Genomic DNA, 144,179 nt, shown 5'->3' on the forward strand with positions numbered 1-144,179 from the left:
AATCTCATCTGCCCACATAACTTTCTGTCTCCCCCTAACCCGCTTGTCTTCTCTGGGAATCCAGTTAGCCACCCTTAATGACCAGTGGTTATCCTTTCTACGCTACATGCTCGGCCCATGTCCATTTCCTCTTGATTTCAACTATGATATTCTGTGATAGCGGGCCAAATACGAAGGGGTAGACACGGCATGCAGTGCGTGTGGAAAGGAGCAGGAAACGTCCGAAGACTTGATAATGTTCTTCACAGGGCTGGTTGCGCAGAGTTTTCAAAGCACTGGGGTTTAGGGATAGGGAGGGCAAAATACTAAAAAGAGGTTATCTGATTGATCACTAAAATTAAGGCACGAGTGAAAATTAAATCCTTCAATGCAAAGTACCAGTCCTCAATTTCACTATTTAAAGGAAAAAAAAAAAAGATAAATCTAGTTGTTGCCTCATAAGTATTACGGCTAGGTGGCGTTAGCCGCCGCCCAATCTAAAGGGTACAGACATATCAATCCATCTGTGCGTGAAATGTCGACTGCTTAAAGTTTGCATGATGGGAATAGAAAGAGTAGTCGTTGGTAAGATAATAGTGTAATAAATTTTAAAACGTGCGCGGTTACCATTTTCTCTAAATGTGTTGCTCTAATAATTTCTCTAATCTGCCCTCCCTTGCGACATAATGCAAGTAGGCTCACTGTGTGAACAAAAGTGAAACGCATGAGACGTCCTTTCCAATGTCGAATCGCCAACGGGCGCAGTGTGTCGATTCTTGGCGGTAGCTGTCATCTGTACCTCCTGATGCCTCCTTCGTAATGTTAGTGAGCACTTGGTCGCCAGTAAAATAGCGCTGATTGATGCGCAGGCTATTGTGAGATGTGCATTACATAGACCAGCACTTTACCGATCGTCATCAAATGTCTAATTTTAGACGCGCATCACTTACTATTGCAGGTGGCGGAACAGGCTTTATTGGGACAGCACTAAGAAATGCCTTAAGCAAACTTGGTTACGACGTCATGATCGTGTCAAGAAAGCCCGGCGCTAATGTGCTGACGTGGGTACGTATAGCAAATTTATGATCCTCATTCAGTCAGAAAAAAAAAAAAGGAAAATCACAAAATGATTGCCTTGTACATGCATTTCTCGTATCTCGCGTTGAAATTTTTTTCAACTTGTATAACGTGCTAACTTGGCTTTCATCTATTCTGGCGCTCGGTTAGCTTCAATTCACTTTGTATAATAAGTTCATCTTGCTTGTTTGGATGTAGTGAACATACAGTGCATGTACTCTGCATTCCACTACAATATCCACGAGCTTTGTGAAATCACTTGAGTCTAGTGTGGCAATTGATTTTCGAGTTACGTAGGGCACAATGTGTAGGCATCGGCGTATGAAATTGCTTGTTATAGTGCACTTTTTTTGTAATTTTTCTTCTTGATGATTGATTTGTCGGTTTTAACGTCCCAAAACCACGATATCATTATGAGAGCCGCTGTAGTGGAGAGCTCCGGAAGTTTGGACCACCTGGGGTTCTTTAACGTGCACCCAAATCTGAGCACACGGGGCTACAACATTCCGCCTTCATCGGAAATGCAACCGCCGCAGCCGGGATTCGATCCCACGACCTGCGGGTCAGCAGCCGAGTACCTTAGCCACTAGACCACCGCGGCGGGGCAATTTTTCTCCTTGTCTGCGCAAAATTTTGTAGAACTGCAATATTGCTTACTATTAAAATGTTTGCGTTCTGCCACGACTCTGCATCTTTGAGGTGATTGGTTAATACAGCCGTGAATGCTCACTCTAGCATGCATGGAAATATGTCACCGGAAGTGCAGCAATAATTTTACACCAGTGACCGAACATTAATAAGCATACAGGCTTTACAGCATATATAAATTGCCGGGCACTGCTCCAACGAAAAGCTGATGTGTTCTTGTGGGTGTGGAGGTAGTTGGCACATCGTGTCATCTTTCGTGTATAAACTGTTTGTTGAAAATGGTTGTTTTTGTTCCCATCTCACAGACTGACGTGGCAGAAAAAGGGCTTCCTGAGTGTGCAGCTGTTTTCAGCCTAGCGGGGCAGAATGTCCTGGATCCGATGCGAAGGCACGTGATATTGAGTCTATCCACGCCATGTATGTTTTCTTGTTCTCCATTTTGTATAAGCAGTTTCTCTAGTAGAAATGTGAAGGTTTCAATTTATCAGCTCCAATATACCTTGTCCAATATACACAGTCATAAAACCCACACATATCGTCAGCTGATCATGGACAGAAGTGTGCTATGTGTCTTCAGAAAGGAAAGAAAGAAACAAAACAAAAAAGCCTTGCCTGTTGTCGCATGAACCTTTTATTCAAACGATATTACGCACAGGTGCAACTTAGTTACTCACTTCAAATAGTGTCAACATTAAGTGCGGAGCACTTCAGGGGCTGTCTTCTGCCGTGAAGCAGTGGTTATAGTATTCAGCTGCCGACGCGAGGGTTGTGAGTTCGATCCCGGCCACAGGGGTCACATTTTAATGGAGGCAGAACGGTAGAGCCCGTGTACTGTGTGGTGTCAGTTCGTGTTAAAGAACACCAGATGTTGAAATTTCCAGAGCCCTTCACTACGGCGTCTCTCATAATCTTATCAGGGCTCTGGGACGTAAAACCCACAAAATTATTATTAATAATTTAGGGGCCCGGGTTGTCATGTACTGTTGTCATTGCTTGGCATAACGCTCCATTTTTAGCATATTGAGTGCATGCTCGTGCCAAGGAGTCTTGTTCTTGGAGTTCCTTGATGATGATAACCTATCGTCATTAGCAAAACAAACGAACTAGTGCACTTGACGTAACTCAAGCAAAAAAAAATGCATAAAAATAGAAAAATAAAAAGGAGGAAGCAAGTGTGAAATGGAAAGAGAGAAAAAAGAAAAGAAAAATTAGGAAGAAGAATAGAATAAAGAATAGAAATAGATAGAGGGAGAGAGAGGAACAATAAATATATATAGAGAAAGAAGACAGAAAAAAGAATGAAAAAAAAAGACAAAAAAGGGGGGGGGAGCATTGAAAAGAAACAAGTAAGGCTGCTGAGCTCTGTGCTTCCTTCAGGCTTGGCACCTCTTATGTGTAGAAGCTGCCTTTATTTAATTTTTTTTGTTCGCAAAGGCATCTATATTAGTGGACGCACAGTACTGGTAAGGATGTGTCTGTATGACGAAAAAATAATTTTTAAGGCACATTGGTAGCGATCAGAGGGATGCTAACAGATTCTGGTGATTTCTATCTTGGTCATGCGGTCTTGAAATATCAACCACATTTTCAGGTTGTCGCATTTGTCTAAGACCACTTGCCTAATTGGTCTATTCATGTGGGAGGTGAGAGGGAGACAAAATTGTGTGGGCAGATGAGATTAGCAAGTTTTTAGGTATATAATGTGGCAGCAAAAAGCACAGGACAAGGTTGATTGGCGAAACATGGGAGAGGCCTTTGCTCTTCAGTGGGTGTAGTTAAACTGATGATGATGACTTGCCTAACTTCTACACTGCTGCTCCCTGAGGGTTCTCTTTTTGTGTTTCCAACGAACTCCCTGCCATTTTGGAACAAAGCCATGCGAAAGAGGATTTTGTGTACATATAGCAGCATCTAAATGCATGGAGCTTTAAAGATAAATTTCTGACAGCAGCTGCAGCAATTATCTTGGTCCTCCAAGTCTGTCTCAACAGGGCAGCCATGGTGAACCAGTATGGCAGGTCTGACTGCATTTTGACGGGCCAAAGGATTCAGGGACATTTAATAAGTTCTCAATCAGAAAAACACAACTACAAAAAACCAGTTTCCCTGTAGCGCAAAAAGTCTGCTGAGCCAACTTGTGGGGAGAGGAATGATAGAAGTGTAGAATTGACAAAACAGCTTTGGACAACCAGTGGGGCAAGTTCATTCGTCTCACGTGGGACAGAAAAAAGAATCGATATAACTGACAAAGAACTAGCTTTTATGATCCATGAAATATGCTCTCAACCACCACATGCAAAATTTTTTCAGGGGCTTAGAAGTGCAAAGAAAAAATAAATCCAGTCAAAAAGTTAAAATTGAGACACAAGAAACACTAAGCCAGTTTTAACTCTTATAGTATTTTTCTCAAAACAGCATTTTTATTAATTTCTTGCTAAAATGTTTTTAGTTCAAATAGAAAAGGAAGGCCCAATATTAAATTGTGGAACCTCAGTACCATTACCAGTGTGATGTCACTAATTTGAAGACATCTTTTTCTTGTATTTAGGCTGTAGTGCCACAATAACCACTGTTCCAATTCTTTAAGATTCAATGTGTTGCCCCCACATTTTTCCAATGCAAATATATTACGTAAACCCAGGCAGACAAGCACTATCGATATCCAAAACATCTGGGAGAGAGAAACTGCAAGATGAGATCACCGCCCATCTTTCCTACCTGCAGCTTATCTGGCTCATCAAACATCCTTTAGTGGCATGATGGGCTTTTTAAGACTTTGTAACAAAAGAGGGACATTTATTGCAGCTCAATTTTTCTCTGTAATAGTTTATTGCTGCAGATGGTTAACAAAAAGCAAGTCTCTAGGGCGAGCATCTGTAACTCTACACTTTAGAGCTTGCTCTGTGTGCAAATGGCAGTAATATTATGTTATAAGGAAATAGAATAGTGTTGTAACACAGTGTTAACATAAATACTATCCTGTCATATCTAATTTATAACCTTCAAAGTGTTTTTGTTAGGGTATTATCGCGGCTCATTCATTCTCTGTGGTAACCAGCATCTACCCAGTATGTCAGGCTTCTTTAAGCTTATAAAAGGCCTGCAATGTAAGGAAAATTTATGTTGTTAAAACCACGTAATAGTTATTTCACACCTGAAAGTAGAATATTTAACAGAGATAGGTGTCAGCGAAGTCACTGGAAATAGCACTCAAGGACCTTTAAGGCTGCACTTGTATGTTTTAGTTAATGATTGTCAGTGGGCTAGTTGGTTTGGTAGCATTGTAACAAAACAACAGCGCCAGAAGACAGGGACGTAAGGGGCACACACATGAACACAGCGCTCGTGTGTGCCTGTTTTGTCTCTGCCTTCTTGCACTGTTTTTTATTACAGAGTATGTTTTACAATGCCGTGCCCAGAATACGTAATGTCATGATAGACAACTAGGTATTGCATTAGGGCACCATATTCATTAACGGTTGTACTCGGTAATGTTCATGGCCTGGGCTAGTTGGTGTCCCACAATGATGAATGCTACAGTCCGAAATAAAACAAGAGAGTTTGTTCTTTCTTGTTGCCTAACTTTGAGCATCACCCGCCTTAGTGTGAATTTTTGCTCATGGAATGGTCTTTGTAACGATTTCAAAATGGTGTCAGTGTAAACCAAAACAACATAGACTACAAGCTTACTATGTGCTTAGCAATTAAAGGTTTATGCAAGAAAATTAACTGCAAGTTTAATGCAATTCACATTTGTTGGAAGTCGCATAAGCTTGCACTATTGGGCATTAATCAATAAAATAATTTATTACTCATATTTGGCCTTGCATATAATTTCAACAACGTTTTACTGTGAACATTTCTTAGCGTAAAATAATACAGTGGGGAATGACAGCGATCATCTCAGAAAGTCATTAAAAAAATCACTTGCGAGACCCCACCTTTTTTGAAAGGTGCAACATGAGAATATGTGTCCATTAATAACAAAACCCATTTCATCATAAATGTTTTCAGCAATAAAAAAAGATGTTTTCAAGGCACCTTGTATAAACAGTCACTAACAATAAAATGCGCTGTTAAACCCTTGCCGCCCCCCCCCCCTTTTTTTTTTTTATTGTTCAAGCTGTGCATTGTAGTTCCAATATGTAGATAGGAATGACAACTCTGCTCCACCCATCACTGCACTGTGCAGTGGTATCATCTTACTATATGTAATGCAGTATATAAATGTAGTGTTGTGACATAAATTATCCATCATTCCTTATAACTTTTCAGGCTATAGAAATAATGCAGTAGTATTGTTGCCTGCTTCTAGATGGTGCCATAAGCTCACTACTTAAGTCAATTCAAGAGTGAATTCAAGAGTCAGTTAATTTGTGAAGAAAGATTCAGGTACATGGATAAAAAAACAAATTAAAGGCTAAAGTTTACAAGTACATAGGTATGTGTACAATTGACTGACTTTTAACAGCACCGTGTGAGCACCGACTGGCTGGTCTGTCAGTGCCTAGTAGTGGCACAAAGTGACGAGATCTGCAAGAGTAGTGCCTGTTTTATCTGCTAGGCTCTTCCTATTAGCATAACACAGCCCCTGGCACGATTTGATCGATGCAAGCTTGCAGGTTTATTGGAAATAACAAGGGCTGTTTGATCAGCAAGCAGGGAAGTTCTCTTTAGTTTAATCACAACAGGGTCAGCCGTGACAGGAACGATCTATGAAAGTCCACAGGCATCTTACAGATCTCCAGCTATTTGCATCAGTTGAACCAACCCTATGCTTTGCTTGCTTCTGAATTTCAGTGCTCCACTTATTCTATCTGCATATGTGTAGCAGCTTAATATCCTTGGGTGACAGATGATGTGCCATGCCAGTGCTGTGTAGATAACATCACATACAAGTACACATAAAACTATCAACATACAAATACACATAAATTTTATTATCGCTATGTGTGGCTCTTTTGGCACCCATGAATTTGTAGTTCATTACCTTCTTATAAAAATTAACTGGGGTTAAGGCAACAATCAATTCTCTAATCAAAAAGTTTACCAGTCACCTAACGGAAAATCAGGTCCTTAGGTGGTACTAGTGCATCAGCACTAATACCACCATGCAGTGACGCATCGGGCCTCACTGCATGTCAAGCGTAAAGTAGAAAAATCATTGGTTAAATTTTGATAATAAAATTCTTCCAATAAACTAACCTCATGCCGGTTCAACCTTAGGTGGACACCAGGTTTCCGACAGAATGTCTATGCCAGCAGAGTCGAGACAACTAAAGCTCTGGCTGATGCTATCCAGAAAATGGAGAGGCCACCGAAAGCATTTGTCTCCATCTCAGGAGTTGGTAAGTCTGATATCACTGCTTTTTTTTAGGAATTTGTAATAAAGGCACAATTTTTATTTTTCAGGTGTTTTCAGTGCCTATTACTAAGCATGAGGGCATACTGTTGACATTTCAGTTGAGGCTTCCTGCTTAGACACACTTACTTAATTTTGCTAAACATAGCCATGAGGTTCCTTCATGCTAATGGCTTTTTTATTTTTGTAGTAGTCAGGTTAACAGTTGTTTCTAGCACAGAGATAGAATTTAAATAATCATAATGGCTATCTTTTTTTAGTCTCTATGTCTTAAATGAAAATGCTCTCTATGCATCTTCATGAGGGCACAGACATGAAGGCAGACACAGAGTTGAACAAGCAGTATCAGGTTTATTTTCATATAAAACACTAGTTTTTATAGAAAACATTTTTATATGAATTATGTAGTATGAGTTACTTTTGCTTGTAATAGCATACTGTGAAATATAAAAAGCAGCAGGACATTTAAGTGTAAGTAAAAACAACTTGAACTCTTTATAGGACTTGTCATGATTCATCAAATGACTCAGTCTTTTTATATATTATGATGAATAAACTTAACCTTCACTTTGTCGAACCGGAAATTCCTTACCACTCTTGTCGGAAATTCCTTACCACTCTTGTTCTAGGATGCAAAATAAAATATTGCTACACGTTCTGAACATGCTTCACTATTGTAAAATAGCATTATCTCAGAAATGAAAGAAAGCCACAAAATTATTGGCATGCCTGTTTTCAGGGTCTTGTAACATCACCAAATGTCACCTTCTCTTGTTCACGGTGCAGCTGCTTAATGTGGCAGTTTCTAAAAAATGCATTAAATTAGTCATTTTTCTCTAATTTATGCTTAAAATGATTGTTGTGTCTATCGATTTCAGCACCTAATCTTTTACTTTGGCTGAAAATCTTGGCAGAATAAATTTAGTTCGGTATACTTTTGAGATTCCCTTGCATAAATAAAATTAAAGAAAACAGCTTGATGGGTGTTACTGGTTTAATCTTGCAAAATAGCAGTGAAATAATAATTTGAGCTATTTTATATAACAAATATTTACATTAATGTTCATAATGACCTCAACTGCAACTCCAGAATTATTGTGGTACAATGCTGTAGTGTCACCCAAAATTTTCCTTCGATAGCAGTGTTTACGGGGTGGTCTGGGACTGTCACCAAGCGCAGGCTACTACAAGCCAGACCCTGTGAAGGAATACACCGAGGATAGTCCTGGTGGCGACCACGACTTTCTTGCCAAACTTTGCACCAAGTGGGAAGCAGCTGTTAAGCTTCCACCTGAAGTGAAGTGCCGAACAGTCACTGTTCGCTCAGGTATCACAATTTTTATAAAAATAACCTAATTGTACTTTTAGTTCAGTTGTATAATTAATTTGGAAGAGGAAAATAAAAGTGAACAAAAAGACAGCTTGCTACAACCTCTCCTGCATTACGTGTGCAGGTCTTTTAGAGTGAATTGTCTTGGCAACTGGGTTCTCATCTGCTCTCTTGTCTACAAAATAAGCCCGGGATGTAACCGGTAGCCATGGGACGAGATGTAAGGCATCCTTTCCGTTGTATGCATCACATGCGAACTTGGGAGTTTGCAACTGGACCTCCGCCTGTGACTGAAACAATGTTTCACATCCATCATGTGGGTGTTGCTCACACTTCCCAGGGCTAGTCTTGTATATCTACACAAATATCAAAGAAAGTTGATGCGAGGACAGCTGCTGTTGTAGCTTAATGACTAAGCACTGCATAGATATTGCAAAAAAGGTTAGCTTAGCTCCCACCTGCAGGAATATGTTTCGAACATTTACGTTTCCGACTATTTCTGCATTTTAGTTTTTATTACCTTCATTGTCTGTCTGCTTTATACAATTGTATAACTTTCAAACAGAAGATTTGGTGTAAAAGAGCTGCACTTGTTTACAAATGAAACTTTCGCCAAGTACAAAATTAGAAATGTCTACAAATAAAAAAAATTACTGTCAACATGTAAAGTACTCAACATATGAAGTGGTTGGCATTTATCCTAATATTCATTATTTTGCCTTCACCTTTACTGCAAGTGCTTGCACATGCAGCACGAACTATAAATCTGAAAATAAACACAGATTTTCCTGAAATGTTTTGTTTTAATTGAGAGAAGAAGAGAAACAAACAAAAGCAATCTGATCTTGTGTGGCAACTTGCACTTTTCTTCCAAGGCTTTAGCTTCAGTCTAACTACAGCAGATTTATGTTTACCAAAACAATAAATCTATTTATCCACGCATTGTATTATTTTTGTTCACTTACGACAGAGAAAGTGCTTTTGTCTTCTGAATAGCTTAATCTATATTTCACTATTTCTAGGCAACCCTAACAATAAATAATAAGTTTTGTTGTCATGTATTGCACTGTTGTAGCCGCATCATTGCATCTCTACCTTACTTTTTTTTTTTTTGCAAGCATTGGGTAGGTTTAGTTTGAATATTAAAAAAAATGAATACTACTGCATTTACTCTAATGCAGCATTTTAATGGTGATGCAGCACTCATGTTTTTAAGTATAAAATTTTCTTTGTCATTCATTCGTCTCTTATGTTTAGGAGTTTTTTTCTGCTTTTCCAAGTTATGTTGCAGTCTAATTATGGTATTTTCTTCATTTGTTATTCACTTAAGCATTGTTTTCTGGTATACTAAATCACGTTTTGGTAAAGCTGGCCCAACATTATGTACTGTAGTAATTTTTCTTTCATCATAAATTAACTTATTTTTGATTCACTATCAAAGATATAATTTTCTTGTTTTATATAGCATATCGAACATATATCTTAACATCAGTTGCATGTGGATATTAATACAAAATCCCAAGCAAGCACCCCCTCTCTTCTTTGGGATATTTCAAATATGTGCCTCCTTCTCCCCTGCCACCATTCTCCTTGTTTTATTCACTGTTTTCATTAGCATGGCAAGAGCAAATAATGCAGGTGTATTCAATAAAACATTTAATTAGAAGCACAGGTGTGCATTCTTTATTCTTGGTGGCTTTTCTGCCCTCAATGCGAACTTTGATCCATGATTGAGCAAGCACCCCTTCTCCCCCCCCCCCTCCCTTCAAATTTTGTTGAATTATCCTTCACCATAAGGGGGGGGGGGGGTGCTTGTTTAGGATTTCTCTGTATGTCTTCTATTTTGTGTTGAACTCATATTCTAATTTGTGCACGTGGTGAAAAAGTAAAGGAGTATTTGAATACAATATTGAAGACAAATTGAGCTGCTTGTGCTGCTTGATCCATATTTGATTCAGGATTGTGATAGCACTTAATAGTAGTATGGAATTTTCAATTTGGTTCAAAGGGACTGACAACCATTATTTATGGTATCTTTCTTCTTTAGTGCAACAAGAAGATTGCCAGTTATAGTGTGTAATCATAGAGCGGTAACACAGAAAATGCCATGATACCTTTTTCATCTGAATTATTTTATCGGCTGTATTGAGTATGTTGTACAGCTAACCACAAAATCTTATGGACCACACACCACTAGATCTATAAATGGACCTAGAAATGGCAGATAGTGCTAGTGGTGCATTAGCTGCCATTGACTGCAGCACTGAGCCGGAAGCAAGTCTTCTCGTTATTCATTGGTACTTCATCAGTTTTTTACTGCCGCAAAGTACATTGTTAGTTTGTACACTTCACACGAAGCGCTTATCTGTATATAAGCCTCAATCTTCTGCTTTTATAGCAGTATCAAAGCTACTAATGTGTGCTTCAAATGATAGCCGGTTGGGTAGATATCACTTTGGGAGGAAGATCACAACTGATAGCAGTTATGCTGTTCAGACTGCTTTCCAGACAGGGGCACATAGACTGCTGCCAAAGAGTGCATCGCATTGAAAAAATCGCGGCATATCCACGAAGTGAATGATGATGAGTGGGGCGAAGCGTCCGTCAGCCTGTCCGTGCTTCAGTCCGTTCGTTCATTCTTGCTTCCGTGCATCCATACATGCGTCCATCCGTCTGTTTGTACGTCCATATGTCTGCATGTCCGTCTTCTAGTTCGTCTGTCCGTGCGTCCATCTAGTGAACACTCCATGTACCGCCATCTCGCATCCCCTGTAGCACATTCTCGCTCTATGCGTCCGTCTATCTATCCGTCCGTCTGCTAGTCTGCCTGTCCGTTCATCCATGCGTCCGTCCGTGCGTCCATCTAGTGAACACTCCAAGCACTGCCATCTCCCATCTCGCATCCCGGTGGCTACATACGATGACGGAGGATGGACAGACCCACACCTTAACGAGTTTCGCCTCTAAATTGAAAAGTGGAAAATATTCATATTGCGAAAATAGCCAAACAGTCGATTAAGGAAGGGATGCGTCTTGGGCATAGTGCAGCTGTCGATTGTCGCTTATGTAACAGATGCGTCGCGAACAGGCTTTTGGCCACGCGTTCGTGTAGTTCATAAACATTTGTTGTTGACTTTATACCCAACACACATTGAAAACAGCGGGAGGTGAGTGTGACAGCGTTTTCTGTTTGTCTGCTGCAGTTTTCTGCGCATGTGTGCACTCTGAAGACATATCCCACAGCTCAAGATGTTCCAGTAGTCATCATGAAAGAAGTGCCACTTGTCAGCATCAACTCCTTTTGCTTTGTAATAAGTGTAGAGTGAAGTGGGGATGCCTAATACTATGCAGGCTAATTCTAATAAAGGGGAGATGTGGGTCGAAGACACTTTTTTTTTTTAATATTCATTCGAGAGCAATGAAACTTGAGGAGCTTATAGAACTTTTTATGCTGATTTCGAATATATAATGAGTTGTCTTGCAAGTTGCATACTTTTAGTTTTGCAACATGACAAAGTGAAAAACTTAAGCCCTTTGCCCCCCCTCTTTTCATACCTAAACTTCATTAATTTTTAACAATTGATAGTTCATAATGATTCAAATGAAGTGTGGAATGCAAACAACTAATTTGGAAGTCCATACAAAATATGTACTAGACGTGAAAAATTTTAACGTGGGAAGTTCATATTTCTCCTACCCAAGTAAAAGTTTACATAACTTTTTTTTATTATATAAAAAGAATATTGAAACTTAAACAAGATAATTGCATTTCTCGTACTTTGGAAAAAATTTGGGAAAAATTTCATGCAGATCTGAGCACCAGAAGTACCCGAAAAAGGAGGGGCACATTGACAAAAATGGCAAAAATTGTGTTTTGAGAAAAAGAAGTTTTAAAGTCAAAATTGCATGTTTATTTATAAAAGATGTCATTGAATGCGACGAAATTTGTACACAAGAAAGAAAAATCCTCCTTGTAGTGGCCACTGCCATTAAAATCGGACTAGCTGCTCGTAGCCCATGCCTACAGAGCGCGCCGCCACAACAGCTTTCACGTTGACAGCGTAGCTATCGCGCGAGCTCCTGCTGTCGTATGTTCTCCTCGCGGTCAGTCCGTCACCCGCCACGCTCACGCTGGCCTCCCCGCCTGAAGCTACTCGCCGCGAAGTATATGTCGCCGAAAGAATAGTCTCGGGGCACTCACTGTTTGGGCAGTGGAGTTCGACGAACGACGCAAGTCCTTTCCGCTTGTCGGCCGGTTCCCGGACACGTAATCCCAAATGGCGACACGTCGGACACATTGCACCGCGCACAAGCATGTTCAGTGCTGTCACATCAGCAATCAACGAAGACTCGTCGTCCTGTGATTTTTCTTCGTCTTCGAAGAGTCCGATCTTTTTCTGGGAGGCACTCACATATTCGAATGCCGCGGCAAACTCGTCGGCCGCATCGGCGTCATTGCCACTACGTTTTGCGGCAGCAGACGATCTTTTCGTGGTTTGAGTGTTCGGCTTTGATTTGCGCCGGCGTCCTCGAAATTTGTGCGCCGCGTGAAACTTCACAGGCCGGTGACCGCGCTTCCTACGGCTTTCTTCATCCATAACGAATAAGCACTCGAGAAAAGCGTTGTTCAGCTGTGCTGCTCGACGAGACACGGATCCTGCAAGTAGGCTTCACAGCACACACAGGCGCGCAGCGGCCAATGGCGGCTTCCGATCCGTACCACGTGATTTAAAAGCCAGTCGCAGCGCTCAAAAAAGGCGGCAAAAGCGCGCTTCTCTTTATTATTTCTTGCGTTGCAGCAGCGCGGGAAACCGTCGCTATTTGAAAAGTGAGGCTCGGTTCTTCGCCTCATGCGGTCGACAATGGCGAGCAGCGGCGCATTATCAGCGGCAAGGTGCTCGAAGATGACACACTTTCGGCCTTTTGACAGCCACCTTGTGCTCTTCAGACGCAATTTTAAAGCATTTCCAGTTGATTCTCGACATAGATTTTTTTTTTTTCAGAATAGTAGAGGTACTAATCTTAACAAAACAGGTGAAAATAAAAAATCGATAATTTTTTAGAACATTCTCGTTTTTCGACCCGCATCTCCCCTTAAGCACAGATTGTGGTGTGCCTCCACACCTAAACAACAGTAGACTACGTACAGTAATCTGAAGGGCTCTTTTGCATGGTATTAGGCCTTTTCACTAGGCAACACGATAGGCCAGTCTTTGTGCAGTTCAAGAATATAAATCTTATTCAAGAGGCTCAATGCTGTCTCTACAGTTGAAATCTTGCAAAACACCCTGGCCAGTTGTCAGTCCCTTTACGCGATAGGGCTACAACCTGTGCGCAAACATTCATGTAAATAATGACTATGCAGTGAAAGCTTCTTATGTTTACTGCTTGCTTAAGCCGTCACAACCATGAGCAGCATTTGCCTGATTCTTAAATCTGCCATTTTGAATGAAAGGTTGTTCTGTTTTGAGACCATTGTGACATTATGTAGGGACCGATTGCTTGGTAAGCATATGAAGAGGAAAGCGTCAAACAACTGTTGCCCAACAAAAGAGGCATGCCTACTTTGTTTTCGTGCCCTTGCATACCTTTTGTCATAAATATCACAAAAACTGTAAAGTTGATGCTGGCTACTTTTAAAAGACAACTTCCTTATGCCCTCCTTGTCAGCAGTGACTGTTGGCTTTTGGTAGACATTTGAGAAGCAATATGTCTATCTCGGTTAATATTTTTCTTTTGTGCCCCTTTCCTTAAATGCCACATTAACGGTAATACATTAGCAAATGCTTGAGCAGCAGAAAACAGTCAAACTGTGTGGTTGCAGGTGTGGTGCTTGGCTCTGATGGGGGCATGGTACAGCAACTCTACTGGCCGTTCTTCTTTGGCCTGGGCGGGCCAGTGGCTAGTGGTAGCCAGTTCATGCCTTGGGTCCACATCGCCGATATTGTTGGCATCCTCATTCATGCCATGAACAAAGAGGGCCTCACAGGTGTTCTTAATGGGGTTGCTCCCCAAGTCGTCAGTAATGCCGAATTCACCAAGGAATTTGCACGTGCCATGTGGCGGCCAGCATTGTTTCCACTGCCAAAATTTGTGCTCGACTTGGCCTTCAGTCCCGAAAGAGCTACTATGATGACAGAGGGGCAGAAAGTGATTCCAAAGCGTACCCTTGAGTCGGGCTACAAATACAAATTTCCGGATGTGCAGTCTGCTTGCCAAGATATACTTCAGCGGAAGTAAGTGAGGCAGTACTCACACGTAGTGTTCAAGTGAGGCTATAATTTTTTTTCTTTGACTTGCAGTGTTTTCAATAAAGTTTGATGTATGAATGGAATTGTGTGTCTGCAGAAGTTCTTCTCGAAATAAAGTGATCTCTTTCTATAGTCATGTAATGGAAAATAATGTGCAAAGGTATACAGAAATCATTCATTCAAAAGCAGTCAATGCCCGTGGCGATATGCCCTTGGTTTGACCAAGCTGCACAGAGTGGTTTGTTTTGTGGGTGGCCAAAACATGAAACTGGCTATAGACATTCAGCTGATAGAAGCTTGACCAAAGGTCAGCAAGAGTAATTTGATGCTTTTGGTTGCAAAATAAGTCATGCAAGCCTTAAGGTGCTCAACATGCATAAGTTGCAGACCATTGAAGTGTAAATTTTAGGTGTTTTCTGACCAGCCTTCTTGTGCAAGGCTTCAAGGAGATTAATGCTAAAGAGATACATGCTAAATCAATCATCTGTTCTGAGAAAATTATGATGTGCCCTGAAAAAAACAGCCAGGCCTACGTGAAACACACAGCAAAAGCTAGAAGAGCAGCCTTCCAGAGCCTTCTTTAAACACTATTTGCAAAGCTGCTACATGCACACTTGCAGGGTACCACTGTGCCATGAATCGTAATTTTTGTGTAGTAAGTAGGCATTCACTATGCAATTCTTCTGGTATCTGCAAGACATTTGCAATTATTTTCTGGCAATTTGTTTATGCTGTGGCTGATGACAATGAATTATGCCTAGCGCTACTGTAATGGGCTGTACGATTCGACTACCCATTCGTAACGCTATTCGCATTGTGTGATGCCTGGCTGTTCTAAAGTGCTTAATTACACACATTAATGCAATTACTTTCTCAATATGAAGCCTACCTATGGTCAGCTTGCAACGGAGTTACAAGCACCAGCATAGCTCAGTGTTAGAATACTGGGCTGGCATGCAGGGGACCCAAGTTCGAATCCCATTGTGTCCTTGATGTTTTATATTTACTTAGTTCTTTTTCTCATTTTGCACGATAGTGGTTACGCACACCGGCAGAATGGCAGACAACTACGGCGCACGCGACCCTTGTGATCTGATAACAGCTTTTGCTGTAAAGTGACTGGCCTTTTTAAAATGTGAATGTGGTATAAGAGTCCTTAATAGCAAGGGCATAATATAGTGATATACTGGTCCCAATAAACATTCAGTAGTATAAGCTTAACACATATTACCGAGAATCAGACTATCAACTTAATCAAATGACTGCAGCAGCTACATTTTTGATGGGAGGCGAAAATGCTGCAGGCTTATGTGCTCAGATTTGGGTGCAAGTTAAAGAACCCCAGGTGGTCAAAATTTCCAGAGCCCGCCACTGCGGCGCCTCCGATAATCATATGGTGGTTTTGGGATGTTAAATCCCACATATCAATCAACACAATCAAATGACTGGTATATTTGCTCTAATTTCATGCATCTCACAGACTACAATCTTTACTAGTTTAAGCCTGCTTTAATGTGACTACAGTAACAATCATATATTGTTTTGTATAATGCAACTCGGTCCTTTGAAGTTTTCTGTCACCAACATATTTGTGGATGTTATCAAATAACCAGCTTTTCACTTCTGGCCTATCTGCAATCATTTTTAGTTACTGTAGTTGCAGTTAGTTCACCTTTAGATATATGTTCACTGTGTCAGATAAATTGAATGTTTTCAATATGGGTGTATTTTTTAACGCTTCCACTCATTTAAATTAGCTGACATCAAGCACCTTGAGAATTCATTACTTTTAGTATATTGAATAGTTTGTGCCTCACTGCTTCTTGTGCAGTTTTCTTTTTTACTATGAACGGAAGTTGAGTTATGAAATAGGCTAATAATGTAAAACAGGCTAATAATAATACAAGCGTTCCCCATGCTTCCATTTAGGCAAAGCACGATGTAACAAAACAAAACTATGGACTATCTCCCCGTAGGGAACCCTGATTGGATGCGAAGCAGAAGCGGTGCACACGGTGCTGACCCGGTTGAAACTGGCTTTGATGCGGGTGCTGAAAGAATGGATTGAAGCAAAACTCGGTGTAGCGTTTACTCAAGTAAACATTTGTTCGAAATGCAAAGACACGGGAGGTGGGACGTGTTGAAGACGCTTGTGCAAAGCTTCCTTGGCTCCCCTCTCGTCGGTGTTACCTGCGTGCCATCTGTATCCTCAAAAGCGGTCGTTCGGCTTCCTTGGCTTGTGCCTCGTCGGTGTTGAAGTCGCCGTTCGCGAACGTGATCGGCTTTGCTAACCCGCACAAGGCCATCGACAGCCAGAAAAGATACGCGCACGCTAGCGGGAAGCATGCCGCGACGGCGTCTCGCCCGTCGGCGCAATTGGGCGCCAAGCAGCGGCGCACTGTCCACATTGCCGGCGCCACGAGACTCTTCTCGCCGACAGATGAGAGGTAGTGCAGGTGAGATGATGCCCACGTTACAGAGTACCGACGTGAGGAGTGGGCTCGTGCGTTGCTAGCGGTGGAGAGGATGAAGCGAGTGAGTGCTCACACGTGGCAGCTGAGGGAGAGAGACGTCACCATGGACTTCGCTCCAGCACCTGCGGCAAGGGGAGCGGTGCTGACAGAGGGACAGGCTAGTGAAAGAGCTGCTTTGCATCTAAACACAAAATATATCTGCATGACTTTGAAGCAAACCAAGGATTGTGCAGCTTCAAGCCAGCGCTTCTATTCATTGTGCCAAAGCTGCTTAGCATAAATAGATGACATACTGCACTCATTCTGTGGATCGTGAACAGTGTTGACTGAGATGTGGTGCCTTTGACCAGCATACACATCCTACTGCATACAGAATTTTCGCAACACTTTCAGATTCTTTAACTCTGCCAAGAATGAGAGTAAACTCAATACCTGCTGCACAGAGGGCTGGCTATGTCTTGCATTTCTCGTTTGCAAATGAATGGTACAGCATAAAGCACACTGCTGCTAAGTATGATCCCCATGGTACTTTAGATCTTGGGGAAGCACTTAAAAGGCTCATCAACCTCAATTTCAAACATATATTACACAATGGAAGCTGTAAGGCACCATGTCTAGGGCGGGTTTTACCAAAAGTATTCTTCAAGTGAACTTGTTGGACATTGTTGGAGAGTTAGACTAAGTTAGAAACAAACTAGCAGTCGCATGGGAACAGGGCACTCTTGCCAAAGCAGACAAGTCTCCTTTTGCCTCTGTTACCATCCACCAGCTCTGTATACTGCACTTACCCCCTCTCAACTACCGGCATTGATGGACAGTGTCATGTACATACAAGTGACAAGCCCTGTCTCCATTCTTCCTTTTCTTTAAATTTGAGTCATAGTGCATATAATGTAGACACACCCACTGTCCAAGAGAATCTTCCTTAAGAGGGAGGGTGTGTAGTTGAGATTTCGAGCCTTTTTGAATTGCACGCATCATATCTTGCAGATATGATTGCTATCTGCCAATCTTCCCAAATATTCAGAAGTTGGTGCTCACAATTCCTGTTTGCAGTAGGTAATATGTTATAACCATAAAGAGAAAAGCAGTATTTATTGCATTCGTAAACTTCCAGTTCACAATACCAAACGTACCACTCTTGTCTCACGATAATGCACAGTGAAAAAAATGCGCAAAACAAAAACAGAAGTGGCAACATTGCCAAAATGTTCCCAAACATACTTGCAATGACATCATGGATATTGGTGGCATCTACTTGGGCCTACATATTGCCACGTTCGGAGCGTGGACTCTCAATTTTCGAGCCAGGTCCTTGCGGTGTCTTCCAAATAGAAGAACACACGACGCAGCTTTTCGTCATGGTCCCAGTGGTTGAGGGCGGCCACACGGTCGTATATTTCTAGCCAGGACTCTGGGTCTTCGAACGATGACCCATGAAAAATTGGTGGTTTCCTGGGTTGATGCATGACCATCGTGGGCTGGGACGCTGCGGTTGTCATTGTCACTGCAGTCGCGGTCATGGCCTTGGTCTTCCGCGCCTTATCTTGTATAAGCCCGTACTCCGGTGGTAGCCCTTGCTGTCGGCGGCTTGTTCGCTGCTCTTGGTTGGCGTCGGTGTCTTCTCCGCGACGTGGGCTGGGTTCACGGCTTGACGGGGGCGTCCGGTACATGAACGAAGCAGCACCTCCACCAGATGTCAGGGAGAATGACCGTGGAGTCTCCTTCACTTTCGGTGCAGATGTGGTTGCAAAGTTTCTGCACAAGCACGACGATCCGACGGCAGGGCACCTCGGTGTGTCTCGCACGCTCGCGAGGATAAAAGAAAGGTACTACTGGCCACGTCTTACCACCGACGTCACTCGTTATGTGAGAACATGCCGGGACTGTCAGCGACGCAAGACACCGCCGACAAGGCCAGCGGGACTTCTGCAGCCAATTGATCCCCCTTGCCGACCTTTCCAGCAGATTGGTATGGACCTACTGGGGCCGTTCCCGACGTCGGCTTTCGGAAACAAGTGGATCGTGGTAGCTACCGACTACCTCACCCGCTACGCCGAGACAAAAGCCCTGCCAAAAGGCAGTGCATCCGAGGTAGCTAAGTTCTTCGTCGAAAATATCGTCTTACGTCACGGCGCCCCGGAGGTCCTTATCACCGACAGAGGAACGGCATTCACTGCCGACTTAACTCAAGCGATCTTGGCATACAGCCAAACAAACCACCGCCGGACGACAGCGTACCACCCACAGACCAACGGCCTCACCGAGCGGCTTAACAAGACGATCGCCGACATGCTGTCAATGTACGTAGATGTCGAACACAAGACGTGGGACGCCATTCTTCCGTATGTGACCTTCGCATACAACACGGCGGTGCAGGAGACGACGCAAATATCTCCGTACAAATTGGTCTACGGAAGGAGCCCGGCAACGACGCTCGATGCCATGTTACCCAACGTCACCGACGAAGAAAACCTCGATGTGAGCGAGTACCTTCAACGCGCCGAAGAAGCCCGACAACTTGCGCGTCTCCGTATCAAGAATCAACAGACGACCGACAGCCACCGTTACAACCTTCGACGACGCTTCGTGGAATACCAGCCCGGTGAACGTGTTTGGGTGTGGACACCGATACGCCGACGTGAACTAAGTGAAAAGCTTCTGCAACGGTACTTCGGACCGTACAGGGTGGTTCGACGTCTCGGCCCACTTGATTACGAGGTTGTCCCCGACGGCATCACGAACTCTCAACGACGCCGATCGCGACCTGAAGTCGTCCATGTCGCGCGCCTCAAGCCGTTTCATGCGCGTTAACAAACTGAACCAGTGTTTTTTTTGTATTATTGTTGTATCGTAATTTATTCATTGTACTTTCTTGCATTATTATTGTACTTTCATCTTTAGTTAAAGCATCGGGACGATGCCTTTTTTCAGAGGGGGGCAATGCCACGTTCCATTTCACAAGCTTTTGTTATCGTTCCGAAACACCACACGATTCTCGGCGCAAACCGCGCCTGCAGGTTTCGAGAAGGTTCCGGACTGTAGTAGATCATTTCGATAAGATCACGCCCACTGTGCGAACGGTACAGATTGTTCTGGAACCTACGCCACCGCCAGCGATAACGCTAGAACATTCGGCGGCAAGGGTATAAATGCCGACGCGCTTCGCCGCTTGTCAGTAGTTGATCGAAGGCCGACGCTCCGTTCGCCGCTATCAGTCCGAGACTGCTATCTGTGCGAGACTGCTGCTGTAATTGGACTTTCCGTTTACCGGGCACAGGTTCGTCCAAATAAACAGTTAAATCCCAACACGAAGTCTCCTGTCTTCGGCCACGTCACGACCCCGTGACAATATATACACGATTTCTGATCACAACAAATTAACTGTGTTCCAAGGAGTGGCAACCAACCAGAATGTGTGATTACATCCGAGTAGAAATTGAAAACTTGTGCATTACAGTGACAAAACGAACCATTCTTTTCATAATATGAATTGGATTAACAGCTTTCAATTTTATTCGAAGTCGCAAGAACCGGTACGTGGCACTGCTTTATAGACACGCCTGAGTACTGCGCGAATGTCTCATTCGGATTGCTGTACAGGCGGGGCCACTATTACAGGTAACATGAAGCGGGTCGCCGCACTCAGCGGAGCACCACGATGGGCACACGAAGTATTGCAATGCAAACGCAATCAGTGTCAGAGGTGGAGTTAGCTGTGCGTTGTCTACTACTGTCCCTTGCACTTCGCCACAATCTGCGAAATTTACATTGTGCACGCAGTTTTACCAAAGAGCGTGTGGCTAAGTGGGAGGAACCATAGCACATGACGCACAGCTAACTACGCCTTCTGCACCGATCGCCCTTGCACCATAATACTTTGTGCGGTACCCGCTTTGCGGTACAAGGACCGGGGCCACATGCGCCGTGTTAGCTGTAACAGTGGCCTTTAGGCATGCTACTTTCCTGCTGAAGATTAGTCTTATATTATCAGGCATTACTGCTTTATTTGGTGTTTATTAAGAGGTAAAAGGAGCCGACAGTGAGATGCAGCACTGCCTTAGCAGCAAATAGTAGAAATAAAAGCCCATGTCAAGTCGTTGCCTACACATGCAGTGTGCACGCATGTAATATGCTCATGCGTACTCACTACATACCACACTACGCAAACGTGAACCCCCACAACACAAGTTTGATTGATAGAGCTTCACTTGTTTACAGACATACAATTTCTAATGCACTCACTGGCCATTGTTTGCAGAATGTGTGGTATTTATGACTTTTCTGGCACTACAGAATGAAATTTCTGACAAAAATATTTTCAAGAGTTTTTTTTGTGTGTGTGTTACTATTTCACGGACAGACACTCTGACCAGTAAGCTTTCCGCTGCTCTGAGGAATTCCTTGGCAGTACCTTTATCCTAACCACTCTATTGCATCAAAATGGCCAAAATATGCAAAAAGATCTTGAAAAATGTGATGTCACACTGAGATGCAGGTGCTCAAGTTTCAGCACAAAATTCTAAAATAAAACTGACCTTCACTTTCTCTTCTAATAATGAACACATGACAGTGAAATTATTTATAGTAGAGATTTCAAAGAACAATTTATCAGTATAAAATGAGTTAGCATATCAATTCAGTGTCCATTTAATGGAATCAGATCCCCTTAACATTGGTAACCTTTTTCCACACTGAACAAGAAGCACAGAAAACCCAGAAACTACACCTCAGGGCTGGCTGTGGAAAAGACAGTGCTCACATGTCCAGCAAATGAAAAAAACATAGCATAACTTGTCCAACATATTGATTGAAACAACATATCCTTCTCGGCATCCATTGCTAGGCATGGTATATTCATGCTCATAGAACAAATACACATTGGCATCTTTAAATAATATGGTTTCATGCAGCACTCCACTGAACATAAGAATGCGTCAGCTATCAAGATACGCAATGCTCTCTGTGTGAACATTGGCAAATGCAAAGGCACAAAATAAAGTTCATTTAGTGAAAGAGGATTTAATGGCAATGCACGATAGTGTGGATCCTCGCTAGCACAGGGTAATTCATCAGAAATTTTTGCTATCTGGAACACAATACAATGATTTCATGCTTTTCATGGTGGTGCAAAATGCCCTTGGCGAAGGAGGCCCTGAAGGCTACACGATACTTTTGACTGGCTTTCAAAAGCCACTCAAAACCAGTATCCAGATTGCTTGCACCATATGAAGTTTTGTGCTCATATAAGTGCAATTTACAAAAAAAAACAATAGTTAAAGAAAAAAACACTTTCTACACTTTCAGTGACTTCATTGTGAAGAGAGGTGCTGGTGATTGAGTATAATGAGCACTACAGAAGCCAGAGTGCATGCTCAGCCTTGTTGCATCGGCTTAGATAGGTAGTGTTGCCAATAATAGAGGATTGGTAAATGCCTGCATATGTAGTGCTTGGCATACAGTAGTCTTCTTGAGCAGTGTCCCTCAAGTGCTTGCAGGAGGCCAGTGTCAGACACTAATTCGTGCAAGCTTTAGCTTTCTATCTAAAAAAAAAAAAAAAGATGACATGACCAGTTTCGTACTGGTGCATGCAAATGCCGCTTTTAAATGCATCTATTTACACCAAGGCTCAGCATGTCTTCAAGTTCACCTAACGATGTGCCTTCTAGCGTACAAATGGTACATAAGAGAACACTGTCACAGACTTTGAAAACTATACACAGCGTGTTTCAAACAATGAGTCGAAAGTCTTAAAAAATCAATCTTTTCTTGCTGCTTTCACAATTGCTTTTTCTGTAGCAGCATTTTGAGGTGGTTAAAGACATCGCTTGAGAGAGTAATTAAAAAAATTGAAATATTTATTGGAGTTAAGCTTTCTTGTCAAATGGGAGAATTTAACCCACTACAGCTTATAGATATACAAAAACTGGCCTCTAGTAATTATTATGGCGTATTGATATTTAACCAAACTCAATGGTGAAACGAAAGCACCGATGAGTGCAGCAAGCAGACGACTAAAATAACATAACTGTTCAAGACAACAGTTCCATATGAGCAGTTGTACATTTGTTAACATATACGCTTCATGCGTGCTATAATTGCAAGCGCAGCCTGCACACCCACACAATAAAGTCAGTTGATAGTCGATGCAAGGACACCAAGTAATTGTGGATGTTTCAGAAGAATAGTGCGTTTGCACTCTTCCGCCTTTTGATTTCACCACTTAACTTGGATGACTTTCACTACTTTGCAATTAGGTATTAGCAGCCGCTTTGTCAAAATGTCAAGCTGCAACGAATTATTTGCATGAAGGACTTCAATTCTACCATTTAAATAATTTAATTTAAATTTCTAAATTTCTGCCCCAATCATGTCCTTGGCCATCTTAATATGCCTACAGCTACAAAAAAAGTAGGTAATGAGCTTCCCTAATTTCTGAAGATTTTCTGAAAACACTGCGCATGTATATGCATAGTAGGCAGGTTCAAACAAAAAATGTAGATTTATTAGCTGTGCCGGTGCTCCTACTCTTTGAACATCATGGATAGAAATAAGGTGCAAGCATGGTCGAAGTGAGAGAAAAAAAAAAACACCGTTGCAGCGAATGCAAAAGGTACAACAGAGTCAACCACTTGTGTACTATGAACATGCAACTCACGACAGTTAATGCAGATTTCGAGTGCAATTCCCAGCATGCCTTTTACGTTCTAAAAATTAGAGATCTGCAGCGTGGCAGAATGGTGCCTTAGCAATCTACACAACTGTCGTGAGCTACATAGTACATTAAAAGGTGACAATTCAATTTAGTGTCTTCTTAAAACAGCATGAAATTGTCTAATTGGTGGTCAAGAGTTAACAATGCACAATATCCAGAGTTGCACATAGTAGTTACAAGCATATTGGCTTTATTCATCCTCACAGACTGTACTTGTACTTGTAATCCTGGCTAATGATCATACTGGCAAGTTTACGATGCACCACAGAGCTTTCTAAAAACGCCCAGCAAAATTGTGCAATTTTATTCAGTCATGGCAGCGAGAGCCTAAATTTTTATATTTAACAAGAATAAATATACTCTCAGGATGTAAATTGACAACTAAACATAGTTCTACATTTCTATTAAAAACACAGAAGCAACCAAAGGCCTGACTTTCTGCTGAGACATCCCAATGCAATGTAAACATACAGTCGTCAGCAAGCTTAAAGGAACACTAAAGGCAACTATTAAGCCGACATTGATTGTTGAAATAGCGGTCCACAAACATCTTAGTGGTACTTTAGTGCCAAAGAAGTGCTTATTTTGAAATAAAATCGCGTTTTAGTGGTCCACATCGGGTTCGCGCACTTAAAATCACCCGCCTCAGTGGAACACCCGACGTCATTGTTTCTGTACACAATGTTGCCTATTGAGCCGTCAAAACGATGAGTCAGTGTCATGTTATTAATGCAAGTTTTTTTTTATGATTGTTATATTTCAAGTGACATGTTTTTCGATTAGTTTATTGTTCATAATATTCTTTGAATGACCTGTTCAGTAAAAATGCCTACTTGTTGTCCCTACCCCACATTACAAATGCATGCATTATCTTTTCGCAGTCGTTTTTAATAACCTAGTTCATAATTTTGCTATTACTAAAATTGTTTGATTGTGTGTTCTTTAATAATGTATAATTTATAATTTGTGTGTCATTTTGTAATTCCGGCTTTTTCTTGTGTTTCCATCATTATGACTTTGTGTAAACAAATATTCGCTTTCATATGCCCTCCCTGCTATAATCTTCGATGAGATTGGCAGTATTGTTAAATAAATAAATAAAATAAACTGCTTGGCCCCCAACACTAGTACCAGCTGAGGAAAAGTAGCAGGAGCCACAGCAGCAACAATGGCCATTGAAAAATTTTTAACCATGGCCTTCAAGATTGCAGGCGTGCTTGGTTCAAGTGGACCTCATTAGATGAGATGACTTGACCTGTCCAGTTTAACCAGGCCAAAATTGAATTTTTGGACCACTTGTGCCAGTCCCTACAGTAACGTTCGGTGGTTCATTTTTACATGAATCAAACAGAAATGAACAAGCAGCATTTTATTACGTCTTTTTATGCACGAAAGGTTCTTTATTTAGCGCAGCTACATTGATTACTAGTGATTAATTGTAGACAACAAGTTTTACCGTGGTGCATTTGTTCTCGTGTATTTACCTTAATTTCTTACCTTAATTTACCTTAATTTCGTGCATTCACCTTAATTTCTCGGTAAGTAGGGCACTGTTATTGATAATATTGCCGTTTTAGACGTCATACATTGAGGTTTCACTCTGACATGAATTGTTATTTGATTTTGTGTCCCTTCAACTCAAATGCCCCGTAGTGTGTCCTGAAATAGTTTAATTGAGACCAGCAACATGTAGCTTTGAGTTCTGTTGCAGAGATGGTACCAACGCATGCTGACGTACTATTCAAGCATACCATGGTATTATCTCGCAAACAGCAGCTAGCATTTCACAACAGACATCAGTTAAATCAGTCCTGTGTTTATGTTCGCCGCATTTATGTATGTTATTTAAAGGTGTAATACAAACTTTGTACACTTTGAACATTTCAATATGCGATTCTGTAGAATCTCAACACACAATCAATTTATATTGCAGAGTAGTATACAGAACTTGCACTTCACGAGAAACACAAGATGTGCCCTTAATTATCACTCTACTGGCCAGTACTGCGACATGTGTACTACATCATTGAAAAGGTATGCAACCAAAGTTCTCTCAGTCATGTGGTGGCAAACCAAGATCACACGGACAAGCACACAGGAAATGTACCAACAGTATTTTGGCTCATCACAAGGCAAGCCCACAACTGTTGTCACATGCTATATTCTCCCAAAGATGTTTACTCATTCATGACATGACTTACGAGTCAACTGCTAGTTAGTCTTCGGTAAGGACGTTCTTTTCACCAGGCTTGAATGCAGGTAAGTCTCGATATGAACAGCTGGCACAACGAAATGCATCGCCAAGGTAGCACTGAAGAAGATATAAGAAAATTGCCACGTTGTATGCTATACCACAGCATTGTAACTTTCATGTGCATAGAATGCACCTTTAGTAGGACATAACAAATTCAAGGCGATCTGCTATCACAGGTCCTTGACAATGCTAGGAGGATTTAAAAATTATCTGCACTCTAGTTGCACACATCCCCATAGTGCACTTTTATACGATGTCACTATGCATCCCATTACAGTCGGCAGGTTTCCAAACACTAACACTGATATCAGTTCGGTTTAGTGGCACACAAACAGACTAAACTGATGGCTGCCCCCTCGCACAGGAGAAAAAGAAAGCAATGTGCATGAAGGTATTCTTCGAGCCTGATAAACATGTCCATCGCTTTTGGAGATCTTGTGTATAGTGATGAGGAAGTGTTTTGCAGCAATAAACTGTTTGAAGTACATACAGAATTGTGTGCAAGTTTTAAAGGAAGGAAGCCCAACTGTCAATCATAAAAAAGGAGCTACACAAACACCTACACAGATGACAATGTCAAGCATGCACATACACAATCCTATTCTGTCAAACCCTCCTTACTAGACGGCTAAAAGTGAAAAACTGGACACCGATGTCCACAGTATGTTATTTCTCCTCTAAGAAGTTTAGCTAAAAATCCTACACTGAGTGCAAACAATTTATTAACATACTGTATACTTTTGACTATATGTCAGGGCTATTGACCATTTCTATCAGTGGTTCTGAGCAACTCAAAATTTGTTACTGTGCTTACATTTCCACATGAAGATGTCTGCTGCTGAGATGCAGCAGCCTTGGCAGCTGCTTCACGGTCTAATTCTTCAGCAAGACCGCATGTACAGTTTTTGCAAGCACGTTGCTTCTTCTCACCACCACATGCTGCAGCAAAAGAATCACATGCAATTTAAACCCAATCACACTAGCATGCCAAACAAATTAGCCTCTGTTATGACTAATGTTACTGCCCTGAAATATGTTCAATTGCTATGATGACAGTCTGACACAGTGCCACTTCTCTAAACACTGCAGAGACAAATTTACACAAGCAACTTTTGGTTATGCATAGAAGTAGAATTATCTTAATTTGACAGGCTAATTTTCATACAGTTTCTATGGGTCTAAATTTTTGTTAGCATCCAAAAATTACGTTTTGCAAAATAATTCCAACTAGGATGGTCACGTTGCATGTGGCCAACTAGAACGGTGAACTCAGCAGTGGCTCCAAGAACACCAGTGTAGGACTAAGCTGCCCTCAGCGTACAGTGAATATGTCAACACACACTTTCCATCGAAATGTTTTACTTGCGACCTACTTTAAGAACCTTTTTGGGATCATTTTAGGAGCATTTTTTATGCGATTGTAAAGTGATAAAAAACCTATACGGTAAGGTAAAAAATTATGCACTCCAATTCTGTATGTTCAAGTTCATGGACATGCAAAAATGAGTGCGTGAAGAAGTATCACGTGGAAACACATGAGGGAGAAAAGCCACTTTTTATACAGTCAGCATTGTCTTACTGCGCACGCTTTCGAGATTTTGCTCACCCAATATCTGAACCTTAACTAGAGGCAGTGACACCATTTTTCAGAGGTGTGTTCACACTGCTATACAAGTCTCCTGTATACATAGGCAGCTCTGAGCGAGTGTGAAGCTCAGCAAATCTAGGCAAGGTAGTATTTGATTTTGATATTAAAGTGAATTCTCTCATGGCGCACCTACTGACATCAACACTAGCCTGACGTCAGGCTACAGTACTAATTCCGGTTACTTCACGTAGCAGTCTAGCTAGTTGTGATGACATCAGGCACTAAAACTTCCAAAATGGCCTCCCATGCGTCACCAAAACATTCAAAATGATCGCTTGTGCATCACCAACGAAGCCACGGTGCCATGGGGCCATAGAAACGTCATGATATCTTGTTGCGACACCTGATGAGAAGCTCATACCATGCTGCGACGTCAGGGTACAGTAGTAGGGAACCGAAACTAGCTTTCAGAAACAAACTGTAATTACTTTTTCAGAGCACACTCACACTTAGTAGTACATTTTCAAGTATCTTGATGGCTTGGCCGTTCATTTGAGGAAAAAAAAAAATAACGGCTACGACAAGTTTTCATGTCTAGCAGTGAAGGGATCGCCGTTAGACTAACTTTTGCAGCCAAAAAGCGGCGTGCCCTACCACTGCGCAAGCAAACTGTGCAGGTGAGCATATTGTAAAATATTATTTAGTTGTGAGCATGCCCAGAGAGCAAAAACAAATGCGAAACCTATAATAATCATTTCTCTAATTGCCAATGCAAAGGAAGCAGTTTTTACGAGTCGCCGAACAGAAAACGCAACCATAAAGGCATCGTTTGTCAGTCAGTGCCTACACAGAAACAGCGGTACTCGCGTACCAAGGAGCAATGAACAAGATAGTAACAAATACGTCACTTGTCAAAAATTTCTAAAACAGAAAGCCATCACTTTGGCAGGCACAAAAGCAGGAACTAGCCAGAGAATGAAACCAAAGCTAGCCAGCACATCGCAGTAGTAGAGTATTTGGAAAAATACAAGGGTTCCTTGAAAGAGTACCGCTCTCTTGTAAGCAAAGCGAAATCTAAATATTTTACACATGATTTGCCTTCCATGTTAAATACTAATTCGAAAAAATTCTGGCAAGTATTTTCCCCTCATAATGCTACCACATCTGTCAGTATACAAGATGCTAACCATATGCCTCTATCAGATGTAGATAGCGCTTCAGTGTTGAACTCATTTTTTTCATCTGTGTTCACGTGTGAAGATCATTCCAGAGCGCCCAAAGTTCCCGAGTCTGATTATACATTTATGGAACCTATTGCCGTCAGCACTAAAGGGATTGCAAATCTTATTGAAAAACTTAAATTATCTATTTCTTCAGGCATTGATAACATTAATTCTAAGGTGCTCAAAAACACGTCATTATGCTCAAGTAAAATCCTGTACCACATCTTCACGCAATTTTTATCAACAGGACAACTGCCAGCTGATTGGAAAATAGGTAAAGTAGTTTCCTTATTTAAAAATGGCAATTTTTACGCACCAGAATATTATCGCCCCATATCACTAACATGCATTAGCTGCAAGATGCTTGAGCATATCATTTATTTGTACATTTACTGTCATTTAGAAACCAATAACTTCTTTTTTGAGAACCAGAATGGATTTAGATGAAGTTTTTCTTGCGACATTCAACTACTGGAATTTACCACTGATCTTCACTTCAAAACGGATAATAATTTACAAACCTACTGCATTTTCCTAGATTTTTCTAAAGCATTCGACCACGTACCTCATTCCCTTCTGATTTCAAAATTAACAGAACTTCATTTAGATTCACTAACCTTATCGTGGTTTCGTAACTTTTTGTCTTTTCCGATGTCACCTCCAGAGTGCCTCAGGATAGCGTCTTGGGGCCACTACTTTTTTTCTAATTTACATTAATGATCTTCCAACTAATATTTGTTCGTCAATACGACTTTTTGCTGACGATTGCATTCTATACCATTTTATAACTAGTACCGATGACCACCTTGCTCTCCAAAAAGACTTCAATCTCATTAACAACTGGTGTGGTGCATGGCAAATGACTTTAAATTTATCAAAATGTAATGTAATATACTTTAGTCAAAAAAATTAACTGTTGAATTTGATTACTCCACAAATAATTCCAACGTGACGAACGATGGTTTCATAGGTAAGTTGTTTTAGACTGCTTGTTGAGTTCCGCAAGTTCTGGCGCAGGTATCTAAGTGACCTGGATGCCTTGGCAGTAATGATGTTAATATGCATGTCCCATGAAAGATTGTGCTTGACATGGACGCCTAAATATTTATACGATGACGCCTGTGATATTAATGTGCTATCTATGAGGTATGAAAAATCGGAATTGATGCACTTGCGGCTGAAAGTGATAACCTTTCATTTAGCAGAGTTAGGACTCATCTGCCATTTGTCACACTACTTTGTAATTATTATGAGATCATTTTGAAGTAAGAGGTGATCTTCAGCGAATTTAAGCAATCGGTAAATGATGCAGTTGACACCGAAAAGACGTAGGTTAGAAGATATGCCTGTGGATAAATCGTTAATGTATATTATTAAGAACAGTGAAGGACCAAGGACACTGCCCTGGGGCACACCTGATGTTACGTAACAGAGAGATGAGGTAAAACTGTTAGCTGAAGTAAACTGCTGGCGGAAAAAAAGAAAGTTACGAAGCCATGATAATGTTAAAGAATTCAGACAAAGAGCTGATAATTTAGAGAATAAACGCAAGTGTGCCACACAGTCAAATGCTTTAGCAAAATCTAAATAAATAATATCCCATCGAATATTAGCACCCGTGTTAGAGTGCAAGTCAGTTGTGAATTCTAGCAGCTGCGTGTCACACGACAGTCCTTTTCTGAAACCGTGTTGCTGAGGAAAAAAGAAAGAATTATGTTCAAGATGAGCGTAAATATGGCAGGCGATAATGTGTTCAAGTAACTTACAGCAAATGCATGTCAGTGATATCGGTCGGTGGTTATGCGGGAAATTTTTATTACCGCTTTTGAAAATTGGGATGACCTTGGCAATCTTCCAGTCCATGGGTAATAAGCCTGATGATATTCATTGCTGAAAAATGTAGCAAAGAATTTTACTTGATATTAGGACTGTGTTTTTTAATATTTTAAAGTTAATGTTGTCCACTCCAGCACTGGTTGAGATTTTGAGATTTCCTACGAGATTAGTGACACCTTCAGCGGAGACATCAATCGCACTCATGTACTGATAATATGGTCAGGAACAATGGGTATGTTGGAATGATCTTCCCTCGTAAATACAGAAGCAAAATATCTGTTAAAGACATGCGGGCATTCGCTATCATCAAGTGGCTGCTAATTATCATCGCACAGTGAAATGTGATTACTAATGCTATTGGGAGACACAACACACCAAAACTTCTTAGGATTAGATTTCAAGAGAGAGGGAAGATCCTCGGAAAAATATTTCGTTTTTGAAGTTCGAACGGCACAACAGTAGCTTTTTAAGCATTCGCGAAATTTTTTTCCAAGCGATGGTTTGCCCCAACTTTTTTGGCACAAAAAAAAAACCATACAACCAGAAAAAAAAAACATCCCGAAAAACAAGAGGAGGGGTCTTACTCACAAGCATCAGCATCAGCATTGGCCAAACACACGAGAGTAAGGTTTCCCACTAAAGTGAGAGTCTCAAAGGATCAGCACAACTAGCAGAGTCTATTTCCGTAAAAAAAAAAAAAAAAAAAAAAAACGTGAATATGTCTTTCTGGGACACACGTGAACGGGCGGGACGGCGCAGCTGGCTGCTGCAAAAGCGCGGGTCAAGATATTGCTCACTACTAGATTCTTTTGACAGGAACTCCAGAACTCATCTAGACCTTTTTTTATTGAGATTGCAATTATATGGACCGTCTAGGCTGTTTTTTTTTTTTTTTGCCATCGCCGCAGTCATTCAACGTAAATGTATACGCATATGAACACTCAAGAAAAAAAAAAGCAGGTCGTTGGGATGCGTCGCCACGCGCTTATCTCTTACGTGTAGTTTGATTGATTTGATTGATTTGTGGGGTTTAACGTCCCAAAACCACGATATGATTATGAGAGACGCCGTAGTGGAGGGCTCCGGAAATTTAGACCACCTGAGGTTCTTTAACGTGCGCCCAAATCTGAGCACACGGGCCTACAACATTTCCGCCTCCATCGGAAATGCAGCCGCCGCAGCCGGGATTCGAACCCGCGCCCTGCGGGTCAGCAGCCGAGTACCTTAGCCACTAGACCACCGCGGCGGGGCTCACGTGTAGTTTGCCCCACAGACTGGGGAGGGGAGTTAGATGCTTGTACGCGCGCGCTTATCCTTTGGTGGGGACAATCGCGTGCCTTCGGCTTTCACTGGAACGATTGCACTAGTTGCCGGGTGCACAAAGGTCACTTCGGTCTCTGCACAGGCCCTAGGGTTGCCACCTTTCCCAGAAAAAAACCAGCCCGTCGGCGGGGGCTCACGAAGCTGAAGTTGTGTGGAAAATAAACAAAGTCCATGTTAATTCTTCGACATGCGATTACATTTATTGTACCCGTCTTCAACATCAACATATTATGCCCACGTACATACAAACACAGCACTGAGCAAATAAATTAGTCTCTGGTGGCAATTGTACAAATATCATGAGTCTTACAATGTTCGCACTGAAAACGAGCGTTAAATTATTACGCATGCTGAACAAAATATTTGCCGCCGAGGTTTCCGTAGACACAAATCCGTAGACACAAACTTCATTTCAGACAGAAACTTGCAGAAAATGATGAATTTAATGCATTTTCACAAACTACCACGCCTTGAACAAGTGTGCCTTCAACTTCCTCAAACGGCCTTGCCTGGAACAGGCGTGCCAAAAATGCAACTCTCAACCCGCTCAGCCCCCACTACGATAGCTAAAACCACTACGAGCGGCACCTGCAGCGAACAATGTTCCCAGGTGAGATAAAGCCCCTAAAGAAGGTGTAACTTCTCCGCGTCTTTGTGGAAGAAGGAGAGTGGGATATAAAGGAGAGGTAGAGAAAGGGAGGTAACGGACACAAACACGTGCACCTTTCAGCTGTGGTGCTGGCGTACAGCCTCACGTAAACAATAATATGGCTAACTGTTTAAAAACTTGTGAAATAAAGTCTGATTATCGGAATAGTCCTGCTTTCCGAGAATATTTTCGATGTTTTCGTCATTTTTTCTGAGCTCTTGAGTGCTCCTTTAAAATGTATACAATGCATGTATACCTACACGTGCAATAATGTGCAGTACACACACAACGCATAAAAGAAATAGAGAAATCCTATGTGCTCGCTTTCTCCTATTTACGGAACTTGAATATGTACTTAGAATTCGACTTAGCGGCACGAATGAGCTTCTTGTTTTCTCTCGCCATCTTTACATATTCTTCACAGCTGTACACCAAATTATACCACGCACAAAGTTTTGCTTTAGCCGTTGGGACGCTTAGCTGGTTTCTTTCATTCGTCCACAAGTTTCCCATCACGCTGAAGACGTGTTCCACGAACGCATTGCTACAAGGAATGGAGTAGACATGCTTCATTAGGTTCTGCAAGAAGGGCCACTTTACCTCTTTCAAAAACTTCAGTTAAATCGACCTTGATTTCTCGTCACATTTTACAAGTCCAAGCAGAGCATCCTTCAAAAGACAAAGCTCCGAGTGGAGTTCGTCCCCTTCCTCTTCAAAGTCAATGCCAAAAAGATTGCCCGCATTTATTACCATCAATAAAGTAAGTGCACCTTTGTGCAGATCCAATTCGGCGAGCATCTTAAACAGGGAGTTCTCGAAGTCAAACCACTTTCCGAGGTACGCAAGGGCCCTGTCATAGACACTCACAAAGTCCAGCTTTGCAACTTGTCCACCAGGAAGGATTTCAAGTCCAAGATTAGCCTTGGCACCGAAGAACATATCATCCCTTCGATTAATCAGCTGCTTCCTGAGCTTAGTCATTACAGCGTAAAGTTCTGTCAGCTCAAGGCGACTCTTTTCGAGGGTGAGGGTTGCTGAATGCAACATTGCAAGAAACGAATGCATGAAGTAGTGCATGAAGTGCATGTAGCCCTCCGGAAGCCTGAAGCTCTCTGAAAGTCCATCGGCTTGGTTGCCTATAAATCTCCAGATTATTTTTTGCACTCCTCCTCTCTTTGACTCAAAAAGTATGACTTGATGGGTGTCCGACTCTTGATTAATCTGTCTAAAGCTGTAAACAAGCTTAACCAGCGGACCGAAATATGGCACAAAACTTTGCTACACTCCTGATCACAATACTCAAAGAATGTTTTTGATTCCTCTACACATTTCGAGCTAGAAGAAAATTCTTTGAATACCTTTAGTACAAGAGTTTGACACCAAACTTTATAAAGACTTGACTGCGTGCTTGGCAGTGTTATGCAGAACATGGAAATTGCAATTGGCCTTCAACAAAGTCGGTTGATCATTATGCATCTTCTAAAAAACTGAGTTATATTTCCCATAATTCACAGTGTAGTGGAGCATACGCACCAACACGTATGCGCCTTCGGAAGACAACGAAAAGCCCGTGCTCTGCTTGCGCGAGAGTTTGTGCCGCCTTTGCCAGACTTGCCGTACGCCCACTTTCCGTCGCGACCTCGTTGCGACTTCTCTGCTCGGATAAACGTCATCACATTTGGTGGAGGCTGCTGAGATCCCCAAGCAGACCTGGAGCTCTGCTCTCGCAAGTTGCCTGAAAGACTACCGCGAAACATGACTGACGCAGTCGCCAACCAGCCCGTCCCAGCCCAGCCAGCACCATCGGCTGCCCCGTCTACCTGCCTCGGCGCTACTCGCCAGCGGGACCCACCAATCTTCAGCAGAAGTGGTGAGCAAGACATCGAAGACTGGCTCTCCTTGTACGAACGCGTAAGCGCCAGTAACTAGTGGGACGACGACTCTAAACTCGTCTACTTTATCTTTTACTTGGCAGACGTAGCTAAGCTTTGGTTTACCAACCGCGAAACCACCATCGCCAACTGGTCCTCCTTTAAGGCACTCGTAACTGGAGCGTTCGGCCGACCAGAGGTCCGCAAGCTCCGCGCTGACCAGCGTCTGCGCCACAGAGCCCAGCAGCCTGGCGAAACGTTTACGAGTTACATTGAGGATGTGCTCGACCTCTGCAGGCGTGTTAGCCCATCTATGCCCGAAGAAGAGAAAATTCGGATGATTCTCAAAGCCATTGAGGATGGCGCATTCCAGATGTTGCTGGCGAAAAGCCCGACCACGGTGGCAGTCCTCGTAAGCGTGTGCCATAGCTTCGATGAATTACGCCGTCAGCGTTCCATCGCCCGACAGAGTGTCTCACCACCAGATTTGATCTCGGCTGTCGCACTCGCAAATGCCAACGTTCGCCAAGAAAGTCTGTCCAACCAGATCAAAGTCTTCACCAGGGAGAAAGTCACCCGACAGCTCTCCCTGCTGCCGCATAGCGACGCGCCTACCGCAAGTCTGCCTTCGACACTGCAGCAGGCCATACGCACTGAAATTTGCGATGTCCTACCTACAGTGCAGGCCTCTTATGCATGCACTTCAGCAGCATCTAATCTCTCAGCTGTCAGCTACGCACCACCTGCACCATCTTCACCTCTCAGCTACGCAGCTGTGGTTGCGCGGCCCCCATCGCATCCAGTATCCTTATCGGCGCCACCTCCTCCGGCTTACAGGCCCTCACCTCGCTTTTTCCTTCCATCTAATGAGTGGCGCACCCATGACAACCGTCCTATCTGCTTCGCGTGTGGCATCGCTGGCCACATTGCACGCTACTGCCGCCGCCGTCCCACACCTGCGTACGCATCCTTTGGAACTCCTACCTATGCGTCGCAGCAGGCCACCACGTCTGCATACGAACAGAGGCACTCTCACTCGGATCGTCGCCCGTCAACTTCTCGTTTCCCATCTCCTTGTCGCCGATCACCATCTCCTATGCGTCGTAGACCACCTCCTGAGGAGGGAAACTAATCAGTGCAGTTCCAGAGGCAAGAACTGCAACTTCTGCGCAATTATCAAGGCCTCCATTTTCGCCGCAAAATGTTGTTGATGTCAATATTGAGGGAGTCGCCACACAAGCGTTAATTGATACTGGGGCCGCCGTTTCTGTGATGAACGCAAAATTTTGTCGCAAACTGAAGAAAGTGACCACATCTCTCTGTGGCATCGTGCTGTCCACGGCTAGCGCGCAACGCATTCAGCCCTCGGCTGGGTGTACGGCGCGCGTCGTCATCCAAGACGTTTTGTACATCGTCCAATTTTTCGTACTACCATCTTGCTCTCATGACCTCATCCTGGGTTGGGAATTCTTATCAGGCCATGAAGCTATCATCGATTGTTGCCGTGCGGAAGTGTCCCTAGTGCCAAGTTGTGAATTTCCATCGCCCGACCATTCACCACTGCTCTGCAAACTTATCGCTGACGACGACATCACCTGGCCTCCGGAGGCTTCAGTCCCTATTAGCCTTTCATGTGTGGCGCAACCTAACGCCACGGTGGTGTTTACGCCATCCCCTGTTTTTACTGAACGCAAGGGCATCGTGCTCCCATTTGCCGTTCTTACGATTGCGTCTGGTTTAACCGTAATGCTGGTTACCAACCACTGCAACTACCCCATTGGCTTGCTTCGTGGTGAAACGTTAGGATATGTGCAACCTGTTGACGATATCAATGATATTATTCTTCCAGACGAAACGCCATGTCACATTGCCGCAATCACTCAGGCGTCTGAGCCATCAAGCTCGCCAGCCTTCGACAATGATATTGACGCAGACCTTCCCCCCTCGCATCGCAGCCAACTTGTTGCTCTCCGTAACAAGTTTCGCTCTTCTTTCGACTTTCAGAAACCTGCTTTGGGCCACACCACGACTGTCACTCATACTATTGACACCGGCTCACATACGCCTCTGCGACAGCGTCCTTACCGCGTTTCTGCCAAAGAGCGCCGCGTCATTACGGAGCAAGTAGATGACATGCTTAAACGTGGAGTCATACAGCTTTCTCAAAGCGCTTGGTCGTCACCCGTGGTTCTCGTAAAGAAAAAAGATGGCACCGTTCGATTTTGCGTGGACTATCGCCGCTTAAACAAGATTACAAAGAAAGACGTCTACCCGTTACCACGAATAGACGATGCTCTTGATTGTTTACAAGGCGCCGAGTACTTCACATCCTTGGATCTGCGTTCTGGGTATTGGCAGGTGCCAATGGCTGAATGTGATCGCCCTAAAACAGCCTTTGTAACGCCGGATGGCCTATATGAGTTCAAAGTCATGCCATTTGGGCTCTTCAACGCGCCTGCGACGTTTGAGCGCATGATAGATACCATATTGCGGGCCCACAAGTGGAAAACTTGCTTGTGTTACCTAGATGGCATTGTAGTCTTTTCAGCTGATTTCCCGACACATCTTCGTCGTCTCCACGAGATTCTGACGCGTCTAGCTTCTGCAGGCCTACAACTTAACACCAACAAGTGCCACTTCGCAGCCCGAAAACTAACCATCTTGGGACACGTCATCACAAGAAACGGTGTTCTTCCGGACCCCGATAAGCTTCGAGCTGTCGCTGACTTCCCAATGCCCACATCACTGAAAGCCCTAAGAAGTTTTGTTGGTCTTTGCTCTTACTTTCGTCGCTTCGTATGCAACTTCGCGTCCATCATTGCACCTCTGACTAGTCTGCTTTCCAACAGCAAAGGTATATCTGCATGGTCACCTGCATGTGACGACGCATTTCACCAGCTGCGCCGCCTGCGACCTCGCCACCTATTCTTCGCCACTACGACCCCACTGCTGCCACAGAAGTTCACACTGATGCAAGTGGCGTTGGTCTTGGCGCAGTTTTGGCACAATGGAAAGACACCCAAACCGAATACGTAGTCGCTTATGCAAGTCACGCTCTTAAGAAAGCTGAATTGAATTACTCCGTGACAGAGAAGGAATGTTTGGCCATAATCTGGGCGCTTACGAAGTTTCGCCCGTACCTTTACGGCCGTCCTTTCGACGTGGTCACAGACCACCACGCTCTATGTTGGCTGTTCACCTTGAAAGACCCGTCCGGACGTCTGGGGCGTTGGGCACTTCGATTGCAGGAATACGACATCCATGTCGTATATCGTTCCGGTCGCAAGCATGCGGACGCCGATGCACTTTCCCGATCGCCATTAACACCAGATGTGGCTTCTCTCTCACCCCCTTTTGCCACCTTGTCACCACTCGACACCACTGACATGCTTTCGGAGCAGCGTGAAGACCCATACCTTGCCTTGTTAGTCGACTACCTTACCGATCCGTCTGCTGTCCCTTCCACGAGAGCGCTACGCCGGCAAGCAGCCCACTTTTCCTCACGAGACAACATTCTGTACCGCCGCAACTACATGCCTGGTGGTCGGAAGTGGCTCCTTGCTGTCCAAACTCATATGCGCTCTGACATCTGCATGAATTTCCACGCAGATCCCCAAAGTGCTCACGCAGGTGTCCTGAAAACCTACGAAAGGCTGCGCCAATGATATTACTGGCGAGGAATGTATCGCTTTGTGCAGAAATACGTTCAGTCTTGCACCACTTGCCAACAGAACAAGACACCTCCGCGGCACCTTACTGGCATGTTACAGCCGCTCCCGTGCCCGGCTCGCCCATTCGACTGCGTGGGTATAGACCTCTATGGCCCCTTCCCATATAGTAGCTCTGGAAACCGGTGGATTATTGTCGGAGTCGATCATCTGACACGCTACGCTGAGACTACAGCTCTACCGGCAGCGACCGCCCACGAAGTTGCACTCTTCATTCTCCGCAGCTTCATTCCACGCCATGGTGCTTCACGGGAATTACTCAGTGATAGGGGTCGAGTGTTCCTGTCGGAGGTCCTCCAAGCTATCCTCGCTGAATGCAACATTATCCACCGGAAATCTACCGCATACCATCCACAGACAAATGGTCTTACTGAGCGGTTCAACCGCACACTTGGCGACATGCTGAGGATGTACACCTCCTCCGACCACACTAACTGGGACGCTGTATTGCCCTTTGTCACCTTCGCTTATAACACCGCGACGCAAGCGACTACCGGTTTTTCCCCGTTCTTTCTATTGTACGGCCGCGAACCTTCCCACCCACTCGACACTATACTACCGTACCGCCCTGATGCATCTGAGTGCTCCCCGCTTTCGGAAGTCGCCAGATACGCTGAAGACTGCCGTCAGTTGGCTCGGTCTCTGACAAGTGAGGCTCAAGGTCAACAAAAGACTCGACACGACGACGCTCACCACATAGCTCCTACATTTCGTGCTGACTCCCTTGTGTGGCTTTGGGTGACCCCGCACGTTCCTGGCCTGTCTTCTAAACTTCTGGCTCGGTACCATGGCCCGTACCGTGTCATTGACGTGACCTCCCCGGTGAATTACATCATCGAGCCATTAACACAATCTCCAAATTTGCGCCGTTGAGGACGCGAGACCGTACACGTCGACCGTTTCAAGTCCTACTACGACCCCCTCATTGTGCCTACTCACTGAGTCGCCAGGATGGCTACCCTTCACCCCGGGGGTATTGTAGTGGAGCATACGCACCAACGCGTATGCGCCTTCGGAAGACAACGAAAAGCCCGTGCTCTGCTGCTTGCGCGAGAGTTTGTGCCGCCTTTACCAGACTTGCCGTACGCCCACTTTCCGTCGCGACCTCGTTGCGACTTCTCTGCTCGGATAAACGTCATCACAACAAAAGCAATATCCGCGCTATACGCTACAGCTCGCTCCAGGCCTACCTTCTCCAAACTTGTTGCCAAAAGTTCGCAGATGACGCCGCAAGTCTCGTCCGCCTGCTCACAAAAGCTGATGAGAGCATCAGTTATTCCGGCACCACTCACATCGTAGTAATGCACTGCAATGGGGAAAAGTTTTCTGTTCTCCTTGTTGGAAGCGTCAGCAGAGAGAGCAAACGAAAGGTTGCGGCCTGCTGGACGAAGTTTTTCGACTATGCACTCCAGTGCGCAAGGCGCCGTACATCTTTCACGAGGTGTTCCATCTTCGTTCTTCCACGTCGCATTCTGGAAGCAATGTCTGAATTCAAGAAGACTTTCGGTGCCAACTTGCTGTGCCAACTTGCTGCCGCAGTTCATTGACAGGTAACTGTAGTTGTGCTTGATTCAATGGAATATGGTGCCCAGTTCCGCAGCAGTCACGTTATCTTCTGCGCTAGAAATGGCTGGAACAAAGAACGTTTTGACTGTAGCCGACTGTTTCGAGGCGAGGCTTTTCTGTTTATCTTTCTGTGTTGATGCATGATGCTTCACAGTACTGACGCCATCAAATTTAACCATAAACGTGCTTGCACATATGGTGCACCTTGCGGCTGTGGCATCATCGTCCACAGGCAGGAGCCAGCTCTCATACTCGGGTGGAGATCTCCATTTCAGGAACATGCACCAACGTATTTTTCGCTCTTTCAAAGACGGAGAATCCATGCTCATGATGCAAGCAAAGGAAGCAATCTAACTGCTTAAACTGATTTCTGCTCCGTTCCTACGATGGGTGGGTTTGAAGGGTTCTTGCTTCGAGCTTTTATGGGTACATTGTAGAAAGTGGTTTTCTTCAGTCTTATTCTTATCGGGAGCACGGCAAACCGTCTTGGGGAGGGGGAAGGAGGATTGATCTAGTATGCGTGCAAGGCTTGCTGTGACTATTCGCAAGCCCTGCCAGTAGAGGGAGGGCGATGTCCCCGTAGAGCGGTTGGCGTTTCCTGTTGCTGCTGAATGTGCCAAGATTTGAGGAGGAGCCACCGGCGAGGGTTCCTTTCTTTTGCCAGAATCATCACGCCGTCAGGACGGATATGGAGGTAAAACCACTCGCAGTGTTCTGCTGCTGCGCTCCGTTCTCAGTTCAACTGACGGAGGTTATTCTTGTTCTACCACATTCTTTTGTGGAAGTTCTTGGTTTCCCCAATGTAGGAAGCGGGGTAGTCGGCGCGATACGGTACACGATGCCCTGAGCTTTTTCTGCAGGTGCGCGATCTTTGAACCAAGGAATGAAGCTGCCGATGATGGTGGATGGCTTGTGGGCTACATCGCCCCCTGCGTTTCTCAGTATACGGAATATTGCTTTTCTGGCGCCGGCGATTGATGTCGGGGATCGACACGCATTGTCGTTGCGGCGATGCAGGTGTCACGTTTCCCTCGTCTTTTCTCTTTCCCCGTCTTTTCTTCTCACCTGCGCAGTCAGTCCCCGACCGCGCAAGTGGAATCGCTCAGTCAACACGTGCGGCGAACACTGAGAAGAATAACAACAAAATATTTGTGATACAATGAGCGAAAAACCGGCCAATGACGGCCGGTCTTAGGTGGGGACCAGCGATCGGTTCCTTGAGTAAAAAACCGGCCCGGCCAGTCCAAAACAGAGTAGTTGGCAACCCTAACAGGCCCCATTTGCAAAAAAGAGCGCGTATTTCATACACAGCGAGGGATAATAATTGGGACACTTGTTTATACTCATCTGTACCAGTGATTACGTATCGTGCATAATTTTTGTGTAAACAGCACGTTACAAATTGAATGGTAAACGTTGTTAGTTCACTCCCATTCTGTGCGTATCGTTTTCGTGCGTCATCTGTGGGTGAGCAGCACCCTGCACGTTTCGATCTGCTTGCCTTTCTCTGCATGGCATTCCAAGTTGTTGCTGTCGCATTTATTGCTTCGCCCTTGCGGCGAAACTGACTTTTTTGTTTTACGCATTTACTGCCTTTATTCTACCGCTACGTGCCTTCAGAGCTCTTAGTTAGCTATCGCGTCGCCATGACTGTCATTTCATGCAGTGTAAAAGACAGTGCATGCACAGCTCGCACGCGTACTTTTGAAGCTTCGAGTACGCTTCTCACGGCCTACGTTCGACAGTTTCTGTACTAAGGTACGTATCACCCACCGCAATTAGGAAATGTGTTCGGAACATTTGAATTTAGGCCCAACATACATAGTGGAATTCTGCTGGGGAATTACAAGAATTCAGTCCACTGCAGCGCCCTTGGCATGAACAAAGTGGATTGATTGATTGATTTGTGGGGTTTAACGTCCCAAAACCACTATATGATTATGAGAGACGCCGTAGTGGAGGGCTCCGGAAATTTAGACCATCTGGGGTTCTTCAACGTGCACCCAAATCTGAGCACACGGGCCTACAACATTTCCGCCTCCATCGGAAATGCAGCCGCCGCACCCGGGATTTGAACCTGCGCCCTGCGGGTCAACAGCCGAGTACCTTAACCACTAGAACACCGCAGCGGGGCATGAACAAAGTGTAATAAACGTGGTTTCATTCATTCACGAATTCGTATCTGCCGCCCTTTTGCATTGCCGAGATTCTGCTCTACGTTTGGATTAACGCCTCTTAAACTCGTTTATAATGAACTGGGGCAGGTTCGAAAAGACTGGAGCGGATTGAGCTGCTTTTTTGTCAATGTGGCCAGATCACGCACAGAAATTTAGATTTCTGGGAGGTTTTCTTGACAACTGTACAAACGGAAGAAACGGTCTGAATTCGGGAGTTTCCCGGCCAATACGGGAGACTTGGCAGGTATGTACAAGGGTTTCGGAAAATTCTTTTATGCCGCACCATACGTACTAAGATACTACCTACCAAGATTTGTGATTCTAATCAACGAATCAACAGAAGAAGTAGTCTGAAAAACACCCAATATGGATTTTCCATAATTCGCATCTCTAGAGTGCGACGAATAACAATTTTTTTAAATTTAAACGGCTATCTTTCATAAAAAGAACTAAATAAAGTGTTTATCACTGATATCTGCTGATCATGAAATAAATGTGACACACTCAACTGTATGATTAAGGTGTGACGGAAACCACAAAGCTTTATTTCTAAGAAACCCATATGAATTTCTTTTATACCTTCATGTTGCAGAGATGAATGTTAATGAGATCTCACAGACAATCATGCCAAGGAACATATAGGAGATGTTATTAGAGTTGATTGTAATATAACAAATAAAAATGAACAAAAAGATAACTTGCCATGGGCAGAGACCGAACCTGGAGCTAATAAAAAAAAAGAAAAAACGAACCTTTAAATGTCGACTTTTTTTCAGACAGATGACAATTTCCCCTTCAAATGTTTCTTCTCCTTCCGAGCTTCTTCAGAACAACTGATTAAAGGTATAAGCACATAAGAAATAGTGAATATTGTAAACATATTGTTGCACCAGCTGCGAATTCATTATGAAAACTTAATTTATGAATTCTTTATCTGTATTTATTCGACTTCAATGGATATCATAATAGACCGGTTAAAAATAACAATTTAGGTCTATTTTGCTTTCATTGGCCTAGTTGTCGGCTTGCTTTATTTATTTGTGCCTAAATAAAAACGACCCCTCGAAAAACTTTTCCCTTTTTTCATTCATCAATCCTCAAATCATGCACACCATAATATGGTTTTGTACCACTTCGCACCTCCTTGCAGAAACTTTTTGTGCTAAAAGATTACTATGTGTGGAGTTTAAAAAAATCAGACATTAATAAAAATGTTGAGCTCAACAATAATGATTATGAAATATTTCAAAACATCATCCTCATGTCTCATAAAAACACTTATTAGCTTAAACATCGTCAAGCTTTGTAGAACAGCAGTGTGTGCAAATATAACACCATTTCTTGAGATCTATCAATTTATTGAACAATAGCATACTAATACATGTAAACAGGCAATTACATAAAAGCATCATAACAATTACCATTGTTCTTTTATCTACAACCACTCTTAATTTTATCTTCAAAATAATTGCCCTCCAGTTCAAGCACTGAGGAGAGGCATGCATATATACAAGCATTTTATGATTCACACTACTCTCTGTGCAAGTACAACATCATACTTGCTCGTCTTGCTTTCATATTTAGAAATGTAAGACATTCTCAATATTATCACACATGCGAAAAATTGAATTTTCCATTTTAAAATTTTGATATCATAAGCATAACAAAATCTACCCTAGCTGCATGGCCTGTTTTACTAGTTTTCCATGCTTCATTACCTGAACAGGATTCTTGGTTTTTCAGTGAACGAACCAGCAAATGCGAGCTTTGATGAAGACCCAATCTCATAACTCGGCTTTTAACAAGTTATTTCCACATTGTCATCATTGTTTACATTCTACAGGCATAATGAAAGAAAAGTTTATGAAATGAAAAATACTGTAGCTAGATGGTGCCACATAAGAAAATCGCGTTGTTTTTTACTACAGATTGTGCCTTGTTATGCCACAAAACAACAATACATGTTGCATAGTTGCCTGTGTCTAAGTGATGATATATTAAACTTTTCTAAAATAGGTTTTGGTCACACTGCAGGCAGTCTCAAAATAAGTCATGTTTGTTTCAGGCAAGAAAACTTGATAACACTGCACTATAGGGTATTTAGTGAAACTTCTATAAAAAGCTTCATATGAGACTACATGCAAGCAAATATATTTGTAGATACAAAAAGACATATTTTTGAATTTTTAAGTGTTGCAGTACACACACAAAATGTCAACAATTAAGTTACATTTAACCTTTTATTAGAATCGACCTCATGTAATAACTTTTTTAAAAAAAAAAGTAATGTCATGGGGGGGGGGGGGATTCAGCCACTCTTTAGGTGTGTGTGTGCAAATAAATATAATTCTCAGGCAAGATTTTAGTGCAAACAGCTACACAGTTCACACAAGCTATTTTTAAAATTACCACGTCTAATGTCATGCAATATCAGGTACAATCATATGTACAACCACTTAAGCATTTTGTACCTGGGATATATCAATAAAGCCAGACAACTTCATGTTGTAAACGAGGCTGCCAGAATCCAGACCTGTTCCTGTAAGAAATCCATAAAAATGCTTCCACCAGTGATGCCACTTAGAAACCACAATTTGGAGCAATTTTTGGAGCACAAAAAATTAGAATTTGGAGCATTTTGGAGCACCAAAAAGTCAATTTTGGAGCATTTTGGAGCAACCGGTATCAGTTTTCAAGATTGTCCAATACGGCGAGAAATGCAGAGCAAAACAAGTTTTCACAATATTCTGAGAAACCTTGTTTGGAACTCATTTTGGAATTTTTGTTATCATTTTGTTATCATTTTATGTTTTGTTTTGTTATCATTTTTGCAGTTTGTTATCCAAAGGATTTGATTGATATGTGGGGTTTAACGTCCCAAAACCACCATTTGATTATGAGAGACGCCGTAGTGGAGGGCTCCGGAAATTTAGACCACCTGGGGTTCTTTAACGTGCACCCAAATCTGAGCACACGGGCCTACAACATTTCCGCCTCCATCGGAAATGCGTATCCAAAGGAAGCCGCTTGATTAAATGTCTCGCAGTAGAAATGTGAAATGCCTGTGCACTTGTTCTGAAGCTCTTCTCTAGGGGATCCCAGTTACGCATTTCTTTTTCAGTGTCGGATCCGATTTACAAAACTTGTTTCAGCCCTTCTGGTGACCCGACATCAAGTTGTTTCAACTCACTGCCAGACAAGTTGCAGTAGGCCTCATGCCTCACAAAGCGACTCAGCAGCTTTTTTACTAGCCCAATACACTCTGAGTGCACAATGTGAACAAGGGGCTCTTCTTTTTAGAAAACGGTTTGAAATTCATTGCTGTCATTGCTGTCAACATCTTCCAGCACCGATGCATTAAAGCTGGTAGTCCGAGCTGTGGAAAAGAGAGAAGATATGGAAGATTAAAACACAAATCCGACGGCGAAACAAGAAATGCTCATTCAAAAAATTAAGGCCTTGTCATTCGCACCATGCACAAATCTAGGTCCGGCACGAGCCGATCATGTAACAACAGTACAGGCGCCCCACGTGTCAGCCAGCCAACATCTAACAGCATTTATCAAGCAGAGACGGCCGGCTTGTCGGCGCAATATCACGGCGCGGAGAAGGCGAAACTATAGCGACAATTGCCACATGCGGGTGAAGTTGCCGTCACCACGAGCACAGCGTGAGCGGGCGCTATCTCTGCTCTGCGCAACAATGACGCGCAACTCGATAGATAGACTCGCTACAAAATGTTTATCTTTACGCGAAGCTGCCTGCTCAAGGTCAGACGTGCAAGCCTAGAATGGAACTACGCGTGTCATCGGGCATATCGCATTGCCGCTCAGTGCTTCTGAATACAACTAGAACACTGATTGATATGTGGGGTTTAACGTCCCAAAACCACTATATGATTATGAGAGACGCCGTAGTGGAAGACTCCGGAAATTTAGACCACCTGGGGTTCTTTAACGTGCACCCAAATCTGAGCACACGGGCCTACAACATTTCCGCCTCCATCGGAAATGCAGCCGCCGCAGCCGGGATTCGAACCCGTGCCCTGCGGGTCAGCAGCCGAGTACCTTAGCCACTAGACCACTGCGGCGGGGCAATACAACTAGAACATAAATGCGTCATTCCAACGAAATCAGCCTTTTCCCACGAAACCGGCCTTTTAGGGTTAACAACGGCCGCAAAAATACTAGCGGCAGTCACTAGAGAATTAATTTAGGAATATCTGGGCCATACAATTGCATCTTTTCACAGATAAGATCCGGATCAAGATCTGAAAGTGAAAAAGGCTTTACCGTTTGTAGCGCGCAAATAGACGGTGCTTTTTGCGCGCTGCGGTTCAAGCAGCACCAACTTCGCCACGCTCACACGCCACACATAAGAGAAAATGTCAATAACAGAAACTTACCTTTCTACATCGCATCATATCCCACCGCTGATGGCACGCGCGCGTAGTAGTCGTCCTACATTCGTTGGTGCTGGCGAGCCGAGGCAGCAGCAATCGATTCACCAGCGCACTGCCCGCTTCACTTCCGGAGTTACAACAGCACTATCTCCGCTATCGCTCAATCTTTACTGCGCATGTTGCCGCTAGATGTCCTCCGCTGCACTTCTCAATTGTATAACTAAGGGTTTGAGCCGGCAACTCGGATACAGCGTAATGGAAGTTAACCAAGACGTGTACGAGCCCGGCGCTCGCCCCTTTGCACAGGATGGCATTCACTACATGGGTGCGAAGAGCAGGAGGGTCGGTAACAGAATGGGTCGCCAATTCATAGCTTTTTCAGGGGGACCCAGAGCCCTGAGGCCAACAGTGTAGCCAAAGACGGACCTAAAGGGGCACAAATATTCAAGCCACACGAAGTCCGTGGGAGAAGAAATCGACGTAAGCACAAGGGCCGAGCTAAGTCAGATGTAGGCTATATCAACATGCAGGGTGGCCGGAATAGGTTAAAGTGGGAAGAGATAGAAGAGCAGTTGAGGCAGGAGGAGCTGATGGTATATGGTGTTATGAAGACACGTCTTCAGGACATTTAGCAACCACCCTGCAATCCAGACTACGTATGGGAATATTGCAATAGAACAGAAGGCAGCAAAAAGGGGGGTGGAATTGGTGCATTTATACATAAGAGCATGGGTTGGCAAAGAGTCAAGCAGGGATGCATGGAACATTGATGGTTAAGAGGGAAAGTAGCTGGGCAGATGACACTCCTTGGTTTGGTGTACTTGTGGACGGGAGCAAAGGCCAGAGAGGAAAAGCAGGCAATGGTGAAGTGTATATCAAAGGACATTGAGGAATTAGGAGGAGAGTGTGAGATAATTATACTAGGAGATATGAATGCACATATAGAAGATATAGATGTGTATACTGACTCAACAGGCAAAATGGTTATGGATATGGGTGAAAGGCTTGATTTGATCATTTGCAACAGTACCGAGAAGTGTGAAGGGCAAAAAACATGGGAGGTAGGAAGGCTGCAGTCAACAATAGATTACGCACTGATGCCACATAGAATGTATGATATGCTCAGGAAAATGCACATAGATGAAGGTGGCTCCAGAAGTCTGGGTAGTGATCACAAACGTATCAAGCTAAGTTTTGGAAGAGCAGCGAAAGTGCGAAGGAGACAAGATGACCAACTACAGAAAAATTTTCATTCAGAAAAGCAAATAGAAATTGCTACTAAACAAATTGAGAAAGTAATCACTGAGAATAATAAAACTGTGTGGACATACACAAATATAATTAGACTTTTTGGGCTAGAGCTTGCTAAGGCATGTGACAAGTCACCCCAGAAAAGAAGACACAAGCCCAAGAGTTGATGGGATGAGGAAGTTAAGAGAGCCATAGCAAAGCGTCAGGAAGCCTCTAGGGAACACAGACATGCTAAGCAATGGGGTGAACCGACAGATGATGTTGAAAGAAAATGGGAAATCATTCTAAGCTCTAGAAGGAAAGCATCCCTCCTGATCAATGAAACGATTAGAAGAAAGGGTGCTCAGTGGCTGGCAGAAGTACATAAAAAGGACAGAACGGCAGCTGCAAAGTTTTGGAACCATCTAAACTCCCTAATAAATGAAACAAACCTAGAGCAGAGGTTTATAACTACAGCTCAAGGTGCTAGGCTAGAAGGGGAGGAAGCTATTGAATATATAAGAACAAGGGTAACAGAAAAATTTCAACAAAGAAGTGCCTTATGCACCACAATAGACAGGGATGAATCAGGTGGCACAATGGCTCCATTTTCACAACGAGAGTGGGGAAAGGGCTGAGAAGAGGGTTCCAAGTAGTACGTTAACAGGCCCAGATGGCATTCCAATTATGCTGATAAAGACATTGGGTCCGAAGTCTAAACAGACTTTGAGAGAGGCAGTGAGCAGAACAATAATCGATGGTGAAGTCCCTGTTGGATGGAAACTTAGCTGGATGAGCATGATCTATAAAGGAAAAGGGGACAAATATGACATAAAAAACTACCCTCCTATAACAGTGACATCAGTGGTCTACAGGCTGGCGATGCAGATTACAAAGGAAAGACTGCAGACATGGATAGAGGATGAGGGGGTGCTGGGGAACTGCAGAATGGGTTTCGGAAACACAAGAGGTTGGAAGACAATCTGTTCTCACTGGCGCAGTGCATCGAAATAGCAGGAAAGGAACACAGGCTCCTGTGGCTAGCATTTTTGGATATCAAGGGAGCGTACGATAGCATGGTTCAAAAGGACTTGTGGGGAATACTAGACACACTGGGTGTGGAAGATGAAGTCACTAATCTTTTAAAAGAAATCTATAAAAGTAACAAGGTAGTTATAAAGTGGGAAAACAGATATCCAAGCCCACAGAGGTGAAACGGGAACTTAGGCAGGGGTGTCCACTGTCACCCTTGTTATTCATGATGCACCTACAAGGATTAGAGGACAAATTAGAAGGAAACAGACTTGGCTTCAACCTCTCTTTAGTCAAGCAAGTAAAACTCATTGATCAGGCACTACCAGCATTAATGTACGCAGATGATATAGTGCTAATGGCCGACAACAAGGAAGATTTGCAGAGATTGATGGACATCTACGGTAATGAAGGAGATAGGTAAGATTTTAGATTCAGTAAGAAAAAATCAGCAGTCATGATTTTTAATGATAACAAAGGTAGTGAGCTTAGAATACAGGAGGTCACGCTAGAGATAACAGATAAATACAAATATCTGGACGTATGCATAAGCAATGGGACCGAGTACCTAAGGGAACACAAAATATACGTGACGACTAAAGGTAACAGAAATGGAGCAGTGATGAAAAATAGGGCACTGTGGAATTACAATAGGTATGATGTTGTGAGAGGAATATGGAAAGGGTTCATGGTTCCTGGGCTGACGTTCGGCAATGCAGTCTTGTGCATGAGATGAGAAGTTCAAGCAAGATTAGAAATTAAGCAACGTGGAATGGGTAGGCTTGCTTTAGGAGCTCACAGAAATACACCAAATCAGAGAGTACAAGGTGATATGGGATTGACATCATTTGAGGGCAGGGAAGCTAACAGCAAGATAAAATTTGAGAAGCGATTGAGAGAAACGGGGGAGGAGCGTTGGGCTAGGAAGGTTTTCAGCTACTTGTACATGAAGAATGTCGATACAAAATGGAGGAAGTCACCTAGAAAATTGCCGGGTAAATACTTAAAAAACAGCAGGGGGGCAAACCAAAAAGAACTACCGGTTAAGAAGGTGAAGGAAACGGAGGCTGACATGTGGATAATTGGCATTATTAAGAAGTCCGCGTTAGAGATCTCTCGAACTTTTAAGCAGGAAATTGCCAAGGAAAGGATCTATGATAATACTCGGGGTAGTTCTCTACTGTTTGAGGCCAGGACGGGAGTATTGTGAACAAAGACATATCGGGCCAAATACGAAGGGGTAGAGACACTGTATGCAGTTCGTGTGGAGAGGAGGAGGAAACTGCCGAACACTTGATAATATTCTGTAAAGGGCTTCACCCTATAGTTCAGGATGATGGCGCAGAGTTTTTCAAAGCACTGGGATTTGGGACAGGGGGGGGGGGGGGCAAAATAGACTTTAAGCGGGTAGACTTAACTAGAAGGAGGTTATTTGATTGGTGGCTAAAGTCAAGGCACGAGTGAAAATTAAACCCTTCACTGCAAAATACGAATCCTCAACCTCTCTATTTAAAGGAAAAAAAAAAGATAAATCTAATGGTTAGTTCACTAAGTATTACGGCTAGGTAGCGTTAGCCGCCGCCCGATCTAAAGTGTACAGCCACATTCATCCATCCATTTATCTATAGTTTTATTGTTGCTATAGAGGAATGGGTGCCCTAAGACCCCGTTGTAGGTTGTGGTGGCGGCGCTGGCTGACACCACCAAGGCCCGTGAGAGCCATTCAGCGCATTTCGGCGCAATTTTCGAGATTTTTATAAGATTTGCGCAAGCATTCTCGCTTGTATCAGTTTGGCGCAGGAAGGGAATCACTGTTCAACCCATCAGTACTGTTCTGCTTCAACCACTCGGATACCTTTCTTTTTGTAGTCTTCCTCAAGATACAACTCAAAAGCGATTATCATCTTATGCCTGATGCGATTATCATCTGATGTGATTATCATCTGATCAGGCATCAGATCATCTGGTGCCTGAAACACCAAGTGATTCAGTTTAAATACCTTACTTAAAATGAAAAAAAAAATAATGCCAATTTGTTCCATGCCACATATCATGACATGTGAAAGTGTCTTTTGGATCAAGGCTACCTGTCATACCTTTCTTAAAAAATTTCAGGTTAGTAGAGTTTGTAAAAATTTGCTCAACTCAGCAAAATATCTGAAGTGATGCAGACTCAAAACTAGGCACATTCATGAAATATCAAAAGCAGAAATTTTAACAGCTAATGTTAACCTTACTAATGGTAAGAAAAGAATAAAATGTTCAATTTGATGAAAACAAAATTACATGGACCCCAAAACAGTTTTGACCGTTTTGTACAAACATATCAAGCCAGCAATGCAAGTCTTTTAGAACATTAACACACCGATTTGAGTGCAACGAGCGATGTTGGGCGATGCCTGCAGCTTGCGCCATGTTCACGCACCACGTTAGATTTGTTTGCAGCAGACGATGCACTGCAGGCATCACCCGTTGCACGAGTGGGAAGGGCACGTAATCTAGCAGCGCTTGTCTAGCAGCCATGACTCATTATCTTGTTTCACAATAGATGACACCTTGTTTGGCAATAGACTCCAAAAGTGGATGTGTTCCCTTTTGCTGTCAGTTGATGGAGCTATTGGCGACCGTTGCAGAGCACAGGCCACGGGCTCCCATGTTCCCTTTCACAAAGGACAACAGTGTATTCTAACAAAGCCTAACAAAGACATACATGTCCAACAAAAGACTTGTCCCTAGAGCAACAGTAGAGCTCAGTAAGCAGAACGATGCCATACCAACATGCCCAAGCTGAAACCTTACTAAGCCCCAACCACCGATTTTCTGTGTTCCTGATGGCACGGCAAAGCAGTGCTAAAGAGGATATTTGATGATCGGTACATACCTTCATAGCGGGTGTTTTGCTTATGATATGGTGCAAACGATTTGATAATGCTGTAGCCTATCTATTTACACAATTTTGTAGAACAGTTGCTGGGACCCTATAATACCACAAGAGCAATTTCGCTAATGGTGAATCATGGTCCTTGTGTTTTTACAAACATTGCTTGCTTTATTACAATTGTATAACCTTATTTATTTTATTTGTCAAGTACTGTCAGCTTTTAACAGACCATTACAGGGAGTGGGTCGAGATGTACACATAAGAGTATTTTAGCTTTAATAATTTTAGCCTAGAGGCTGACCAGTTCATTTTTCTGAGCGACAAGCTCATTTATGTGAAAACAACTATAAATGATAACTATTACGCTACTGGGAAAAGCATTATTATGCAATTTACCACTTAGCTTGACAAGGAGCTTTCCATTCGGCTTTAGTAGACCGATAATGTCAACAAAGGTGTCACAGCTCGGCCTCATCTTCGGTGTAACAAACCCAACGAGCACGATATCAAAACTGGATCCTGGGTGTTCAGCTAAAAGAAGGCCAAAAACAAAGAACAGTTCGTTAAAAAACTGCGACTTCATTCAAGTGCTATGTCCTACATTTTTCGCCATACACCCAACATGCGGCGGCAGCAAACTGAGAAGAGCAAGCACAGCAAGTAAAGAGGTAGCCACGACAAAAAGTGAAATGGGTGGGATGATCAACTGCTGTGAAAGTAAAACAAGATAAAAGTTGAGAACATGATGCAATACTTACACTCGAGCATCTTTTCCACATTTTCAAAACGACAAAGTTCAGAGTTTTGCACCAGAGCTGCAACTTTCTGTTTGAGAACCGTGGCTACTCCACCATCAATATGACCCTCCCACAAAACCAGCACCTCCAACTTTAAGGATTTGCTTAATACCTGAAGTTATAACAGAAATGGCACTAAATGTTGGAAACTTGCTGAATGAACGAACTGCGCAATCCACAAGGAACGGTGCCCTGGAGCGGACATTACTGTGCTGAATGAGCTGAACGACTCCTGCTAGCTTGAAGTAAACATTGCATGTAGACTATATTCTACCGCAGCCTGCAGCCATCACAGCAATGCTTTATAATGTGAAACGCCCTTGAGCAAACAGCGAAAACAAAAATCGGTCCTCACCTAAACAATGTCTGTGCACCTGCGACACTTCTAGTACACTAGATCTATCTGCGCTTTACTTGGACTGTGTTCCAATTTTTAGACAGCACGTAGACAGTCATACGCAGACTGCTTTGAAGACAGCACTGAGCCCATGGACCGAGAATTGGAACGCTTCTGGAAGGCACACATGACGGCACAGAACCACAGAACACCTACGTGACACAACACAAGATCGTCCAGAACTGGCGATGGTGTTGAGGCTACACGTACGTACTTGACAGAAGTGTTTAAAAAATGTACAAGTAGAATTCCTTAAGGCACACTTAAAGAAAACTTCACGGACAACACCTCACGCTAAGCTCAACCGGGCACAGGCCTCCAGATAGCGTCTACTTCAAACAAACACGTATCTCTCACCTGCCCGCTTTCACCTCGTATTCCCGGACGTGTACACAACCTCTCACTGCCGGTGCTGCGACACTCTCCCGGCTACGCTTCCGCACATGCTGTGGGAGTACCCAGCACAGTACAGACACACTAACGCCACGACCCTTTCGTCGAAGCTCCATGAGGCTCTCCCCGCTCTTGACGACCAAACCTGGGCGACCCAGCACGCCCGTGAGGCGGCGTCGAGGCAAGCCGTCGACGTCCCTCATGGAAGGCCTAGGACCGGCCACCTAAACCTGCTGGTTTTTATAAGAAAGTTTATTCCTCCTCCACAACGCAATCGCTATGAAGCACCAGGCTTTCTTGACGATAAACAACTCAACACGGGTTCCTAAGCAGTACTTAGGCGATCTTCATGGAGTGAGCGGGGCGAAAGCTTCTTCTGAACAAAGTTACCCCGATGGATTCTGTGAGAACACAAAGGCTTGTTTTAAAAAAAGAGCTAGTGGAATTCTTCAAGGCATGCTTAAGGTAAGTATTATGTGTATTCTAAAATAAAAGTTTACATTTTCTAGCTAAACTATGTCTGGTTTTTGCTAGAGAGGGTCACAATCTATTTCTGATGAATTTTGTTGTTTGTCAACATTCTGTCGCATAACCAGGTTTACGAACGTGATTGTAGATTTTGACATCCTCATTCCTCCAGCCAATCAGTCGTCTATCTTATGAGTTAGAGAACTGGTAGATGTTTTGTGCTTATAGCAATGCCTCCTAGATTTCCCGTGCTTATTGTTTTCCATCGTTGCGGGACGGCATTATGCTCTCCCATAGTAGAGTACCTAGTACTCTAAATCGTTAACCACTTTTTTAAACACAGATTTTCCGTGCCTGCCGGATGAGCGCCAAACGCCGGTAACTGGTAGGTGTTCTGTGCGCCGGTCATCTATGACAGCCCTGCCTACGTAGAAATAAGATCTTTGTGCTTGGCCTTTGAGATCGGCAACATTAACGTTTGTTGCTAATTTCAGAGAACGCCTTGTATCAAAAGAGTTGCTTGTTGACCGACGGCGTCACTTACTTGGCGTTAATTATAATTACGTTTACGCCTCTTTAGAACTTTTTACGTTATTTTTTTGTATATTGCAGAGTATCCGTTGCAGGAAATGAAATATGTTCAGTTGTATTATGTATTCCAAAAAATAACAGTTAGAAGAAGCTGTCAGACAAGCTTTGTGTAAAGAAATATTAGGACATGAAGTCTGAAAACGTGCTCAAGCTATTGCTACTTCAAGTTCATTTGTAGGATACCCTTTCGCTGTTCCACTGGTGTCAAGGGTGCTGAAATTCTAATGTGGCCGGCAATAATGGACAAGAAAGTTATTCTAACGACATTTTCTCCTTATTTTAGCACCTATTATCAATGCGGACACCAGCAATGCATGAGTACCCGGGCCATTCAAAGGTACCGTTGCTAGTGCATCCGCCATTTCTTTTAGAAATAGGCCCTTTTGTCATCGAAGCCCAATCAACCAAAACAAGTTTTTAGGAGAGAAATAACGACATCAGTGATGCAGAATATGTGATTGCTAATTTGGTGAGAGGGAAAAACACACGTTTAATAAATCCCTCAGGGTCCTGCAGAACTTGTACATGAGCTTAAATTGTTGAGCGCTTGAATAATAGCCAAAAGTTCTTCAAGAAAGACGGGCACAAAATCTGGAAGGCCAAGGCCAAAGAGCAATCTGGAGTTGATGATGATGATGGTGCTCCTTGGATAATTGGCACCTTCCCACTCTTGAGGATGGACCTTGAGTCGGGCGGATCATACATACAGAATTTTTGATTAATATTTAGTAAGAGCAAAAATAATTCAGAGATGACTTTTTTAATGTAACGTTAATTATGAATAGTTGTATTTTTCAGTTGCAATAATCTGTGTGTTATCCCAGAGACTAAATATCTTTTGACTAGAAAGGCTGAATAAAAAATTGTTCGTTGTTGATACTCCTACCAAATCTATTCGAGTCGCATATAAACTTTTCGACAGCTTTCAAAATATTCCTGTCTGAGTGCCGCAGGGCAAATGTCCCAAATGATAGCAGAACGAACGACGTAACGGGCAGACTACATTGTCGCTATATAAATTTTCGATACGTTTTCTGTATAACAAAAAACATTGGCAGCTCAATAAGAAGCATTTGATAAATTCGAGTTCGTTGCAATAGGAGCAATAAGGGGAGACTACCGAACCCGCTCTGTGCATGTAAGAATTTAAATTTATAATTTTATAACGCATTCTGGCTACTCTGGAATTGGATAATTTAGTAGTGTAAGGTAGTCATCTTTTTCTTTTATACGCGTTCATGTTTTGGCCAGCGCACCTCACGTGCTAGCCCAGCTGGCGCTTGCACCTGCGCACGTAGTGCACGCTCAGAAGCTCGGCGTCATTCCGCAGCAACGAAGCAGGATCCTCATGGGTGACCGCGTTCAAAGACTGCAGCTCATGCCGCTCACGGATGGCCCTCAACCACGGAGGCGCTTTTTTCATGGCAGATACCCGCACCCGCCGCCGCGGTTTGAGGGACTGATGGTCGCCGCTAACGTGCAGCAGTGGTTGGGCCTTCCCTCCACGTTTCCTTGGACAGCGGGGCCCACACTGCCCACGGAACCCTCGCCGTACTACTTCGTCCAGCGGCCCTACTCTGTAGTCACGCGGTTTCCATCGTTGCCACCGTGGATGGTTCCTGCGGTTTCTTACGAACACGGCGTACCATGGCCACCAGATCGGAGCCCTGATGCTAGCCCGGATGTCACCACGAACGGCACCCCGCCACGTCTGGCAGAGAGGCAGCTTGTCAAGAGCCGCGGGTCGCAGCCACCTGTTGAAAAAGGCACCGAGGTGGTGCGATCCCAGGCTACCAGGGTGCGGTCTCCCAAAAGCGCCACCCCTTCAAGAAGCAAGACATCGCGAAGCAGCCCGTCGAAAGAAGAGGAGGAATACATCGAGCTGGTGCTCTCCCGACTGCTGCGCACTGTTGCTGACCTCGGGCTTGGCGTGCCCGCAAAGAAAGAAGAGCCAAGGTGCTCCACAAGTAGGTTAGTTTACAGCGCCGCGATGCTGAGAAGCCTCAACGTGTCTAGCCGGGTTCCGACGCCTGCCTCGAAATCGGAGCCCCGAGACAAAAACCCGGAGTAGAGCGCCACGTCAGCCAGCAGGATTCGTGAATAACCCGTGGACAGGATGGCTCGCGACAGGTAAAAGACCCTGGACGTCGTGTACTGGTTTGGCGCTGCTGACGCTCCCGTTGACAGCTTGGACCAACCCTGGTACTTGGCACAATAAAGGCTTTTTTGACAGGCATGTAGGTTCATGATTAATCAGCAGACGTTGCAGCAATGTCCTAGCACGCTTGATAAGATTGCAATAAATGGAGGTTTTTTAATCCAAAACCACTAAATGATGATAAGACATACCGCAGTGAATGGCTCCAGAAAATTAAGGCCACGTGTGTAGCCTAATGTACGATATCAAGCATTTCGATCTGCTTCGAAAACATGGATGCCGTGGCGGCGGTTTGATATCATCATCGAGAATCATAACCCTTAGACGACCACGCATTCGTTTGAGTCGTTTCCTAGAAGATTCGAAATGCCAACACGCGGGGGACGTAGCAAGACCAATGGGTGCTCTTATATATCTTACTCCTTGTATCCCATGTCCCATCTGCTTGTACACGTAAATTTTTTTTTCGTAATGCAATAATAATACCAGCGAAGTGAAAATAAACACAAGGCTTGCGAATTTAAATGTAGTTTTAGAAGAAAAGAAGTATCCACATATATGGATGCCGAGTACACCAGCTACAATAGGTCCATCATCCTTTCTTATCGCTCATGAGGACAGTGTCCGCCAAAGGCTGTTTTTCAGCCGATTAGTCGTTACGATCATCACTGCATAAAAATCAAACAATGCCTTGATCATCAATTGAACGACTTTGCCATTACTATGATCAACATCATCGTAAACGTTCTCGTGACCGCTCGCTAACTGCCTGATTCAACAAATTCAGATCCTTCGTTAATTATCGTTATCATCAACACGCTTATACTTATGTTCAACGCTTTCCCCCTCACCATCAATGCTGCCATTCAAGGCCCATTTTTTTTGCAAGAAAGCTGTATTTTTAGTTCTTGTTCACCAAGTAAACTGTGGCTCATGCAATCTGTGAGGGATTCGCCAAGAATCGAGTCGTTTGATAAAACAGTGGAATATTTCAGAATAGTGAAGTTTATATAATAAAAAGATGGCAGATGACTAAGGATATATGGATGCTTGATCTGATGTATGTATATCTTAGAAAACAAAACATGGTTTTGTTTAACTAATAGCTAATACATAAACCAGGACATACCTTTACTTTTACACTTGTCTAATGGTGTCGACACATTGAAAAATAAATACTGATAATTTAGTTATTCAAATAGTTTTTATGGTATCTGACAGCCACGCATACATTCGCATCTGAGAAAACAGAAATATTGGCCCAAAAAGACAAAATGGCAGGCACAAATAAAAGCAGTTGAATACTTTAAAGGGTAATAAGAGGGTTATGTGTACTGTAGTAAACCGTCAGCAGCTCACAAAGAAACTTGTTGTTTCCAGTTCACCAAAGAATACACATAGTGGCAAAAGTGCGTGAGAAGATCTCTGTTTGTATAACTTTATATTCAATACCCGGCAACGCAACCCCGTGATAGCTACTTTAAATTTACAGGTTTCACAAAAGGCCCTTCACCGGGGATAACAACAGGGCTGATATTCGGTGGAGTTTATCAGTGGCGTGTCTCCTTCGGCTTCCTCAATTGCACACCTGTGTAATCGAGCAGCAGTGTCCTGTAAGTCCGATTTGTTTTATACGGGTTACCAAAACGTTTTGAACGAAACTCGTTCTTTGCAGACCAAAGGGGAAATAATTTATAATTGTAAAAGGGAGGTATTCGGGCGGACAAAGTCCAATGCTACCATTTCACAATCGGAGTCTCATATTCCGACTTATAAGATTTGGGTGCATAATAAATAACCCCATGCAGTTGGTGTAAATTTCCGGAGCCCTCCAATATTGCGTCTCTCATAATCATATGGTGATTTTGGGACATTAAACCTACATATCGATCAATCAAATAAACATTTTGAATAACATTTTGCCGTATGACATGAGTAATCTGATACAATTGAATCATATTGTTACGCCTGAAGTAGGGGTACGGGGGTTTATTGAACGGAAGCTGGGATGGCGAGGCCGCACCGGATAAAACTGCCGAGAGATCTTCTTCTTCCCAAGTCCACACTTCTATTCCCTCTTATCAATCCGGCACATACACGTCGTAATATTTCCCCCTTCGCAGACGAAGCGCACCGCGCGTTTCATGCATCGTCCCGCAGTCTAAAAGCTTTGAGGCGAGCCACATGGGTAACCTCGGTCTTGGTTGATCGTCTCCCACTAGCTGTCAGTCGTGCTATTTTATAATCTACTGCACTGAGGCGCTCAAGGACAACGAATGGGCCAGTGTAGTGGGCGAGAAGTTTTGTGGACAAGCCACGCTTGCGGATAGGCTTCCACACCATTACAAGGTCTCCCGGTTCATATGTGACGTGGCGGTGCTTGCTGTCGTAGCGGAGCTTTGAGCGGTCTTGCGATGCTATAGTACGCAGGCGGGCAAGACGCCGAGTTTCTTCTGCAAGGCATAGTGTTTCAGCTAATGAAGGATCGTCATTGTCATAAAACGAAAAGATAGTGTCCAGGGTATAACGAGGGGGTCGAACGTAAAGAAGGAAGAAAGGGCTGTGGCCGGTGGTTTCGTGTTGGGCAGTGTTGAAGGCATACGTGATGAACGGTAAGACGTCGTCCCAGTTCTTGTGATTGGACGCCACGTACATTGAAAGCATATTCACCAGTGTCCGGTTCGTTCGTTCAGTAAGGCCATTCGTCTGTGGATGGTAAGGTGTCGAATGACGAAGTTCCGAGCCACACATACGGAGCAGTTCCTCAACAACGTCTGCCGTAAACTGACGGCCGCGGTCGCTTATTATGACGCGAGGAGGTCCGTGGCGCAGTATGATAGAGTGCAGGAGAAAGGAGGATACTTCGCCAGCAGTCGCAGATGGCAGGGCGGCCGTTTCGCAGTAGCGGGTCAGGTAATCGGCGCACACTACAATCCAACGGTTGCCTTTTGCCGAGCGTGGAAAAGGGCCCACGAGGTCAATGCCAACTTGCTCAAAGGGAGTGCTGGGAGGCGTCACAGGCTGTAGAAGTCCAGCCGGAGCAGTCGTGACTGATTTGTGCGTCTGGCATTGAGTGCAACTGGCCACGTACTGCTCAACTGACTGGCGCATGCGTGGCCAGTAAAATCGCTCCTGTGTACGAAGGAGTGTTCGCGTCATTCCCAGGTGACCCGAAGTTGCGTCGTCGTGCATGGCGCGCAGAATGGAGGAACGGAGTGTGTGCGGCACCACCAGCAAGAAGCGGGTACCCGTGGCCGAGAAGGTCCTCTTGTAAAGTAATCCTTCACGAACGCAAAAGCGTCCGGCCAAAGTGGACGCTCGTGCTTCAGCAAATAATGGCTCCAAGCTGACATCCTTCCGCTGTTCATTTTCAAAGGTGGTCTTGTCCGGGAATACTGGAGTCACTGACGCAATTAGGTGATCGAAATTGTCGGCATCGCAAAGTGTTGTAGTAAGCGGCATCCGCGAAAGGCAGTCAGCGTCAGCGTGCTTCCTGCCACTCTTGTATGACACCGTGAAGTCATACTCTTGCAAGCGGAGGGCCCAGCGTGCCAGGCGGCCAGATGGGTCTCGGAGGCTTACAAGCCAGCACAAGGAATGATGGTCTGTGACCACTTGGAAGGGACGACCGTACAGGTATGAACGGAATCGCTGTACAGCGAAGACGAGTGCCAAACATTCTTGCTCAGTCACTGTGTAATTCCGTTCTGGTTTACTTAAAGTTCTGCTGGCATACGCAATGACATGTTCCTTTCCACTGTGTCGTTGTACTAGAACTGCACCTATGCCAATGCCACTGGCGTCAGTATGAACTTCGGTCGGCGCCGAAGGGTCGAAGTGTCGGAGAATGGGCTGCGATGTGAGTAAGAACTTGAGTTGGTTGAAAGACGTCTCACAGTCATGTGTCCATTCAAAGCTAGTACCTTGACGTAGCAGACTGGTCAAGGGGAAGGCAACGTCGGCGAATGCGGGAATAAATCGGCGAAAGTACGAGCACAGGCCTAGGAAGCTGCGAAGCTCTTTCGTTGAGCGAGGTGGTTTGCACGCTTTCACAGCTGCTGTCTTGCTCGGGTCAGGCCTGATCCCATCTTTGTTCACAAGGTGCCCAAGTACTAAGGTTTGTCGCTCGCCGAAATGACACTTCTTCGAATTAAGAACAAGGCCAGCGTTTCTAATGCATTCCAGAACAATGTCCACGCGTTCGTTGTGCTCACGAAATGTGCGCCCAAAGATCACGATGTCATCTAGGTAGCACATACAGACGTTCCATTTTAGGCCACGCAGAATGGTATCCATGAACCTTTCGAATGTGGCAGGAGCATTACATAATCCAAACGGCATCACGTTAAATTCATAAAGTCCGTCTGGAGTTATGAAAGCAGTCTTTTCCTTGTCCGCTGGATGCATGGGAATCTGCCAGTAGCCTGAACGTAAATCGATAGACGAGAAGTATGACGCCGAATGGAGACAGTCCAAGGCGTCATCAATTCGTGGAAGAGGATAAACATCTTTCTTCGTGATGGAGTTCAAACGGCGATAGTCGACACAAAATCTCCAGGTACCGTCTTTCTTTTTCACAAGGATCACAGGAGCTGCCCAAGGGCTCGATGATTCTTGAATGATGCCCTTTTGGAGCATTTCACGCACTTGATTGTCTATTATCTTGCGCTCGGACGGCGATACTCGGTACGGTTTTTGTCGGATTGGCTGTGCTGTTTGTGTATTTATCCTATGGCGTATACGAAATGGAGGAATGGAAGGCGTATGGTCACTCTGGGAGAAATCAAAAACTTGCAAGTACTTTAACAAAACGTCCACAAGCATTCTGCGCTTGTCGGCAGTCAGCGCCTTATCAACCATAGGTAAAACTTTCGAACTGTCTGAGCAGGCGGTCACTTGTTCATCCCGTCGAACGTCACTGAGGACAGCTACTGTTGTTGGCGAGTATTCTTTAAACGACGCTAGCTTAAGTCCTCCTGGTAGCAGCACCGGTTCGTTTGAATAATTCGTTGTCCAAAGGTCTGAACGACCTTCACTCACTGAAACTATGCTGTGGGGTACCAACGTGTTCTTCTTTATACAACTTAGATGGAAAGGCTCCACTAGCGCATCGAAACTGGTCTTATTGTCGTTAATATGCGAAGAAGCTACTGGAACGCGCACAGCACAGAAGGCCGGGATAACGGTATCTTCATAGACTCGGAGCGCACCGCTTTCCGTACCCGAATTCTCGATAAGTCCATGAGGAACAGCGTCACTTATGATAACTTCGCCATTTCGACAGTCTACAGTGGCTCCGCACATTCGCAAGAAATCTATGCCTAGAATGATGTCATGAGTGCTCCGCGGAAGAACCGTGAATTCTGTCACAAACACTTGATCACTCAGTAACACTGCCGCGGTACAAACACCAATCGGACACAACGAGTTGCCGCCCACGCCACAGAACGTTATCGCTTTCTCCAACAAAAAGGTCACCTTTCTTCCCAAACGAGCTTTGAACGCAGCACTCATGATCGACACGGCGGCTCCAGTGTCCACCAAAGCCATCGTATGTACACCATCAACAAAAACTTGCACTTTGTTTTTAAACATAAGCACCGGTGGAGGTATCTCTTCTTGCAGCGAATCACCAGCGACCTCACCCCCAGCGGCCGCGCTGCCTAGTTTTCCGGAGGCGGCGAAGGGTAGCGGCGCCTAGGAGACGGCGACCGATTGGAGCGAGGGGCTGGCGGGGGTGTCAGACTGCGGTCAGAGGCTGGAGAACGGTTTCGCAGCGGCCTTGGTGTCTCGTAAGATGCGCTTCCAGGGAACGTTGGTGCTTGTGCAAAGTCGGACAGGTGGGATCTCGGTGGCCAGTCGTACCTCGGCGGCTGCCGGTAGTTACAGTACCTGGCAATGTGGCCTTCGACGCCACAGTTGTAGCAGATGGGTAGGGGTCGCTCGCCGAACCACTGCTGAGAGCGCTGGGCTGTGTAGGGTCGCCTAACCGAACGGGGTGGAGCAGATTGCTGAACGGGAGCTGCGCGCCTCTGTGGGGCGGGGCCGGGACGAAGACGTTGGTCATACCGCTGGTCAGACGCGAATGAGTCTCGGCGTGGCCACGAAGCCCTAGCTTCGCGAACGTCTGTCACACATACTGATGGTGGCAGAGGAGCGAACGGGGCCGGGTAGTAGGATGAACAGGTAGGCGTATGGCGGATGGTGTCGTGGAACAGTGTGTCTTGTCGCTGTAGTTCTTCCCGCACTATTGTCCGGATAGTAGCGGCAAGGTCGGCGGGCGGGCTCACGTCGACGCTGGCGACCGTTGTTACATTTGCCAGCCTACCAAATTTCGGGGCAATACGACGGGTCTTTAGCTTCTCAAAAGTACGGCAGTGACGTTGGACGGCGGAGACGGAAGTGAGGTCTTCCCTGCCTATCAAAAAGTTGTAGACGTCCTCTGCTATACCCTTCAGAAGGTGGCCGACCATGTCCTCTTCAGTCATGTACGGGTCTATGATCTTGCAGAGCATCAGGACCTCCTCTATGTAGGTGGTACACGTTTCTCCAGGAGTCTGAGCTCTTTGAGCCAACGTGCGCTCCGCGCTCTTCTTTTTTGAATCAGAGTCGCCGAAGCATTTCTTGAGCTCTTCAGTGAAACGATCCCACGTTGTTAAGGAATCTTCGTGGTTTTCGTACCACATCAGAGCTGTTTCCGTGAGAAACAGCGCGACATTTCCCAGTTGGTCGGTGGCATCCCAGCAGTTGTACCGGCTCACCCTTTTGTACTGTGTCAGCCACGCATCCACATCTTCTCCTGCTCTTCCCGCGAACGGGCGGGGTTCCATATAGTGATATCGAGGTGCAGCTGGCACTGACCTTTGTGTGGTTGAGAAGGCGTGACCTTCGCTCTCGGCCATGGCAGTTGGTGTCGGTGGCAGACCGGCAATACGACGGCTCCGGCGAAGTTCGAACAGCTGTGGCTCCGTGGTTCGTCGACGTATACTGTACCCAGCACCTTCCACCACTCTGTTACGCCTGAAGTAGGGGTACGGGGGTTTATTGAACGGAAGCTGGGATGGCGAGGCCGCACCGGATAAAACTGCCGAGAGATCTTCTTCTTCCCAAGTCCACACTTCTATTCCCTCTTATCAATCCGGCACATACACGTCGTAATAATATGCTACCACCACGTGTTCGGAGATCTGTTCGAAAAGAAAGAAAACCTGCAAAATAAGAAGTTTTATCTTATGTAAGCCATGTATGTTCTAGAATCATGACGTCAAGGACAAATTGTTTGTAAATGTTATGTAAATCGGTGTTGGGCGAGAATGAAGATTGGCAGTTCCACTGAAGTACCCTCAGCTGACCAATTGTGTTGATGGCGCCTCTCTACTACAATGCGTTCGTTATCGTCTTTCTCAGCACTGATCACGTTCCCCCCTACTTTTTCTGTTAGGTTAATGATAGTGCTTTTATCATCAGAAGTAGCACTGTTCAAGAGGCTTTTGCTTGTTTTGGGCTGTCCTCGCACACACTGCTAATCTAATCTATAGAAAACGGAGCATTCGTGTCCACAAGTCCGCTTAAAAATTATGGCAAATATATCTTTGTACGACGTCCCGAATAGACCAAATTAATTCTAAACATAACACATTGCGTATTCAGCTATAGAAGAGAAAATGTTTGTTGCTTATCCATACGGCAACGAAGCGGATCTTGCAATCATGCGGCATTCTACCAGCTCATCACAGGAACTCGGCATGCCAAGCATCCAGAAGCGTGAACGCTGAAGGATCAAATAGACTTACCAAATTTCAGGCCGCTCACCATAAAATAAAACGCACACAAAGCAAAAGTAATCCCTTCTTTTCCTCCGAGTGAAGAGTTGGCGTTTCTGTGAGAGTATCGAGGCTGCCTGAATGTCCATTGTAAACTTCTTATGCACAAAAAAAATGCGCACTTTAGCTTGCGTGCAAGCATTTTCTCAGAACCTCTTTTTTCAAAGCTTTGCGAATGAACATAGTGTCAAGGTATGATTAGGTTATCTGGGTTAACAGGCTCTGTGAAACACAATCTTGGTTACGCGTTAAGGTAAGTTGGCCATTTCGATTACCTTAGCACGCTGTTCTCGAATCTTATAACTAAGAAAAAAGCGCATTGCACGCTGTGTGAGTAAATACCTTCGTAATTATTGTGGCTACTTTATAGGGCTATTTTGTTCTAGCGATACGACAGCACCATTTTGTTCTATTTCTTCCAGAAATGGCTCTACTTGACCGGAAAGATACTGTACACCAACAAAGTATGGCTTCATTTTGATGAAAGTTTCGTAAAACAAAAAAAAAACTGTTGCGAAGGTATTTGTTTTTTTCTCACTTCAAAGCTCTAAGAAAGACCAGGGCTAAATTACGACCTTACAAATAACAAATGAAAAACAGCTGGCACACTCCATCCTACACGGTGTCCCAGGATTTGTGTGCATGTGTGTTAATTTGTCTCTTTCGCCCACTTTCCTCTCGTTTTTATAATTACGCGTGTCTTGATAATGCACGCAGTGAAAACTTCTTTTTTTTCTCATGTGGTCCTTCAAACCATTGCAGCGCTCACAGATGTAAACAGGGCAATTTAGGAATAGCACACAATTTTAACGCGATAGAGTTTAATTGCGTTTAGGAGTTCGTTTCGCAGAAATTCTGGTGCCTGCATCGTAGGTTGTGAGCAAAAATTCATCATCTTATGCATGACCGAATAATTGAGAACGATGAAAATAAAAGAAGTTAACTAAAAACTTTGTAGCAGAGTGGGGGTGCAACCAGGTTCGTTCAGGTCCACATAGAGATTGAACGCGGGTCGCTTGCGTGGCAATCGGATGTTGTACCACACGGCCATGCCTCTGCTTGTGAAGACGGAGAAGAATCTTTCTCTGCTTGGAAACGCAATGAAAGTAGATTTCATGGTTTACAAACACATGCATCCTGTATACATGGTTCACAATGCAACACGACATATTGCAGTACTAAAGCGCGGAACAGGCCTCCATTGCCAACGAGTGTCAGAATATATGAATATCACATGACTCCATGGATGAAAGAGGGTACTGTACTACAAAAGGCACACACGTACTGCGCATATTCCCACGAGGTGGTGTATTTGGTGCACAGTAAAATCGAAAAGGTTTCATGCACTAAATGTTTCAAGTACGCACTAGGAACAGGGTGTCACCATTGTAATCAACTCCTAAAGACGAAGCTTCCGTATCTCCTAATTTTTGTTTCTACCATCTACAGTTCGAGTGATATCTGTTAACTTCAACTTGAATGCGTACACCAGAGCCACCACTATCTTTACAGAGCAGATTCGTTGCAACATCACGTGGTTATCTTGAGGAACTGCACATACCCGTCTTTACCTTAAAATGGGATGTAATGTTTTAATCCGCAAGCACTGTACACGAATTTATGCAAGCCATGAAACCAAACTCGACTGATCTGCATTAGGGCCTGCTACTATTTGGAAAAATTTGGGGACCATTAAGCTCCACTTTTCAGAATTGAAGGTTATATTGATATCCTTCTCCTTGTGCGAACTTCAACCACTATTTTGTTTTTCATTGAATGATGCTACTTGAAAAAATGAATTGTGAAATATTATAGTATAATTGATAAAGTTCAAAATGTCTTGTCTCAATGAAGCTTTCGCACACGGTTGCATTTTGTATAAACAAGGGTAGCATATTTTAAAGAATGAGTAAGTATGTGCGCGAGATGTTTTCTTACTTGCTATGCACCCACTATGTAGTCTTAAGGAAACACGTGTTATAACGCTTTTGCCTTTTACAGTGGTTGGCTAAGATTAAAGCGCAAATCGCATTGAAAATCACATATTGTTATGCCCAATGTTAATACACGTTTTTACCATGCAATATTAATGCAATATTACAAGTTGTGCTCTAACGTCTGTATACAATATGTGTGTAGCATGAAAAATATTTTCCTTGCATTTCCAACCAGAGGAACTGATTGTCACTTTATTTTCAATCAGACGCGTGACCATGTGGAAGGATAGTTCCTTGCCACGCAAATGGCCTGCAATAGAATTGAACCTTGAACATTAGCACACCCATGCTGGGGTTTCGGCCAAGAATCGGGTAGTTTTCGGGAGAAATTCCTAGTTATTTGATGAAATGCCGTCAAGTTCAAGATGAAAGAAGTAGTAAAGACACATAATTGCAAATAATTCCAACAGATGAATACTAACATAGGTAGTAACTCTGAGCTGTGTAATTTCGAAAACAATGTTTAGAAATTTACACGCTATTTAGAAAAAAAGTATCTAAATCTCTTAGAACATTTATTGAACTCCTACAAGGTATCGGCGACGTTCACGGCAAAGTGGCCCAGGGACAAAGCCTCGAACGAAATTTGGTACACTTAAGTCTTGTCTAAGAAGTCGGCAAATGCTACCTAATGTATTGTTATTATCTTGTGTCGTTAAAGGAACGAAGAATATCCGTTGCAGGAAATGAAAAATGTTCAGTTGTATTATGTATTCCAAAAAATAACAGTTAGAAGAAGCTGTCAGACAAGCTTTGTGTAAAGAAATATTAGGACATGAAGTCTGAAAACGTGCTCAAGCTATTGCTACTTCAAGTTCATTTGTAGGATACCCTTTCGCTGTTCCACTGGTGTCAAGGGTGCTGAAATTCTAATGTGGTCGGCAATAATGGACAAGAAAGTTATTCTAACGACATTTTCTCCTTATTTTAGCACCTATTATCAATGCAGACACCAGCAATGCATGAGTACCCGGGCCATTCAAAGATACCTTTGCTAGTGCATCCGCCATTTCTTTTTAGAAATAGACCCTTTTGTCATCGAAGCCCAATCAACCAAAACAAGTTTTTAGGAGAGAAATAACGACTTCAGTGATGCAGAATATGGGATCGCTAATTTGATGAGAGGGAAAAACACACGTTAAATAAATCCCTCAGGGTCCTGCAGAACTTGTACATGAGGTTAAATGGTGGAGCGCTTGAATGATCGCCAAAGGTTCTTCAAGAAAAACGGGCACAAAATATGGAAGGCCAAGGCCAAAGAGCAATCTGGAGTTGATGATGATGATGATGGCGCTCCTTGGATAATTGGCACCTTCCCACTCTTGAGGATGGGCCTTGAGTCGGGCGGATCCTACATACAGAATTTTCGATTAATATTTAGTAAGAGCAAAAATAATTCAGAGATGACTTTTTTAATGTAACGTTAATTATGAATAGTTGTATTTTTCACTTGCAATAATCTGTGTGTTATCCCAGAGACTAAATATCTTTTGACTAGAAAGGCTGAATAAAAAATTGTTCGTTGCTGATTCTCCTACCAAATCTATTCGAGTCGCATATAAACTTTTCGACAGCTTTCAAAATATTCCTGTCCCATTGCCGCAGCGCAAATGTCCCAAATGATAGCAGAACGAACGACGTAACGGGCAGACTACATTGTCGCTATATAAATTTTCGATACGTTTTCTGTATAACAAAAAACATTGGCAGCTCAATAAGAAGCATTTGATAAATTCGAGTTCGTTGCAATAGGAGCAATAAGGGGAGACTACCGAACCCGCTCTGTGCATGTAAGAATTTAAATTTGAAATTTTATAACGCACTCTGGCTACTCTGGAATTGGATAATTTAGTAGTGTAAGGTAGTCATCTTTTTCTTTTATACGCGTTCATGTTTTGGCCAGCGCACCTCACGCGCTAGCCCAGCTGGCGCTTGCACCTGCGCACGTAGTGCACGCTCAGAAGCTCGGTGTCATTCCGCAGCAACGAAGCAGGGTCCTCATGGGTGACCGCGTTCAAAGACTGCAGCTCATGCCGCTCACGGATGGCCCTCAACCACGGAGGCGCTTTTTTCATGGCAGATACCCGCACCCGCCGCCGCGGTTTGAAGGACTGATGGTAGCCGCTAACGTGCAGCAGTGGTTGGGCCTTCCCTCCACGTTTCCTTGGACAGCGGGGCCCACACTGCCCACTGAACCCTCACCGTACTACTTCGTCCAGCGGCCCTACTCTGTAGTCACGCGGTTTCCATCGTTGCCACCGTGGATTGTTCCTGCGGTTTCTTACGAACACGGCATACCATGGCCACCAGATCGGAGCCCTGATGCTAGCCCGGATGTCACCACGAACGGCACCCCGCCACGTCTGGCAGAGAGGCAGCTTGTCAAGAGCCGCGGGTCGCAGCCACCTGTTGAAAAAGGCACCGAGGTGGTGCGATCCCAGGCTACCAGGGTGCGGTCTCCCAAAAGCGCAACCCCTTCAAGAAGCAAGACATCGCGAAGCAGCCCGTCGAAAGAAGAGGAGGAATACATCGAGCTGGTGCTCTCCCGACTGCTGCGCACTGTTGCTGACCTCGGGCTTGGCGTGCCCGCAAAGAAAGAAGAGCCAAGGTGCTCCACAAGTAGGTTAGTCTACAGCGCCGCGATGCTGAGAAGCCTCAACGTGTCTAGCCGGGTTCCGACGCCTGCCTCGAAATCGGAGCCCCGAGACAAAAACCCGGAGTAGAGCGCCACGTCAGCCAGCAGGATTCGTGAATAACCCGTGGACAGGATGGCTCGCGACAGGTAAAAGACCCTGGACGTCGTGTACTGGTTTGGCGCTGCTGACGCTCCCGTTGACAGCTTGGACCAACCCTGGTACTTGGCACAATAAAGGCTTTTTTGACAGGCATGTAGGTTTATGATTGATCAGCAGACATTGCAGCAATGTCCTAGCACGCTTGATAAGATTGTATTGAATGGAGTTTTTTTGTTCCAAAACCACTAAGTGATGATAAGACATTCCGTAGTGAATGGCTCCAGAAAATTAAGGCCACTTGTGTAGCCTAATGTACGATATCAAGCATTTCGATCTGCTTCGAAAACATGGATGCCGTGGCGGCGGTTTGATATCATCGTCGAGAACCATAACCCTTAGACGACCACGCATTCGTTTGAGTCGTTTCCTAGAAGATTCGAAATGCCAACACGCGGGGGACGTAGCAAGACCAATGGGTGCTCTTATATATCTTACTCCTTGTATCCCATGTCCCATCTGCTTGTACACGTAAATTTTTTTCGTAATGCAATAATAATACGAGCGAAGTGAAAATAAACACAAGGCTTGCGAATTTAAATGTAGTTTTAGAAGAAAAGAAGTATCCACATATATGGATGCCGAGTACACCAGCTACACTAGGTCCATCATCCTTTCTTATCGCTCATGAGAACAGTGTCCGCCAAAGGCTGTTTTTCAGCCGATTAGTCGTTACGATCATCACTGCATAAAAAAAACAATGCCTTGATCATCAATTGAACGACTTTGCCATTACTATAATCAACATCATCGTAAACGTTCTCGTGACCGCTCGCTAACTGCCTGATTCAACACATTCAGATCCTTCGTTAATTATGGTTATCATCAACACGCTTATACTTATGTTCAACGCTTTCCCCATCACCATCAATGCTGCCATTCAAGGCCCATTTTCTTGCAAGAAAGCTGTATTTTTTGTTCTTGTTCACCAAGTAAACTGTGGCTCATGCAATCTGTGAGGGATTCGCCAAGAATCGAGTCGTTTGATAAAACAGTGGAATATTTCAGAATAGTGAAGTTTATATAATAAAAAGATGGCATATGACTAAGGAGATATGGATGCTTGATCTAATGTATGTATATCTTAGAAAACAAAACATGGTTTTGTTTAACTAATAGCTAATACATAAACCAGGACATACCTTTACTTTTACACTTGTCTAATGGTGTCGACACATTGAAAAATAAATACTGATAATTTAGTTATTCAAATAGTTATGGTATCTGACAGCCACGCATACATTCGCATCTGAGAAAACAGAAATATTGGCCCAAAAAGACAAAATGGCAGGCACAAATAAAAGCAGTTGAATACCTTAAAGGGTAATAAGAGGGTTATGTGTACTGTAGTAAACCGTCAGCAGCTCACAAAGAAACTTGTTGTTTCCAGTTCACCACAGAATGCACATAGTGGCAAAAGTGCGTGAGAAGATCTCTGTTTGTATAAATTTATATTCAATACCCGGCAACGCAACCCTGTGATAGCTACTTCAAATTTACAGGTTTCACAAAAGACCCTCCACCGGGGATAACAACAGGGCTGATATTCGGTGGAGTTTATCAGTGGCGTGTCTCCTTCGGCTTCCTCAATTGCACACCTGTGTAATCGAGCAGCAGTGTCCTGTAAGTCCGATTTGTTTTATACGGGTTACCAAAACGTTTTGAACGAAACTCGTTCTTTGCAGACCAAAGGGGAAATAACAATTTATAATTGTAAAAGGGAGGTCTTCGGGCGGACAAAGTCCAATGCTACCATTTCACAATCGGAGTCTCACATTCCGACTTATCAGATTTGGGTGCATAATAAATAACCCCAGTTGGTGTAAATTTCCGGAGCCTTCCAATATTGCGTCTCTCATAATCATATGGTGATTTTGGGACGTTAAACCTACATATCGATCAATCAAATAAACATTTTGAATAACTTTTTGCCGTATGACATGAGTAATCTAATACAATTGAATCATATGCTACCACCACGTGTTTGGAGATCTGTTCGAAAAGAACGAAAACCTGCAAAATAGGAAGTTTTATCTTATGCAAGCCATGTATGTTTTCAAATCATGACGTCAAGGGCAAATTGTTTGTAAATGTAATGTAAATCGGTGTTGGGCGAGAATGAAGACTGGCAGTTCCACTGAAGTACCATCAGCTGACCAATTGTGTTGATGGCGCCTCTCTATTACAATGAGTTGGTTATCGTCTTTCTCACCACTGATCACGTTCCCCCCTATTTTTTTGTTAGGTTAATGATAGTGCTTTTATCATCAGAAGTAGCACTGTTCAAGAGGCTTTTGCTTGTTTTGGGCTGTCCTCGCACACACTGCTAATCTAATCTGTAGAAAACGGAGCATTCGTGTCCACAAGTCCGCTTAAAAATTATGGCAAATATATCTTTGTAGGACGTCCCGAATAGACCAAATTAATTCTAAACATCACACATGGATTGCGTATTCAGCTATAGAAGAGAAAATGTTTGTTGCTTATCCATACGGCAACGAAGTGGATCTTGCAATCATGCGGCATTCTATCAGCTCATCACAGGAACTCGGCATGCCTAGCATCCAGAAGCGTGAACGCTGAAGGATCAAATAGACTTACCAAATTTCAGGCCGCTCACCATAAAATAAAACGCACACAAAGCAAAAGTAATCTCTTCTTTTCCTCCGAGTGAAGAGTTGGCGTTTCTGTGAGAGTATCGAGGCTGCCTGAATGTCCATTGTAAACTTCTTATGCACAAAAAAAAAAAAAAATGCGCACTTTAGCTTGCGTGCAAGCATTTTCTCAGAACCTCTTTTTTCAAAGCTTTGCGAATGAACATAGTGTCAAGGTATGATTAGGTTATCGGGGTTAACAGGCTCTGTGAAACACAATCTTGGTTACACGTTAAGGTAAGTTGGCCATTTCGATTACCTTAGCACGCTGTTCTCGAATCTTATAACTAAGAAAAAAGCGCATTGCACGCTATGTGAGTAAATACTTTCGTAATTATTGTGGCTACTTTATAGGGCTATTTTGTTCTAGCGATACGACAGCACCATTTTGTTCTATTTCTTCCAGAAATGGCTCTACTTGACCGGAAAGATACTGTACACTAACAAAGTATGGCTTCATGTTGATAAAGGTTTCGTAAAACAAAAACAAAACTGTTGCGAAGGTATTTGTTTTTTTCTCACTTCAAAGCTCTAAGAAAGACCAAGGCTAAATTACGACCTTACAAATAACAAATGAAAAACAGCTGGCACACTCCATCCTACACGGTGTCCCAGGATTTGTGTGCATGTGTGTTAGTTTGTCTCTTTCGCCCACTTTCCTCTCGTTTTTATAATTACGCGTGTCTTGATAATGCACGCAGTGAAAACTTCTTTTTTTTTTTTCTCATGTGGTCCTTCAAACCAGTGCAGCGCTCACAGATGTAAGCAGGGCAATTTAGGAATAGCGCACAATTTTAACGCGATAGAGTTTAATTGCGTTTAGGAGTTCGTTTCGCAGAAATTTTGGTGCCTGCATCGTAGGTTGTGAGCAAAAATTCATCATCTTATGCATGACCGAATAATTGAGAACGATGAAAATAAAAGAAGTTAACTAAAAACTTTGTAGCAGAGTGGGGGTGCAACCAGGTTCGTTCAGGTCCACATAGAGATTGAACGCGGGTCGCTTGCGTGGCAATCGGATGTTGTACCACACGGCCATGCCTCTGCTTGTGAAGACGGAGAAGAATCTTTCTCTGCTTGGAAACGCAATGAAAGTAGATTTCATGGTTTACAAACACATGCATCCTGTATACATGGTTCACAATGCAACACGACATATTGCAGTACTAAAGCGCGGAACAGGCCTCCATTGCCAACGAGTGTCAGAATATATGAATATCACATGACTCCATGGATGAAAGAGGGTACTGTACTACAAAAGGCACACACGTACTGCGCATATTCCCACGAGGTGGTGTATTTGGTGCACAGTAAAATCGAAAAGGTTTCATGCACTAAATGTTTCAAGTACGCACTAGGAACAGGGTGTCACTATTGTAATCAACTCCTGAAGACGAAGTTTCCGCATCTCCTAATTTTTGTTTCTACCATCTACAGTTCGAGTGATATCTGTTAACTTCAACTTGGATGCGTACACCAGAGCCCCCACTATCTTTACAGATGTGGACTCGCAGGCATAACAGTATACTCGATTTTAGTCAATCCGAGCAGGATGTCGTGTTAGATAAAAAGTAGCTTTCTGTCAATGAGGGTTGTTAATCCTCTCCCGCAATGTTTTCCTCTACATACTGATTTGTAGCTGGTTAGTTTGACCTCGTCCGATAAAGTTTCCTGCAGCATAATTACTTTTGGTTTGTCCCCCATGGACCTGATTATTTGGCGCAGCGATGCCTTTTTGTTGAGGAATTCGCGACAATTCCACTGCTTCACACGAAAACTGTGTTTGCTAGCCATAATTATTCGATGAGTTTAGTTTGCTGTTACCCACCGTCGTTCTTTTTGGAGTACTCCCTGATGGCCCAGAGAGTGAATTTAGACTTTCCGAGTCTGACGGCAACAATTTGTCGTCGTCATTTTTCATTTCGAGTTTCTGGAATCTCTTTTCTGCCGTCACCCTTCATTTCCGTAGTTTGTCCCCTTTAAAGTTAGTCCTTTCTGTCGTCTTTTTGATTTCTTTAATTACCTCTTTTAGTTCAGTAAGGACTGGGGAACCTGAATGACTTTCGGGGCTAACTGCTCTCTTTTTAGGAGCATGGGAGCAGTCCCCCTCACATGATTTATTAATTTGACTTACTGGCCTGACTGTTACTACGCTCACAGGGCATAGCTGCGCCTTCTTTTTGAGTTCGATTACCTGTTTGGTCAGTTCTTCGTTAGCCTTCCGCAAAGAGTCTACCTCCCTAATTAATTTATCTATTCTGGCATCATTGCTGTCAGTCACCGCTGGCGCAGCAGTGCTACCAGCGACTGTCACGGTACCTTTTGCTTTATCTGCCCAAGTGGTCCCAGCAGCCGGCGTGGCACCAGGCGCTCCGAATTCTGAGTTCTCCGGCACTCCTCTCGACTTGGAGCAGCTGCTCTTCCGGGGTAGCGAGCGGCGCCTGGATCTCGAGAAACTCCGAGAGCGTGAGCGGTTTCTGAGGCTCTTGTGTAGGCTTGGCGTCTCCATGGGCGCCTTCGTGGCCGATCACGACCGGTCGCGTTCCCTTCGGCGGGCCCGTACCACATAGGGTACTTGAAACCGCTTCCTGAGCGTTTTGTCTCCGGTGGGGTGGCCTCCTCCGCAAAACTTGCACGTGGGTGTGCAGATGTGGTTCTCTGGCGTGTTGAGGGCTCTACACCCTCGACATTGAACAGAGTCGGGCGTTGAGCACACACCCGAGCGGTGTCCTACCCTACCACAAGTGAAACACACATCAAATTGTTTCCTGTAGAGGTAGCATCTTACCAAGGTCGGTCCGTAACGCACAAACTTTGGCACACGCAGTCCGTCGAAGAGGACGATGACTGAGCCCGAAGTCTTGATAAGCTTTGCAGCCAAAGCTAGCGGATTGCGCTCATGCACGATAATTGTTGTTATAGCGGACTGGGAGTCCCTAATGTCGACTCGTCTAATCACACATTTGCAAGTGGCGTGTTGGGCGTTTCGTACGCAATGACTTCATATTCCGCTTCCACGATCTTGAAGGACTTGATTCTGACCTACCTTGCCGCATTATCTGGTTCAGGCGTGCTAACGACGATGATATTTTGCGTGAAGTTGGGGTACACTACGTCTTCATTTGCTTGCTGTGCCGTCAGGCCGGAAGCCTCGATCACTGCAGTTCCGATCGCCATGGTGCTCACTTTGCTCAAATTCAGTCCTCCCCCGTGGTCGGATTATAAACTTGTGAAGCTCCTCGGGCAGCTGGGGCATCCTCGAGGCTTTGACAACATGATTCTTGAACGCGCCGGTGGCATTTGCGGCTCTCCTGCCAACGCCGGTGGCCGCGTCTCCACTGGACTCTTGTGAGTTGCAGGGCATCGCGTTGGCCGCTTTGCTGCTCTTCTTAGCACGGGATCGTCGGCCGGCAGCGACTTGCCAGCCGAAATCCTCCTCGTCGTTGTCGGATACGTCGGAAGCCTCATCGTCCATACGGTAGTCCGTCATGTCCGAAGGGAACGTAGGCCGGCTAGGCCTAACGGGCCCTACTCCTCGGTATGGATCGCTCCGCACATAGTGGGGTGAACAGGAGAGGTCCGGTAATATTGTTAAAAAACGTTGCCCACCTTGTCACTTGTTATCAGTCAATTTTCGGCAACATCACGAATTGAATGGTGTGCTGGAAATGGTCGCACCATGAGAAAATGGCCAGTGGAACAACGAAAACGATGGAGCCAATGTGAGACGCGTCTGCAACCATTGGTGACCGCAGTGCCTCATCAACAGGCCCAGATGGCATTCCAATTATGCTGATAAAGACATTTGGTCCGAAGTCTAAGCAGACTTCGAGAGAGGCAGTGAGCAAAACGATAATCGATGGTGAAGTCCCCGATGAATGGTATGGTGACCCCCGCTACTAACTGCAGCGGACGATCACCGCGGGTTCACGCTTAGCGAGCCACAGGGCCGCTACTCCGTTTACTCGCGTGTAGCGCACCGCTCCGCGCGCGCTCAACTGATAAGGCGTTTAGCGCGGCGCGGCAATTAGACAGTGTTCTAATGTAAAAGTACACAACACTTTATTGTCTCTGGCGGCACCCCGAACAACAGTACAACGTCCGCTCCCGGGACGGGGGTAGCAAAGGCACCCACACGCGGACGTTCACAATAAGGGGGAAACCGCGCGCACGTCGCAGCTGGCAAAGGCGAGCTTTGACACGCCGGTCGGGAAAGGGTCCCTCGCGGCTATGCTGCGCACTCTCACGATGGCCAATGGGCCTGGTCGCGAGTGTTAGGGCAAACCTCGTACGCGTAGGCCTACGGCAAGTGCGGCTCGTTGTGGTACGACCACTTCAATAATTAATCTTTCCTCTTCTTTCACTTTTCTCCCTTTTCCCTTCCCCGCAGGCACTGCGCCGTGCTCCCGACCGGGTTGCAGAAATTAGGTGCCTTTTCTCATCTTCTAACCACTACCACCACCACCACTTCAAGCACTAGGCACCGCTCTGGGCTTAGCGTACGCTCCGAAGCTAGCACTCAAGTAAACACGCCTGCCGAGGTGCCCAAGGCACCCCAGGCAGGCTACCGTCCGCGATTCCCAAAGGGGACGCGGACGAAGGAAAACACGTGCTTACACGGCGCCGTCCACGGAGAAGAGACCGCTCCCTCGGCGCGCGCGTACCGCGCGCCGTGCCCGAACGTGGCGCCATCTATCGCAACGTGGTGTTAACAGGGCAGGAAAGCAAAAGGGTGTGGCCGTGTGGCGGAATGCCCGCGAAAATGGTCGCGGGCGCGCCTCAGATCCCCACAATGGAAATTTAGCAGGATGAACATGATCTATAAAGGAAAGGGGGATAAAGCTGACATAAACAACTACCGTCCTATAACAGCGACATCAAAGGTCTACACGCTGGCAATGCAGATTATAAAGGAAAGGCTGCAGGCATGGATAGAGGATGACGGGGTGCTGGGGGAACTGCAGAATGGGTTTCAGAAACACAGGAGGTTGGAAGACAATCTGTTCTCACTGACGCAGTGCATCGAAATAGCAGAAAAGACAACAAGCCCCGGTGGCTAGCATTTTCGGATATCAAGGGAGCGTACGACAGCGTGGTTCAAGAGGACTTCTGGGGAATACTGGACACACTAGGTGTGGAAGATGCAGTCACTAATCTTTTAAAGGATATCTATAAAGGTAACAAGGTAGTTATAAAGTGGGAAAAACAGGTATCCAAGCCCACGGAGGTGAAACGGGGGCTTAGGCAGGGGTGTACTCTGACACCTTGTCCTCTGACACCCTTGTTGTTCATGATGTACCTACAAGAATTAGAGGCAAAATATGAGGGAAGTAGACTTGGCTTCAATCTCTCTTTCGTCAAACAAGGAAAACTCATTGAACAGGCACTACCAGCATTGATATACGCAGATGATGTTGTGCTAATGGCCGACAACAAGGAAGATTTGCAAAGATAGATGGACATCTGCGGTAATGAGGGAGATAGGTTAGATTTCAGATTCAGTAAGGAAAAATGAGCAGTCATAATTTTTAATGATAATGAAGGTAGTGAGCTTAGGATACAGGAGGTCACGCTAGAGATAACAGATAAATACAAATCTGGGCGTATGGATAAGCAATGGGGCCGAGTACCTAAGGGAACACGAAATATATCTGACGACTAAAGGTAACAGGAATGTAGCGGTAATGAAAAACAGGGCATTGTGGAATTACAATAGGTATGATGTTGTGAGAGGAATATGGAAAGGGGCCATGGTTCCTGGTCTGACGTTCGGCAATGCGGTCTTGAGCATGAGATCAGAAGTTGAAGCAAGATTAGAAATTAAGCAACGTGAAATAGGTAGGCTTGCTTTAGGAGCTCACGGGAATACACCAAATCAGGTAGTACAAGGTGATATGGGATGGGCATCACTTGAGGGCAGGGAAGCTAGCAGCAAGATAAAATTTGAGAAGCGATTGAGAGAAATGGGGGAGGAGCGTTGAGCTAGGAAGGTTTTCAGCTACTGTACATAAAGAATGTCGATACAAAATGGAGGAATCGAACCAGGAAATTGACAGCTAAATACTTAGAAAACAGCAGGGGGCCAAACCAAAAAGAACTATCGGTTAAGAAGAGGGTGAAGGAAACAGAGACCGATATGTGGATAATTGGCATGATTAGGAAGTCCGCACTAGAGATCTATGGAACTTTAAGCAGGAAATTGCCAAGGAAAGGATCTATGATAATACTCGGGGTAGTTCTCTACTGTGTGAGGCCAGGACGGGAGTATTGCGAACCAAGACATATCGGGCCAAATACGAAGGGGTAGACACGGTATGCAGTGCGTGTGGAGAGAAGGAGGAAACTGCCGAGCACTTGATAATGTTCTGTAAAGGGCTTCACCATATATTTCAGGATGATGGCGCAGAGGTTTTCAAAGCACCGGGATTTAGAGACAGGCAAAATAGACTTTAAGCGGGTAGAAGTAACTAGAAGTTGAAGCTTATCTGATTGGTGGCTAAAGTCAAGGCACGAGTGAAAATTAAACCATTCACTACAAAGTACCAGTCCTATACTTCACTATTTAAAGAAAAAAAAGATAAATCTAGTTGGTGGTTCACTAATTATTACGGCTAGGTGGCGTTAGCCGCCGCCCGATCTAAAGGGTACAACCACATCAATCCATCCAATCTATCCACCCATAGAACGGTGCTGGAATGTAAAGTCGCTGCCGTGTCTACCCCTTCCTATTTGGCCCGATATGTCTTGGTTCGCAATAGACCTCTACTGGGGTACGTCACAGCGTGACGTCACTAGTGCACGTGCGAGGTGGTGGTTGGCAAAACATTCCCGCCGGTGGCTGAGGGGGGTGCAGTCGCACGGTGCTTGGGGCAATTTTTTTTTCTTTTTGAAAGCTTAACCTTCATCTCACAGTGGCAACATTAGCTGTGGTATGCGTCAGAGAACATCTAGGTGTCTGGTGAAGTGCGCGATGAAATATTTGCCACTCTGGCTGGCTGTTTATCTCGGAGAAGTGAACACACGTGGTATCCTGTGCGTGGAACAGTGACATCGCCTTCGAAAATGTGCAGTGTTGACTGTGGCGTGTAGTGTGCATTGAAAGGCATCGATAATATTGGTTCACCTTTACGGAGGGTGAAACTGGGAATATTGTGCGCGGTGTGCAGTGTGAATAATGCGATGCGTCCTGTTTGCGAAAACACTGGTATTTGTTGTGGGCCGGTTTCAGTAACCAGTTATCGATGGAACTTTACGATCTAACATTGTAGTCAAGAAAAAAATACATTTGGCGCGATCATCTGCGATAGGGTACATCTCAGCGTATGCGCGGAGTGCCGAAAAATAAAAGTTCATGATCTCCGGGTGGTATATACGACAAAGCGTGAGCTATAAGCATGTTGTAGCGTTGTCGAGTCTGCATATATGCTTCACCACGACTATAACTCGTATTATTGAATACCTAGCGGATACGTGTTAATAAAAACAGCGAAAATTTTATTTTCTTATCTACTTCGTACTTTTACGGCTCGGTCCTTATGAAGTGACAATACACATTAGAAGTGTGTATCAAGCCTAAAGGAGCGATATGTACGTTCGAAAGCACTCTATAGGTGTTAAATGCAGCAAGGTAAGTGTGCCAGATGATATTATACATTATTAAAATGTCGGGTTTTACATCACATAAATTTTCACTGGGTTATTGAAAAACGCAGTGGCAGAATGTCACTTTGATTTTCACGAGGATATGTTAACCTCAGCCTGACCCACGGCAAGAAGTGTTTCTTTTTTTTATTTATCTCCGATCAGACTTATGGGCAATGAGTAAGAATCTTATCCGTGACGTCGCGCGCAGCAGCCCACAACCATGCTGCCGCCAATGCTGTACCTCGTTTAAAACTGCATTGCACATGCCACGATGGAAATTGAATAAGTTTACATCCATGTCATGCAAATATTTCTCAAAGTGCCAGTAACCGTGTACATTCGAAGCGTTCGCTTTCGAAAAAAGATCAGATTTTTTTATGGCTGCCATCTATGCGAGTGAAGCCCACTGCGTGCTAGTCGCATCTCTCAGTACTCTAAACAAAGTTTGTCCATCCATCCAACTACGACGAGCAAATTTCCACACTATGAGTAGTGACACTTCCGTGACCCCCTTCTTTCAAAAGCTGTGACTTTAGAACATAGCAATGTAGAAATTTCTGTAGAAGGAATGCAGACACGCAGATCTGCTATGCAGAAAGATGCCGCCGGAGGAACTTTCTTGCCACCAGCAGCTGCTCCGAGAGAGGGTATGGGGGGCAGGGTGCCCGCAGTGATGTCACACTGTTTACAAACAGGGAGAGGTCTACACTCCCGTCCTGGCCTCAAACAGTAGAAAACTACCCCGAGTATTATCATAGATCCTTTCCTTGAGAATTTCCTGCTTAAAATATCGATAGATCTCTAGTGCGGACTTCTTGTTCATGCCAGTTCTCCACATATCGGTCTCCGTTTCCTTCACCTTCTTAAGCGATAGTTCTTTTTGGTTAGGCCCCATACACTTTTCTAAGTACTTACTGGTCAATTTTCTGGTTTGCTTCATCTATTTTGTATTGACATTTCGTCAAGTTAGTACAACACCTTCTTTATTTTATGCAGTTCCCAGGGGAACAAGCAGGTTTAAATGGGAAACGGCCATTTATGGCCTCTGAGATTGCAAACGCGCGGCGGATTGGCGGCGCGTTTGCAATTTCGGAGGCCATAATGACGAAAACTCGTGTGCGCTAATGCGGTGTTTTGCCGCCAGGCACCGCAACTGAAGTAGAGATTTTTTTATTATTATTTTTTTATTATTTCCAGGTACTGTTGGCCGATTGGGCCGTTACAGGGGTGGGGTAGAAAACTGACATAACAACTGTCATGTCATGCGTAAAAAAGAAATGCATAGCCGATACAAAAGGAATACATCACTATACTACGTTCTACGACTTACATGCTACATCACATACATCACAAAATACACTTCCCAATATTACATCCTACAACGTACATGAGACAAGTTACAGCAAATAGATTCATAGTCAAAAGATGACAGGCACACACACCAAAAACCCAAATGCCTTCGGTGTACGTTCACGGTCTCCGAAACGTGGTGGAAAGGGAAAGCTGGAGCCGTGGTGGGAGAACACGACGCGACGACACTTCCATGACCAAGACAGTCACCCCCTGAGGAAGGGACCGAGTCGGTCTCGAAACGTCGGACTCTATTTGAACTGTGGCTGGAGCAATTTCAATTTTCTAAACACCAAAAACAGCAATCACTGTTTACGAAGATTCACCTGGAAAATATTTTGTAATATTGTTTTCAAATTGTTCTGCAGTTTGAGAATCACGTATAGCATCGGGTAGTATGACTTGTACGAGATGAGTTGTACATGAAGAATGTCGACACAAAATGGCGGAAGCAAACCAGAAAATTGACTGGTAAATACTTAAAAAACGGCAAGGGGCCAAACCAAAAAGAATCATCGGTTAAGAAGAATGTGAAGGAAGCTGAGACCGATATGTGGAGAATTGGCATGGTTAAGAAGTCCGCACTAGAGATCTATCGAACCTTTAAGCAGGAAATTGCCAAGGAAATGATCTATGATAATACTCGGGGTAGTTCTCTACTGTTTGAGGCCAAGACGGGAGTATTGCGAACCAAGACATATCGGGCCAATACGAAGGTGTAGACACGGTATGCAGTGCGTGTGGAGATGAGGAGAAAACTGCCGAACACTTGATAATGTTCTGTAAAGGGCTTCACCCTATAGTTCAGGATGATGGCGCAGGGTTTTTCAAAGCACTGGGGTTTAGGGACAGTGAGGGCAAAATAGACTTCAAGCGGGTAGAATTACCTAGAAGGAGGTTATCTGATTGGTGGCTAAAGTCAAGGCACGAGTGAAAATTAAACCCTTCACTGCAAAGTTCAAATCCTCAACCTCACTATTTAAGAGAAAAAAAATTAGTTTTTAGTCATTAAGTATTACGGCTTGGTGGTGCAAGCCACCACCCGATCTAAAGGTTACAGCCATATCCATCCATCCATCCATCCATCCATGCATCCATCCATCCATCCATCCATCCATCCATCCATCCATCCATCCATCCATCCATCCATCCATCCATCCATCCATCCATCCGTCCATCCATCATAAACTTTTATGTATCCATAAAACTTTTATGTATACATAAAACTTTTATGTATCCTCCTTGCACTCGCGCAAACCACGGATAGAGTGTACTACAAGTACCACGGAGGTAGGAGAGGGCATGCCCAGCTAAAGTCCCTCTCAGGTACAGGGGCTTTATGCCCAGCCGGCGCGCGGCGTGAAAAGTGTGGCGGAAATGACATCATGGCAGCCATATTCACTGGGCAAAATGACGGTGTTGCTACAGTGTACTAGAAGAGTAGCGTTGCTATGGATACGTGTTTCGCAGTGGAGCTGGTCTAGCAATGAGCGGCCGCGGCTGGCGGCGGCATGTGTGCCTCCCCAGGTCTCGTGTTGAGCACTGGCGGACAATATTCATGCTCTGCGCCGCGTTATTGGTTACGCAGTGTACTCCTGACAGTTACTGTACTCTTAGCAACGTTTACAAATCCCTTTGTCCATCACGGGGTTTCAACAGTGCGTAGAACAAGTGCATATCCATGTGTCGTGCAGCGGATGACGCGGATGACGCGGATGAAGCAGTTAGTGTTCAGCGAAATTGCGTTGGGCACCATGACGAAGCTGAATGACGACGAACGCCTTGCAGGTCAGTGACGGTTGAGCAGTGCTCCTGCTTGTGACAACGGACGAAGCTGTTGAGCCCAGCAAGACGCCATGAGGACCATGTGCACATACGTAGTTTCGTGTTGTGTGTGTGCAGTAACAACTTGCATGTGCGTATTAAAACACCTTTTATGTTCCGCTTGGTACACTCTCCACCAGCATTGCATGTAATCTCAACGTAACAGCAACCACGTTCAACTGTCACTAGCACCATGCTCAAAGTCACCACGGTCGCAGAATGCTGGCGCCGGTGAGTTTCACGCGGAACACGGACACAGTGGCAGGACGCTGCGTCGGCCGCGTGGCGGAATCCAACCGTAGAAGGCGCACAACCGATCGTGTTGTCTGTACAGTTGCTGAATTAATGACGTGAAAGCACTCGCCTTTGTCAGTACATCTAGCGCGCGTTCTCTCGTAGTTGCTTCTTTGTCGGCGAGCTGTTACTCCCTGTTATTACTCGGACGAAGCAATTTCGCCGAAGGTGTCCAGCTGGCTCAGAGTGATGAGCCCAGTTCCATTAGTTTCGGATCGTCCCGACACACGCGCTGCGCAGCCCACGTGCTTTCCGAGCCGGAGGGGGAGTCGCGTCTTCTGCTTTACATTCGGATGTAAACAAGAGAGGAGAATTTGCCCAGTCAATATGGCTGACTCCCGGCTTCATCGCGGCTTCACAACGAGTGATATCAGGGCCTCTCCTACTTTTCCTTCCTCCGTGGCGCAAACAAATGCCGCGGCTGCATTAGAAGCTGCTATACAGCTTGGTTTTCGGCTGTAATTGCATTGTTTAAGGTGTAATGGAAACTCGAAAACGAGAATTGTCAAGCACTTGTTCTGGTTACTCAGCTTATTTCAAATGCTTGAGTCGTTCGCGGCTACTTGATTGAGGCGCTCGCGTGTCGTCTGCTAGCTAGGCCGATACCAGATAACTCATGCAAGTAATTCGCGGAAGATGATTTTGTCACCGTGGCGTTAGCTAGTCTGAAGTCGATTTTTGAGAGAAGCCTTTGCCAGGGGCTAGTATTAAAAGCTTGGGTGCCTGATGTTCCGGATGCTTGCTACTCGATCTTTAGGGGCGTAGCACATTATGCGCAAGCCTGAAGTTCATGCACTAAATAGCACAAAATGTCACTAGAATGCTTCCAGGAATATAGGTCATCATCCGTTCCCTTCGCAAAGCCTGACATGTGTTGCAACCGAGAAAAAGGTAGTGTCAAAAAATGAGGAACTATGGCATGCAGGTGATTTCGCCATTTCAGAGTTTAAACTATGAATCATCGTGAAATAAACAAGAACAGCTCCATATTCGGCGCGAATGCTGCGACTGTTGCCTTTGAACAGGCGCTGTGAAAGTCTGAATTCTAATGCCGATTCTAAATTTGAGCCAAGAAAACAAGCATGAAAAATGCGGTCTGTGGTCAGTTGCTTGAGCTTGTCTGTGTATACCTGGATAGATTGTTGTAGCCTTAATATCCGGCTGCTCAGCTCTGTTTCTTTCTGCTTCCTTCTGACATCTTAATTCGGTAGCGAGCAGAGTAGAGGCCAAATGGCTGTGTGGTGCCTATGGGCTACCATTAAGCTTCGGGGCGTAATATTAACGTTGCACGTGGCAGCAACCGCGAGGCAGCGTTGCTACTGATAGATTCATTTGTTGACTGTTCGGATGCAGCGCGCTCCCGTTTTTTGATTCCCATTGTCATGTTGCCAAACGTGACGGGTAGTCTGAGGCCGCCACTACTCATAATCTATAAAATACTCGAGTTGTAAATGACGGCTACATACTAGAGTGCAGTAAAAAGATTTATTAGGAGACCAATTGTTCTGCCTGATTACTGCAAGCACGCTCCCCCGAACACCAGCGGAAGCTGCAATTTCACAGAGCTACAGCCGTACAGTGCATTAAGGCAATAGCTTTAAATGTCTCATCAAAGGCGAAAATTGATCGCCGGCGGCATCCGGCGTCTTCACGCGTCAACGGCGTGAACGCGAGTGATGCAAAAAATCATCATTACATGAAAACGTCATCTTATGACGTCACATATCATAAATGTTTGTGACCTATCGGAAGCTCACATAACTTGACAGCGTCATATAACATTTGCGGCTTGATTTAAATGGGCCGATCAAGAGGGCAGTGCATAACCGGCTGAGGGGCAGAAAGCTAGCTTTGTTTCCAATCCTTGAGGCAGCAAGATAACGATGTTGGGCGCAGAAATATTCCGGAGGGAAGTAGAAAATATTTAGTGAGGTGAATAAGAAGAAAACAAGGATAGTTTTTGCCTTTCAGTCGTCCCGAATTTTCAAGGGAATCTTAGTGGAGTCCGTCGAAAAAAACTTATCATCTCCTTATTCAGGTGCCGTGTTCCCCCGTTAAATTTTTATTTACACAGAGCTGATCTGACACTCTACCTTCTTTGTCCGTTGTGCGAAGAATCGGAAACTATTGAACATCATTTTGCCTCATGTCGTAACTACGCAGTAATAAGAAAAACACTTTTATCTATTCCGTTTGCGAAGCTATGTTTTAGTTTAACCACAGAAAATGTTCTAAATTTTGGCGCCTTCGTTTTGGGAAATCACCACAGAGATGTATTTGATGCGGTGTGCAATTTTATTCCACAAATTAAACGTAATTCAACATAAGGCCCACTTTAACAAATACAAAAAAAAGAGTTGGGAAGTAATTTTTGAAATGTCAATAAATATGAGACATACATCCTGAAATCATCGGGTTTGGCACACTCATATGTCTGGTCGGCTGCCAAAATCAATGTATAGTTATTATTTTAGTGATTATTTTATCGTTTTTTCTCACTCTCCGAATCTTAGTTTTTTTTATAATGTCTTCCTTCTACATCTTTTTCTTTTCTTTTTTTGTAAGCAAATGCTGTAGTTGCCGTCTATAGGATACTGTATGTTTCTTGACTGATCCCCCAGAGTGAGTATGTTCCATAAAATCCACGCTACAAACAAACAAGTCCTCTCAGGTGAATCCATAAAAGGACTGGTGAATTTTTTTTCAACTAATGAGCAATGAAAAAAAGAAAACAATCTGTATTTGTTTTCGTCGAATATGCAGAGTAATAGGCAGCAGTATTATATACTGAGGCATGCTCATAATGGGGTACAATAGCTTGAAAAATAAAATAAAACGCGAATGCTATAAAACTCGAACGCATATATCGAACCGGTAGCATGGCCTCACAGAGCCCGGTGAAAACAGCGTGCCGCTATGTTCGTGTCACTTTTCATCCTCCCTGCATCTGTGAAGCCATCAAGAAGCACGACGGCAAATTAACTAGCATACAAACACACATTTACGAGCTTCCTAATACGCGCGGCCGTTCAGCGCCAGCATCCCGTTGGATGGATGGATGTCTCCGGCTGTGCCCTTTAGATCGAGCGGTGGCTCATGCCACCTAGCCATAAAGTTAAGTACTATGACTTAACTAGGATTGAATTCAACTCGCGCCTTGATTGTAGCCACTAATCAGTTAGCTTCCTCCTGGTTATTTCTACCCGTTTAAAGTCTATTTTGCCTTCACTGTTACTAAACCCCAATGCTTTGAAAAATTCCGTGCCATTATCTTAGACAGTAGAGTGGAGCTCTTTACAGAACATTATCAAATGTTCAGCCATTTCCTCCTCCTCTCCACACACACTACACACCGTGTCTGTGCCTTTATTAGGCTCGGTACGTCTTGGCCCGCAATACTCCCGTTCTGGCCTTGAACAGTACATAACTACCCCGAGAATAATCGTAGATCTTTTCTTTTGCAATTTCCTGCTTGAAAGTTCGGTAGGTCTCCAGTCATGATTCCGTAAGCATTCCAATCTTCTACGTGTCCCTCTCTGTTTCCTTCACCTTCTGTTTAACCGATGTTTCCTTTTGGATGGGTATTTGGCTGTTCTGTGAATACCTGCTTGACAATGTTCTAGTTCGCTTCCTCCATTTAGTATCAGCATTCTTCACGTACAAGTAGCTGAAAACTTTCCTAGCCCAACGCTCTTCTCCCATTTTTCTCGATCGCTCCTCAAATTCTATCTTGCCGCTAGCTTCCCTGCACTCAAACGATGTCTATCCCCTGTCACCCTGTGTGTTAGTACAGGGTGGCATGGGAGGCTGACTGATATGGGGTATTCCCATGTGCTCCCAAAGCAAGTCTACCTACGCCACGTTGTTTAATTTCCAATCTTGCTTGAACCTCTGATTTCATGCACAAGACCGCATTGCCGAACGTAAAACCGACCATGACACCTTTCCAAATCCATCTAACAACGCCATACCTATTATAGTTCCACACTGCCTTATTTTTCACCATAGCTGCATTCCTGTTACCCTTAGTCATTACGTATCTTTTGTGCTCCCTTAGGTTCTCAGCCCCGTTATTTATCCACACGCCCAAGTATTCGTATTTATCTACGATTTCTAGCGTGACTTCCTGTATCTCATGCTTACTGCCTTTGTTATGATTAAAAATCATGATTGCCTATTTTTCCCTGCTGAACTTCATATTTAACCTATCTCCCTCATTACCACAGGTGTCTATCAATCCCTGCAGATCTTCCTTGTTGTCAGCTATTAATATTATATCATCATCGTGCATCAATGCTGGTAATGACTGTTCAATGTGTTTTCCTTGCTTGGCAAAAGAGAGGCTGAAGCCGAGTTGACTTCCCTCTAGTTTGGCTTCTAGTCCCTGTAGATACAGGATAAATAACAAATGTGACAAGAGACGTCCCTGTTAAAGCCCGCGTTGTATTTCTGTAGGTTCAGATACCTGTTCTTCCCATTTGATAACTACCTTGTTACTTTTATAGATATCCTTTTGTAGGTTAGTTATTCTATCTTCCACATCTAGTGCGTCCAGTATTCCCCACAAGTCTTCTTGAATCACACTATCGTAAGCTCCCATGATATCTAGAAATGCCAGGCACAGGGGCCTGTGTTCTTTTCCCGATATTTCAATACACTGAATCAATGAAAATAGATCGTTCTTTAACCTTCTTCGCTTGTGCAACCCATTTTGTAGTTCTCCCAGCACCCGCTCACTATCCACCCATGTCTGTAGTTTTTCCTGTACTATCTGCATCACCAGATGCCACAATGTGGCATCGGCGAGCGGAGGAGGAGCGCGCGTTCGACGGCCTGAAGAGAGCGTTTGCCCGGGCACTGAAAAAAAAATACAGGAGGCGCTGGGTAGTGTTATCCGCCATGCTGCGCTTTTTTGTTTTATGCACAAAGAACCAACAACAATTTCCAGCGACGTCATTATCACACTGAAGCTGGCTGATCTCCGCGAGATTATATTGTCTTGACGTCATTTAAGTATAGTGCCTAGAGTATATGTAAGTATATTCTAGGCACTATTATTGAAGCAGCCATGTAGGAGACATGATGTGCGTCCGTGAAGTCACGTGCAGATTTGGTCATCCAAATATTTTGAAATGCAAAAAGACGAGAACGTTTGCGAGAACACACAATCCAGATGGTTTGGTTGATTCAGTCAATGATTGAATTGACGAATTGAGAAAAATACTTTAAAAGGGAATGCACTTGAACCTGTTGGCTTGAATTCATAACGCGGACACACGGGACAAGAAAGACGGACAAGATTTGTCACTGGCTAGCAACATGAGCGCTTATTTCGTAGAAACAAATATATATGCCTCCTGAGAATGTGAAATTCTCGCTACTTGCGCATGATGCGTCTTTAATCACATGCCGCAAAAGAATTTCAGAATCCGTCAAGTACGAGCGGAGTTGCAGGGACTTGACGCACGCTCCGAGCGCTTTTAGGGCCTGACCACACGCGCCCGCTGCAGAGCGTCAGCGCGCCACGCATGGCTTTCTTGATGCGGCGCCGCGCCCTCTCTGCTCGATGCTGCACGCCTGAGGGCGCTGCGCCGCGTCAGGAAAGTCGCGCTGCTGCGCTGCAACAGGTGCGTATGGCAAGGCCTACTCCACTCGTACTAGGGAGCACGCTGGAAGCTACGCAGGAGAGGGAATTACAATGGGCAGGAAAATGCGTCTGACGTCAGCGCGCGTCATGAGCTTGCATGAACACTTTTTTTTTTTATTCAAACGCGGGGCCTATACTTTCAGTGTGACTACCCGAGTTAGCGCGCGTACTTGGCGGAATACCGCGGAGGCGCCTATAATTACACAGTTCACGATGTCCATTCCCTGTCTAGCAATAATTCAAGCTCACCAGTAAGGAGAGATCGTCTGTTTTTTCTTCTCTTTTTTATACCAAGGTGCTGAAGCCAACAAGCGAGAGTACATTGTATATACACGAGTAAAGTTTTTAATCATTCAATAAAATCAGCGAACGGCCGTGGGCTTGGGTACAGTGAATTAGAAACCATGGCTGCTTGGGTATACATGGAGCAGTAATTTGTCATTTGTAGGTAGAACCTGGAGCAATTTCTGGCTGACTTTTAAAATTATTGTGAATTACAAGCCGCGTGCAGTGCTCTAGCATTTGGCTTGCGTGCTCTCGGGAGCCTCGACTACCAATTGGCATAATTTTCTGACCATGCTCAAAGAGTGCACCACGCGCTTAATATGGTGCTAGCATGCCTGCACATTTACGACAGCTTTCCTGCAGCGAAATCATTTGGTACAACCCTATGTAACTGCTATTATTTACTCGGTTTCGAGTGCCCGATTTGATTACGGGGCTCACAGTAGCGGACAACTTGGAACTCATTTTGAGCGGAGCGATAGGCAGGAGCCAGGAAACATTTCGTCTCGGAATCGGATGACGCTGCCTCAACTTTTGTATGCATGAGAAAGTATGCTCTTAAAGTAAGAGAAACACTTGAACACAATGTGAAAATCACTGCTGATTTTATTGATTTACATGTGGGGTTTAACGTCCCAAAACCACTATATGATTATGAGAGACGTCATAGTGGAGAGTTCCGGAAATTTCGACCACCTGAGGTTTTTTAACGTGCACCAAATCTGAGCACATGGGCCTACAACATTTCCGCCTCCCTCGGTAATGCCGCAGCCGGGATTCGAACCCGCGACCTGCGGGTCACCAGCCGAGGACCTTATCCACTAGACCACCGTGGTGGGGCGAAAATCACTGCTGAGCATGTGTGCGTGCGTTTATATTGCCACGTTCCATTTCCCAAGTTTTGGTATTGTCCTAAAACACTACACAATTCTCAGCCCAAACCGCGCTTGCAGTTTTCGAGAAGCTTCCAGACTGTAGTAGATCATTTCGATAAGATCACGCCTACTCTGCGAACTGTACAGATTGTTCTGGAACCTACACCCACCAGCGATAACGCTGGAACATTCGACGGCAAGAGTATAAATTCCGACGCGCTTTGCCGCTTTTCAGTGGTTGATCGAAGGCCGACGCTCCGTTCGCCGCTATCAGTCCAAGCCTGCTACTGTAATCGGATTTTACGTTTACCGGGCACAGGTTCGCCCAAATAAATAGTTAAATTCCAACACAAAGTCTCCTGTCTTTGGCCACGTCACGACCCCGTGACATCTGGTGGAGGTGCTGCTTCGTTCATGTACCGGACGCCCCCGTCAAGCCGTGAACCCAGCCCACATCGCGGAGAAGACACCGACGCCAACCAGGAGCAGCGAACAAGCCTCCGACAGCAAGGGCTACCACCGGAGTACGGGCTTCTACAAGACAAGGCGCGGAAGACCAAGGCCATGACCGCGACTGCAGCGACAATGACAACCGCAGCGTCCCAGCCCAGGATGGTCATGCATCAACCCAGGGAACCACCAATTTTCCATGGGTCATCGTTCGAAGACCCGGAGTCCTGGCTAGAAACATACGACCGTGTGGCCGCCCTCAACCACTGGGACCATGACGAAAAGCTCCGTCATGTGTTTTTCTGTTTGGAAGACACCGCAAGGACCTGGCTCGAAAATCGGGAGTCCACGCTCCGAACGTAGGATGTTTTCTGCGGCGCATTCCTGCAAACGTTCGCGAGCGTCGCTCGAGAAGAGAGGGCCGCTGCTTTATTAGAGACCCGGGTTCAGCTACCAAATGAAAGTGTCGCCATTTTTGCAGAAGAAATGACCCGCCTATTCCGTCACGCTGACCCAGACATGCCTGAGGAGAAAAAAGTTCGTTTCCTCATGCGAGGGGTCAAACAGGCGCTCTTCGCGGGACTGATGAGAAATCCACCGAACACCGTCAAAGAATTTGTAGCCGAAGCGCCCACTATCGAAAAGACCCTGGACATGCGCACCAGACAGTATAATCGTTGCCTGACTCCAGAATGCGCTGCTGCTCAAGCCAGTAACTCCGAAGACCTGCGTGAAACGATCCGAGCGATCGTGCGGGAAGAGATGCGCAAGCTGTAGCCTTCGGCGCAGCCTCAAGTGGATTCGATCGCCGACATTGTGCGAGAAGAAGCTCGGCAATCGCTTCGAATTCCCCAAGCACCGCTGCCCGAGCCGGAAGCTATGAGCTACGCCGCGGCAGTGCGCCACAACGCTCCTCTCCGTACATGCCAAAACGCCGCCCCATCGCACTTCATTCGACAGACGCCACCGCCCCTCCCTCACCGACGTCATACCATTCGCCAGTGGCCCAGCGCAGTGCGCCGAGGAAGACTGACGTCTTGTGCACCCCTGAGCACCGCCCGCTCTGCTACCACTGCGGCGAGGCCGGCCACACATACCGCCGTTGCCAGTACCGACAGATGGGACTGCGTGGCTTCGCCGTCAATGCACCCCTTCCACAGCCAGGAGAACGGCCACGTGACATCGCCGACTACCTGACAGGAACTCAGTGGACACCACGAAACTCTTCGCGTTCGCCGTCACCCAGCCACCGTGCGTCAGCGCACCACCGGCAGTACTCTGGCCCAACACGGGGCCGGTCTCTTAGCCCGTATCCAGGAAACTAAGGGCAGCAACCGATGGAGGTGCGGTTGCTGTGCGACGAACTACCGAAGATCCTCCGACGACGACGCCGCCACGACGGAGCTTTCCGAACACAACGCCAACCAGGCAAGCTCTGACGGCGAAACCTCACTTACCGAAGGTGACCTGACGACGCAACATGGAAGCAGCGGAATAAGCCGACGCAGCCGTGACCCGACGCCACGCCCTAACTGTAATGCGAGACGGCGAACTAGCGACCTCGACGTTCTTATCGACGGCCACAGTGTGACCGCTCTCGTCGATACTGGAGCCGACTACTCCGTCATCAGTGGGTCATTCGCCGCGAAGTTAAAGAAAGTTAGGACAGCTTGGGAAGGCCCTGAAATTCGCACAGCCAGAGGTCATCTCGTAACGCCTGCAGGAATGTGTACAGCGAGGGTCACCATTAACGGCCGTATTTATCCTACAGACTTCGTAGTCCTACAGTGTTGCTCGAGAGATGTCATCCTTGGCATGGACTTCTTATGCCTCCATGGTGCTGTCATCAACCTAAAAACGAAGTCGATAACGTTATCCACAGAAGAAGCACTACTGCCGCGCACGCCATCAGGAAACCATGCCTTGAATGTGCTGGAAGAACAAGTCACCATTCCGCCTCGCTCAAGCGTCATTATTTCAGTCGGCGCTCCTAAATCACCTGACTTGGAAGGCGTCGTTGAAGGCAGTTAGCATCTGTTGGTAACCCGAGATATTTGCGTCGCAAGAGGAATTGCAGAGCTGCAGGGAGGCAAAGCAACGGTTATGCTCACGAATTTCAGCAATGAGTACAAACATAGGAACAAAGGAACAACGGTCGCATACATCGAAGAAATTGTCGAAGCCACCAGTGCTTTCGCCCTCGCCGATTCTGCGGAACCTGCTCGGAGGAACCAAGCCCCTCCCATAGCTTTCGATGTCAATCCCAGACTTCCGAACCATAAGCAAGAACAGCTCAAGGCCCTGCAATACGAAGGTTGCTTTTCGTCGTCATCAAAAATTCGGCAGACCCCAATCACGAAACATCGCATCATAACCGAAGAAAATGCCTGACCACTCCGTTAGAGTCCGTACAGGGTATCGACGCGAGAACGTGAGACCATGAAGAGACAAGTTGATGAAATGCTGTGGGATGACATTATCCAGCCGTCCAAGAGTCCATGGGCATCCCCCGTGGTGTTAGTGAAGAAAAAGTATGGGACCCTACGTTTCTGCGTCGATTATCGCCACCTGAACAATATCACAAGGAAGGACGTGTATTCTCTCCCACGAATAGACGATGCACTTGATCGGCTCCATAACACCAAGTACTTTACGTCAACGGACCTCAAGACTGGCTATTGGCAAATCGAAGTCGACGAAAGAGACCGAGAGAAGATGGCGTTTATAACACCGGACGGCCTCTTCGAGTTTAAGGTGATGCCCTTTGGTTTTTGCTCAGCGCCTGCAACTTTTCAACGCGTTATGGATAGAGTACTGGCAGGATTGAAATGGCAGACTTGCCTTGTGTACTTGGACGACGTCGTCGTGTTTTCCTCGAGTTTCGACGAGCATCTTCGGCTCCTTGAAGCTGTACTTCAAGCCATCTAGACGTCCGGACTCACACTGAAGCCAGAAAAGTGCAGATTTGCGTACGAGGAGCTCTTGTTTCTGGGGCACGTTATTAGCAAGTCGGGAGTTCGTCCCAATCCACGGAAAACAGCCGCCATCGCCGACTTCCCGCCGCCCACTGACAAGAAGGCGATGCGCCGATTCCTGGTCCTGTGCGCCTATTATAGGCGGTTCGTGAAAAACTTCGCCCGCATCGCCGATCCTCTCACTAACCTTACCAAGGCCGACATGAAGTTCAAGTGGGAAACGCCGCAGGAACACGCTTTCCAGGAGCTTAAACATCACCTCCAGAGGCCTCCGTTACTGGCCCATTTCCACGAATTCGCCGAGACAGAAATACACACTGATGCAAGCAGTGTAGGTCTTGGCGCCGTTCTTGTGCAGAGGGCTGACGGACTTGAAAGGGTTATTAGTTACGCCAGCCGATCGCTATCCAAAGCAGAAGCCAATTATTCCACAACAGAAAAGGAGTGCCTCGCCATCATCTGGGCTACGTCGAAATTTCGCCCCTACTTCTATGGCAGGCCCTTCAAAGTTGTGAGCGACCACCACGCCTTGTGTTGGCTAGCCACCTTGAAGGACCCTTCAGGTCGCCTCGCACGATGGAGCCTGAGACTTCAAGAATATGACATTACCGTCGTTTACAAGTCCGGCAAGAAACACTACGACGCCGACTGTCTCTCTCGTGCGCCTGTCGACGAACCACCATCCGACGACCCGGATGACGACTACTTCTTGGGAACAATAACTACCGACGACTTCGCTAAACGACAGCGAGCCGATCCGGAACTTAAGGCCCTAATAGAATACCTCGAAGGCAGGACCGCCGAAGTCCCGAAGGTATTGAAACACGCACTTGCGTCGTTCTTCCTGCGAAACGGTCTTTTCCAAAGAAAAACTTTTTACTTCTTCGAGCCAATTAAGTACCTCCTTGTGGTGCCTTCAGATCTGTGACCAGAACTCCTGCAGGCCCTGCACGACGATCCGACAGCAGGGCACCTCGGTGTTTCTCGCACGCTCGCGAGGATACAAGAAAGGTACTGTTGGCCACGTCTTACCACCAACGTCACTCGTTATGAGAGGACATGCCGGGACTGTCAGCGACGCAAGACACGACCGACAAGGCCAGCGGGACTTTTGCAGCCACTTCGCCGACCTTTCCAGCAGATTGGTATGGACCTACTGGGGCCGTTCTTGACGTCAGCTTTCGGAAACAAATGGATCGTGGTAGCTACCGACTACCTCGCCCGCTACGCCGAGACAAAAGCCCTGCCAAAAGGCAGTGCATCCGAGGTAGCTAAGTTCTTCGTCGAAAATATCGTCTTACGTCACCGGCCCCGGAGGTCCTTATCACTGACAGAGGAACGGCATTTACTTCCGACTTAACTCAAGCGATCTTGGCATACAGCCAGACAAACCACCGCCGGACGACAGCGTACCACCCAGAGACCAATGGCCTCACCGAGCGGCTTAACAAGACGATCACCGACATGCTGGCAATGTACGTCGATGTCGAACACAAGACGTGGGACGCCATTCTTCCGTACGTGACCTTCGCATACAACATGGCGGTGCAGGAGACGACGCAGATATCTCCATACAAATTGGTCTACGGAAGGAGCCCGGCAACGACGCTCGATGCCATGTTACCCAACGTCACCGACGATGAAAACCTCGATGTGAGTGAGTACCTGCAACGCGCCGAAGAAGCCCGACAACTCGTGCGTCTCCGTATCAAAAATCAACAGACGACCGACAGCCGCCGTTACAATCTTCGACGACGCTTCGTGGAATACCAGCCCGGTGAACGTGTTTGGGTGTGGACGCCGATACGCCGATACGCCGACGTGGACTAAGTGAAAAGCTTCTGCGACGGTACTTCGGACCGTACAGGGTGGTTCGACGTCTCGGCCCACTTGATTACGAGGTTGTCTCCGACGGCATCACGAACTCTCAACGACGCCGATCGCGACTTGAAGTCGTCTATGTCGCGCGCCTCAAGCCGTTTCATGCGCGTTGACAAACTGAAACAGTGTTTTTTATATTATTATTGTATCGTATTTTATTCATTGTACTTTCTTGCATTATTGTTGTACCATCTTCTTTAATTAAAGCATCGGGACGATGCCTTTTTCAGAGGGGGGCAATGCCATGTTCCATTTTCCAAGTTTTGTTATCGTCCTAAAACACTACACCATTCTCAGCGCACACCGCGCCTGCAGTTTTCGAGAAGCTTCCAGACTGTAGTAGATCATTTCGATAAGATCACGCCTACTCTGCGAACAGTACAGATTATTCCGGAACCTACACCACCGCCAGCGATAACGCTGGAACATTCGACAGCAAGAGTATAGATTCCGACGCGCTTCGCCGCTTGTCAGTGGTTGATCGACAGCCGAAGCTCTGTTCGCCGCTATCAGTCCAAGACTGCTACTGTAATCGGATTTTCCGTTTACCGGGCACAGGTTCGCCCAAATAAACAGTTAAATTCCAACACAAAGTCTCCTGTCTTCGGCCACGTCACGACCCCGTGACAATAGATATAAGGGAAAATAGTGTATACCTAAGGGCTCGTTTTTCCGTGTTTTCACACTATAATAATGAGATCTAACACAAAATAATGCCACGGAATGTATAGGGGAAGTTATTAGACCAATGATAATGTAAATGTGAAGAAAGAAAAGTGGGCGAAAACATAACTTGCCGTGAGCAGGAACCGAACCTGCGACCTTCGAATAGCGCATTCGATGCTCTACCACTGAGCTACCACGGCGACTATTCCCCCGGCCACTTTATTGGGTTTATGTGTGAATTTAAACGTAGGATGGATATATTGATATGGCTGTACGGTTAGATCGGGTGGTGGCTAACACCACCAAGCCGTATATTAGTGAACCGAAAACTAGATTAATTTTTTCCCTTTAAATCGTGATGTTGAGGACTGGTACTTTGCAGTGAAGGGTTTAACTTTCACTCTTGGTTTGAATTTAGCCACCAATCAGATAACCTCCTTCTAGTTAATTCTACCCGCTTAAAGTCTATTTTGCCCTCCCTGTCTCTAAACCCCAGTGCTTTGAAGAATTCTGTGCCATCATCCTGGACTATAGGGTGAAGGCCTTTACAGAACATTATCAAGTGCTCGGCAGTTTTCTCCTCCTCTCCACACGCACTGCATATCATGTCTACCCCTTCGTACTTGGCCTGATATGTCTTGGTTCGCAATACTCCCGTCCTCGCCTCAAATAGTAGAGAACTACCCCGAGTATTATCATAGATCCTTTCCTTGGCAATTTACTGCCTAAAAGTTCAATAGTTCTTTAGTGGGGACTTCCTAATCATGCCAATTATCGACATATCGGTCTCTGTTTCCTTCACCCTCTTCTTAACCGATAGTTCTTTTTGGTTTGGCCCCCTGCTGTTTTCTAAGTATTTACCTGTCAATTTCCTGGTTCGATTCCTCCATTTTGTATCGACATTCTTTATGTACAGTAGCTGAAAACCTTCCTAGCTCAACGCCCCTCCCCCATTTTTCTCAATCGTTTCTCAAATTTTATCTTGCTGCTAGCTTTCTTGCCCTCAAATGATGCCCATCCCATCTCACCTTGTACTCTCTGATTTGGTGTATTTCCTCGAGCTCCTAAAACAAGCCTACCTATTCCACGTTGCTTAATTTCTAATCTTGCTTGAACTTCTGATCTCTTGCTCAAGACCGCATTGCCGAACGTTAAACAAGGAACCATGACCCCTTTCGATACTTTTCTCACAACATCATACCTATTGTAATTACACATGCCCTATTTTTCATCACTGCTGCATTCCTGTTAGGTTTAGTCGTCACGTATATTTCGTGTTGCCTTAGGTACTCGGACCCATTGCTTATCCATACGCCCAGATATTTGCATTTATCTGTTATCTCTAGCGTCACCTCTTGTATTATAAGCTCACTACCTTCATTATCGTTAAAAATCATGACTGCTGATTTTTTCCTTTCTCAATCTGAAATGTAACCTTTCTCCCTCATTACTGCAGATGTCCACCAATCTCTGCAAATCTTCCTTGTTGTCAGCCATTCGCACTATATCATCTGAGTACATCAATGCTGGTAGTGCCTATTCAATTAGTTTTCTTTGTTTGACGAAAGAGAGGTTGAAGCCAAGTCCACTTCCCTCATATTTGGCCTCTAATCCTTGTAGGTACATCATGAATAACTAGGGTGTCAGAGGACACCCCTGCCTAAGCGCCCGTTTTACCTCTGTAAGCTTGGATGCCTGTTTTGCCCACTTTATAACTACCTTGTTACCTTTATAGATATCCTTTAAAAGAATAGTGACTGCATCTTCCACACCTAGTGTGTCCAGTATTCCCCAGAAGCCCTCTTGAACCACGCTATCGTACGTTCCCTTGATATTCGAAAATGCTAGCCACCAGGGCCTGTGTTTTTTTCTGCTATTTCGATGCACTGCGTGAGTGAGAACAGATTGTCTTCCAACCTCCTGAGTTTCCGAAACCCATTCTACAGTTCCCCCAGCACCCCGTCATCCTCTATCCATGCCTGCAGTCTTTCCTTTATAATCTGCATTGCCAGCGTGTAGACCTTTGATGTCGCTGTTATAGGACGGTAGTTGTTTATGTCAGCTTTATCCCCCTTTCCTTTATAGGTCATGTTCATCCTGCTAAGTTTCCATCTATCGGCGACTTCACCATCGATTATTGTTTTGCTCACTGCCTCTCTCAAAGTCTGCTTAGACTTCGAACTCAATGTCTTTATCAGCATAATTGGAATGCCATCTGGGCCTGTTGATGTACTACTAGGAACCCTCTTCTCAGCCCTTTCCCCCTCTCGTGGTGAAAATGAAGCCATTGCGCAACTTGATTCATCCTTGTCTATTGTGGTGCACAAGGCACTTTTTTGTTGAAATTTTCTTGTCACCCTTGTTCTTATTTATTCAATAATTTCGTCCCCTTCTGGCCTAGCACCTTGATCTGTAGTTATAAACCTCTGCTATAGGATCGTCTCATTTCTTAGAGAGTTTAGATGGTTTCAAAATTTCGCAGCTGCCTTTCAATTCTTTTTATGTACTTCTACCAGCCACTGAGCCCCCTTTCTTCTAATCTTTTCATTGATCAGAAGGGATGCTTGCCGTCTAGAGCTTTGAAAGATGTCCCATTTTCTTTCAATATCGTCTGTTGGTTAACCCCGCTGCTTAGCATGTCTGTGTTCTCTAGAGGCTTCCTGACGTTTTGCTATGGCTCTTTTGACTTCCCCATCCTACCAACTTTTGGGTTTGTGTCTTCTTTTCCGGGGTTACTTGTCACGTGGCTTAGCAAGCTCGAGCTCAAACAGTCTGATTAGATTCGTGTATGTCTACACTGTTTTATTATCCTCAGCGATTACTCTCTCTATTTGTTTAGTAGTTATTTCTATTTGCCTTTCTGAATAATTTTTTTTCTGTAGTTGCTTATCTTGTCTCCTTCCCACTTTCACTGCTCTTCCAAAACTTAGCTTGATAGGTTTGTGATCACTACCCAGACTTCTGGAGCCACATTCATCTGTGTACATTCCCCTGAGCCTATCATACATCCTCTTTGACATCAGTGCGTAATCTATCGTCGACTGCAGCCTTCCTACCTCCTATGTTATTTGCACTTCACACTTCTCAGTACTGTTGCAAATGATCAAATCATGCCTTTTAGACATATCCATGATCATTTTGCCTCTTGGGTCAATATACCCATCTATATCTTCTATGTGCGCATTCATATCTCTTACTATAACTATCTCGCACTCTCCTCCTAATTCCTCATGCCCTTTGATATACACTCCACCATTGCCTGGTTTTCCTCTCTGACATTTGCTCCCGTCCACGAGTACACCGAACAAAGGAGTGTCATTTGCCCTGCCACTTTCCCTTTTAGCCATAAATGTTCCTTGCACTCCTGCTTGACCCTTTGCCAGTCTGTACTTTTATGAATGAATGCCCCAATACCAACTTCCGTTCTGCTGCCTTCTTTTCTATTACAATATTCTCACGCGTAGTCCGGCTTGTTAGGAGGTTGTTCCATGTCCCTAAGATGTGTTTCTACAAAACCGTATACCATCGGCCTCTCCTCCCTTAGCTGTTCTTCTATCTCTTCCCACTCAGCCTGTTCCTGCCACCTTGCATGTTAATATACCCTACGTCTGAATTGGCTCGGCCCTCGTGGCTACGTCTAATTCTGCCCTGGACTCTACTTCTCTTAAATATTGGTGCCACTTTGGAATCGTATCTGTGCATACCACCTGTCTTAAGAGTCTCCATGGTTGTTTTCCTCGTTACTAGCTATCCTGCACCCCGAAGGGCCCGCTTGTCCTCCCAAAAAGCTACTGCGCGTGCTGCACGTCGCCAACCGTCCATCGAAGTGAATTCAGCCTCGTTGAAATCCACCCCACCTATGCACCTTTCTGTTTCCAACAACTCGAAGCTTTTCCCTCAACTCATCCGCCATATCTTTTGGTTTGCGTTGACAACCGCTCTTTGCAGGTTGCCGTCACGCACCGGTACCTCCGGTATCGTGCATACCACTACCTGTACCTGAGGAGAAGTGGCGCGCATGTCATCGACCCCTTTCACCAATGTGGTCTCTAGTCCTGCCATATCTTCATTTAAGACATCGTTTAAGCTGCCTGAAATTATCACTTGGTTTCGTCCATCAGCTGTAGTTTTGAGTTTCGCGCTCGCTTGCCTCATCACTACTTCCAGCTTGTGCCCTGGGAACGTCCGTACTGCAACCCTCTTGTCACCTCTTACCCTCTCTTTGATTGCTTCTGCGCATCGATTTAAATTCGAGTCCCCGGCGATTATCACATGCTGTGTGTTCAGCTGGACCGTCTTGCACCTGGGGGTTACTTGCACCTGTGACGCCGGCTGCTTTGTCCCCTGCCAGCCCCACCACTACTTCGCTGAAGCTGGGTCTTGCGACCATTGAACCGACTAAACCAGTTTTTTTTCCAAACTTGCTTGCTCTTTCTTCTTCACCGTTCTGGTAGCCGGTCCCCAACTTTTCTCTCCGTAGGCTGCTCCTTTGTTCACCTTCGCTAGTGGCTCCTCGGCGGACTTCAGCCTTTCTCCTCTAGCCCTCGTTTTCTTTTTCTCTGTCGTCAATGCAGACTCCAGCTTGGCGATTCTCATCAGCAGTTCACCCGGGGCAACCATAATTTTCTGTATTTTTTGCTCGACCTCACATTGCCTACACTTGGCGTCAGTCTCCTCTCCATTCGCTTCTGCATTTGGGTCCATTTTCAAACCCACCCCGCATACTGAACACTTTACAGCGTTTTCAACCATGCCTTTTTGACACCAATTGTCCTTATAAATTGTCTCACTCGATAATTACAAAACACGAACACTGACCCTACGAAAAAGAGAAAGTCTAAGCTCTACTACAAAAATTTGCGTGTTCAATGTACGTGCATGTCCCCAACCGGATGGCAAGAGAAAAACATAAAGAAACAAACACCACACACACACACACTAGTAAATACCTGGTGACTGACCCCCGAAAAAGCCGTACAATGTAATAAGTGCTACAAAGGTTTTAACTGCTGCCATAATAATTATAAAGGCAAGCTTGAAACATGCAAAACCACTTGTCTGCCCAGTCGATCGGGAGCGCTCAAAAACACGTTTATCCACCATGCCAGTCAGAACTGAACGTTGCAGTGTTAGTCAGCGCCACCTGTAGCCATGGAGGCGAGTATGCCACACTCTTTATGAGCGTGTTTGGCATCACGTAGCATGTGAACTTATTACGAGCTGGCAGCTGACAAATAGTCCCTCGAATACAACCTAACAGCACCAAGTATGCCAGTACGAGACTCTCGTTAATGAATAATTTGAATGAATAAGAGAAAGAAGTGTATACTTAAGGGCTCGTTTTCCGTGCTTTGACACAATAATACTGAGATTTAACAGACAATAATGCCAAGGAATGTATAGGGGAACTTATTAGACCAACTGTATTGTAAATGTGAAAAAAGAAAAGTGGGTGAAAAGATAACTTGGCGAGGGACTATTGGTCGAACACGAGGGTATATATATATATATATATATATATATATATATATATATATATATATATGTATATATATATATATATATATATATACATATATATATATATATATATATATATATATATATATATATATATATATATATATATATATATATATATATATATATATATATATATATATATATGTATATATATTGTCGCAGTACAACGCGAACAAAGCACAAGTACGCCTTGAGGCAGCGGAAGCAGCGTGTTCTCAACAGCTGAGCCACAAGATCTTCTTCGTTCTCGCGTCAAGCCAGAGGCCCACTACCTGGTGTCCGCTAAATCCCCCCCATCATCGTTTTTGTCCACATGTAGACACGGGTCATTTGCCTCCCTCTCAAAGAGCATCGACCCGATGGGAAGTCAATAATGCAGTTTTTGTTAAAAGATAAGTCTCACGCAATCACTCGCTGACGTAAGGCTTCATGCGCACTACGTGAACGAGTTCAGGATGGTGCTGGCGACGATTGGTACTACACGAATTGTCGGGAACAACTTCGTAAGTGACGTCACTCAGTTGTCGCAGCACTCGGTATGGCCCAAAGTATCTTCTTAAGAGCTTTTCTGATAGTCCTCGTTTCCGTATGGGTGTCCAAATCCATACTTTGTCGCCAGTTTGATAGACAACTGCTCTGCGGTGAGCATTGTAGCGGCCTGCATCGTACTCTTGCTGCTGGCGGATCCGTAAACGTGCCAGTTGTCTAGCTTCTTCCGCACGTTCCATAAACGTGTTGGCGTCTGGGTCGATGTCGTCACTTTCGTGCAGCAGCATCGCATCTAACATAGTTCGTACTTCTCGTCCATGAACGAGGCTGAACGGGGTCATGCGGGTCGTTTCTTGCTTGGCGGTGTTGTACGCAAACGTTATGTATGGCAAGATTTCATCCCAATTTTTGTGTTCAATGTCTACGTACATCGAAAGCATGTCTTCAATGGTTTTGTTCAGACGCTCCGTCAGCCCGTTTGTTTGTGGGTGGTAGGCAGTGGTCTTACGGTGCGTTGTTCCACTCAGCATCAGGACGTGATCCAAAAGAGCTGCCGTAAATGCGGTTCCTCTGTCTGTGATCACGACGGTTGGTGCACCATGCCTCAGTACAATATTTTCGATGAAAAATCTTGCCACCTCTGCTGCTGTACCTCTCTGAATAGCTTTTGTCTCGGCATAACGGGTCAGATAATCCGTCGCGACAATAACCCAGCGGTTTCCTGCAGTGGAAATAGGAAGTGGGCCCAAAATGCCCATGCCTATCTGGTAGAATGAAGCTGTTGGGACCTGCACGGGTTGCAGTAGGCCAGCTGGTTTAGTCGGTGGTGACTTGCGTCGCTGGCAGTCGAGACAGGTACGAACGTGGTGCTTCACGGCTGTGGTTAGTCTTGGCCAGTAATACCTTTGCTGTACTCTGGCCAACGTTCTCATATAACCCAAATGGCCAGAGGTCACCTCGTTGTGGCATGCTTTGAGTATTTCGGTACGAAGGGCTGCTGGTATGACGAGCAGATAGGCGGATCCTGTCGACGAAAAGTTTCTTTTGCAAAGTACTCCGCCCCGTAAACAAAACGATGACAATACTCTTGCGAAAACTCTTGGCGCCTTCTGAGATCTGCCTTCCAAGTAGTTAATTAAGCCAAGCAACTCAGTGTCGTCACGTTGTTGCTGCACAATGGCGGTCGTGTCGAGAACACCGAGAAATGCCGTTTCCTCCTCCTCGGGTAGGGTTGCTGTCACACCTGTCCCGTTACGAGGGAGGCGATCGCCGGGCTAATTCCAAGAGCCGAAGTATCGGCCCCCCGAACCGCACCACGAAAGCGTGGACAATTTAGAAGTGGTCCTTATTGGTGCGCCAGCGGACGCCGGCTGCGGCCCAAAGAACAAGACAGAGTCGAGAGTTGATAAACAAAACAAATATTATATTCTCAAAAATGGCAGATCGAGAACAATACACAAGAATGCACACTCCACAATAGTTACATACAATACGTCACCAATCAGACAACGTACTACACAGTACAATCAGCCACACTCAAAACAACGGACTCAGACAACAATACGCACTACAATGCAGTCGCATGCATTGAACAACCAAGACACTTAAGGACTAAAGAGATAGAAAACCTATTCAGTCCAAAGTCCTTGGAACAAAAGTCTGAATGATACTCTTCCGAGAATCACTCACTCAAAGTCCAGCGTTGTTGTCGTTCCGTAGTTCTCGAAGTTTCTCTTCCAGGAAACCTCGCGTCCTAAAATGGCCACTCTCCAAGCTTCAAACTTCTTCGCCGGAAATCCGTCGGCTTCCCACACGCAGCTGTTGCCCGCGTCTTCGCTCGATAGCGGTAAACCCACGCTCTTGCCTGTAGCTCGAGCCGTCCCTACGGACCAAAACTTCGCCGACTACACGGCGGAATCTCTACGCACTCTGGCGCTCACTTCCGTCTCCTCCTGTTCTGTCACTTCGGGCAGAACCTTCGCCGACTCCACGGCGGAATCCCTACGCGCTCTGGCGTTAACTTCCGTCACCTCCTGTTCTGTCACTTCGGCTGCTCGGTTAAATACCTTGCGCGCGACTTTCCAGATGTTTCTCGTCATTTCGTCGGCGCGATACGCAGCGAAGGCTGGGGAGAGGCACGAGACGGTTCGACTGCCCTCTCCGGAGGATGATTCACTCGGTCTGACCCCGCCTCCTTCGTTCTAGAAAAATCGCGGCCTTGCTGGGCCGCCGATGTGGGGTGAGGAGGTTCGTCTGTGAAGCCATGCTTCTGCGGGGAGAGCGCGCGCCCGGGAGCCTTGGATGTTTGCTTTCTTTTTTTTTCTTTTTACCTCGCGGCGTTTCTGCCGCCCGTTGTCGCAAGGATTTGGCGGCGCGCTCTTTTTTTAGCGCTCGTTCTGTGACAGTTGCCGACTCAATGGGTGAACGGGACAGAGAGTCAGCGTCCATATGTCGCTTGCCTGACTTGTGCACGACCGTCATGTCAAACTCTTGCAGTTTTAGGCTCCAACGCGCTAATCAGCCGGTGGGATCTTTTAGATTAGTTAACCAGCAAAGGGAGTGATGGTCACTAATAACTTTGAAGTGTCGGCCATACAAGTACGGGCGAAATTTCATTACTGCCCATACTACGGCGAGGCATTCTTTCTCTGTTGTTGAATAGTTAGCCTCTGCGCGTGTTATCGTTCGGCTTGCGTAGGCGATCACTCTTTCTGTGTCCTCTTGCCGTTGCACAAGCACAGCCCCAAGACCTACATTGCTAGCGTCTGTGTGAAGCATCGTCGGGGCTTCTTCGTCGAAGTGGGCGAGCACAGGGGGCGTTTGGAGACGTTGACGCAGGTCATTAAAGGCAGCCTCCTGTTCTTCTTTCCACTCAAAGGCAACATCATCTCTTGTGAGACGAGTTAGTGGCGACGCGATGCGGGCGAAGTCTGCGATAAACCGGCGATAATAGGCACAAAGGCCTAGGAAGCGTCTGACAGCCTTCTTATTGGAGGGTACTGGGAACTGTGCGACGGCGGCAATTTTTCCAGGATCAGGCCGGACGCCTGCGTTGCTGACGACGTGACCTAGAAACTGAAGTTCGTGAAAACAGAAATGGCACTTTTCTGGTTTCAATGTTAGGCCCGCGAACCGTATGGCACGTAAAACAACTTCCAGCCTTTTGAGATGCTCGTCAAAAGTGGTCAAAAACACTATAACGTCGTCCAGATAGACTAGGCACGTCTTCCACTTCAATTCCGAAAGTACCGTGTCCATAAGCCTTTGAAAAGTTGCGGGTGCGGAGCACAAACCGAAAGGCAAGACTTTAAATTCGTATAAACCATCTGGGGTCACAAAAGCGGTTTTCTCTAGGTCTCTTGGGTCTACTTCGATCTGCCAGTAACCACTCCTCAGGTCAATGGAAGAAAAGTAGCGAGCGTGCCGAAGTCTGTCAAGGGAGTCATCAATACGTGGGAGCGGGTACACATCTTTCTTGGTCACCCGATTCAGCTTCCTGTAGTCCACGCAAAAACGCAGGGTGCCGTCCTTTTTCTTCACTAGCACTACAGGCGATGCCCAGGGGCTCTGCGACGGTTGAATGACGTCATCTGCAAGCATTTTCGCGACTTGTTGTTGTATGGCTTCGCGTTCCTTTGAAGCTACACGATAAGGGTTCTGGTGGATAGGTCTCACCGTGTTCTCGGTGATTATTCGGTGCTTTGTCAAAGGTGTTCGACCAACTCGTGATGTCGTTGAAAAGCAGTCGCGGAATTCGGCTAGCAGCTGAAGAAGTCTCTGTCGCTCGTCCTTTGACAGAGTGGTGCCAACATCGAGAATGGGTTCTGGTTCTTGATTAGGCTCTTCGTCCAATACCGACAAACATAAACTGCCTCGCATTTCTACAATATTGTCGTACGAAGCGATAGCTGTGCCCTTCGGAAGGTGCCGGCGCTCAGCACTAAAGTTCGTCGGAAGTAAATTCGTGCGTCCACCAGTGAGACGGACGATACCTCGTGCGACCAAAATGCCATGACTAAATAGCAGCGAGCCAATTTGGTCAGCAATGCCTTCGCCATCAAACGCTTCGTCGCCTTCTACTGAAACAAGAGTGCATGACCGGGGCGGGACGACCACATCATCATCAATTATACGTAAAGTGTTGCTTATTGCGTCTGAACAGTCAACTAAACTAGGGCTGTTGCGGAATGTAATTGAACGGTCTGGGATGTTGATGACGGCACCATATTCTCTTAAGAAGTCCATCCCTATGATCAAGTCCTTGCAACACGAGGTGAGGATGACGAACGTCGCCACGAAAGAAGAGCCACCGATGTCGAGTCTTGCTGTACACCTTCCGACAGGCATCAACAGCTGGCCGCCTGCTGTCCTCAGGTGAGGTCCCGTCCACGTAGTCTTCACTTTTTTGAGGCGTACGGCAAGGTTTTCACTTATGATAGAAAAGTCGGCGCCGGTGTCAACTAAGGCTGTTACTTGCTGTCCGTCTACCGAAACGGTAAGATCTGTGGTCACAGTTTCGTCGGTGTTACAACTTCTCGGCTTTACGGCGTCCTGTGGTACAAGTAACGGGGGCTTTTTTTCGTCGCCTTGACGGCCTGCAACCTCACCCCCGGAGGTCGCCGCCTTCAGTTTCCCCGGCGTGGACTTGGTGACCTCCATCCACTGACGTCGGCTGTAGTTCGGTGGCGCGACGACGGCGAATATGCCGGAGACGGAGAGCGTGGTCGACGTCCCAAACCTGGCTGGTAATCAGGCACACTGTCGTCATTATTGGCACGGCGGTTGTCAAAATGGGACTGAGACAAGGGGAGTCCTTGAGAATGAGTGTCCCGGCGTGGTGCGTAGCCGTCGTTGGCGCGTCGATCGTCAGACCATTGCCGAAGAGGTCGAAACATATCTACGCGGTGCCAGCAATGGCGGGAAATGTGGCCCACACCTCCGCAGGTAAAACAAAGCGGGCGCCTATCTACAGTGCGCCAGGCGTCTGTTTTACGAAGCTGTGGACGCCGCAACGGCTCGTAATGTGGCAAATGCCGTGTCTCGTTGGGAGACGGCTCTTGGTACGGCGGCATTTCGTACGGCGGTACGACGGCAGGTCGTCGCGGTGTCTGTTCTTGTGGCGACCAAGGAACGGCTGCCGATGGCTGGCGGTACGACGGCGCAACGGGCGGCGGGCGGCGAAGCACGGCTGCGTAGCTCATAGGTCGCTGATCGTCAGTAGGATCAGCTGTTGAAAACGCTTGGCGTATTTCTTCGCGGACGACTTCAGCGACAGACGCCGTGGGTGGTTCCGTGACCAGATTCCGGAACTTCAGCAGCTCTTCGCGAACAATCTCTCTTATCAAATCGCGCAACGAGCTTTGATTGTCAGATGCCGTAGCGGCGACTTGCATGTGGGCGCTGCTGGACAAGCGATCGTATTGTCGGCATCGTAGGTGAAGCGCCCGTTCGATAGCCGTAGCTTCTTTGATGAAGTCTGTCACGGTGCTTGGCGGGTTCCGCAAAAGTCCGGCGAACAGTTGCTCTTTAACGCCGCGCATGAGGTAGCGCAACTTTTTGTCGTCGGTCATGTGCGGGTCAGCTTTACGGAAGAGACGGGCCATGTCCTCAGCGAACATTGCGACCGTTTCATTGGGTTTCTGAACCCGTAGCTCGAGTAAATGCTGCGCACGTTCGCGCCGGTCGACATCGGCAAACGTTTCAATCATCCCGCTTTTAAAGTCGCTCCATGATGACAAACTGCCTTCTCTGTTCTCGTACCAAGTTTTAGCGCTGTCGTCGAGATAAAAATAGGCGCGGGAAAGCCTTTGTTCAAGGGACCACTGGTTGGTGTTAGCGACACGTTCATAGTGATCAAGCCATTCTTCGACGTCTTCATGTGCTCCACCACCAAAGCGATCAGGCACCAGCGGTGAAAAAAAGGTTACCTGAGATGGGGTTGGCAAACTACTGTCTCGTAGTAACTGTTGTGGATTGGCGGTGGCCATTGGTAGATCTGAGCGGTGCTTTGTAGAGTGTTCCTGTGAGAGAGTGAACTCTGGAAGGAGGCCTCGCAAGCGACGACTGAAGCGATGCACGGGAGTGTCGACAAGTGCTTCTGGGCTGGATGAACGGCTCCCCGCGGGAGTGTGGAGCATCAGGCGGGGTCGCGGGCCAGCACCTCCACCAGTGTCGCAGTACAACGCGAACAAAGCACAAGTACGCCTTGAGGCAGCGGAAGCAGCGTGTTCTCAACAGCTGAGCCACACGATCTTCTTCGTTCTCGCGTCACGCCAGAGGCCCACTACCTGGTGTCCGCTAAATCCCCCCATCATCGTTTTTGTCCACATGTAGACACGGGTCAATATATATATATATATATATATATATATATATGAAAAGAAGTGTATACCTAAGGTCGCGTTTTTCCGTGTTTTTACACAATATTACTGAAATTTAACGACAATGGGGGGAGATGAAGAACAAGAGAGAAGGCAGGGAGGTTAACCAGGCACATGCCCGGTTTGCTACCCGACGCTGGGGGAATGGGAAGGGGGCAAAAAGATGAGAGAGAGGGGAAAGAGAAGAGAAAGAGAGAGAGAAAAAAAAAGTATTGTCAGTAAATCGGCTGGCGCGTATGCAGTGGTGGCACTACACAAAAGTTAAAGGCTGTCACGTAGGCCAGTAGCCCTCAAAAAGCACAAGACAGCTTTGACTACTTTTTGAGCCAACGAAAGGCGAGGACGGTGTTTCAGTAGCATCTGCATAGAGAGTGGCCGATCGTCCAATTGTCGCAATGCGTCCGAAAGCTTCTGTCTTTCGGAGGCAAATCGAGGGCAATGGCATATCAGATGGTCGATGTCTTCTTTGGCACAGCAGACGTCGCATTCCGCATTGTCGATGAATCCGATTAGGGCTCTATATTCTTTTGTGAAGGCAACCCCCAAATAAAGGCGACAAAGAAGCGAAGCTTCTCGTCGACGAAGTCCGGATGGAGGTCGAAGTTCCAGTCGAGGGTTTATTTGGTAGAGTCTCGTATGTCTTATACTTGGGGTGTTCCACTCCTGCGAACACAGACTACGTGCCAGGGGACGAAGTTTCTTTGCAGCGTCAGTCCTTGACAAAGGAATCGGAAGGATGTGCTCTTCTTGGTGCGATGTGCGAGCCGCATTGTCTGCAGAATCATTGCCACTGATCCCCCAATGGCCAGGAAGCCACTGAAACTTGACCTGGCCTGTTTCTGAGACGTGGTGAAGAAGCTTGATAACTTCGTAAGTTAACTGTTCATGGCAACCTCGTTGAAGGACTGACTGCGTGCTCTGTAGGGCCGGTTTCGAGTCGGAAAACACAGCCCATTTACTCGGTCTCTGAGATTTGATGTACTCTAGGGCTCCACGCAAAGCCGCAAGTTCTGCCGCCGTAGACGTAGTGACGTGTGGCAGCTTGATTCACAGAGTGATTCCTCTAGCTGGAATCACCACCGCACCGCCGGAACCAGACAATGTGGTTGAGCCATCGGTGTATATGTGCACGTGGTTATTGCACATTTCATGCAGAAGGTTCAAGCTCAATTGTTTTAGGGCTGATGAAGGCAAATTTGATTTTTCTGTATTCCTGGAATTGAAACACGTACTTGCGGAAGTGTCAGGCACCACGGAGGATACACCAGTTTCTCAGCAGGTGTAAAATCTGACGTAAACGACGCACGATGTGCACAGACAATCGCACTAAATTTCGTGCGGGGCCTCTCAGTAGCGAGGGTTGCCAAGTAGTGGGAAGGATTCCTAAGCATGTTGCCTGAGGTACGTACGCATCGTTTCAATGGTGATGTGCGTCATGATCGAGTAGTCCTGTGCAATGGCAATTGTTTCAGCTGTCGATGCGCAGAGGGGTAAACCAAGGCATATCCTAAGCGCCTAGGCTTGAATATTTTGGATTGTGCGCAGGTTCGCTTTGCACGTGTTAGATATAACAGGTAGGCTATACCGCAGGAATCCAATAAATAATACCTTGTACAGCTGTAACATAGACTCGACCGACATTCCCCAACTTTTCCCGGCAAGAAACTTGAATAAGTGACAAATGGCGGTCAGCCGCTTTTTTACGTAGTTTACGGGGGGTGTCCAAGACAGGTTTCGGTCGATTACGTCTCCCAAGAACCTGTGACTCCGGCTGCATGACACCAACTGCCCGTTAATTGATATGACGTAATTTTCTGGTGAAAGCCACGACTGCACACTTTCCACTTGCGATTTCGAGCCCTTGTTTGCGTAGGTGGTGCGATGTCACTGATTCTGCCTTCTGAAGTCGAGCGCGAAGTTGAAGTCGAGTCACACCTGATGTCCACACACAGATGTCATCAACATAAATGGAAAATCGTACACTGCTTGGTTGCTTGCCAACTAGTCCAATGAGTGTTAGGTTGAATAGCGTCGGGCTTAGAACTCCGTCTTGCGGGACTCCTCGGCTGCAGTAATACTCGGGTGTCGGGCCACTCTCTGTCTGCACGTGAAATGATCTATTCTCTAGGTAGCTTTGAACCTACGTATATATCTTGCCACCGAGTCCCACTCCTTCTAGTGCGCTGAGAATGGCTTCATGGGTGACATTGTCGTATGCCCCTTTAACGTGAAGAAACAGAGCTGCAGATAACCGTTTGCAGGCCTTCTGGTGTTCTACATATGTCACCAAGTCAACTACATTGTCAATTGATGAGCGGCCTCGTCTGAACCCGGACATAGCATCTGGATATATTTCGTAAAACTCTAAGTACCATTCCAGACGCGTTAAAATCCTCCTTTCCATAACTTTTCCCACACAGCTTGCGAGGGCAATCGGGCGGTAAGAGGAAATGTCCAAAGGTGACTGGCCGGCTCTGAGAAGTGGAATCAGGCGACTTGACTTCCATTCCTGTGGAACCAGGCCAGTTTGCCAGAAGTCGTTGTATAGCAGCAAGAGTGCCTTCCGAGCTTGATCTCCTAGGTGACACAGAGCGCGGTAAGTGATGCCATCAGGTCCTGGCGCTGAAGAACGTCTACACAAAGCAAGCGCAGCCTTTAGTTCGTGCATTGAAAAGAAAATCTCCATTCGAGGATCACGTGAGGATACAGAAAAGTCAGGCGTTTTCGTCCCAGTTGAATTTGCCCCACAGGCAATCCTTCGACAGAAAGAATCTGCGACATCAATCTCTTCGCAGCGTAAGTGAAGTGCCAGAGATTTTAATGAGTAGCGCTGAGTAATACTTGTGCGAAGACCTCGGACAGTTCTCCAGATTGGTGACAGAGGCTTTCTGGGATCCAAATACTCGCAAAAAGATACCCATCGTTGCTTGTCCAACTTGTCCATGTGACGCTGTATTTTCTTTTGTGTGCGTCTGACCACTCTCAGATCATCAAGTGACTTCGTGCGTCTATAACGTCGTTCTGCACGAAGACGAATTGCTTGTAGTTTCTCGAGATCAATTTCCATATTCGTGCGAGATGAGCTCACCGGAAGTGAACGCATGGTTGACTGTAGGGCACTCTTTATTGCGTCCTCTAGGTTGAAGGGTGAGGCGCCAACATAGTCCTCCATGATTAACTTGTATTTTTGCCAATCGGTGCACTGGACGGCTCTGGAAGACTTGAGACTTGGAAAGCCGTCAATCCTCAGGTATTCTGGGATAAGGTCACTACCCCTTGTTTTAAAGTCCGAAAACCAGTGCACTCTGCTGGCGAACGAGCGTGAGACGAAAGTGAGGTCCAGGCAACTGCTATAGGCCGATCCGCGCAGATAAGTAGGGCTGCCGTCATTCACGAGGATAAGTTCACATTCAGAAGCAAAATACACTAACTGTCTATCTCTGCTGTTGACCCTGGAGCTTCCCCATAAGTAGTGGTGGGCATTAAAGTCGCCAGTTATCACCCATGGCTGGATAGATGAATTCAAAATTCCGTGCAAGCGCTCACGGTCTAGGTGACTTGATGGAGGTAAGTAGGCTCCGACAATGGTGAATGTGGTCTTGTTGTTTTTTACTGTCAGGCAAACGTACTGGTTTTCTTCGTCAAGGGGTACAGGGTGATGAACATAAGTTAAGTCGCGCCGTATGAACACAACGATCTTGCTGCGCTCTCCGTGGGTAGAAGACATAAAGCACTCATATCCAGACAGTCTCACGTGAGCTGACAGGTTCGGTTCACAAATCACAATTATGGAGAACTGGTTCGTGAATACATATTGCCAGAACTCGGACATACGCGCCCTAAGTCCTCTGGCATTCCACTGAAGGACAGATGCGTTCTTGACCTCCTCTCGAAAGGATAACATGTTGCGGGCCATCGTTTTACCTTAGAGCTGCAAGCACCGGACTCAAAGTGTCCAGCACCTGAAGTGTGCTCTGCGCTGACGGGGTGTTCATGTTGCTTAGGAGAATGCGCATTGCGCTCATAACGGCCTGCAACATGTAAATGACCTGGCAATCCTCAGTTGTCTTTTGATCAGTGGTTTGTGATGGCATCGAGGTGGGCGGGATTTGATGTACCTCTGAAACAGGCTGTGTTCGTGGAAGTGATGGCCTTTCTTCAAGAGGTGGGAGTCTTGACCCTGATTCTGTTTTCGGTGTATCCGTCTTCGCAGAGCTTGATGATGGGGGGCCAGTTCTTCTTGCTTGAGATGACGTGTCTCTATTGGCAAATGTCACGTTTCGTGATGATCTTCTGCATTGACGCCGACGTCGCCTGACAGTAGCAGTGGCTTCCTTGTGCGTTGAATTGTCGCGCACCATGCGTTTCAGCACCGCGCGTTAATTTCGCACTTATGGGCAATCTTTAAACGACGCTTTATGAGCGCCGTGGCAGTTGGAGCAATTGAACGCAGTTGCGTGGCAGGTGTTTTTCAAATGAGGTTCGGCACACCGCGGGGACACACCGATGGTACATACTCCTTTTACATGTCCCATCTTGAAACATCTGAAGAATTGTAGGGGCTTCGGTATGTATGGACGGACCTGGTGGCGAACGTGGCCAACTTTGACGTATGGGGGAAGACTGTCTCCCCCAAAAACAATCTTCAGGCAACGTGACTGACCAAGCCTTGCGATGTGCTTGATGAGGATGTCGTCTGTAGTTTGATTTATCAAGATTGGAAAATCGTCAGCGGGAATGGAAATGTCCACGTCATAAATGACGCCGACACTGCTCTTACAGTCAGTGGGGATCACTGATTTAAGTGTGACTCTGTCAATTTCCGAGATGTTCTGTAGGCTTTGCAGCGCACTACGGTGTAGAACATCAACTGCCAGAACATTATTCCGTGAGTTGATCCTGACGTCTGTAATCTCATTTGGAGCGATTCCTTCGAGGTATGCAGAGAGGACTTGCCTGTAAAGCCGCCATAGGTTGGCTGAAGGGTCCACAGCCATGAAGAGTATAGTGTGTGGCCAGCGCTGCGCGGTAGCTTGCACAGTGGATAGGCTCGCCGTCGACGATGTTCGTAGCAGTCTCCTTTTTGCATTGCGGCTCATGACGACTGTGTAGTCGTCATCCGATGACTCGAAGCCGTTGGAGTAGAGCTCCGTTGCATCGCTGTCTGTGCCACTTGAGGTGGTCCCATGTTTCCTAGCCGCTGCCAAACGTAGCGGTTGTCCACCTCAAAACAGACAATAATGCCAAGGAAAGTATAGGGGAAAGTATTAGACCTAATTGCAATGTAAATATGAAGAAAAGCGGTTAAAAAGATAACTTGCCGTGGGCAGGATCTGAACCTGCGATCTTCGAATGACGCGTTCGATGCTCTACCACTGAGCTACCACGACAGCTATCCCCCCCCCCCCAGCCACTTTATAGGCTTTATATGTGAATAAATGTGGGAGTATCAGTCAGCGCCACCAGTAGCCATGGCGGCGAGTGTGGCACACTCTTTTGAGCCTGTTTGGCGTCACGTAGCACGTGAACTTTTTACGAGTGGGCAGCTGACCAATAGTCCTTCGTATACAACCTAAAGGCACTAAGTCTGCCAGTATGAGACCCTCGTTAATGAATAAGGAAAGCAGTGTATACCTAAGGGCTAGTTTTTCCATGTTTTTACACAATATTAATGAGATCTAACAGACAATGATGCCAAGGAAAGTATAGGGGAAGATATTAGACCAAATCGTAATGTAAATATGAAGAAAAGTGGGTATATATATAGTGGGAGTAATAATTCAATGAGCAGTTAGTCTTCTTGAAGGTATGGGATACGGCACAACGGGAGCGTTGTCAACAAGGATAAATATATTTATTTCTCAACAGTTTCGGGAGGGGTCCTCCCTTCATCAGGGGATGAGTTATACTAACATGAACTTCCAAACTTCGTTGCTGCCGCGTCCCTCTCGCCTTGGAAGATGTTTGCGAGAGGGAGAGAGAACTAAAATAGAAAGAAAGAAAGAAAAAAAGAAAAAAGAAAGTAAAAAGGAGGAAGAACCACTGTCAACACTGAGAACAAAACCAAATGTCCGTGTACGTCCACATGGGTGTGGACGTACACGGACATTTATATATATATATATATATATATATATATATATATATATATATATATATATATATATATATATATATATATATATATATATATATATATATATATATATATATATAATATATACGGAAGAGACGGGACTGTCAACCTGCGACTACGTGTTCAATTACCCGAATTGTGGATTACGCAACGGTTTCTGGTATACCAAATTATCAAAGAAAAATTGTACACATATCCACGAAATGAATGCTGATGATGGGACGAAGCAGTGTGCATTGGATGGTAAAGCATCTGTAGATCAGGGTCGAATCAAGTCGCGACGTTGCCGCTTGATAATAATAATAATGATGATGATGATAATAATAATAATAACAATAATAAGAATAATAATAATAATGATGATGATGATGATTATGATGATGATGATGATGATGATGATGATGATAGGTGTTCCCTTTGAAGCGGCTGGCAGCAGATCTTCTGGGCTTGCTGGGTAAGAAAAAAATCTGCAGATGCCACGTACCTTGGGAATCGGTGTTATGCGAAGCTTGCGAATGAAAGGTGACTGTGTTGTAATTACTTTATGGAGCGATGTGTTACGGAGTAGCGATAAAGATATGCCCCGCCACGGTGGTCTAGTGGCTAAGGTACTCGGCTGCTGACCCGCAAGTCGCGGGATCAAATCCCGGCTGTGGCGGCTGCATTTCCGATGGAGGCGGAAATGTTGTAGGCCCGTGTACTCAGATTTTGGTGCACGTTAAAGAACCCCAGGTGGTCAAAATTTCCGGAGCCCTCCACTACGGCGTCTCTCATAATCAAATAGTGATTTTGGGACGTTGAACCCCACAAATCAATCAGCGATAAAGATACACACAAGCGCACGCACAGACATTCGTCAGACAGCCGCATATATTTAATTTTATATAAGCAGTTGTTTACAGTGGCGTAACGATGCCAACAGCAACATGTAAATTACGAACACCAGAAGCGGTAAGCTGATATGAAGCGCTGGCGCTCGCGAGGAAGCTAGCACTGGACACTGCTACATAAGTCTGCTTCAGCGGATAACGCCTAACTACAACTGACGTTAACCTCACGTGGCGGCTGTATCGATGGAGTACATATGTAAGCTTATAAAATTGGATAGCCCATCACGCACTGCAACCACAATTGACGTTTCACAAACATTGGGTCTATATCAAAAGCAGTTTCGAGACCTGGCGAGGCTCAGCTGTAGAACCCTGGATGCTGCCACGCAGGATGCTGGGGTTCGATTCCTGCTGTGACCCTGACATTTATTCTTTGCGTTTGTCACTGCCGATGTCCACTTCTTCTTAACGCTCGCTCGTTAAAACTGGTCATGTCTGTTCTCGCCGTTCCTGGGTTGACATAAACTGTCAATCGCCTGTCGCACATACCCGCATACCAGTGGCGCATAACTGCCCCCTGGTGCGTGCCACGCGTTAGCCGGAAAGGGTGGTTTATGGAGGGACGTTGTGAGGTCCGAAGGTGTTTCGCCCCTAAAATTCTCAAGTGTGGCGTTTTCCCATGCGCCGATCGAGAAACTGGCTGTCGGCGAACACATGAATCGACTCACTCGGACTCAGATCGAGCCATGTGTCCGAGAGACTCTGGCTGAAGAAAATTTTTGTGAGTGTGAGTGAGTTCAGCCTACGAAAATCTTGATGAGTCTGAGTGAGTTCCACTTTCTTTTGCCCACTTATGGTCCTATATCTTTACACTCTTCAGCATTACTATCAGCCTTACCTGGACTCACTAGAACTCCCTCATATTTCAAAGCTGTGTCCTCTTCATAGACCACTTCAATATTTATTGATCAGAGGCACGAATTAAGAACAGGGGTGTCTTGATATCCCCCTCGCCAACTCTTCCAGGGAAGTTCATGATAAATATATCTTATGTTGTCATATATTTCAAAAAAAACGAGGTTGCTCATAACTCACTAGTAGTCGAAGGTATAAATCAGTGCCAAGAAGAGCACTGTTTACGTGAGCCTGAGATATTGGTGTTAAAGAGCACAGACACTAGGTTTGAAAAAGTTAATTCATGACTGACGTACTCACGAGTCGACTGACTCACTCACACTCAGACCAAGCCGTGAGCCCCAGTCTGAGTAGAATCGGGTGAGTAACGTTTTGGTGAGTTTGAGTCCAAGTGCGTTCAGTTGAAGAGAATTTTCGTGAGTGTGAGTACGAGAAAGTCCGTCTCAGGAAAATTTTGGGGAGTCTGAGTTTGAGTGAGTCAACAGCGCAAAATACGTATAGTGACTGAGTCTGAGTGAGCTCCAGAAGTTTTGCCGAGCTCTGCTTACGACATTCGGAAAGAATATCTGAAATCGAGGGTTTTGGTGGAGCATGCCGTTTCGAATGGAGACGAAATCGACTGAGAGAAGTCATGCGTTCTCTATGCTGAAAGATGTGAAATGCGCACAACGAGAGGTCTTCACGAACGCGCAACTAATTTGAAATTTCGTCTTTCTTTAGTTATGCACATTTGTCATCTTCATTATCACGAACCAACTCGCCCAGCAAAGAGTATTATTGAACTGCCTACCACGTGTTCTTTCCAGAAAAGAAATACGGCAGATCCCACTCATCATGGGCATTGACGTTATGCGAAGCATTCCGCGAGTATATGCCTATGCCGCATTGTTTGGCTTGTAACTATAAACGTTTCGAGGCAGACCGACATCTTTGCGTAAATTGAGTTGAATAGAGCACATCGCGGGCCATGATTCTCGGCCCGGGCGTGGGCTCGGAACTCGTTCAAGCTTACCCGCCCAAACCTGCCCGGCAACTTAAAGCGAGACCCGAGAAAACATTAGGCCTACCCGACCAGACCGCCGATCATGTAAAAGTATACAGAAATTTGTACGTACATTAAACCATTTAGCCAGCGTCCTGAATATTCCTGCCGAACCAACTTCTTCAAACAGTCGTTTTAGGGGTGAAGCCCCTTAAGCCATGGGTCATACGCCTCAGATGTATGTAGTAGTAGTAGTAGTCGCAGTAGTAGTAGGTAGCCACCTCTGGTTTAGTTCTTGGAATGTCCGCTGGATGGCGGTAGTTGATGTTGAATATATGATGAAAAGATGCTAGATGGTGGTACTTGGAGTGTTCGCTAGATGGATGGACGGACGAATGGACGCATGGACAGACGGATGGACGAATGCATGGACGCATGGACGGATGCATCGACGGACGGACGCAAGTCGCCCCACTCATCATCATTCACTCGGTGGATATGCTGTGATGTTTTTTCTCGTGCCATCCACGAATAGAACGCATTGCCTGAATAAGTACTACACACGTCGCGGGATCGAGCTCCGGCTGTGGTGGTGGCATTTTAGATGTAGGCGAAAATGCTGTAGGCTTGTGTGCTCAGATTTGGCTGCACATTAAAAAACCCAGGTGGTCAAAATTTCCGGAGCCCTCCACTACGGCGTCTTTCATAATCATATGGTGGTTTTGGGACGTTAAACCACACATGACAATCAATGAATAATTACTGTAAAGCCCACCCATATTGTCGTTTGTGCACACTCTCGCTAATCTATGATTTAAGGTATTTACGAAACCTTTTGACAATTTCCAGATAGCGTACTATACAATAAAAAGCAAATAATAAAATTATCATTTTCGTTGCTGAGCAGACCGCCGTGTAAGAATACGCTCCATTGCGCTTTCGTGTCACCTTTATGTCATTTTTTGCTCTGTCGTATATTACTAACTGTTCTAAAGTGACGTTATTTTTCCTTGTGTTCTATGTATTTTCTTGCCGGTATTTTCACCCGCATTATTTTGTATGTTTTCTATATTCTGTTGTTTCCGGTGTTTCACCTGCTGTGAATACTGTTCAAGACACATTTCAAAATTGTTCCAGAGATTTTCGAAAGTGTATTCACACTTTGTTTCTTTTGTATCTTTTGTGAAGTGTTTATATTCGGTGCAACCCACTTCTGCCATGGCTTTCAAAGCAAGTCGGCAGTATGAAATAAATAAATAAATAAATAAATAAATAAATAAATAAATAAATAAATAAATAAATAAACTTCCGGAAATAAACTTCTGCGTTAAATGCAGCCTTCGTCTTCGTTTCGCTTTTGTCTCTTCTTGCACTGTTGTGTAATCGGAAGGCACGTCATGCTATTCATGTCACGATGTCGTAATATCGCTTTGCTTATGTGCGAACAGTGGCAGAGGAAGACCTCTCATGGGTGTTGCAGCTCAGTGATAAACACCTCACGTTGTGCGGCCGAAAAAAATGACCCCAAATACTATAGTTAACGTTCAGACAATGGCGGCAGGAGCCAAACAAGCCCAATTCAGTGGAATCCCATATTGAGGACCCCAAAGAGCGGGCGAATAATGAGAAAAGCTTGTGGGGGGGGGGGGGGGGGGCTAGTTGGAACATAGTGCAGGAAAAGGCTGCGCAGCAAAGTTGAGGGCGAAAAACTGGACTGGCATGGGGAAAGCGCTTTCCCTGTGCCAGTACAGTTTTTCATTCTCAACTTTGCAGCGCAGCTTTTTCCTGAAATAACGAGTCTTCTTCTTTAAAACTTTCTTTTTGTTATCCTGTACATGACGCGAATGCGTCAACCTGGCTATTCCCATGACGGAACAGGGAGGTCGAGCCTCCTGGCCCTGTCGGGGGCGTACTGGACAGCCAAGATTTGATTGTCATAAGCTAGTGATCTGATGAGCCTTTCGAAGCGTTCACGCTTAATACCGGGCCCCAGTGAACCGCAGTCCCAGAGATTGTGGTCTAACGTGCATGCATTTTCATTGCAGGCTTTGCGTGTAATTTCTGTTTCTTCTGCTCCTTGCCACTGGCTGATTTGAACCAGTGAATAGTAAGATTTCGTTTTTAGGTGTTCAATTGGTATGGCTTGAGCTCAGTTCAAGTTTGCGTGCGGGTGCGGATAAAGTTTTCTAGCAGATAGAAGTGTTTAGCGATTTCATTATACGTGATGAGTTTATTCTTGTGTAGTGGAATCAATCCAGTGGTGTCGGGGCAATTTGTAAAAACGTGCTGGTCAGCGAGATCGCGGGCAACGCTGTTGGCCGAATCATTTGGATTGACTCGTAGGCCTTCGATTCTCCCTATGTGTCCGGGGAACCAGTAAATGTACTTGATATCAATGCTTTTTGTTGTATACTGAACACTCTGGCCGCCTGTGGAGCAGCCCTTTCCCTGCTAAAAGCAGCGATTGCCTGCCTGGAGTCACAATGAATTCCCATGCAATTATTGTTCGTCAATGCCATGGCTATCGCTACTTGCTCTGCGATCTGGGGTTTATTGGTGTTAATTTATGCAGCATTTGTGCAGTCCCCTTTGTGATTTACTACGACTGCAGAGTAGCTGGGTCGGCCCCTGTACTCTGCAGCATCCACAAAGCAGACATCCTTCCTTGCTCTGTCTCTGAAGCTTTAACGCGAGTCATCTGTCTTCCATGATCGCATGTTCTAGGTAGCAGAGCAACCACTATATTATTTGTAATCTGTTCCTGTAATTCAACGTAGCTTTGAGTTTCTATTTTGATATTGATCTTAATTTTAACAAGAATTTCTTTGCCTGTTTTAGTTGAGTAAATACGCATTAGCTGTGACGTTATTTGTGCTTCCGCTGTTTGAGTTAGGGTATATTGATTACACAAATCTAACAGGCTGCTTGTACTAGTGCGCATAGCTAGGCCAAGGGCTTTCTTGACTACTTTTCTGGTGGCAGCGTCCAACGTTTGTGCTTGGTTTTGCGACCAGTTATACATTGCCGCTAAATATATGACATGACTGAAGACGAAGCTGTTGACAAGCCGGAGGAGATTGTCTTCCTTCACCCCTCTATGTTTTCCTGCAAGTATTTTGATTATTTTATACGCGTTCTGTTTTGAGCATGGTCTTTTTAAGCGCTGTGTTGTTCCCTCGTTTAGCGTCGATAAAATATCCCAGGGCTCCAATCTCATCCCCTATAGAGATTTCGTCTCCATTGGTGCTGCATGATATGATCTTGCATTGAGACAGTGGTTTCCAAAATGTTGGTCTTCCCCCCTTTTCTTTCCGGTATAATAGTAGCTCCGATTTTTTGTGAGGAGCATCTTAGCCCCGTGGGCTTTGGGTATTCATCCACCGTCCTGATGGTTTGATCTAATGCATTCTGTATTTCACCTTCGCTTCCGTGTGAGCACCAGATGGTTAGACCGTCAGCATAAACAGTGTGTTCAATATTCTTTATCTTATTCAAAGCTCTGGAGAGACCTATCATGCATGCGTTAAAGAGTACTGGAAATAGAACGGAACCTTGAGGAGTGCCTCTATCTCCGAGTTGTAGCCATTCCGTTTCATTGTCTCCCTGTAAGCTTCGCAGTATGGTTCCTCGTTGATGAACTCTGTTAGCCGCTTGATCGAGGGCTCATCTAGGTTTCAAAGTGCTTTGTTTGTTACACCATCTGGACCTCGGACGGATCTTCTGTTTAAATCATTTAATGCCCTTCTTACGTTAGCAGTCGTGAAAGGCTTGACTAAATTTGGCTGTGGTGTACCTTTGTATGTAACTGTACAGTTGCTTATTTCACCCTTGTTTAATGGGAAATATTTCTGGATCAGTTCTTCCATGACCGTTCCCATGTCTTTGCTTTTCAGAGCAATATGTTACAAAGTTGTGTCTTTGATTAGTCTAGTATTCTCTTTGTCAAGAAGATGTTTGACCAATTTCCATGCTTTCCCGTTTCGATGTTGTCCGTCAATTCTTTCACAAAATTCATTCCATTTTTGTTGATTTAGATGAGCAATATTGCTAAATATCTTTGTTAAGGCTGGCAATCCGTTTTCTTAGAACCTTGTTTAATCGTCGTTTGTTCCAATTCTGCGTTATATTCTGCTTTTTCTCGATCATGTGTGCTAGTTTGACGTCCATAACCTCAGTATTTATGTCCAGAATAATAATTTTCATCGAAGCTTTTTTATGTCATCTTGAATTTGACTGGTCCATTCGTTAAGGTTTTGTGGGGTGTCAACGCTTTGTCTTTGAGATCTGGATCTGGGAAACACGTTCCAGTCAACAAGCGAGAATTCTTTCGTTCTAGCACAGGCGCCTTTTGTGGTGAGATACAGTACATAATGGTCGCTCCCGAATTACATTCCTGTATTTACCTACTCGACGTTCTCTATGTTTTTGGTGAACGTCAAGTCTGGTGAAGTGTTTCTGCAGACTGAGTTGCCAATTGTAGTTGGACATGCTTTGTCGGTTATTAGCGTTAGGTCGAGTTCGTTTGCATGTTTCCACAGATCTCTTCCCTTTGGCTGCGTTGTAATATAGCCCCATAAGTGGTGTCGTGCGTTTAAGCCACCGGCAATAATTAGTAGACTGATACTTAGTGATCTTAGTTGTTTTTTTTTTCAGTTTTCGGAAGAGCGACTTATGTCTAGGGTTGCTGTAAACGTTAAAAATAAAGAGGCTGTTACTCCTTTGATTCTTCCTTGTTGGTATTACGATCTCTACCAAGAGGTGCCCCAAGTCTTTTGTGCTGAGTTCTAGGTCATGTGTAATATATGTGTTTTTTACAGAGTGTACAGGCCCCTGCCAATAGATTGGGACTTTATTGCTTTGTAGCCCTTTGTAGACAGGTATACAGGTAGAAATGTGTAGACAGGTAGAAGTGTTTAGTGAGCTCGTTATGTGTTGTAAGAATTTCCCGGTTATCCCCTTCACCGGTAGAACGCATGCCCGGGGAGGCGCGGTTGGGGAGGTCTCGCGCCGCCTCATGTGCTGCTTCATTGAGATTGGGAAGGGAGTCGTTGATTTGTCCAAGGTGAGCTGGGAACCATCTCAGAAGATTATGCGTTATGTCCTTGCCATGTAATATTCTCGGCGTTGGTTCTGAGACCGTCCCCTTTGCGAAGGCCTGTAGTGCTGCCATGCAATCACTGTAGACTACTTCAATGTTATTCATCTTGAGTGCTTAGACGATGGCTGCCTGTTCCGCAATGATTGGGTATTTCGTCCTGACCGTCGCTGAGTTGACGACACGGCCAGCCCCATCGACCACCACTGCTACAAAAGCTTTCCCATTGGCGTAGGAAGCCGCGTCAACAAATACGACCCCTCGTTCCTCGTTTGAGACTTGACGAAGTATAGTCCTGGCCCTCGCTACTCTTCTTCCGGTGTTGTGTTCTCGATGCATGTTTCGTGGTATAGGAGATACCGTGATATTCTCCCTGATGGTGTCGAGGATATCATTGTACTTGAGTCTAATCGTCATTGCGCGCTGGCTCAGCTCCCCTCCTGCAGGATCATTCCCCCCGACCTTGTTGTAGATAACCTTGCAAACTGTGCTCTCTCTTGGGCTTCTGCTATTTCTTCGGGCGTGTTGTGAATGCTAAGCTCAAGTAGACGCTCAGTGCTGGTGTGTATAGGTAGGCCCAGGACCTTCTTGATAACTTTCCTGAGGAGCACATTCAGTTTCTCGGACTCTACTCTAGACCAGTTGGGTATTGCTGCCTCGTACGTGAAGTGGCTTAGAACAAATGCATGCATCAAGCGGATGAGGTTGTCTTCCTCGATCCCATTTCTTTTGTTCGCCACTCTGCGTATGAGGTGCACCGCACTGTCTGTTTTCCGAGTTAACTTGGCTATAGATTTGCTGTTGGCGCCGGTAGACTCTATCAGCATTCCCAGGACTTTGATGGAGTCGACCCTCTGGATGGCATCCCCTTGATTTGTACGGAGATGGATGTCTATCTGGTTTAACGGCTTCCATCCCCTGGGCTACGGTCCCCGGCGTGCAGTCCGATAAAGCAAAAGTTCTGATTCGCTCGAGGAGCACTTCAGCGCAGAAGGACGAAGTTTCTATTCTACGGTGTTAATCGCCTCTTGCAGAGCGCTCTCACTCTGTCTTTCACTTCCCCCTGTGACCAGATGGTAATGTCATCTGCGTAGATGCTGTGGGGCTGCGATCCTTCGATGCTCGATAATTTCTTTCACAGTCCAACCATGGCAATGTTGAACAGTATTGATGAAATCACTGCCCCTTGCGACGTGCCCCTTGCTTCGAGTTCAGTTGCTGTGGTCTCAATATCTGCAATCTTCATGACGGCCTTCCGATCTGTAAGAAAGGACCATACATAATCATAAAAAGCTTTCCCCAGGCCAAGCTTGAAAACTGCTTCAAGTATGAATGAGTGGTAGATGTTGTCAAACGCTTTTTCTAGATCTAGGCGCAGAATGGCTCTCACTTCTCTGGTTTTGTTGACGATGACCTGGTGTTTGATAAGCTTCATTGCGTCTTGTGTGGATAACCCTGCCCTGAATCCAGCCATATTGTGTGTATAGATGTTATCTTCTAAGTACTTGTTTATCCTCTGCAGTATGGCATGTTCTGCAACCTTGCCGATACATGATGTCAAGGATATTGGCCTCATGTTGCCCAAGTTAGGGGGCTTTCCTGGCGTAAGAATAAGGATCGTGTTGGCCAGCTTCCACTGCTCTGGCATTCTGCCTTCTCTTCATGCTGCATTGATCATATCCTTCAGGGTCTCAATTTAATCGTCATCAAGGTTACGAAGGGTCTCGTTTGATATACCGTCCGGGCCAGGGGCTGACCTGCCATTGAGATCATGCAAGGCTCTTCAGATCTGCTCGATGTTAAAGTCGCCTTCAAGAACTGGATTGGGCGTGCCCCGGTACTGTATACTTGGTGGTGCTAATCCTCTTTTGATTGGGAGGTACTTGTGCACGAGCCGCTGCACGACTTGCTGTTCTGTAGAGAGCCCTATCTTTTTATGCAAAGCTCGACCGATAACATTCTTTTGATATGTTTTCGTGGTGTTTTCGTGGAGATGTTTTAACATATTCCATGTCTTGCCATTGCGCATCTGACCATCGACGGAGGGGCAGATTTCGTCCCGTTGCTACCTAGATAGTGCGCGACAATGTTTCCAGAGTGATCTATTTACCTCGGCTATCTTCTTCCTCAGTATTCGGTTCAGGCGCTGACCCTTCCAACGGTTCAGTAGTGCTTGCTTTGCCTCAAGAAGATGAGCGAGCCGGCTATCCATTCGTTCAACCGGACAATCTGTGGCAATGGTTGAGGAGATGGATTTGATGTCCTCTTTAATCTGTTTGACCCACTGCTCCAAGCCTAGTCTGTGGCCATCTTGTTCCCTTTCCATCCTCAACTTCCTGCACTTGTCCCAGTCTGTGAAGTGGAATGCCCTTTGCTTCTTACGCTCCACGGAGAAGGTAGTGGCAAAAATGTAGTGGTCACTTCCGAGGTCTACAACAAGGTTCATACACTGGGCCTTCTTGATGTTGAAAAAAAATGTTGAAAAAAAACTCAACATTTATTAGATGTATAAGAAGGAAATATGGCTAAAACGCAAAAAAGAAATGTAAGCTCTGGGGTGGAATATCTGCAGCAGGATGTACCAAGCCTTGTTGGTAGGCTGGGATCCGGGATTAGGGTGAGATCAAGTTCACTGGCACTTTGCCAAAGTCGATTTTCTTTTCCAGTGTTGTACTTGTAACCCTATGTATGATGAGGGGCGTTGAGATCACCTGCTATGGCGAGTGGACATTCCCCGGCGATAGTATCAGCTTTCTTTAGAACCGTCTTGAACCCTAGCTTTTGTTCTTTTGGACTGCTATATATGTCAGGAATTAAAAATGCTCTGACGGTTGGTGGTACCCAGCACGATCTCTACCATGACGTGTTCCAACCGGCATGCTTCTATCTTGAGGTCCTGGGTTACCTGCGTTAGTTTGTTGCATACGAAGGTGCAGACTCCCCTCCCTTCGGTATCCGCTATTACAGGCCGGAATCCAGGCAGCGTTGCTTGCGGTAAAAGGGCTTCTTGCAATAATATAGCATGAGGCTTTTTTGGCTGCTCCTGATATACTGACGCAGCGTTGCTTTTTTTAAGGTAACCTCCACAGTTCTATTGCCAGATGTGGAATGTTTCATGTAGCGCTGCCATCATGGTTATTACATGGGCTGCCAGAGCCGGATGCCGCACCTGTCGACAGGTTTGGTATCACTAGTATTGGTGGCCGAAGAGGTGAGTTTGGTAAATGAGGAGGCACTGCTGTGTTGTGCAGATATGCTTCGACCTTTGTAAAGCGCAAAGTCATATGCTCTTCTAGTGCCGCCACGCTTGATTGTAGCCTGCCCATCTGCTCGCTAAGATTGGCTACTACCTTGCTGAGCATGTCAATTCCTCTTTCATATCTGGCGTGGTCGTTTGGTTGGCTTCCACGTGTTCTACCATGACTGCCTTCTTCTTTGTGGTTGTCCATTCATCCACGTTTCCAGCCACAGTGACATCAACTGGCTAAAGCTTTGGCTGTGAAGACTGCGCGCTAGTTAGCTTAGTGTGAATATTTTTTTATTTCCTTTAACTCGGCTGATAGCCTCTCATTAGATTTTGTGCACTTCCCGTTTTCTTGCTATAGCTGTGTAATTCTATCATGCTCTGGTAGCTTACCTGTCATCACCTCTGCCGCGCCGTTGCGCACTCACTCAGCCCAGCTGCCTTTCGGTGCAACTGCAAGCGTCTTCCCCGGGTCGGAAGCCGTGATCTGGAACTGAACGCCAGACAGCTGGCCATTCGGGTGCCGTCCAGGCTGCTCCTGACCTAGATATCGACCTTGAGAACTTGAGCGCCCGCACTCGCGCGTCTTCGCGCGAGTGCGGGCGCATCCGCACTGGTCGGTACCTATCGCGCGTCCGCACTGGTCGGCACCTAAAGCGTCTCCCCAACGCAGAGATGCGTCGATTTCCAAACGCATTGACTTTCTCTCTGATCTATTAGCTAATCCGTCCTCAAAAACTAACCACTGTCAAGCCATGCATTTCGCTATTTGCGACGACCTTCTTTATAGGCAGAATTACGCGTTTGACAATTGTGCGTGGCTACTAGCCATGCCCCGCCACATGTGAACGGAAATATGTGCTGCTTTCGACAACGACCCGCAAAGCACTCTCAAGACCTACAACCGCCTGCGTCAGCGATACTACTTGCACGACACGCATATTTTTATGATGATTGATATGTGGAGTTAAAACGTCCCAAAACCAGCATATGATTATGAGAGACGCCGTAGGGGAGGGCTCTGGAAATTTCGACCACCTGGGGTTCTTTAACGTGCACTCAAATCTGAGCACACGGGCCTACGACATTTCCGCCTCCAATATATTTTATGGGCAAGTACGCACGTGCTTGTACTGCCTGTCTGCAGTGCTAAGTGCCGCATCAACGCCTAACGGGTTCACTCCAAGCTCAGGCTTGTCCTGCACGTCCATTTTACCACGTTAGTATCGTCGTTTGCGGACCACTCCCCTCGAATTCTGTAAATATGTTGATAATTGTCGGCGTGGTCTGTTTCACGCGTTACGCATACGGCAGCACAATCCACCGAAGCTGCAAAAAAATTTCGGTTTTTATCTTACGCCACTCTGATCTTCGCCACGGTGCTCCCCGTGAACTTTTGAGTGACAGAGGGCGAGTTTTCCTGTCTGACGAGCATCAAGCCTTGCTCGTCCACTGCAGAATCGTTCATCACATGACGACTGCATATCACCCGCAGACGAATGGCCTCACTGAACGATTTATTGCGCTCTCGATGACATTGCGACAATGTATAGCGCTGTGAAATAGACCAATTGGGATACAGTCCTGTCATTTATCACGCATGCGTTAAATACTACTACGCACACGACCACAGATCTTTTGCCTTTATTTCTACTGTACACAGACGCGATTCATCATGTACGCTGGGCACTATGCTTCCCTACACGCCAAACTCATCTGACTACACTGCAATTTATGACGTTGTCAGGTACGCCAAAGATTGTGGAAAACTAGCCCGTTTGCTTACAATGTCTGAGGACAAAGACCACTAGAAGCTAAGGCATGACACCAACCCACCTCTCTCTATTTTCAAGACTGGTGCCGTCGTTTGGCTTTGGTTTCCATCGAATACTCCTCTCCTTACGTAGAAATTATTGGTCCGATACCACGGGCCCTGCTGCATTCTCGCCCGTACAGGGAAATCGTACATGTGAGTCATCTCAAGCCCTGTTATAGCACCGCTCTACTGACTACGCTTTAAGTCGCTGGATGGCTACGCTCTTCTCTGGGGGCCAATGTAGTGAACAATGGGAGACAACTAAGCAGCCAAGAAAACAAGCCACAGCGTTCATGTGTAACCACGTGATCCGAGCTTGTGCTTGCCCGGAATCAGGATGCGTGACGCCCACCGCTTTTCGATGCTCTAGTCGTGCACGTCTCTACTTTCGCTGATGCCGATGGCTACGCGTCAGTAAACCATGCCACAACTGAGACAGAGACATCCAATAAGTCAATGCTAGTCTTGTAAATGTTATGGTTAAGGGTTATCAATGGGTGGAGCGTTTTTCAAAATCCCGTATAAACGGAAAGTATCCACAATTGTTGCATGCCATGAATATGTCGTCCAAGAATCTCCACTAATATGAAGGTTTCAGGGTGCCCTTCCAAATAAATGAGACGTACGTTGGAAGAATCTATTGTTTTTTTTTTCAAAATTTGGGGTCGGGTCGTTTTTGTGCCCGCTGCTGTGCGGGCACAAAATGGAAGCGCTCACCATTAAAGTCAAAATGGTTATGCTTACAAGCTCCAAAAGTGTGTACAGCATCACTTATACAAGTCGATGGGTTGTATTTCTCATACTAAGATGGGTCTCTTTTCTCATACTAAGATACCGTAGCCATTATTCGGTCACGGCGGGGTATGTTAGTGTAATCTTTTTGGACATCTTTTTTTGGCAAACTGCCGAAGTTTTCAATTGTTAACTTCTCCCTAACAAATGAATCAACGTGCACAAAAATGAATATAGTGAAGCAAAAGTGAATTTACATAAAGTGAATAAAATGACTCAAGAGACTCAAGTCTCAATTAAGAATCAATGAAGCGACTTTGTGTGAATGAAAAATGAATGAAGGGACCAATGTGCGAGTCAAAAGTGAATTGAGTGAGGATCCAGAGTGGGTCACGTGACTTGAGTTGAATAAAGCGATTTAAGTGTGAATGAAGAGTGAATTAAATGAAGCGTCAATGAAGGGAATTCAATGTCATACAGCAGTGAATCAAATAACACAAATGTGAAATTCGGTACATAAAAGTGAAACAAGTGACTTCAGTTTGAATCAGTGTGCATTAATCTGAATCACGTAAAGCAAGATGTAATGAAGTGAACTAAACCTGAGCTCAGAATGAATCAAATGACTTACGTTTTAATAAAGAGTAAATGGAATGTTTGAAGCAAGGGGGAGTCGACACAAATTGAAATGAATCAAGAGTTAATCAAGTTAATTAAGTGTACCACAAGCAAGGACTTTCACCAGTTATCTCTTCAGCTTTATCTAAACACACCCCTAGACGTTTTTTTGTCTCAGTGGCTGAAATTGCATGCAAGATATCAATTTAAAGAAAATAACAAATTTAACGGCATTATTAGGAATATTTAGTTTAACCAATTGAATTCCGCAAAACCATTCTTTATTTCATTTAGCAGGCTTTGCCACACTAAGCATAACATAAATGTGAAGCATGATTTACAGGAACAATTAAAACGACAACATTCACCAAGGCAATTTTGTGAAGGTACATTTCCTTTGAGATCTGGGAACTAAGATAAAATCTACGACAATGCCTGCCACGGAATCATGAAACGCTATATGACCAGCTTTGACGAAACACTGCCCACACGAGTAGTAATTTTTACTTCGACGGCCACACTATAGGTTGATGGTGCGACAACTGCAGGGCCCTGTAGTCCGCAGGTCACATCTTCTTCGAGGGCCCAGCATATGAAGAAGAGCCACAAATATACCAAGGTAACCAACAAACTCCTTAATAAAGCCGCTCAACCATAATGCAAATGCTAAGTTAATGCCTCTGCCCACCGAGACAGCGCTAATCAATCTACTTCTTGTTTACATTCATTCAGGGCTTTCTCGCAAAATTTGACACTTAAAACAAAACAACACGTGGCATGCAGTATTATTTGTTTAGTCACTTTTATTTTTTACGTCAATTGTGGAGTACTTTCATCACATAGGTCAGCTATTACAAGACCTGTATAATATTTATATGCGAAGAATTTCTTAGCGAACACGAGGAACTTTAATATCCATCCATCTGTCCGGCCATCCACCTACATCTTGATACTTTCATGATCACATCCTTAGCTCGGTGCAAACCAAAACCGGCATTGAATGGTAGGACGGCTTGAGTAATATGACTTTGTGTGCATGACAAGAATAACGTGAAAATCCTGTCATGTACGTCATCAAACCCTTTCCTCTGGACACGTGAGGCACATACGCATTTGGCGCCATAGGTGATTGGCAGTTTGTCTACTCAGGGACGGTGAGAACATACATTGGTAATTAAAATGCGAGAGCATTAAGAAAAATTGGCATTGGCTTCGACGAATGCAAGCAATAAAAATTAAGATCTCAGCAGGAACTGGACCCAAGCATTCTGCGTGGCAGTCACGTATTCTACCACAGGGCCGAACGAGGTTCAAAAACTGCTTCCGAAAAACACCCTATGCAAACATAATGTTGGTGTAACGTCCATTGGGGTTGTAGAGCTGGCTATTCAATTTTATAATAAAGCAATAAACTATATGTACTCCTACAATACAGGCATCATGTCAGGTTAACATCAGTTGTGATTCGAGTGTTGGCTCCACTTCTATAGCAGTCTAATATACAATAAACGAAAAACTACACATCGTTAAAGACAAGAAGAGGAAAACAGGCCCAATTAAGCACACTGCTAATACCCAAGTCAGCATGGTTTTCGGAAAAGTTACTCCTGTGACACTCAACTTGCTCTTTCTCTGAAAGATTTACACAATAAACCTAGAACGTAACATTCCGACTGACGCAATATTCTTGGATTTTAAAAAATGCAATCAAGGTTTCCCGTGGTCATCTTTTATTAAAACTATCCCGTCTCAACATCCACCCTTGTGTTTTAAACTGGATTTGGAGCTTTTTAACCAACTGTCACTCATTCGTTCATGCCGACTGATACTCTTCAATTCTAACACCCGTTCTTTCAGGCGTTCCGCAAGGTACCGTACTTGGTCCCCTCTTCTTCGTTATATACATTGATGAGCTCCCTTCGAAAATTTCATCTAACATCCGTCTCTTTGCCGATGATTGTGTTGTCTACCGCGCAATTACTAACCGATTCGATCATTCTATATTGCAATGTGATCTCATTCGCATACAGAAGTGGTGTAAATCATGGCTCCCGTACTTGAATATTTCTAAAAACTGTGTTAATGTTTATCCACCGTCGTCATCATCACTTTATTTATAACTTCAATATAACTAACAACCAGATTTTTACAGTTAATTCGTTTAAATATCTTGGTGTGACCTGCCCACCGAAGTAGCCACCAGCATCGACATCCAAGCATTCAAGCGGTTCATCAAAACCATACCATCATAACTAACCTTATATTATTAGCCTTTTTATCACCCACTCCCTCATGTGATATCCCAACTGGGACCTTTGAGGTTATAAAATGTATGAAAGCAAACAAGTATACTTACTGCCCCCTGATAAACAGAGCTCAATAAGCAACCACAACAGGGTCATTCAAGCGTACAAGACTCATGCCGATAGGCTCAAATATTCTTTTTTTTTTCCTAGTACAATCAAAATGTAGAATTAATTGCCGGCGTGTGTTTCTGAACGGAATGATTTGTGAAAATTTGAACAGACCTTGAATGACAATCTGTACAAGTGTACCGCTTGATCTTCATCTAAGCTGTATTTGTGTATTTGCTGATGATGTTCTTTTTACTTTTTATTTTATTATGCATTCCCCTCCTTGTAAGGACCCTCGCAAGAGAATTGACAGCATTGCTAAATAAATAAATAAATAAATAAATAAATAAATAAATAAATAAATAAATAAATAAATATAGGGCAGACCAAGCGGTGTCTTAATGATAGACCACGCGAACACGACTACAACGCAATAAATAAACTTTCAGCGGTAGGATTCCTAGCAGCGCACTGGAAAGGCTGTGGGTGCTTCCTGATTTGCAAAGATGCATCGTTATTGGCCGGTCGTGGAATCGGCTGACACGGGAAATTAAAAAAGCCGAAGCTATAACATATATGGGAAAGTTGAGTGTGAGTTCGCCATCAATTGCACTGACGTATAAATAAATGACGTGTCTTGGAATGGCACCACGTGCGAGATGAGTTGTGTTTTTACGGATGTATACGATGGATGTGAAGGGCATGAAATGAACAGCTGGAAGTTTACCGCCCACCTTTCTTGACTTCTGTGTTGTCTTTTCCTTTTTTCTCCTTTTCATGTGTGCCTCGCTAATACAAGCTAAGTTGTGATCAAAGTTTTAGGTGTATTTATGCGAGATTAGTTATAGTGGTGCTGCATGTCTCGAACAAGTCCAACTGGTAAGTGTAGGTGTTAACGTTTTCGGGCGTTAGGGGGGCACTTACCTCCGATCCTAACTCTTTCAGTGATTCAGTTCGAAGGCATTTGGGGTCAGAAGTAAGCGTAAGTGCCCCCCCCCCCCCCCCCCGCTGATGCTTCTGCCGAACGTGTACAAAAAGCTTCGATGCCAAAGTGTGCACTAGTGTTGAAAAATAGACAAATAGAAGAAATGTTTTTGTTTCAGCTGCGCACAGTGTTAACATAAAAAGTTTTTGAATTTAATGATGGAGCAGACAGTTTTATTGGACATAATTAAATGGTGTCGATTTTCCCCTGAAGTTCCCATACCATGCAGGGCAATGAACAAAAAGAGTGGTGAACGAGAAATAAGGGGAACGAAGCTCCGATCATACCCTCCGCAAGGTATCAATAGCGCCGTAAGCAGAAACAGGGGGCGAACGCTCACATCAGCCAGCTGCACCGCGGAGCACTGAGAGGGTGGCGGCACTCATGCTTGGCGGGGTTCTAACCCCAGTGGTGAGGTACGGGCTCCGAGGCGCCCCCTGCGCGATCACGAGCGCTCCTACGAAGCGCGGCGTTGCCCAAAGAGTGCATCGCGCGGCCACGCCTTGGGCGCCGTAGCACACACAGCGCGTTCCGGCCATCGATCCGCTGGCTGGTGATGGCGACGGAGGGTCCCGCATCGCCCAGCGTCCAGGCCAGCTGCGGGAAGTTGCCGCGACGACTGAGCCGAGCCATCGCACCGCATAGCCGGTCGCCGCGAGGGGAGGCACTGCGATGAGAGCTGCGGCCGCCGGCGGGCCGGGCGGAAGCAGGCGGCGGCTCATCCACCGCCCAGCACCACCGACACAGACGCCAGAGGTGAGCGGCCGCCTTACCGGAGCGCGCGCTTATTGCGGTCGCGTATACTACACCGTTCGGGCCCGAAACATCAGTACGGCGTGCCTGCCGACCACGCTGATTTCCCAGTCTAGTCGAGAACCTGGGCTGCTGTCTACTTCTCTGTCTGCGTACTTAGCCTAAAAAGTGATCCCGAAGAGGGGACGAAAATGATGCGCGTATACCCATTCACTCCACCTGACCGAGTGTATGTGTCTGCGCGCATGTTCCGCAGTCTATCGTTCACTTTCTTCACTCGATGGTTTATACGCTTTATGCTTGCTCAGGTCAATAGAAGAGCGGATACACAGAAAATTTTCCATCACCGCATCAACTTCTCCCTTTATCCCTTCATGTTTTTTTTCTTTTTCTTTCCTGGTGATTCCATCCGCAAGTACGACATTCTCGAGGGAGGCGGAAGAGGCAGTACGAGTAAGCATTAGGCCTAAATGTTCATTGATGTTCTTGAGAGGCGCTCTAAATGCCTTGTTACACGCTGACGAGCGCCGCAAGAAAAGGGCAGATTACATCTCAAGGATGTTCGTTGATCAGCGGCAAGAAAATAGGAACGGAAGACGAGCCAGCTGAAGGGAGCAAGGGGAATGCTGGGAAGAGTGAGTGAGAGAAGGAAGAAAGTGCGCGGAACAGGCACAAAAGTGGCCTGACGAAAATCTGAACCAACAGATTCCGTGCTCTACATCACGGCTTACATGTTTAATCGCCTGTAAGGCTCGACCGAATGGGTAGTCATTGATTCGCGCAATGCACACCTTTTTCGCGCTAACTTTGGAGCACTCCCAACACCACCAAGGGGCAGCGCATCCAAAAGAACGGCTGTGGTCTGAATCGGCGTTTTTTGGCTTTCGCAACCTGTTCGCGTTCCAGAGGCGATTAATTAGGCAGCGCCGCCCGCTAAAATGTCCGCGTTCTTCTTTGTTTGTATACTTTTGTCCGCTTCGGCACGCTCATTTCCGTCTGGTGTCGGGGAAAAGGTCTAGACTGAGGCATACGAATTGTTAATTAAGGAGGCCGGTCTTAAGTGCTAGAGCAAGCAGTTGGCTTACTCTCTGCTTTATGAATGCTACACGTCTACCAGGTGCAACATGAAGGAATTCCCCACGTTTCTTGACAGACCAATCATGACTGGCACGGCCAGTGTACGTCATTTCTTTCATTACGAGTGGGATGTAGGTAACAAGAGTAGAGGCTTTTGTTGGTTATCCATAAATAACAGCGCTGTGTGCGTCGTCTCTCTCAAACCTTCATGGTGTGCATGGATTCAATAGCGAGAGCGAGTTCACTGTGCTGTCGTAAACTGAGCCCGTATTTCCGAAAACATGATACTAGAATCGTTCGTAAGACAAACTGTCAGCCAATCCTGATAGTGAGAATACAATTAGCGCAGCAGGTGGGCAAATGGAAAAATGCCATATACGGTCGCAGGGCTTCGTGAATTCTGCACCTGTTATCTTGAATCCAGGAATCCCTAATACCAGTTTCTTAAGCGATTGCGTTTAGTACAAAACAAGTATAGCTGTGATTGTGCGCTGAACAGAACCTCCCATTAAAACGAGTATCTCGGTCCCGCTTACTCATACTCGCCTTACATTTGCTACTATGGCGTGATATAGAGCTGAGTGAGCGACGAATATTTTAGTAGGAGAAAGGAGTTGAGTTGTTGAGTAGATGCGCAGTTGAGTAGGTCCTCCTGTTTCGGTACTCGTTTGTGCAATTCGCTCGGCTCAACCACATTACAAAGAACGGAGCGATGAGTTTGACAGGGAATTAGTGAACAGAAGTGAGTGCCGGATGTCATGAGTACGGATGAAATTGAGCTTTCGTCTATTCGAATGAATCCGTGGGGACGCGAGTGACTGTCACTCAATGCGAGTATTCTTTTGTTTTATTTTTTTACGATGCCATCAAGGCATTGAAGAATGAGTATATGCGAGTGCCGGGAAAAAGAAAGTGGACGTGAGAATGGAGAAATGTCGTCAGGTGCGAATGGAAGCGACTGTCGACACTATACAGAGAATATTTGTATGAGTGACCGTGAGTGGGAGCGCCAGTGAATATCGACAGCCACAAACGCGCGTAAGTGCGAGTACACAGCTTGCAGAACTATTGGTAAGTAGGCGTGTGTCCATATGCTCTTAGTCTCCCCACCCACGCCAGAGAGTGCCCTGATTCTAATTTCGAGGTTGAGTACGGAGGCAGGCGTGCGCAACGTGCCAAAAGTACAAGTTTATTCTCAGCCAATGATGAACGCCGCAAGGCGTACTGTGCGATTCTCACACAGTAACCGATGTGAAAAAAAAAATGTGACCGCTCATTTTAAGTGAGTCAGTGTACGGTGCTTACAAATGAACTAAATGACGAATCACGTGTGTCATGAACACCGGACCTTACGGCATTCAAGAGAGGTAACATGGCATATACCGCCGCCAACAGGTGCACAACAATGAAGCGCATTCATAGTGAATTAAATATTTTCGTTAAACATGAACAATAAACATTTGGTTCCCATCGCCTAGCTTTGCGGTAAATGCAATTTATTTATTACAGTATATTTTGTGAAAAAGGCCGTCACATATATATATCGCATTTGGGTCAGTGCTCGTTTACCACGTGACAAGTACGGAAACACCATGCCGACGTGGACGGCTCTCGGTATTACAGTCATCATTTAATAAGGCAAATGCACAGTATACTATACTGATGGACGACTTTAATGCCCAAGTAGGCAATTAAAAAGCAGGCCAGAGACCATCCATTGGGGGATATGACATCGGCTGTAGCAATGTCTGTGGATAGTAGCATTCGCAGAACGTACTAATTTACGCATTTTTATTACCTTTCACAGAAAAAAGACTGATCATAAGTGGGCGGAAATGAGTTCTAATGGCGAAACTAAAAAAGAAGTAGACTTCATTCCGTGTACACACACGGGTAGAATGTAGAAGTAGTTGACAAGATTCGATGCAGTGAACATATATTGGCAAGGTCTCGAATTCGCCTAGACTTGAGTAAGGAACGGAAGAAACTGGTATACGCAAAAAGCCAGTCAATGAGCTAGGTCTGAGAAGAAAAATAGAGGTATTCAGAGTTTCGTTTTGGCATAGATTTTGGCTCTAACCAAAAAAAAAAAACCCCGACGGGGGCACACTCATTAGGCAGGACACTGTAAAGCTACCTCAGGAAACGAAAAACTTCATTAAGAGTGCCAAGCCATGAAAGCCTCAAATACAATAGACAAAATAAAGCTGGTGGAGGTTTTGAAGTTAATCAATAGGCGTAAAGTAGCCGAAAAAACAGGTATAGCATGGAGAGACTCGAACATGCTGTGGAAAGCGGAAGAATCCCAAAATTTCTGACCGCAAAACAGTGCATAGGCAAAAATTAGATGTATGCATTAGGGACAAAAAAGGCAAGTCACTACCAATATGTATATGATAGTTGAGGTTGCGTAGCAGTCTTACAGAGATCCGTATAGCTGCAGAGACCATCAGGATGATAACGTAAGAAGCAGTAATAACTCAGAGGAGCAGTAACGAACGGGAAAGTAAAGAAGGGCCTACATGGAATGCAAAGAGCGAAGCCGCTGGTGAGGATCGGGTGACATCATACCTGTTAAAAGACGTGTTAAAAAAACAGGACACCCTTTATGAAGTGCCTCTTGACAGGGAGGATACCAGAATCTTGGAATAATGGCAACAGCATCTTAGTTCAAAAGAAAGGGGACGTCAAGGACTTGAAAAATTACAGGCCCATAGCTTACTGTCCGTTGTATACAAGCTATTTACAGAAATAATCGCTGATATATTTACGACTACATAGGAGTTAAATCGGCCAAAATATTAAGCAGAATTTCGTACAGGCTACCCGTCAATAGACCATAGTCATACTATCAATCAGGTGGTAGTGAAATGCGTGGAACACAAAGGACACCTGTACATAGCATATATAAATTGCTAAAAGGCATTTGATTTGGTCAAGATATCAGCAGTCATGTAGGCACTGCGAAATCAAGGCCTCGACGAGGCCTGTATAAACATACTGAAAGAAATCTTTGGCGGATCCACAGCCACCATAGCCTCCATAAAGAAAAACGATAGAATCCCAATAAAGAAGAGTGTAAGACAGGGAGACACGATCTTTCCAATGCTATTTACCACGTGTTTACAGGAGGTTTTCAGGGCCCTAGATAGGGAAGAGTTAGGGTTAAGAGTTAATGAAGAGTATCTTAGTAACCTGCGATGACATTGCATTGATGACTAACTCAGGGGACGAATTACAGCTTATGATTATTGAACTGGGCACGGAAAGCAAAAGAGTAGGTCTGTAAGTTGATATGCATAAAAGTAAAGTAATGTGCGACAGTCTCGGTAGAGAACAGCGCTTTGCGATAGGCGGCGAGACTCTGCAAGTTGTAAAGGAAGATGTCTACTTATGAAAGGTAGTAACTAGAAGAATAAGAATTGTGTGGAGCACATTCGGCAAGCACTCTCAAAGCATGACTGGCAGATTGCCACTATCCCTCAACAGGAAGGTATATAACAGCTGCATCTTGCCGGTACTTACCTACGGAGCAGATACCATGGAGGCTTACAAAGAGCGTTCAACTTAAATTCAGGACGACGCAGTGAGCGATGGAAAGGGAAGTGATGAATGTAACCTTAAGAGACGAGAAGAGAGCAGAGCAGATCAGAGAATAAGCTGGGGTTAAGTATATCATAGTTGAAATCAAGAAGAAGAAATGAACATGGACCGAGCACGTAACGCGAAGGCATTATAACTGTTGGTCATTAAAGGTAACTTACTGGATTCCAAGGTAAAGCAAACTTGCGACAAGGAGACAGAAGATTAGGTTGGCTGATGAGATCAGGAAGTTTGCAAGTATGACGTCACAGCAGAAAGCACAGGACCGGATTGATTGGCTGTATTATTATTATTATTATTATTATTATTATTATTATTATTATTATTATTATTATTATTATTATTATTATTATTATTATTATTATTATTAGTAGTAGTAGTAGTAGTAGTAGTAGTAGTAGTAGTAGTAGTAGTAGTAGTAGTAGTATTTATAAGGCCTCAGACTCTTGGACTCTGATAGTACAACAGCTCAAGGCAGTTAGCCCATCTAGTGGTCTATCTCTATCGCTGGATGAAAAGCTACAACTGCTCATGCATTAAGCGCTTAAAACCATCCTTATCGTGTGGGCCAGATGGCATCTCTTCCGCCATACTAAAAGCATGTGGTAGTATATTTGCCTTAGTACTGACTTCGAAAATTAAGAACTGTCTGAACGCTTGCACATTTCCTAGCATGTGGAAAACTGCGCGTGTTTTTTCAAGTGTTCAAGTAAGGCTGCAAAACTGATGTTTCTAATTATCACCCAATTTCTCTATTGTGTTCCACATCGAAGATCTTTGAGCTGGCTCTTCACAACATATTGTATGTTAGCGTGAATAATTCATTGATTTCTAATCAATACGGGTTTCTCCCTGGCCGCTCAACTACCACAAATCGTGCTAGTTTCATGACGCAAATATCCCCACCTATTTCTCAGACAGGACAGGCTGACGTAGTCTACTGTGACCTGAGCAAGGATTTAGACGTAGTCAGCCATTCACTCCTTTTGTTTAAAATTGCAAACTTTGATGTTGACTCGTCTGTTGTGAATCTCCTGCGCAGCCATCTGCTTAATAGATCATGCTATGTTGCCGTGAATGGCTAAACGTCTTCCTTGTACAATGTGACTAGTGGAGCCCCTCAAGGGTCGGTATTAAGCCCACTTTTATTTTTAATTTACGTTAACGATGTTTCTTTTGAAATTTGTTATTCTTTCCTCTCGTATGCCGATGACATCAAGATATTTAAGAAATTAATTCAGCCAACGACTGTTGTTTGCTGCAGTCAGATTTGTATTCTTTCTCTGAATGGTGTGGTAACAATAACCTCTGTCTGAATACCTCAAAGACCAAAGTCAAGAGTATATCTCGCAAAACGTCCATCGTGTCATTTCTTTACTCTGTGAATGCCGTATCGTTATGGAAGGTTCACGAGTTCAGTGCTCTTGGTGTTCTTTTTGATAATATGCTAAATTTTTCTACTCGCACTAAACGTGCTGCCATGTGTGGCCTTCGTTCTCTTGGCTACATTTGCAGAATCTCTTGAGAATTCACTTCTTCTACAGCCTTCCACAAATTGTACACCGCCATATGTCTTCCTGAACTCAAATATGCATCTGTGATCTGGAATGGCCTTGCTAAATCTAGCACTGATGCCATTGAGCGAGTCCAGAAAAAAAATATAAGCATTTGCAATCATCGTTTCACTGGAAATAACTCTGGATCTCGTTCTAAGACCTCCAGATTATTACCATTACCATCACTTCACCGCCGATAAAATCGCGACGACCTATTATTTCATTACAAACTAGTTCACGGTAGGCTATCCTGACATTTACTTCTTAGTTGTGTAAATTTTCGGATTCGCCGTAAGTTAATCAGAGAGAATCGACCATTTCGTGTACATGCCAACTTAATTCAACACTCTACTGTTCACAGATTACAAAGTCTATATAATGCTAACTTTCATGATCTTGAAGTTTTTCACAGTCCATTGTCATTGTTCTTATCTCAGCTCTGCACTGTTTTAACATAGTTTTTCACAATGTACACGTTCTTCGCTTTCCATCTTTCAGGAAGTTTCTGCATATATGTGTATATTCCCCGGTATTTTTCACTTCCTTTCTTGTTTTTTTTTTCTTTCCTTTTTGCGCTCATTTATTTTTTTCTGTGTATTTTCACTGTTTATTTGATTTTTCTGAAGATTGCCTGTATTGTAACTATTGTATTCTTATATTGTTATTTATTGTTTTATTGTTTATTTGTATTGTTTTGTTTTGCGTGCGTCTGCACGCAAACCTTATGGTTGTTCCAGGGCACGTTAAATGAGTTATTGATTCATTATTTCTTCTCTGCACCACCTAAGTATCGCATGCAGGTTATGCGATGATTATACAACACACGTGGCTCACATATACTTTAACGATGGCAGAAGAACTAACAGCATTGCAATCATGGTCGCGAGTTGTCTGCCAGTTGCACTCGTTAGCCTTTGTTCCGGTTTTGCCGGTGAACTGGGTGAGATTTCATTACTCTGCAATAATTAGCAGCTCAGGTGACCTCTAGTCACGCTCACATGTCGGGTGCGTCAGAGCGAAACAATTATTTATGAAGGCAACGAGCAACATTATTTTTATTGTCAAAGAACTTCCAGCGCTTTTTCTTGAAAAATTCTGTATATAACTGACGATTAGACCCATCGTCATAATCCTACTGTATAAAAGCATAGAAGGCAAAAACTTGCGTGTCATATTGCATCCATCTGTAAAAAGAGTGCTAATTCAAACACGGACAAAGAAACATCACACGAGGATGGGCGCTGACTCAAAAAAAAAAGCTTCAATCGCGTGATGTTTTCTTGTCCGTGTTTGAATTAGTGCTGCTTTTACAAATGTATCCGTACCAACAAACTCATATTCATACACTTCTAAGCCATATTGCAGTTGACCCCATTAAACCACTATAGCGCGCGCGCGCGCGTGCGTGCGTGCGTGTGCGTGCGTGCGTGTGTGCGTGTGCGTGCGTGTGTGTGTGTATGTGTATGTATGTGCGTGTATGTATGTGCGTGTGTGTATGTATGTGTGTGTGTGTGTGTGTGTGTGTGTGTGTGTGTGTGTGCGTGTGTGTGTGTGTGTGTGTGTGTTTTCATGCGTGTGGGTGTAGTTAGACGGTGTCATCGACATTTCCCTTGTTCTCAAACCTCACGTTCGTTTTGTAAGTGAGCTCAGTTCTCTGTACCCTCGGTTCACTTGGAATCTCATCAATTTTTTTAAAGTGTGCATAACTGATTTTAAATAATTACATGTAAGTCGTACTTCATTTTTCAATATCAGCGAAATTTTTCTCACACGTGTCAAGCGTACATAACGTATCCGAGGCTTTATCGCAATATTCAGCAAGTTAGGTAACGTCGATTCTAGGAAAACAAGTATAAATAATTTGAGTAACAACAGTCGAGCCAAGATGATTTAGAACAGTTAAAAACTGGCCTAGTTGATGCTTTTACATAGTTAACAAACGGTACGAAGGTAAAGTATACGAAAGGAAGAAGAATTATGCTCATTTCTATTCATTAAGCATGTCTAATTAAACATGAACAATGAAGATTAGGTAGGACCAATGTGGCCAGCTAGCCCTATTTTACACTATACTAAACTTTATTTACTATACATTGGGCTTTTTTCCCGCACGGAAAAAAAGGCGTCGTTTGGAAGTCTGTCTTACAGCAAGGTTTACTTGTATTCGTGCGGCAGCTGAAACGTCTTTCGTTTCATGCATTTAAGTGGTAAGTGCCTGTTTTTATTTATTTTATTTATTTATTTATTTACAGATACTGCTAATCCCATTTGGGATTTTAGCAGGAAGGGCATTTCATAGATTGTGAACAATAAAAAGAAAGAAAAAAAAACAAATCATTTGGGCTTTCAAGTTATAACACATACATACACGAGGGGAATACATGTTGAGGGCTAGGCACTTTTTAAAACAGGGTAATTGTTTGAAAAAGGAATGAACAGTAAAGGCGTAACATAATTGGCATCGTACCTAGTGTGACGAGCATGACAAACAAGTCCCGCAGTATATAGAATAAAACAACAATCAATGTTCATACTCGTACCTATGACAACCTGACAACAACTACCTTCTTTTATTGATTTAACAAAAACACAAAATTCGTACAGAACACGAGTAATTGAGAGAGTCTGCAATGTAGACGGGTTATTCGTTGTCGCCTTGTAAATGCTCTTTTACTGCCGCGGTAAAATTATCCAGTGAAGTACAGTGAAGTATAGAAGGCCTCAGCCGGTTCCATTCCCTTATTGCCAATGGGAAGAATGAATATTTAAATGAATCTGTGTGAAATGAGCACTCGTCAAGCATTTCAGAATGTGTGTGACGTGTCAGTCTTGTTTGTGCAATAGAAATGTATTTGGATGTATTAATCTTTATCTCTCCATGTATCAGTTGGTACATGAACCGTAGTCGTGCTAATTTGGCTCGGTTTTGAAGAGTTAGGATTCCAGCTTTTTTAATAAGTTCAGTGGGTGAGTCAGAAAATCGATACTTATTGTATATAAACCTAATTGCTTTCCTCTGAATTCCTTCTAACTTGTTAATTTTGGTGACAGAAAATGGGAACCAAACAATATTGGCGTATTCTAACACAGGTCTGACGAACGTTTTGTACGCAATTAGTTTTGTTTCTGCAGGAGCTAATCGAAGGCGTCGTCTAAGGAACATCAAGCGCCGTAACGCAGCTGAGGTTACTATGGATATGTGGGAGTCCCACCTGAGATCCTGGGTTATTGTTAGGCCAAGGTATTTATGTTCGTAAACTCGTAGCAGGGGAATGTTATTAATGATGTAGGGGAAAGTAGACCTGTTTTTTTTTCTAGTTATTGTCAGAAGAGCGGATTTTTTGGCGTTAATTGTCATTTGCCAATCATCGCACCATTTTGACACGGTTTCTAGGGCATTGTTTAGTGCTATATGATCTTCGTGGGAGTTAATTTCATTGTACAGTATGCAATCGTCGGCGAAAAGCTTTACGGTAACAGGAATATTCAGCGGTAAGTCATTAATAAATATAAGAAACAGCAAAGGTGCTAGAACGCTGCCTTGAGGTACTCCGGAAGTTACTGCTGCTATAGAGGAAGTTTCATTATTTATCTCGGCGTACTGTGTCCTATCAGATAGGTAATTTTTAATCCAGTGAACAACCGAGCAATTTCCTATAGCTGACTGAAGTTTCTTAATTAATTTTTTGTGTGAGACACGATCGAAAGCGTTTGAAAAGTCTAGTAGGATGAGGTCTACTTGTTTTTGGTTATCAATGCTCGAAGACAAGTCGTGTATCAGTTCAGCTAGCTGAGTTACTGTCGATAGCCCTTCACGAAACCCATGTTGGGAAGATGACAAAAAGCGTTTTTGCTCGAGGTAAGTGGTCAAATGTTTAAGAATTATGTGTTCCAAAATTTTGCATACTGTGCATGTTAAAGATATTGGTCTGTAATTTGATTCATAATTTGTGTTATCGCATTTAGGTATCGGGATTATTTTTGCCTTCTTCCATTCTTTTGGGACAGCACCTGTCAGGAGGGATTTGTTGAAGATGACATATAAATACTTTGCTATCCATTCGGCATACCTTCTTAGGAATTGGTTTGGAATCTTGTCAGGGCCAGGGCTTTTTTTTATGTCAAGACTTAGCAAGAGGTTGAGTACACCTGCTTCAGTTACACAGTCTGGTTCAAGGTGATTTTCGTCACATGGGTCAATATGGGGTAGTTTACCATCATCGATAGTGAAAATAGATGTAAAGTACGTGTTTAAGGACTCTGCTGTTGTGCGGTTTGTTCCCGTGATCGGTTTGTCAGTACGTTTTTTAGGGTTAAGATAATCCCAGAATTTTTTTGGCGCGTTTTGAATAAAGCTCGGTAGAACGTTTTTAAAATAGTGACATTTCGCCAACTTAATTTTAGATTTAATTTCAACTATGGCAGTGCAAAGTGAATTCCTAGAAGGATTAGGTTTATGCTTTAGCGATTTCCTAAGTCTTTTAACCCTGCGTTTGGCATGAATAACGTCTCGCGTTATCCATGGGTTATGCTTATTAGTTCTTTTTGTTTTTACTGGTACGTAATTGTGAAGGCAATGTAGTACAATGTTTTTAAATAATTGCCACACTGTATCAATATCGGCGGAGGGATGACCCGAATCATTTACGAATGACTCTAATTGAAAGGAAAGATAATCAATTATAGTTGTATCGTCAGCGTTTGCGAAGTCCGCTAATGTGGTCCGTGATACTGAATCAATTTTACTTCTTTGAATGTTGGAGGTACATAGAACTAGTTTGTGGTCTGATATACCGGTCATTATTTCAATTTTAGAGTCATGTGTTGGGAAATGGTCGCTTGTAAAAATCAGGTCAAGTATGTTTGATTTCGTTCCTTGAACACGTGTTGGCTCTTTCACGATCTGGCTGAGGTTAAAAGACAACATTAGATCAAAAAGTATTTCCGAGCGTGCGCATTGGAATAGTAATGTTTCCCAGTTAATAGTCGGGAGATTGAAATCCCCCAACAAGATAACCCTTGCACCAGCAACATGTCGTTGCATGTAGCCATGCAGGGCTTGCAAGCTATCTGTTCCGGAATTGGGGCTTAGATAAACACATCCTACAATGACGTTACGTGAACCAAACATCAGTTTACAGAATATTGCCTCTACATCGTAAGCTTCAGACATAACAGTGTAAGGTATTTTTTTGTTAATAAGGATGGCCACGCCTCCTCCACGTGTTGCTCTATCTTTCCGTATGATAACATAGCCGGGCGGTGTAATTTCAAAATTCATAACGTCATGTGTGAGCCATGTTTCGGTTATTGCTAAGAAGTCGAGTTTCATGCAAAGCAGTAACGATTCAACAGCCTCGGATTTATTTAGAATGCTTCGTGCGTTCACATTGGCAAAGACTATGGTTTGGCGGGTTGATTTGGGTGCCGAGGGCGTAGTGACGGTGCTTCGACTCGCTGCTTTTTTTTTTCAATTGAAGAAGCACTCGAGTTGTTACGTACAGCAACTTTGTCTTTTTTTTTTGCATCATCCC

At 45.0% G+C, this 144,179-nt stretch overlaps 2 protein-coding genes, 1 non-coding gene and 1 pseudogene across 4 annotated transcripts in view; 2 read left to right on the forward strand and 2 right to left on the reverse strand.

Moving 5' to 3' along the window:
- Nucleotides 1–459: 459 nt before the first annotated feature.
- Nucleotides 460–14,730, forward strand: LOC142775860 (epimerase family protein SDR39U1). 2 transcript variants are annotated; one of them, XM_075878174.1, is made up of 6 exons: nucleotides 460–564; nucleotides 938–1,044; nucleotides 2,010–2,092; nucleotides 6,931–7,052; nucleotides 8,247–8,393; nucleotides 14,221–14,730. In XM_075878174.1, the coding sequence occupies exons 1-6, from the start codon at nucleotides 537–539 to the stop codon at nucleotides 14,634–14,636; spliced, it is 903 nt and encodes a 300-aa protein (XP_075734289.1). In that variant the 5' UTR covers nucleotides 460–536; the 3' UTR covers nucleotides 14,637–14,730. The 2 variants fall into 2 exon arrangements, with proteins under 2 accessions (XP_075734289.1, XP_075734290.1); XM_075878175.1 differs by lacking the exon at nucleotides 460–564 and adding an exon at nucleotides 669–800.
- An 11,303-nt stretch (nucleotides 14,731–26,033) lies between these two features.
- On the reverse strand, nucleotides 26,034–54,604 carry LOC142775149 (anamorsin homolog; annotated as a pseudogene).
- A 41,081-nt stretch (nucleotides 54,605–95,685) lies between these two features.
- On the reverse strand, nucleotides 95,686–95,757 carry TRNAA-CGC (transfer RNA alanine (anticodon CGC)). The gene has a single exon. It is a non-coding gene; the product is annotated as a tRNA-Ala (tRNA).
- A 36,388-nt stretch (nucleotides 95,758–132,145) lies between these two features.
- The window catches only part of LOC119177141 (uncharacterized), a 33,500-nt gene continuing 21,466 nt past the window's right edge, over nucleotides 132,146–144,179 (forward strand). Inside the window, exon 1 of the mRNA XM_037428532.2 lies at nucleotides 132,146–132,412. The gene's annotated coding sequence lies outside the window, so the exon portion shown is untranslated. The remainder of the gene's footprint in view (nucleotides 132,413–144,179) is intronic.

This window comes from Rhipicephalus microplus, chromosome X, assembly GCF_043290135.1.
Source record: "Rhipicephalus microplus isolate Deutch F79 chromosome X, USDA_Rmic, whole genome shotgun sequence".
Classification (NCBI taxonomy): domain Eukaryota; kingdom Metazoa; phylum Arthropoda; class Arachnida; order Ixodida; family Ixodidae; genus Rhipicephalus; species Rhipicephalus microplus.

Excerpts from the sequence above, each read along its gene's own strand:
- LOC142775860 (XM_075878174.1), top strand. The coding sequence starts at position 537 with ATGATGGGAATAGAAAGAGTAGTCGTTG. Across the intron at positions 565-937 it reads AATAGAAAGAGTAGTCGTTG|GTGGCGGAACAGGCTTTATT; the intron begins GTAAGATAATAG and ends TTACTATTGCAG. Across the intron at positions 7,053-8,246 it reads TGTCTCCATCTCAGGAGTTG|GCTACTACAAGCCAGACCCT; the intron begins GTAAGTCTGATA and ends CACCAAGCGCAG.